The 109,903-nt window shown below is 37.8% G+C and overlaps 2 protein-coding genes across 6 annotated transcripts; one reads left to right on the plus strand and one right to left on the minus strand.

Moving 5' to 3' along the window:
- Positions 1–14,090: 14,090 nt before the first annotated feature.
- Positions 14,091–29,405, minus strand: LOC115209367 (nascent polypeptide-associated complex subunit alpha). Of its 2 annotated transcripts, none has more exons than XM_029777740.2 (7): positions 29,251–29,405; positions 24,562–24,721; positions 23,697–23,790; positions 22,300–22,430; positions 17,463–17,597; positions 16,079–16,201; positions 14,091–14,280 (listed from the first exon to the last, which is right to left on the minus strand). In XM_029777740.2, the coding sequence occupies exons 2-7, from the start codon at positions 24,706–24,708 to the stop codon at positions 14,266–14,268; spliced, it is 645 nt and encodes a 214-aa protein (XP_029633600.1). In that variant the 5' UTR covers positions 24,709–24,721; positions 29,251–29,405; the 3' UTR covers positions 14,091–14,265. The 2 variants fall into 2 exon arrangements, with proteins under 2 accessions (XP_029633600.1, XP_036356954.1); XM_036501061.1 differs by lacking the exon at positions 29,251–29,405 and adding an exon at positions 26,157–26,161.
- Positions 29,406–43,401: 13,996 nt separating this feature from the next.
- Positions 43,402–108,509, plus strand: LOC115209830 (annexin A6). Of its 4 annotated transcripts, none has more exons than XM_036501064.1 (27): positions 43,402–44,104; positions 51,192–51,315; positions 53,511–53,664; positions 56,065–56,206; positions 58,476–58,620; positions 60,583–60,746; positions 62,212–62,404; positions 63,932–64,035; positions 67,087–67,162; positions 70,324–70,490; positions 70,584–70,700; positions 74,452–74,536; positions 78,013–78,107; positions 79,733–79,846; positions 82,425–82,515; positions 85,146–85,472; positions 88,588–88,769; positions 91,150–91,228; positions 93,132–93,217; positions 95,497–95,578; positions 97,567–97,661; positions 98,305–98,418; positions 100,593–100,683; positions 100,970–101,296; positions 103,471–103,652; positions 104,832–104,912; positions 108,363–108,509. In XM_036501064.1, exons 2-26 carry the CDS (start codon positions 51,201–51,203, stop codon positions 104,886–104,888), a joined length of 3,384 nt encoding a protein of 1,127 aa, XP_036356957.1. In that variant the 5' UTR covers positions 43,402–44,104; positions 51,192–51,200; the 3' UTR covers positions 104,889–104,912; positions 108,363–108,509. The 4 variants fall into 4 exon arrangements, with proteins under 4 accessions (XP_036356957.1, XP_036356956.1, XP_036356955.1 ...); XM_036501063.1 differs by having other exon boundaries at positions 43,403–44,200; positions 70,324–70,493; positions 70,587–70,700; XM_036501062.1 differs by having other exon boundaries at positions 43,403–44,200.
- The last annotated feature ends 1,394 nt before the right edge of the window (positions 108,510–109,903 follow it).

The raw sequence follows: 109,903 nt of genomic DNA on the forward strand, positions 1-109,903 counted from the left end.
ATCAGACGCTCAGGAAAGGAAGGAAAGAGGATTTAACGTTTCAAGCCAAGCTTTTCGTCAGAAATAGAGGAAAGTCCAAAGGAAAGGAAGATGGAAGAAGATCAGCAACGATACACATGCGGTTATATATATACACACACACACACACTCACACACACACACACACATGTATATATATATATATATATATAGAATAAAACTTATATATAAAGAACGTGAAATTCACGAATTGACAAACACGGAAAAACGGACAGTAATTCAGAGCCTTCATTCTTCAGTCAGAAACCGATTCATCATGGCAAATTTCGGCTGTTTAATTCTGGATTTGCTCCGAAAAGGCCAGCCCCAAGGAAAAGCTAAGCTATGGGCATTAGATTTGCTTGGTAGAAGGAAAGAAGGTGACAACAGAGACGAATAGGAAAACAAGAGACGAAGATAAAATTGGAAACAGTAACGAATAAAAACAGGAATGATACGGGGGCGTCTTACGACTTTGAGACAAAATGAGACAAAACAATATATATATATATATATATATATGTATATATATGTGTGTGTGTGTGTATATATATGTATATATATATAATTCAAAGACAAAGGCAGGTGAAGGAACAACAAGGAGGTGTAATAGTTTAACACTTGGGAAGAATGGAAAAGTTTTTGACATTTCAAGTATATGCTCTTTGACAGAAAGGATTAAGAGGAAATAAAAAATATACAGAAAGAGAACACAAAAAAAAAAACAGAGAAAAAACTGTGTAGGGACTAACAGTTCAACATGGTATACATATATATATATAAATTAGTGTACATTTAAACACGAAGAGGTGAGCCCTTAAACAGGTTGCCTAATATACTAGAAAGAACTGTCAAAAAGTCCAAACCACAGTTAAGAGCAATTTCGAAGGGAATGAAAAATTTACCATGTTACAGCCAGACCTCAGGTTTTGAGTTTTAATTAGCAAATAAAATAAAATAAAAATTTACCATGTTACAGCCAGACCTCAGGTTTTGAGTTTTAATTAGCAAATAAAATAATTTGCAAGGCGAAGTTCTCATCAGCAGATATGCCAAAACATTAACATATAAATTAGAGACAAAATAACATGTTTCTCATCTGTTATATATTATAATATATAAGGATGAGACATATATGAGGGTTTATGCAGTGAAGAAAGTGAGTGACATTGCAAACAATGCTATTGTATCTGCATGTGTGTATGTGTATGTATACATGTAGATATGTATGCATATATGTGTGTGCGTATCTATCTATCTATCTATCTATCTATCTATCTATCTATCTATCTATCTATCTATCTATCTATCTATCTATCTATCTATCTATCTATCTATCTATCTATCTATCTATCTATTTAACTATCTACACATGTGTGAGAATATATTTATGCCTCTGTGTCTGTGTGTGCTTGCATGCATGCAAGAATGTGTGTGAGAGTGTGTATGTATGTGTCTGTGTGCGCGTATGTGTGTGTGTCTATCAGGGTATGTGTTTATGTGATCAAATTCATATTTTTCTCATCTTCATGTTTGTTTACTGATTGTAGACAATGAGCTTCAGGGTGGTATTGTTTGCATGCAGTCCACCATGAACAGATGTCCAAGTTTTCCCCCACATGTCTTGACATGCTACATGTTCTTTGCATGCAAACTACAAACAATGCACTCTTATGAACATATTCGTTTCCACCTCTCTCTATGTAGACATGTCTGAGCTGTTTGGTGTTCGATTGACAGGGTGGTTATTACCTTACTTGGAAACAGGAAGGGTTAGCAACACGAAGGACTTCTAACCATACTTCCTACACATATTGACTATTATCAGAATTTCTCTCCTGAAACAATTTCTGCAGCAAAGATTTTTATGCATTTGTATGCATTTTTTATATCTATCAGTCTGTCTGTCTGTCTGTCTGTCTGTCTATCTGTCTATCTATCTATCTATCTATCTCTCTATCATCTGTCTGTCTGTCTATCTATCTCTCTATCATCTGTCTGTCTGTCTATCTATCTATCTATCTATCTCTCTATATATATATCATCTGTCTATCTGTCTGTCTATCTATCTATCTATCTATCTATCTATGGCGAAAGAATGTGTCTGGTGGACGCGTCTGAAAGGATTGGAGACAAACTCTTTCCTCTCTGGTCAGTCTCTCATCAACTTCTTCAAGTATCACTTGAAAAGGAAAGTGAGTATAGAGAAGCAAGTTTTGACAAGCGAATGTTTTAAAAAAAAGATGGGTGAATGTAGCAAGAATGGCATGTATGAATGACGAAGCCACCGTGAGCATAATCCTATGAACCCGGAAATTGAAAACAGAGGGTTACCTATTTGCAAACAAATGTGGTAACATGTAACAATATTGACCGAGGTTACTGTGGTCTTTTCCGTAGGCTTTTCTTCCCACAGATAAACCTTATCTGCTTCCCCTTTACACCTTACATCTGTGATACACGATCCCTATTGATCGTTTTTTTTCCTTCTGTTTTTCTTTTCCCTTTTTTTTTCTTCTTCTTTCTGCTTTCCCTTTTACGATCCCTTTTGATAGAAAACCTACCCCACCTTTATACTTTTTTTCTTCACCCCCAAAAAGAAAAGCTCTACTTTGTAATCTGTCCCATCTATGTGCAGCCCTGTGTGACTAATAAAGAAACATATCTATCCATCTATCTGTATATCTATCTATCATCTGTCTGTCTGTCTGTCTATCTATCGATGTCTGTCTGTCTATCTATCGATCTATATATCTATCTATCTATCGAAAGGGTTACTTACTTGCAAACAAATGTGTTAACATGTGACATTATTGACCGAGGTTACCGTGGTCTTTTCCGTAGGCTTTTCTTTCCACGGATAAACCTTATCTGCTTCCCCCTTTACACTTTACATCATGACATTTCTGTGATACACGATCCCTATTGATCATTTTTTTTTCTTTCCCTTTTACGATCCCTTTTGATTGAAAACCTACCCCACTTTTTTTTTTCTCTTTTCTCCCCAAAAAGAAAAGCTCTATTTTGTAATCTGTCCCGTCTGTGTGCAGCCCTGTGTGGCTAATAAAGAAACATATCTATGTATCTATCTGTCTATCTATTGATCTATCTGTCTATCAATCGATCTGTCTATCTATCTATCTGTGTGTTTATCAATCTGTCTATCTATCTGTCTGTCTATCTATCTATCTGTGTGTCTATCTATCTATCAATCTGTCTGTCTGTCTCTCTGTCCGTCTATCTATCTATCTATCTATCTATCTATCTATCTATCTAGGTAAGCATTCTGATGGTTAGGCAATCCATTTACTGTCAACACCCGCTAAATGGAAGGCTAGGCATGCTGTGGTTGATGATGCGCAGACATGCGCTGAGACTGCGATATCTCTGGCGCTTCATAGACGATGGTGAACAGGTGTGGTCACTGTTTGTGCGGTGTGCTTTCCCACAGCTCGTCTCTTTGGCCAAACTGCAGTCATGGATGAAACAAAGACCGAAGCTAGGTGAATGGCACTGCAAGTGCTGCGTTGCTCTCAAGCAACTCTACCGTCCTGGAGCAACTTGTGTGATTTCATTTCAACAAAGGCGTTCTATAGTGGATTAGTGGAGGGGAGGTGTGGCGACATTCTTGGGCAGAATCTGGGCGTTAACGAGGAACACCTGACCCGCCTGTTAAGGACAACGATCAAAGTTTTGTATGTGTATTTGATAAAAGGAAATTGAATGAAACCCATAATGTAGCTATATGTATATATCTGTGTGTATGTGTTTGTGTGGCTTAGATTCTGTGTTTGTCTCCAACACCATTTAACAGTGTTGGTTTGTTTACATCCCTTAACTTAGCAGTTCAGCATAAAGAGATCGATAGAATAAGTACCCTTTCAAGGCGGTGCTCCCAGCATAGCTACAATCTAATGACAGGAACAAGTAAAATATATACATAGGTTAAAGACCTCTTTCAGACATGAATAACCATGAATTGCACCTAGGAAGTTCCCCTCTGTGGCACAAGTCAAGGTAAGGTTGTTTATGGAAGACCAGCAGTTGCCCATGCATACCAGCCTCCTCTCTCCACACCACCGATTTTATCCAAGGGAAAGGCAAAGGGGCCGATACAGCTTGGCCCCAATGCTGTTGCAATTCATTTCTACAGCTGAGTGAACTGCAGCAATGTGAAAATAAAGTGTCTTACTCAAGAATACAACACACATCCCAATGGAATAAGTACTAAGCTATCCTGGGGCGATTTCTTCTGTTAAAAAACCCTTCAAGGTGGTGCTCCAGCATGGCCATGGTCAAATGACTGACACAAATAAACAGATAAAAGAAAGCACAAATTTTGTGGTGAGGGGTCCCAGTCCAGGAATTGAACTCACTACCTCATTACTGTGAGACCGATGCTCTAACCATTGAGCGATATGCCTTCAGATATATTACTTTTGCTTCTAGCATGTACTGTGGAACACTGCCTTTATCACCAGGTACCTGAGATCTATGATTTTGCACCCTTCCATTTGTATGCTTTTATCATTGATCTTTCTTTGATATGTGTCTGCTATATCCATGATGAATCGTTTTCTGCCTTCTTTTTTACTTCATGAATCCCTTCCTTTACTGCCCTTCCCTTCTAATTTTGATTCCAGCCAGTTAAGGACAAAGTGGACCTAGCCACAAATCCACTACAACCTACCTCTACTAGGAACACTGTACACTACCCTCCATATGCTTCACATTCTCACACAACACATACATATATATATATACATGCATACACACACATGCCCATTCACACACATATATGTGTGTGTGTGTGTATTTATGTATGTATACACACACACTATAGAGAGAGTGTGTGGCTGAGGTCGACTTAGCCTTTCATCCTTTCAGGATCGATAAAATAGGTATCAGTTGAGCACTGGGGTTGGGGTAATCGATTAGCTCCCTCCCTCCCCCACAAAATTTGTGTATTCTTTTACTTGTTTCAGTCATTTGACTATGGCCATGCTGGAGCACTACCTTACAGGGGTTTTATAGTTGCAAAAAAAAACAAAAAAAGAAAGAAAAATCGACCCCAGGACTTATTCTTTGTAAGCCTAGTACTTATTTCATTGGACTCTTGTGACGAACTGCTAAGCTACAGGGACGTTAACACACCAACATCGGTTGCCAAGCGATGGTAGGGGGACAAACACAGACATATGAAAATATATATATACGATGAGTTTCTTTCAGTTTCCGTCTATCAAATCCACTCACACGGCTGTGGTCGGCCCAAAGCTATAGTAGAAGACACTTGCCCAAGGTGTCACGCAGTGGGACTGAACCTGGAAGCATGCGGTTGCGAAGAAAGCTTCTTACCACACTTGCGCATAGAAGAAAGGACTGCTGTTATCATTATTAACTGTCTGGTATCACTTCGCTCTCTACTCTCTATGAAAAGAAGATACCTGACCAGAATAATAATGATTTATTGCTTGAATCACTCACAACTAACGCTCTTTAACTACTACTTACTTATACAACTAGTGACATACATATTAAACATAACTATTAATATTAATATTGCAACCTTCGCCATAGGCTTTGTCGGAGTTATCTCCCTTAACCTTTTTATTATTTAACTTATCGCTAAGGCGGCGAGCTGGCAGAATCGTTAGCGCGCCGGTCAAAATGCTTAGCGGTATTTCGTCTGCCGCTACGTTCTGAGTTCAAATTCCGCCGAGGTCGACTTTGCCTTTCATCCTTTCGGGGTCGATTAAATAAGTACCAGTTACTCACTGGGGTCGATATAATCGACTTAATCAGTTTGTCTGTCCTTGTTTATCCTCTCTGTGTTTAGCCCCTTGTGGATAATAAAGAAATAGGTATTTCGTCTGCCGTTACGTTCTGAGTTGAAATTCCGCCGAAGCTGACTTTGCCTTTCGGGGTCAATAAATTAAGCACCAGTTACGCACTGGGGTCGATGTAATCGACTTAATCCCTTTGTTTGTCCCCTCTATGTTTAGCCTTTGTGGGCAATAAAGAAATAAGAAACGTTAGCAGGCCAAATGAAATGCATAGTGGTATTTCGTCAGTCTTTACGTTGTAAGTTCAAATTTCGCCAAGGTCGACTTTGACTTTCATCCTTTCGGGGTCGATAAATTAAGTACCAGTTCTGTATTAGGGTCGATCTAATCGACTGGCCCCCTCCCCCAAAATTTCGGGCCTTGTGCCTGGAGTAGAAAAGATTATTTAACTTATCACTTGTTGACATGATTGTTTAGCCCCAGGCAACCTTAATCCAGTTGACGAATGATTAAAATTGTCAATACTGAACACGGATGAGGTATTCAGCAGTGACACACACCACAGATCTTTTGTGACTTGTGCCTCAGAAAGGAACTTTCTAGGTATAATCTCATGATCATTCATGACACCAAAATCTTTTATGTGCTTAGGGTCTCTATGGGTCTTAATCTTACCTTTTGTATGACTTAACCTTTTGGTATTTAAACCAACCATCCAGCCTAAATATTTAGCAACTTTTATGCTCAAACCAGCCAGATTCAGCCTCTTATACCTACCCTACAATATCATTCTGACACTAAACAATCTCTTCATTGAAATCCCAAAGCTATGAGATAATCCATGATTAATTTATAACAATGTGAATAAAAAATACATTATATTTGATACTCTCGGAGTGGTTGGCGTTAAGGAAGGGCATACAGCTGTAGAAACTCTGCCAAATCAAGATTGGAGCCTGGTGCAGCCATCTGGTTCGCCAGCCCTCAGTCAAAATCGTCCAACCCATGCTAACATGGAAAGCAGATGTTAAACGATGATGATGATGATTTGGCAGAGCAATCTGAATGCTAAAGGGTTAAGGGACATGTAGCTGCTATTTCTAGCAAATTAAAAGACACTAAAGAAACTCTCTCTTGTTTGGTCAGTTTCTTGTGTTATTATGTGTGTGTGTGTATATGAGTTGTACTCAGGAAGAATTCCATGAAAAGAATGTCCTCTACAGACTAGTATGACAATCAACTTCACTCCATATTGTCAACAATCTACTTCAGCAAGGCATTGATATTTATTCCACCATCCTCCTGCCTGTTATATGTCTGGTGTATGTAGAGACTTGCACTTGATTACACCAGATCTGTCAGTTCCTGTACACATGCACAAACCCACACAAATATAGATATATACATGCTTACTTACAAATGTGTGTGTGTGTGTGTGTTTGGCATGTCTGTGTGTATGTTTATGACTGTATATATTCACACTTGTAAAATATGCATGGTTATATATATGTATATATATAACTTCAGTTCATTAGTCACCAGCAGATCCATAAGTGTAAAGCAAAATTTTGTCTGAATGTAGAATGCTCATAATTGTCGGGAACGTGAAACTCAGAGTATAGAAAAATACATATTAATCCCTATTTTTGTAAGCAGCTGTGTGTATGTAGTATGTTTTTATTTTTGTATGAAGTATAAATTAACCAAAGAGAAGCACATGCATGAACTTCTAATTTAACAGTAAATGCCACAATAATTATTATAGAAAAATTTCTTAATCACCATTATCATCGTTTAACGTCCGCTTTCCATGCTAGCATAGGTTGGATGAATAACTGAGGGCTGCACCAGGCTTCAATCTTGATCACATCAGATCATCAAACCATCAGCTGGATGCCCTTCCTAAAGTCAACCACTCTGAGTGTATTGGGTGCATTTACGTGCCACCGGCACGGGGCCAGTCAGGCAGTACTGGCAACGACCTTGCTCAAATCTTTTACACATACCACCGGCACAGGTGCCGGTAAGGCGATTCTGGTAACAATCACACTCGAATGGTGCTGCCTAAGTGCCACTGGCACAGAAGCCGGTTAGCCGCTCTGTCAATGATCACACTCGTATGGTGCTCTTTAACTCCACTCGCACAGACGCCAGTCATCGAAAATTGATTTTGATATATATATATATATATATATATATATATATATATTAAACACATGTATTAAATGTTAATTTAAGGGTAAATATGTAACTGTAAATACCTTGCAACCTTACAAATGCTGCGATAATGATTAACTGGTAATTGAACAGTAAATGTGTATTTTTGTATACCTTGGGCCTGCCACCTCATTTTTCGTCAAGAGTTTCACCTCCAGCCATTCGTTATGTCAGTCAACACATACACTGACACACCATTCTGCTGTGGTGGCCATAAAGTTGCTGATGTGTAATTTTGCTCACATTAGGCTGTAAATTATTCATTTATTTCAAATATAATAGAAATAAGATGATCTTAATGATTTTAAATTAGAATTAAAAGTGAAAGAATGAAAGTTAAACAATATCATAGAGGCAACCCAATTTTAGAATGCCTAAGGAACATAAGCACACACACACACACAAACCCTCTCTCTCACTTTTAGAACATGGATAAGGTATGAAACATCAGCATTTCTGTTACCCACTATCCCTGTCTTTCTTCTACCATAGAAATTTGTTTTCTGTCTCCATATGAAATGGACCTATTTCTGTGAGTGAGAGACAGAAAGAGAGAAAGCGTGAAGTCCCTCGATGGGTCAGCTCATCAAATCGTCCAACCCATGCCAGCATGGAAAACGGACGTGAAATGATGATATATATATGTATATACACATACATATTTATGTCGATATGAAGTGCAATGCTTGATCACATCAGATCATCAAATCCATGCTGGCAAAGATCATGGATGTTAAATGATGAGATGTGTATGAATACATATATATGTTCCTTTTTTGTATCACCTGCCTGGCTGTTTTGCGTTCTTGTCCCATTTTTGTATTTTTATATATAAAAAGTATAGCGGCATATGTACACTTTGATCTCTTATATGTAAATATATAGATATATCTAAATTTTGCACAACTCTACTATTCTTTCATTCTATCCTTCTATCAGCCCCTTCACACTTTGTTCATTCCACTCTTCTTTTGTTCTTCTCTCACATTTCCTGGCCTTCTCTTCATGCTCACCTTCCCTCTGTCCCTTTCATTTTTCTCTCGCTCCTCCTTAATTCTTCTATCCCTCTGCCTCTACCTCTCTCTCTCTCTCTCTTCTCTCACCAAGTGACCGGTGTTCGGCCAAGCCTGACTTTTCTTCCTTGGTTTGACTACCATCCATGCAACATCTATTTTCCCCTGTGCTTGTCAAATCCTATGTCCTATGCAGTAAGGCTTTACTTCCACACACGCCAGCTTACTTTAATTCGTCCTTAGTCAAAAGGCACCCATTGTTGCCCTGTTATTTGTATTTATGTACCATTTCTCCGGTTTTTTTTCCCCGTTCTTATTTTTGCATACATTCGCTGCTTTCTTCCAAGGATTCTAGTGCTCTTAGCTTAGTTTTTCCATGGGGCTGGCCAGATTGGAGCAATCTCTAGCATAACCAGCCAAAATTGCAAAGATAATCTGGAACTCGAATGACCCATCCTTTTTTTTCTTTGTATCATGTCTGAATGTTTTGTTGTCCGTCCCTTTTCTGTATCACCCAACTGTCTGGATGTTTTGCGTTCTTGTCCCAGCTTTGTATTTTTTTATATATAAAAATATACATATATATAACAATATATATAATGCATATATATGTATGTGTATGAATGTGAGTTTGCATATCGTTAGTACACAATTATAGAAAATCTCTATGTTGAATACAGAGTATTTTGTAAATGGGTTTTAATGCTTACATTGTTCTGTTCTGTTTTATACCAATCGTTGTTTTAGCAAAGCAAATGTTTGTTCAGGTTTGTCAGAAGAGTTACAACCTCTCCAATGAGCTTAAACAAACGTTCAGTACAAAGAGGTAAGCAACAGATGGTGGTAGTTGGAAGTGATAGCACAACAGCCAGTACGACATGCTTAACCCCTTTCATCACTTCTGTTCCAAATCTATTTATCAAAAGTTTTCCAGCCATGACTATCCCAACTTTACTGATATTACACCAGCATGAAAAATGGATTTTAAATGATGATGATGATGATTTAACCCTTTAGCATTTAAACCAGCTATATCTGACCCCAATGTTCTACCTTACTATATTATCAGACCAGTCAGATCCAGCCTCTCACACAATCATCGTTTTACGTCTGCTTTCCATGCTAGCATGGGTTGGACGATTTGACTGAGGACTGGCAAACCAGATGGCTGCACCAGGCTCCAATCTTCATCTGGCAGAGTTTCTACAGCTGGATGTCCTTCCAAATGCCAACCACTCCAAGAGTTTAGTGGATGATTTTATGTGCCACCGACATGAAGGCCAGTCAGGCGGTACTGGCAACGGCCACTCTCAAATGGTGTTTTTTTATGTGCCACCATCATTGAAATCTCAAAGCTATGACAAACAAATCCTACTGGAAACACTACCTCTGCTTTGCTAAGGCTGCATCATCAGTACTGGCAATGACCTCACTCAAATCTTTTACACATGCCACCGGCACAGGTGCCAGTAAGGCGATGCTGGTAACGATAACGCTCGAATGGTGTTTTTTACGTGCCACCGACACGGACGCCAGATAGCCACTCTAAGCATTACATCTGACAGAATAACCAGAATACTAAAGGGTTAAAGTCTTTTCTTTGGATGAAAGTGATTTGAGAGAGATGAGGCTGCTATTTCAAGTAAGTCACACAAGTGGCATATTTTATTCATCTTCTGTTGGGCTGTGACCACACTGGAACACCACCTTCAACTATTTAGTAAAACAAAACTCTAGTACATTTTTTTTTTCACGTTTGGTCTGCTAGTCTACATTTGTCAAATTGTTACTGACATGTAAACAAACAACACCAACTGACATGCATCGTTGGAGTACAAACACACACGTAGATATAAAAAGCTTCCACAGATTACATCTGCTCGATTCACTCAAAAGGACAACCCAGGGCTAATAATTATTGGCCAGACATTGGGATACAATTTTAGATATATTAGGATGTGCTTTTACCAGGAAAAGAGATCCTCAGTGTTAATGAACTGCATTCAGAGCAATTACAAGGGCTGTAGTTGTGAGCTTCCATAATTAAAGCTGGTGTAGTACAGAGATTCTCAAAGTGGGCGTTACCATTCCCAAAGGGTGTTAGGATATAGAGGCCAGTGAGGTAACATAATTACTATACTAAACTTCAACAATAGTAGTAATTATACATGATAAAACTAGTAATGGTTATTAAAATAAAATGAGATCTCATCAGGGACAGGTAAGTCATTAACCTGCAATGTATAAAGTAAATTTTACAACATTTGACTTCATTAATTATCATTTCACTGTTAAAAGCTTATACAATCCACTTTTAGAGTAAAATTTATAAATTATCTTCCATGTTGAATTTGTTTAGTCTATGATTCCACACTCATCACTTAAGTGGGGGCTAGGCATAACAAATACTTCAAAAGAGAGAGCACTATGAAAAACAAGGTTAAAAAACCACTCGGGTAGTATAATGTCTTCATATGGATAACAGGTTTTCCTAAGACACAAGGCTGGCATGTCTCCAACAGAAGATAACTCTGAGATTTGTTCATTGAACTGGTTTGAGTTTGGAATGTGATGTCTAGGTTAAGAACGAGGTTAGTGCTACTGGCATAAGTGCATGCATTGTTGGACATGGCAGCAAGTAAACCATTGATATACAGAATGAAGAGAATAAAACTGAACCCTGGGGTTCGGTTTTAAGAGGTTGACAAAATGAGGAACAGAGTTCAATTAATACATACATAAAGTGATAGTGTGAGCTGATTAGGAGTTACTGATCTAAGGGATAAGAGATAGGTGGAACTGAAGGCTGCCAGTTCATCATCATCGTTTAATGTCCGTTTTCCATGCTAGATTGGGTTTGACGGTTCGATCAGGGTCTGGGAAGCCAGGAGGCTGCACCAGGCTCCAGTCTGATCTGGCAATGTTTCTACAGCTGGATGCCCTTCCTAACGCCAACCACTCCGTGAGTGTAGTGGATGCTTTTTGCATACCAAGCAATGGCATCACAATCTGATGGAGTGAATCCATCTCCGTGTTGGAATACCATAGTATGTGCAGGCTTTCTCATTTGTTCACTCACTGGACTGCAGCCATGCTGGTGAATCACCTTGAAAAGACTACTCAGACCCAGTATTTATTTTTAAGCCCTGTACTTATTCCATCAATCTTGTTTGTCAAACTGCCAAGTCATAGGAATATAAACAAACACAGGTTGTCCATCAGTTGTGAGGAACACATACAACAGGTTTCACACAGTTTCCGTCTACCAAGCTCACTCACAAAGCTCTGGTTGGCCCGGATTCATTGCCAAAGGTGCTGTGTAATGGGACTGAACCTGAAAGCAAGTGGTGAGCTTCTTAAGCACACAGCCAGAACATCATCATCATTGTCTAACGTCCGCTTTCCATGCTAGCATGGGTTGGACGAATGACAGAGCTGGCAAACCAGATGGCTGCACCAGGCTTCAATCTTGATCTGGCAGAGTTTCTACAGCTGGATGCCCTTCCTAACGCCAACCACTCCGAAAGTGTAGTGGTTGCTTTTATGTGCCAGTGAGGCGGTACTGGCAATGACCTCGCTCGAATCTTTTACACATGCCACCGGCACAGGTGCCATTAAGGTGATGCTGGTAACGATCACGCTCAAATGGTGTCTTTTACGTGCCACCGGCACGGAAAACAAGGTATTTAATTTTTTTTAGGCAAACTAGTTGCCCACGTTCTCAGCAATATTGTATCAATGCACAAAATGTTGTTTTTACCTGTTGGCTTTATTTTAAAAATCTATTACCGTTTGTATTGAATTTTTTCACTATAGTCTATTGGAGTTACCTCCCTTACACTTTTTTTTTCTTTTTAAAGATTACATATGTCTTGGCTGATAGCATAAATTATTTTAATTCTCAGCTCCTCTAGATCACGGTGCCGTTTAAATATTCTGCTAAGAACTCATGTCCAATTTGATACATTAAATTCTCAGCAATAATCCATGATGGTGAATTCGTTTTCCTTCACTTAAAATTATGCTTAATGTTATACCTAACTTATAAGGAAATGATTTTACCATCAGTGATATTCAACTCAGTAAAATGCCAAACTGGAGACCTAACATTATTCAGTATACTTTACTGACTAGAAGTACCACCAACATCAACTGAAAATTTCCCACTTTTCTGGGGTCGATTAAATACTAAAAATAAGTCCAGTGGTAGTACTCTTTTACTTGTTTCAGTCATTTGACTGTGGCTATGCTGGAGTACTGCCTTTAGTCAAGCAAATCGACCCCAGGACTTATTCTTTGTAAGCCTAGTACCTATTCTATCAGTCTCTTTTGCCAAACCGCTAAGTTACGGGGACTTAACCAGCATCGATTGTCAAGCGATGTTGGGTGGACAAACACAGACACACACACACATATATACGACAGGCTTCTTTCAGTTTCCGTCTACCAAATCCACTCACAAGGCTTTGGTCGACCTGAGCTATAGTAGGTAGAAGACACTTGCCCAAGGTGCCACGCAGTGGGACTGAACCCGGAACCATGTGGTTCGTAAACAAGCTACTTACCACACAGCCACTCCTACTGAACTAAAAAAATATTGGCCAATGTGCACGTAAGTCAATATTTGAATATTATAACTTGTTTTAAAATGAGACAAAATTTAGCCAGTATTTTGAGGTATAACTAGATTGTTTACTAGAGAAGCAATAAGTCACAGGTTTTATTTAGGATTCAAATCAGGCCATACAACCATCGTTGTTCAAGGTTCATATGGGGTCACACAGAATTCATTGAGGAAGATTTTCTGCAGTGGGATGCCCTTACTGTTGTCAACACTTATTTTTAAAATCACAAGTTGTCAAGACAAGACACACCAGGCTTCCTTCACTTTTCATTTACTAAATCCAGCCATGCAGCTTTAGCTGACCCAGGGCTATAGTTGATGCACAGTGAGACATGGGTCTTGTCTTGATGTAAGAGAAGAAAAATATCACAAAACACAGAAACAAGAATATGTTGTTCGTATTGAAAACAAGAGACATTTCAACATGGCACCTCACAGATCTGATATATTTATAGTCGAAAACTATATAAATATGGTCAAATTTATTGTTTAAGAACTGTACAGAGAGAAAGGCGAAAGAATAGGAGACATAGTAGAAAGCAAAGTTTAAAAAAAAAACTGCCAACATATTTAAGGTAACATTTATGCAGATGTTATACAGGTTTCACTACATTGTCAACTCCTGCAAAGAGAAAAGAAAAACGAAAATTAATAAAGAACAAATGAAGTGACAGTGTTCATGCAAAATGGAAATATAATTTTAATCTGAAATCCTAAAGTCAAACATGAAAAAACATCACAACATGTCTGAATGAGATGTAATTTTGCATGGACACATGAAGTAATATCTTTTTAACAACTGGTTGTCTGCCCTTCCCATCTGCCCCGTTAATAGCATCTCCTATGAATTAAAAGTTCAATTAAACAAGTAACAGAGACTGAATCCAACCGTAACCTTTTAATATTCAAATTACTGTTAAATGTAATGCTTTTTTATTCACACTTTTTAAAACAGTGGTTCCCAAACTATGAGTCGTGACCCACAGATGGGTCGCGAACGGAATCTTAGTGGGTCGAAAAAAGTTATAAAATTATGCATTAGCTTTGATTAACTGCTGTCTATTGAGATAGTTCAAGACTTATAAGTGGTCGTCATAAACTGGTGTGATAAATAGTGGGTCGCAACTCTAAAAAGTTTGGGAACCACTGCTTTAAAATCAATAATGTATTATCTCATAACATCAAGATTTCAATGATGCGATTGCACGTCTTTCTGAATGAGGCCAATTTTGGACAATTTGAAAATAAAACAGGTAGACTATTTGGGCCAGATATGGTTCCTTTATCATTTAATCCAGCCCAAATATACAAAATGTTTTATGTTAAAACTGACCAGATCCAATCTCTCATACCTACTCTAGAATGTCATTCTACGTATATACAAACACATCATTGAAATCTGGAAGCTACAAGAGAATATGTGATTAATTCAAAGCAATATGAATAAATAAGCATTACATTTGACAAAGAACTCTAAAGACAAAGAATGCCAAAGGTTTAAAGAACTACACAGAGCCATTTACCCAAATTTTAATATTCTTGAATTAGGCACAGGTATGGCTGTGTAGCTGTGAAGTTTCCTTTCCAACTGAGAGCCTCAATGCATGGCTATTTGATGAAGTGTTTTCTATAGCCCTAGGCCAACCACAACCTTTCAAGTGGATTTTAAAACTGTCACATATATAGACACAGGTCTATGTGAGTGTTCATGTCTGTGTTAACGTTTGTGACTGCTTGTACAGAAATGCAATGAGCCGTGCTTCCCCTGCCACTTTGTGCCTTCCTTCAAAGCTTTACGAAAGTCAAGGTTTAGCATCATGGCAGACGTCCAACTGTAAAACTACTTCAAGTAACATTTTTGTCCAACCTATGAAGGCAGGGAAAAACAGATGTAAAATGATTTTCAGCCATGGTTTCCCAACTGGTTCTCCTTAGTGTTAAAATCTGTTCAGCAGTTTTTATGTAATCAACTTCAATATGTTGATTTAATTTCTATAGGGTATTAGTGTTGCTAACCTCATTAAGAGTTAGTTTAATTAAAAACTCATTGAGTGAGTACTGGTGTAATTAGTCCCAATGTGTGCTGATTTAATTAAGTCCCACTGCCATCACCGATGGCAAAACAAAAAAGATAAATGGTTAGCAGATTTTATACTCAGACTAATAATATTAATGGAAAAGTGAAACATAGATACAGAAAGGAAATGAACTCTGACTGCAGATTTTGTTCACCAGTTGCTCACCTTATATACCTAATAACAAAATGTTTAGCAGATTCTCATTCATGCTAATATTAATGAAGCGAAATGAGACCCAACTGCAGCCTTTGTTCACCAAGAGCTTACTCCCCCCTATATAATATATACCTATAGCAGTAACATTAACATTGAGAAACAAAAGCAAAGAGGAATCCTACTTACCATAATAGCATTGACAATGTCATTATTGTTATTTTTAAGTGCTTTCACAGCTTTCACCCTCGACACACTGGCCTGTGACATAACAAGCTCAATATCTTTAGGCTCAACACCAGTTTCATCAATCTGAAAAGAGTAAGTTACACAACAAAATTTCAACAATGGCGATATTAGATTACCTCCAAACCTCATATTGAATGAGATGCTTTGGTGAGACTATGTTTTGGCACTGGAGAAAGAAATTAAACATACAAAAAATAAGTAGATGCTCAGGGAGGGTGGGCGAGTGGAGAGACAGAACATTGAAACCTTTTACGTACCAGTGGCACATAGAAAGCACCTTTCAAGTGCTGGGCCTCATGGAAGGAATGACAAATGACTGAGACCTTTGGCAATATGGCATGCTTGAGAAGACCCATGAAGCCAAGTGAAATTGTAGTCATGGCAAATACTGGTATCATGCAACTGGGACCTGTTACACTCTTGGAGTAGTTGGCATTAAGAAGGAGGAGTCTGGAGCAGCCCCTCAGCTTACCAGCCCTGGTCAAACCGGTCAACATGGACAATGGACATTAAATGATGCTGAATCAGCAATGCCAACATCTCACATAAACCACCTCACCATACAGTCAACAGACTTTCCCTCTAATCAATTGTCATGAGGCTATGTAGTCCCAAATACACATTTGAATTACAGATGAACTGGTCATCGCTAGAACATCTTTGATAATAGGTCTGTTTTTATCTGAGCTGACCAGTAATTCACTGATGTAAAGGAACAACACATTATCAATATCACATAACAAGTTATTTATCACCATTTATTAATCTCATTAAATCATTTCACTTCACTTACAATAACATAACTGCAGTGAAAAGAAAGCCATCAAAAATCTAGAAAGCAGTCTTAGTGCTTTGTGGGTATGTACAATATTAACATCAGCTAGAATTTACTACACTTGACTGGCATTCATGCAGTAAAACCAGGATAGGTGAAGACATGGCACCTTAGGTCTTCTACTATAATCCTGGACCGATCAAAACTTTATGAGTGGATTAGGTAGACAGAAACTGAAAGTCTGCCCATATGTGTGTCTTCTTGTCTTAACATGATGCAATAGTTGAATAGTTGTTTAAAAAAAAAGGTATCCCCACTGTACAAGGAGTTGCATGCTTGTGAAAAAAACATGTTTGGCAATAGAGATATTTAACTTGTTTGGAGACAGGTAAGATTAGGCAATAGAAAGGGCATCTAGCTATAGACAATCTGTCTTAAATTTCAACCAATTTGTGCATAGAGTAGACGTTACAATGATGACAATAGACAAAGAAAGAAAACACTTTAATTGGAGTAATCTTTAAAAAAAAAAGAAAAACGTATGTTTACCTCTTCTTCTTCTGATTCTTCAAGAATTGGTTGAGAAAGAGGATTCTGTGCCCCGTCGGGACATGTGGCTGGGTTCTCTGGTGCTTTAAACTTCTCTGCAGCAGCCATTTGAGCCTGTTGGCTCAAATCTTCAATCTGAAAAATAAAGAATAAATAATTCCCTCTTTAAATTATCAAAAATAACCATTCCACATATTTTAACTCTTCCATAACTATATTTCTAATGAAATACTAAAGCTGACAATGTTTATAATATTAAAGAATTTTGAGGGTTTTACTAAATTAACAGTCATTATTATTAAATTGGTATGGCAGTGAGCTGGCAGAATCATTAGCATGCCGGGTGAAATGCTTAGCTGTATTTTGTCTGCTGCTACATTCTGAGTTCAAATTCCGCCAAGGTCAACTTTGCCTTTCATTCTTTTGGGGTCAATGAAATAAGTACCAGTTATGCACAGGGGTTGATATAATTGACTAGCCCCCTTCCCCAAAAATTTTCAAGGACTTGTGCCTAGAGCAGAAATAAACTATTATTAAGTTGGTGTTTGGAGCATAACAAAAAGTGCTTAAAAAATTTAGGTAAATCTTAATTTAGATATAAACCTTTCAAAACAAAGTTTCCGAAGCACAGAACTTGAGATAGCCTCCGGTAGGGTAGAACTAAAAGGTTTTTAAATGTACATACTAAGTGCTAAGTTACTAAATATGTACATTTAAAATACTTAATTTGAAATTTCACTTATATCCATATATGTAAACAATAACACAAACAAAATTTGGAAATATGTCAATCTTTCAGTATTCAAACCAACCATATCCGGCCTAAATATTTTACTAGTTTTATTCAAACCAGCCTCTCACACCTAACCTAAAATTTCATTCTAAAATTAAACAATCACATCATCAAAAAGCTCAATGCTATGAAATAATGCATGATTAATTGAAAACAACATGAATAAATAAGCATTACATTAGACAGAATAAACTGAATGCTAAGGGATTAAAATCCAAAATTCTGAAAATTTACATTGTTTCTGTAAATGTTATAGAATACAAACAAAATTTGGTAATATGTTAATGATGATGATTCGTTAACAAATCAGCACCATATACTGTCCAACAACCAATTCTCTTCATTACCCAAATGAGCTTCAATCCAGGTCATTAAAGTGATATTTTGAAATGAATTTTAATTCGTATTTTCTGAATTGATGGCAAAATAATCCAACAATAATAAAATGTGTCTTTCACGTTTCAAATACTTTTCTCTGATTTTTTTCTGAACTTAAACTTTATATTATTTTGATATAAGTTAAAGCACTGTAATAAGACCTCGAATATATTTTAAATATTAGAAATATTGTTACTGAATCTTTATCCTATGGTTGAGTTTTAAATACATATATTTAGCAGTTAAAAACCAATGAATAGTTGAATTTCTAAATGCAACAAATTTTTTTAAATATTAGACAAGAAATATTAACAAATGAAACACCACAATAATAAGGATATAATTATTTCATCACATTAAAAAATGTCTAGAATAGTTATATGGAAAGACTGAATTTTTTACGATTTAACACATATTTCAAATGAAAAGGAGAACTAATTTAAAATATGAGACAACCTAAGCACCAAGAATTAAAGAATAATATATATTTTATATGGGTTAAAAACACGCATACATACATACATACACTGCTCTGTCAGGCGGAAGAGATACAGTTAAAGGGACTTAATTTGTACAGGAAGAAATTCACGAAAAATATATTCGCAATTACTTTAAGCCTGTACTTTTTGTGATCATATTTTTTAAAAATTAAATACACTGTCTTAAATCTGAAAATTAATCAACTAGGAGGAAAAGTTAATTTTTCTATTAACAAAAGTTTCTTATATTAAATTGCAACGGAAGATTTTAATTTAAAAAAAAAAAACAGTTTTAAAGCACAGAATCAGTTGTTTTCTTTGAAATCTATATCCAGCTCATGAAATTGTATTCTGCAGTTTCTGTAAAGAGGCCGTCTGGCAGATTGTCAAGACTCGATTACATTACTACTTTTACTGCTATTTATAATGGCTTTTGCTTCTCCTCTAAAGTGGCAATTTGTGTATCACTTCTATCCAAACCAACCCACAACTCTTGCCTCTCCTCTTTGTCATCCTTTAAACACACACTTTCACACTAAGAAATTTTCCTAATCCTTATTCCCCAACTGCAACTCTCTGGAATTCCCACCTCGCTCAAGTACTCCCTCACTAGCTGCACTGATAAAGTGAGCTGCCAGTGGTCTCTTATTCTACTAGAAACAACAGCCAAATTTCCAATTACCCATTAGTCTTAAAAAATGGTAGCACATACTGGATAATGTAGTCCTATATCTACCAAATCTGCAAAAAGGGTGGTCATGATTATAAAGCCTTTGATCATAAGTTTGCCAAATCAGGGCTAGCCTGGGACTAAACAACTACCTCACCGATCTGGGAAGGCCAGTTAAAAGCTATAGACACAGACACTCTTTCTCCAACTAAATAACAACAGTCTCAAATTTTGACACAAGGCCAGCAATAGGTCAATTAAATCAACCCCTGTACTCAGCTGGTACCTATTTTATTGACTCTGAAAGGATGAATGGTAAAGTCAACCACGACATGAAATGCCACTAAGCATCTCAGCCAGTGAAGGGAAAGTCAACCTCAATGGAATTTGAACTCAGAACACAAGGAAAGATGAAATTCCACTAAGCATTTTGCCTGGAGAGCTAGCAATTCTGCCAGCTCAACACCTTAAATAATAATAATAATAATAGTGTGGAATGGTAAATAAGTCTAAGTGGTCCAATTCTTTTGATACTAATCTGTCGAACACCATCTCTTGTTTTATGATAGAAACTTCCTGTTTTTAAAAGTAATCTGAATTAAAACTTTTCATCAAAACTTCAAGTTAATGTTCCAACCACCAGTTTAATGACAAGATTTGCTTCATTATTTTTTAAATCGATCGAAACAAAAGGCATATTCAAAAGAGAAATACAATAACAAAAGGGTCAAAAAGACCCACCCACTTTGGATTCTGCTAAGTCTACAATGAGACCAAACCAGAATACCCATAACTAGACTAACCATTGCCCCCATTTAAATATTTGCAGGCAAAGTGGCTGAGTTCCTATCGTGCGTTGGGCCACACGGAAGCAATGACTGAGACCATTGGCATTACGTCATGCTTGAGAAGACCCATCAAGCAGAGCAAAATCACAGCTGTGACAGATACCAGTGTCATGCAAATGTCACTCACACTGGTAGCACATAAAAGGACCCATTACATTCTTGGGGTGGTTGGCATTAGGAAGGGTATCCAGTCATAGAAAACCATACCAAATCAGATTGGAGTCTGATGCAGCCTTCCAGCTTACCAGCCCTGGTCAAACCGTCAAACCCATGCCAGCATGGACAACGGACATTAAATGATGATGAATTAAAATTTCAACTGAACTAAAATTGTGTTACCATTTTCTGTTGAAATAAATTTTGTCATTAATTTGGAAAATAATAAAGAATAGAGTAAAATAGTTTCCTGATTAAGCTGATGTTTGAAACAATTCTTTTGTTTTTTACTACTGTTAAATTGTAATTAACCCTTTAGCATTTAAACTGGCCATATCCAGCCCAAATATTCTGTTTTACATTCAAACGGGTCAGTTCTGGTCTCTGCACTTGTCCTACAATGTCATTCTAAAAATATGCAACATCACCCAAATCTTGAAGCTATGAAATAATGCTTGATTAATTGAAAACAATGTGAATAAAACATTACATTTGACAGAGTAATCTGGATGCTAAAAGGTAATTTAGAAAATAATTAAGAATTTGGTAAAACCTAAGTTTGTTGTTATTAAGCTAATATTTGGAATGTACATTAACGTGAAATTTTTGATGGATGGTTTTTAAAACATTTTAAAACAAAGTTTTTGTCGAAGGACCAAGGATAGTCTTAGGCTGATTGCTATCAAGAGGATTAAAACAGCAAGTCTGAACCGTAAAACCAAGGAGCGGGGTTCTCAAGACAGTTTGGTTTTAAAATTCCAGTCTTTAGTTGTGTTCCAAACACCATTTTAATCATATACTAAACTTCTACTATGAATTCTTGGCTATTTGGAAAATTAATTGAACCACAACTACAGTGTATTCTGATGACAAGCATGATCCTAATGAGATCAATTTTAACCATGAGTTCAGATAGGAGGAATTACAACCGTGTTTCATGGTCTGCTACCACAACAGCTCCATTATAGGATCCAGTTAGCTCAAGACATCATCAGGAGGAACCATGTCCTGTTTCGCCCCCTACTCCTCTACTGTTTTGTCGTGGCGGGGGCCCCACTTTCGGAGGTGTCTTCAGCTCTGGTGTTGGGTGCATGTCTTCTTTCTTCTGTTCCCTGGCCTCTTCGATGTAACGTCAGCAAGTGTCAGCTGGTGACTGACTGACTTGTCAAATTTTCCCCTTTAAATACCTGCCACTAGGCTCCAGCAGGCAGCCCCAGCAAGTTGTCACGTGACACTGTCTCACCTTAACTGACCAGTGAAGGCGCGTAGTCTTAGCCCACGCATTCTCTAAACGACTGTCACCTGTCAGTCAGCGAAGCTGATTCAGTGTCAGCTTGTCTCACCTAGTGATGTTATTTCCCACCAGCATGTTATGACTCTCAAGCCATTTTTGATCTTCCCACTTCAGCCATATTAGGGGGATTTATGTTATGGTTAACACTTCAGACATAAGAATTTGATCAAGTATATGGAGGTGTAAATGTGTAGATAATAATTGATGAATAAATGTTACCTTAGCTTCTCCAAACACAATGTAGGTATCTGATGCTGGGCTTTTATACACATCTGGTCGGTTGATAACAAACAGAATATTTTTGGATTTGCGTATCGTAACCCTGGTAACACCTTGTACTTGTTTAAGGCCTGCAATATAAACATTTAGTGATAGCTTGGAAGATATTAGGGGTAATGGTGAGATTAGATCCTTGATATTTAACAAAATGAATTAATAAAGACATGGACAGATTTTAAACTCCATTGAACTTTCAGTACTCTTTTACTGGTTTCAGTTATTTGACTGCGACCATGCTGGAGCACCGCCTTTAGTTGAGCAAATTGACCCCAGGACTTATTCTTGTAAGCCTAGTACTTATTCTATTGGTCTCTTTTGCCGAACCGCTAAGTTATGGGGATGTAAACACACCAGCATTGGTTATCAAGCGGTGTTGGGGGGACAAACACAGACATAAAAACACACACACACATATATATACATATATACGACGGGCTTCTTTCAGTTTCCATCTACCAAATCCACTCACAAGGCTTTGGTCAGCCCGAAGCTATAGTAGAAGATACTCGCCCAAGGTGCCACGCAGTGGGACTGAACCCGTAACCATGTGGTTGGTAAGGAAGCTACTTACCACAGAAAAATACAATACACAGTGTCACTAACACAAGCTATTAACATTACTGTACACCCAACTTTAATAACTACAGAGTTATAAATTGTTAAAGTAATAATGGAGTTATCAAATACATTAATTGATATTAACTGATATGCTGATTCCAAGTTCTGGCACAAGACCAGCAATTTTGGGGGTGGAGTTAAGTTGATTCATCAACCCTAGAACTCAACTGCTATTTATTTTATCACCACCTGAAGGTTGAAAGGTAGAGTCAACTTTGGTGGAATTTGAACTCAGAACAAAGACAAACAAAATACTGCTAAGCATTTTGCCTGGCGTGTTGATGATTCTGCCAGCTCACCCACCTTATTTAACTGATATATATTAAGGAGATAATTTTTATTGTTTGCTCATTGGACAGATGACAAAGTAACATTGGGATGATACAGGAAACTGCCTGTTACATAAGAGAAATGAAAATGGGGAGAAAGGGGGGGGTCAGATTTGAATGTTCAGTCATAATACAGTTGATTGATACAACATGGAACTTATAGAGAAACACGAGCCAAGTCAAATTCCTTCACATCAAATCCTTATGTTTTTAGATAGGGCACATCTGGCTGGGCTTGCTGAATCTGCACCAGCAAGAGCTTAAACAACTTGGAGATGCTGCATTACAGACCAATATATACAATATCACTAAAAATAGCAGTTAAAATGATGACACTTGGTATGGTAACTTACATATAAATTGTAACCGAAATAAAAACACATTATTTACCAAGTTTCGACATTGCCTTCCGAGCTTTTTTCTCACTTCGGCTTTGTTTAGCTTTACTAACTAATTCCTCCTGAAGACCAGCTACTTGGGCAACCTGCAACCAAAGATAATTGTAATGAAGGTAAATTAAAGAGAGATAATTAACACTCAAATAAGACAGATACATGCCTATATTACATATAAAATTAAATCAGCTTATTCACATAAACCCCACCACACCCTTGTCTGTTTATATATATATATATCAAAATCAAATGGAAATTGTAGCTGTGACTGGTAACACATAAAAAGCACCATCCAAACGTGGCCAATGCCTATGCCACTTTGACTGGCTTCCTTGCTGGTGGTACATAAAAAGCACCCACTACACTCTTGGAGTGGTTGGCATTAGGAAGGGCATCCAGCTGTAGAAACACTGCCAGATCAGATTGGGGCCTGGTGCAGCCTCCTGGCTTGCCAGACCCCAAGTCAAACCGTCCAACCCATGCCAGCATGGAAAAACGGATGTTAAATGATGACGATGACATACATGAGTGAGTGAAAAACAAAAGGGCACTGAACACATTTATTGGAAGTTACATATATGGATCAAAACAGTTTGATTCAGATCAACTGAAACCATCATCATAATCAAGCATCAGTGATATCAATTTTAGGTACGAGAGAGACAATAGTGCCATTAAACCGAAGCATTTCAATAAACAGAAAAAAAATTTGCTATTATCACAAATCTTATACAAGCTGTTTATTAAATTGTGGTGATGGTCATTGCTTATATACACCAGTCAGTTCACTAAAGCTTTCAAATTATGTTGCTGGACAACAAATATGTAAAATACCAAATAAAAGGCATCTAAATATATACCTGGCTCTGCTGTGATGTGCCAGCACCATCCTCTTGCAATTCTGGTAAAGAGTCATCAGACTTGGAGTCTGAATCAGCATCATCATCATCCTCAACTTCTTCTTTCTTGGTGTTTTGGACAGGTTTTTCCACTGCTTCAGTTGGCATGGTGATGATGTTACTGAAATAAAAGAAGAAGAATCTCTTAGCAAAAGCAAAAGAATTTGCTTAGACAATCAAAAAGATTGTTTTCCAGTGATGTTTCAGATAACAGACATTTTCCCCGTAACAAACAAAAGATTAATTAATTTCTCATTAACAGTTAATAAAAAAAGTCAAGTAACCAAAAGTATAGCAGGAGACGCTAGCCCAAGGTGACACGCAGTGGGACTGAATCTGGAACCACGTGGTCGGGAAGCAAACTTCTTACATGGTCACCGAAAAATTATCCAATAGTCTGGTGGCATTACTTGGAGCTGGGCCCGTGACCAAAACCTACAGGAAATGTCTTTCAGTATTTCATGCATAAGAGTGCATCAAAAATAAATGTATACCCTTTATTTTGATCCTCACTGCTTTGCAGGGCTGTCAAGTCAAAACAAAAATATTTGACTACAATTCTATGTAATTAAATGACTGTTGATCTATTTTACTGACTCCGACTCCAGTTACCCCCTTAATTGTTTCTGACTCCGACTCCACAGCCCTGCTGCTTTGTGTGCTAAATATAATAATTTCATTAGTCATTAATAATTACTTTTTAAAAAAATTCAATCTTTTGTTGATTTCTATTACAATAAGAAATTTCCATTAATTTATTGTACACCACCCATAAATGTCCCAACACGTTTCCACCATTATCTCTCTCACTGTCGCTCATCTTACTCTCCCAACACTTTTCTACTCTAGAGCAAGACTGCTATATCTGTCCCCTCTATACTTTAACCCTTTAGCATTTAATCCAAACGTATCCAGCCCCCAAATACTCTTTTACATTAAGACTGACTGGCTCCAATGTCATTCTAAAAATATACAAACACACCATTGAAATCTTGAGGCTGCAAGATATGACTAATAAAGACGGCAAGCTGGCAGAAACATTAGCACGCCAGGCGAAATGTGTAGCCGTATTTCGTCTGCCATTAAGTTCTGAGTTCAAATTCCGCTTAGGTCAACTTTGCCTTTCATCCTTCCAGGGTCGATGTAATCGACTTAATCCGTTTGTCTGTCCCTGTGTTTAGCCCCTTGTGGGTAGTAAAGAAATAGATATGTGACTAATTCAAAAACAATGTGAATAGATACGCAATACATTTGACAAAGAAATCTGAATGTTAAATGGTTAACTCTCTCAACCGGCACAAAGCCACTCCCAGTTGAGGGTGTTTTGTCTTGAAAGCTACTTGATGACCCAGTCAGAGCTGGTGCTACATAAAAAGCACACATTACATTCTAAAGTGGTTGGCATTAGGAACGGGAATCCAGTTGTAGAAACCATGCCAAAACAGACAATGGAACCTAGTCTGGCTCCTGCCCTTGCAGCTAGTCTCGAACTGTCCAACACCTGACAGCATGGAAAATGAACATTAAATGATGATACTAATAACAGTTGACAAAACATCCAAGAGATGTCTTAAAATAACAAATGCAGGTAAGAGCCACAAATAAACTCAAGGGCCAAAACATTTTTAAAGTCATTTAACATCCACTTTCCATGCTCGCATGGGTTGGACAGCCTGACTGTAACTGGTAAGCTAGAGAGTGGCACCAGGCTCCAGTCTGAATTTGGCTTGGTTTCTACGGCTGGATGCCCTTCCCAATACCAACCACTCCAAGAGTGTAGTGGGTGCCTTTTCCGAGTCATCGCCCATACTGCTTTGTAATTTTACTCCTGAATAATCTCTTCACATTGATGGTTTTATATACATCTTTATTTTGAATTTTCAGTTAATTCGTTTGTTCATTTAACTTCCATCTTTCCATGCTAGCATGAGTTAGATGAGTAAGATATTAGTTAAAAGTTCTTGTCACCAACCCTTACAGAAACCTTTGAAAACCAAGCTGGTTGGCCTTCACTGTTTCACTCAAGCAGCGACAGCTGTGGAATATCAACATTCATGCACATTCACTCAACACAGGGACTCAAGACTTCCATTCACCAAATTCATTTACCCATAGATGCTGTACAGCAGGACTGAACTCTAGACCATATGGTTAAGAAGTGAACTTCTTAACGACACAGCTACTGGATTTCAAATGTTCTTTGTTGAATTATTGCTGTATCTTTGAGAACTATTTCCTTCATAACAAAAACTAATACATGCTTGTTAATCAAGTAAGCTGCAACAATAGATGCCCATGTGACTATGGTCCTTTTGTTCAGGTAAATATTACAGAGAAACATTAATCTAAGTAGCAGTAACAATACCACGAAGTTTGTGTAAAGTGGGAAAGGAAAGCTGTTTTGTCTAATTATACCTCTGAAGAAATAGATTTCAGCAAAACAATATGAAGTTTAAAAGTTAATGTTAACTTTACTGTTAAAGGTAGATGACAATCGTTAGATCAAAAGTTACAAAGGAATCTCGGTTTAAGACCTGATGAGAAGATTTTATGATCAAGGCATTCCAACCAGAATCATGTACCTCATCCAATGCCCTCCTATAAATAAATAATGAGGACAGTAAGCTGTCTTAACAAGTTGACAGAATTGGATAGAGTGCCCTATATTATTCCAGTTGTCCTGCGCGTTTAACTTAGACCTTCACTTGCAGTGAAGAAAAGAACAACCTAGACAAAAAGGACGTGTTGAGAAATACAATATGGAATGAAATAAACAAGGCTATAATTGGGAGATTTGGTTGCTATTCCTAGCAGGCCGAGCATCCACATAAAAGCTATTTTGTCTCGATCATTTTAAAGTCTTCCGGAATCGATAAACTTATTATAGGGTCGATTTAATAGATTGGATGGCACCTTCCTCAAAATACCTGGAGCCCTCAATCATAATTATTACACGGGGCAATATCTGTAAATTCTGACATGCACTTCGGTATTGGAGACAATAAAATATTGGTCAACCATGTTAGTAGATGAGAATAGGTAGCCAGGTGTAACAAAAGATGTAGCGAACGGCGGGAAGATCCAGGTAAGACTAATCGGGCGTTAAGTTGCTTAAAGAAAGTAATTAACACCGAACTGTCGTTCCAATTTCCTAGAAAATGTGCTCGTTTCAAATAATTGGAAATAATTAATTGTATAACTGCTAATTTACTTCGGTAATTCCATAGGTATGAGGCGAAGCGAATCCAACAGGATTCGAACTCCGAGAGCTGAAACTAGATACGGCAAATAATTTGGTTCGACGCTTTTAATAATTCTGCTACCTCAAGCTGTAATCGAGCTGCTAGTATATATGTCCCTGGAAATAACTAATGTAACTTCAACGGAGATCGATCTGCTTCTAGAGATAACTGAATCGCGAATTTCTAACACATTTACGGATGCTGAAAGGTTTAATAAAAGAAAACGAAAAACTATTTGGCATCCATGCCCTCCTAATGGTGTGCATATCAAGTAAGAAGCGGAAAATTAGAATAATGAAAACATAGCACATACACAAGGGGACAACTAAGGCTGCATGTAGCCCCGACCCGAAGGACACGGAATACGGCTGCGTGCCTATGTGCCCTGTATACACATAACGCTCGAACTATTGTAACCGTACCAGCCAAGTGCTATTACACTTTTATGACAAAAAGCACCCATGCAACCATTTTTAATCTTTCCTAATATACACGCTGATAATTTTAATTGTTTGAGGAATATCAGGTTAACAACGGAATTAATGTGGTCTCAGGTACAGTATGTGCAAATAAAGGGAGATTGTCACGATCGGAACGTCTTCGACCAGTTTTTTGCTCAATCAAGGGTTGTTGATACGGATCTAAAACTACAAACATTACCACATGTGGATATTTTAGCAATTTCCTTTATTACTGGCAGAAAGTCATGTTTTTTTTTATATAATGTAATTTAAATAATGCAGTGCGCTGGAGGAGGAGTATATATATATATGTATGTGTATATGTATATATAATATATATATATGTGTGTGTATATATATATATATCCACATGTCCTCCAAAAAGCACTGGTGACAATTAGCTAAAGTGAAGCTATTTAATTCGCAAGTTGCACCTCGTTAACCAAGACAAATAATTATTGAAAAATTACAGAATCGGTAAATAGATTTTAGATTAAAATTTTAATAATCGCCATGTATTACATGTGTTAAAATAAAAAATATATATATTCGTCATTTCTAATAAATTGATTGTTAAAAGTTAATTTTAAAAACATCAGATATTTGCAAGATGTAACAATAATTGAAGCTTTTAATTGTTTGGCATTATCAGGATTTATATTAGTTATTGTCAGATGAAATATAAGTCCATTACAGAATGAATTATTGGTACAAAGCATTTCTATTTCGATACGAAGGGGCACATGTAGACATATATGGTTATTATAACGCACGAGAGACATAGAGCTCGCTCATGCTTTTGAGATTTAGGACAAAAAGAAAGATTAAATTCATGTCATAAACGGAAACAAAATTATTTGAGAACGATCGAGAAATTGAATACATACAACACAAAAGTCACTTTAAATTTCGATGATAAACAAATAAAAAGATATTGATTCACTTACATCGAAGACACCGATAAAGATATTCGGAATGAGAGAATATGGTAAAGGAAAAGGAAGTAGCTTAGTTTAGCGCATGCTCAGTTGTGTTCTAATGCTGACTGGTTATAAAGAAAAGTTCTCGTTGTAGAAAAGGAAATATTTATAAAATAATAGATTCTAAAGTTGGTACAAGGATCGGAAATGTCATGGGAGGTGGTCATCTACTAATTGGTATTATATTTTATCGGTCCCGGATGTGTGAAAAATAAATTCGACGTAGGCAGGATTTGAACTCGGGACTTAAAGGGCCATAACTAAATACCTCACTGCACTTTTTGCCAATAATCCACCGTGCGATTCTCATAATTATATTTAATGTCGATGCAAGATTAGAAATTTGGAGAAAGAAATCTCCTTTCTTATATAGGTACAAGGCCAGAAATTTTGTGGCTTAACTGATACTTGTTTAATCGACCCTAAAAGGACGAAAGGCAAAGTCGACCCCAGCAGAATTTGAATTCAGAACATAAAGAGCTGGAATAGGGTATGGATTATCAACCTCAGTACACGGTTGATACTTTATTTGGTAAATATTTTCTGTTACACTCGTCTCAAGAGACGAGAGTAATCGGCGGGTTTTCGTAATTGCTATCACCGCCCGAGAAAGAAAGAAAAGGGGAAGGAATTAGGTGATAGTTTCCATTTGTGAAAAACATTTTGCTCCAAAACATTTTTTTTTTTGCACCCTCTCCAAATTCTTTGCGTTCTATCGGCAATTAGTGGCAAGCAAGAGCGACGGCGTCCTCGGGGAAACTCTGGGCGTCGGGGTAGACCGATTAACCTGAAGGACTTTTGGGTGGAGGTGCAACGGCCCAGTGGTTCGGGCAGCGGACTCGCGGTCGGAGGATCGCGGTTTCGATTCCCAGACCGGGCATTGTGTGTTTATTGAGCGAAAACACCTAAAGTTCCACGAGGCTCTGGCAGGGGGGGGCCACCCCTGTTGTACTCTTTCGCCCCCAACTTTCTCTCACTTTTTCTTCCTGTTTCTTGAGTAATGCTGCGATGCACTGGCCTCCCGTCCAGCTGGGAGGAACACATAAGCCATAGAAACCGGGAACCCGGGCCCATGAGCCTGACTAGGTTTGAAAAGGGCGAGAAAAAGAAAAAGGACTTTTGGGCTGGAGCCTATAGAGTAGAGTTACGGAGGGGGGGGTCTGTCTGAAATGTGCGCAGGGCGACGAAACCGTTCTGCATGTCCTCATCCAGTGTCCGGGCATTGTTGACTTGTTGGGCTGTTGGTGCGTGTAGGAAAGTGTTGCTCCATCCCCGTATATTCTGTTGAAAGGTGGGCGGGTGTGTCGAGTATGGCCCGCGAGAACAGACCTGTCTGAACATACGTCTGTAGGCCGGAAGGGATGAAGAGAAGTGAGGTGTCTACCTGGAGTGCCCTTGGTAGTCGGGATGACTAGGCTGTGTGGGCTTCTTTGCTCGGCCGTGAGTGGAACCCCTCCCAACAACACTTTCGAGTAATTTTATTGTTTAAATTTTGCTAATTGTTGTTAACACAAAAAAAAGCACCCTTTTTTAAAACTTTTTTTTTTTTTCGACACAAACCCCACTTTTCGGCTACGGGGAATACGAATCTGCAAAAAAAAATGGCAAAAATCAATATTTCTAAATTATTTCCCCCACCCCCATTTCCTTCATTTTAAACTTTTTTCAAAGAATTTTTTTCCTCAAAATATGCGGAAAAATACGGAGATTACGAAAAAAAATTCCAAAAATCTTTATAAAATTTTTTATTTTTATTTTTTATTTATTTTAAGAATTTTTTCTTTTCTAAATATGCGGAAAAATACGGACATCAGGATTCGGACAAAAATTTTAAAACATTTCTGTACTTACGGTTAGGGTTTTAAGGTTAGGATTTTAGTGTTAGGGTTTTAAGGTTATAGGGTTATAGTTAGGGTTAGTGTTGCGGGATCACGCTAACTTCTGCTCCTGTGTCGATGAGGGAGCTGCGATCGCGGACATAGTGGAGCATTTAGTCATGTCTGCCGGCCATCAGGGTGTTCAATGGCGGCCGGCCCTGGAACTTCCATCGGTCACTGGTGAAGGGGTCTTGAACTGCATGCTTATTTGCACTTTGTCGCTTTTTTCCCAAACTTTGCATAGTAGCAGCACAGGTCATCATGCTTAACCCTGCCCCGTCTCGTGGCCGACCCTATGGTGTTGACCAGGACACCACTGGATAAAAAAAAAATGTCTGTTGGCGCCCTTTGTTAAGCTATACACAAACTAGTGGAGACGAGAATACATTTACCAAAGGTTTATTACCTTAGGTTCAATGGGGCTTAAGTCATCAGTTGTTTCTGTATAGTTCACTCGAATTCTTTTCACGCTCGCTTTTGACATTCTTCTGTTTTCATGCTGACCAACTTCCTAGCTAGCCCGCAACGAAGTATCTGTCTACAGTTCGTCTACCCCACACCCTTCAATCACAAATGACCATGGGATTGCACCTAGAAATTTATCCTCCAAGGCACAAGTCTGGCAAGATTGTTTATGGAACACCAGCAGTCACCCATGCATACCAACCTCCCCTCTCCATGCCACCGATGTTGTCCAAGGGAAAAGCAAAGGCCGATCTGTTCAATTTGACTAACAGATTTTTTAATTAATTTTTTTTTAACTAAACTGTTTGAAACTTTGTATACTGGTGTAATTTCTCACGCAGAACACGGTTTGCTTTGAACATTTTGGAAAAAATTTCGTATTTTAGAAGTTATTTCGTGTCATAGTTGTATTTGCATAATTTTGACCAATCTGTGAGCCAAATTGAACAGATCCGGCACCAGTGATGTCGCAACTCATTCCTACAGTTGAGTGAACTAGAACAACATGAAATAAGTATCTTGCTCAACAATACAACAGGAATTGAACTCACTACCTCATGAGTGTGAGTCCTACGCTCTAACCTCTGAGCTATGCGCCTTCGCATAGTTGCGTATAATTTATCTAATCGATTATACCCCACCACCTCACAAAATTTCCGTAGTTAGGTTTGTAGTAGAAAGAATTATTATTATTATTATCATCATCATTTCGTGCCGATATCAAATCTTATCTTTTTTTTTTTTTTTTACCGAATCTGGTGCATTCTTTGAGATATCTTACATCATGGATACGGGGGAAATCCCAATAATTAGCCAACCGGCAGCATGTGACTTGCAGCCCACACTGCAGAAAGTCAAATACCAGCCCGGTGTGACGTAATGGATCATTTTCGACGTAAGTTGTGTTCACTTTATATTTATTTCCCCTGTCACAAGTAATTCGGCAACCAGGACCTTTATTTTGTTAAATCAGTCCACGCTATAAGGGCTCGTATTGAGAACACGAGCTCCTTCTCGAAATCTGTCTGCATCTCGTTAATTATAACATTCAGAAGTATCTGTTATGGTTTTCCCTTACAGTTGTGGTCGTCTGTCGCCTTCCTTATGGAAAACCACGCATTCACCAACCTACACAAAATACGCTGGACAGAACTTATGACCATTGGAAGCCCTCTGTGTCTGGTGAGACTGATGCCGTTAATGTTCTATTTAAACTGTTGCAGGTAATCATCTGCTGGAAGACCTGAGCAGGGAGGAGATTCTGGAGGGGAAATGTTCTAGAGATGAAGGATCATACATTGCGAATATTGAATGCTTTAGACCAGCGGTTCTCAACCATTTTTCTTTAATCAGTGGACCCGTTTGTTTACTTTATTCAAGTGGACCCCCAGAGCCAATCGATATTTAAAAACTAATTCTATAGATACTTTCTAATTCTTATGTTATTCACACATTCACTTGTATAGATTGAACTGTGTAAAATATTAGAGAAAAGAACCTCGCTATTTCTTGCAATAAGTACATTTAAATCAAAACTTTTCATGGATCCTTAAATACTACCGTGGATCACCAATTTACTGTTATGTTAGCGTGGACCCCCAGAAATCTTATAAGGACCCTCAAGGGTCCATAGAATTAACTCAAAATATTGCTCCGAAGTGATGGAAGCCAACATCAGCTGGTTCATGTTTAGCTAGAACGCAGAAAGCTTTGACAGGACTAGAACAAAAGTTCAATACTTAACATTACGTTTATGAATTTGTGCTGCAAGATTCCTGGTGTGAAATCGTGTATTTCGGGATGACTTTTTTTTTTTTTTTTTTTTTTTGGCCAAATAAACATACGCACAAGTGAAAGAAGGAATATATAGTGCGTGTGTCATTTGGGGGGAGGGGAAATGACCGTCCCGAAATACAATATCAATACTTAACAGTTCATTGTAAATACTCCACTGTCCATGTGACATTTAGTTTCGTATTGCACTTTCTCAGTTATCTTCGCTAATGATTAATGAATTAATGTCTTTATAAATAATTCTCATTTTTTTTTTATGGCTTCGTAATTTATTCTTGATACATCAGAGATTAGATTTACGGGGAAAAAAATTACTGGTACACTTCGCTGGAAAAGTTATAAATAAGAAAAAACATTGAAGTTTTATTTACAACAATTAATCATATTTGTGTATAACAAATTTATGAACTCTAGACATTTAAATATATGGATTCTTCAAACCTTTAAATTATATTATTAAAAACTATAATGCATACAGTTACCCCTTGCAGTGCCCAGTTTAAGTACCATTGCTCTAAGTCCTTGGGTTTTTTCTTTTTATCTACGTTATCAACCAAAGACACTTTCAGCTTTACTACGAAACCCTTGCTGGAACATCCATGCGCTTTGGTCTGGCGAGTCAGCCAAAGTGAGGAACTTCATGCTTAGAAGTCCAACTTTGCCAAACATCTCAAATGCCACGGATTGGAGGATGTAATTTACCTGTGATTGGTTAGACTTCTGCGACTTATTCTGTTCATCCAGGTACGTGATAGCCACACAGAAAGACAAAGCAATTCCACGTCTTGTTTTCCATTTTCAGTTGGAACTCTTTCCCCCTTCTTTTGTGTCTTGGGAGAGTCATTTTCTTTTTGTGCCTTATAACACACTCACCGGTAAAATTTCCACTTTTTCTCTTATTTTTATTTTCCTAAAATTTTCTTTGCGTCTTGCAACATTTTCAATAGTTTTGACTCTCTTGTAAACACCTTTTGGTAAAGGTATGAATGTCATAACCTCCTTTTTATCGCTCTCGAAATTGTTAATTAATTTCATAACAATTATTGATTATACTCTTCCAGTAAAATTTTGACTATCGTATTTGATGGCATAAAAGACGCACGGGCATATTAGACGCACCTCAATTTCAACAATGCATATTTTTATATATATATATAAAACATTGGTACTACTTGAGAACAGTGATCCCGGTGCGCGCACTCGCGTACTCGCGCTAGCTAGTCATGACTAGTCGATCCTTTGTTTAAAAAATTATTTACTTTGTTTAACAAAAATTATTTACTGTGTAAAAAAAATTATTTATTTTGTGTTTTATTTACTTTGCTAGGTAGTCGTTGTAGGATCAACTAGTCACGACTAGCTTACGCGAGTGCGCGCACCGGGGCCACTGTTCTCAAGTAGTACCTAAAACATATAAGGCGGCGAGCTGGCTGAATCGTTAGCAAGGTTTAAAAGAACGTACTTGAAGCAAAGAGAAAGAAAATGACTTTGCCTTTCATCCTTTCGGGGTCGATAAATTAAGTACCAGTTACGCCCTGGGGGTCGATGTAATCGACATAATCCGTTTGTCCCCTCTGTGTTTAGTCCTTGTGGGCAGTAGTGAAATACATATAAACATGTACTTCTTTTATAAAACATTGTCATTCTATAAGATTTTGCTGACAAATTTTTAAATCAATATAAACATTTATTTACACGAAAGAAAATTACCGAAAAACTTTCTAATTCTTCCAAATCTTTGATAAAACTGTATTGAAACAATTTGCGGGGGAATTTTTTTTTAAAATCACAGCAACTGGTCGCACACCACAAGGTTTAAAAGAACGTACTTGAAGCAAAGAGAAAGAAAGAAAAAATCGTGGCGCTTCTTCAGAAACGCATCTCTCCAATTAACTTGAACCATTTTGGAGAGGTGCGTTTTCCGAAGAAGCTCCATGAACGTTTTTAGTGCATTCAAACTTAAGTGAAGTTTTTAGTGCATTCAAACTTAAGTGAAGCCCAACTTCGTATATACGACCCGTCTTGTATACGGTAATTTTCTAGAACCCAGTTTGTCCAGATTGAACGAACTTTTCACCAATGATATTGAAACTAGTCATCTTGTTTTATTTTATTTGGCAAAGTGTATGTAGGACTACGATATTTAATGCGCTCTCTTTTTTAAATATGATACTGTTGTTTGAAAGACATATTACTATTATTCTTAATGTGTCGAATTACCGAGTTGAGTTCTATTTAATACCTGGTCAGCCTTGACCAAGTAGATCTGTGATCACATTCCAACTTTGATCATCCGGTCTTTTTTTTTTTTCGGTCGGTTTACTACAGTTTTCAATATAGCCTTTATTTTTTTACGGATGATAGGGTAGTGTGATTTGAGAGCGACTTAGCTACTATTTTTAGCAGGTTTTAAAGATTACCTATGGAATCCCTTCGTTTTTTTTTTATTCCGTTTTATCCCAATAATCTGAAGGAGGCGGTGAGGTTAAAGAAATTATGAAGCTATTTAAGTATTGTAGCCAGGTACTAATCCGTTCCTACGAATATCGAGAACACTGTATTTTGTAATTATTTCATCGAAACGTTAATGTTGGCGCATGCTTTTTTGTATTTGCATATGATTGGGTTTAACATCGATCCATGAGCAGTTGACTTAGACTTCAAAATACAAATGATCAATTGTAAATATGACACTATTTGGACTTAGACGGAAAACACGGAGTGTCAATATCCTTAACTAACAGTATCGCCCGGCGTTGCTCGGGTTTGTTTCGACCCTTTAGAATTGGAATTTTTGAAAAGTCAAAATGTTTGCATTATGTAGCTTGTTATTTTCTTCAAGTGAATATTTTTCTGGTTGAAATACACCGAAAAATGGCGACACAGCAGTCAAAAAACCGTAAAAAATAGGGATTTTCATAGAAAAAAATCACCTTTTTGATGTAAGTAATTTTTGGTGTTAACATGATCCAATTTGAATTTTATCTTCTACGGAAGGGAGAGGAAGCCTTCTTCTATCATACTCTCAATTTTGGTCAACTTGCGCCGCAGGGTCTCGGAGGAGATAGTGTTAGTTGAAAGCTACAGGGACATAAACACAGCACCATCGGTTGTCAAGTGATGGTGGGGGAGACATAAATATATATATACGACGGGCTTCTTTCGGTTTCCGTCTACCAAATCCACTCACAATGCTTTGGTCGGTCCAAGGCTATAGTAGAAGACACTTGCCCAAGATGCCACTCAGTGGAACTGAACCCAGAACCATGTATTTGGAAAGCAAGCTTTTTTTGCCACACAGCCACGCTTGCGCCTGTTGGAAAAATATAAGTCGGCTAAACATTTTGAAAAGCAGGTCACATTTTCATCATACATGCGTACTGCAATTCGTTCCCATCATCCACCTTTGGGGATAGAGGAATCTCCATCTTGAATTTTCTTCATGGCATGAGTCAAACTCTAAAGGAGAGTATATTTTTACATTTGAACGAAACGAAAACCATTTTTTAAAAAAATTCCAACCTCACTTGCAATATTTTTAAGCTTTCATTTCTTGTTCAATGCTTTTCCAGATTCAGTAAAGAATATTGTCACATCAGAACTAGCATTTTCGTGTTAGTCTGCCTCTTTTTACACACCACACTCCCCATTAGCCCCCCAAATTGCTATTGAGACAAAACACGAAATATAAATGGTAAAAACGATTACAATTTGAAAAAAAAAAACACGGTTTAAACAGTGGTAAAAAGGAAATTTTGTAAATTGATATAAAGTAAATTATATAAAAGTGCCAACGAGGAACCCGAGATGAAGGTGAAAAATATCAAAGCAACAGTGGATGAATTAAATAAGAGCACTCAGAGAGCGCAATCCTCCGCCAAGGCAACACCAACGTCTTCTCAATGATTAAATGATTTTTTAAATGAGAATATCTGAAATAAACTTGACAGCTCTCAGAAACGAGAATACCAAAAATGAACCCGACCACTCTCAAAAATGAAGTAAGAAACCGGAAAAATTATCCAGAATCCTTGTCCGATACCGGATCGATCCCAGAATCTAATCAGTTCGTGCCAGTCACAAGGTCAAACATCCCTGAAAGTTTCGTCCAAATTTATCCAGCGATTCTTGAGATATCTTGTCCACGAACAAACAAACAAATACGACTGAAAACAATGCCTTCGCTAAGGCGGAGGTAATCTTGTTTTTTTATTGCCCACAAGGGGCTAAACATTGAGGAAACAAACAAGGACAGACAGAGGGATTAAGTCGATTACATCGACCCCAGTACGTAACTGGTACTTGGAGGTAAACTAAAAGCCGTACAGCAAACACGAGTCGACCAGTTTGAGGCAAAAGGCGTCTGATCACGTTCACATACTCGAGAAATACTGACACACTTCAAATTCCTTTGTTGCCATAGTGTTGGACAAGTAAGTATTTAAATATTTCAAATAATCTTAAGGTGGGGATGTAAAGTCATAATCTATGTTGTTGAAAATATAGAATTCTGAAGAAATTTTTAAGGCAAAAAAGTTTACATATAACAAAGGTGTTAGGGGTGCACATTCGACATGTCCGCTCCAAGTTATCCCAATTTACAAACGTTTAATACTCACTATTTGCTAATACGATAAAAATACTTGGTGTTGTGGCTAAATTTGATTTTTTTTTTTTTTTGTCACCTTTTTTCGGAAACAGCTTTATGTATCTATGAACAGCGTTGGAAAGCATAAAGATTAAAGTTAGGTACTATTAGCGAACAGTGGTCCCGGTGCGCGCACTTGCGCTAGCTAGTCCTAAGTAGTCGATCCTACAACGACCTTTTAACCCTAACCTTAGTTTGTTTATAAAAATAATTTATTTACTTAGTTTAAAAAATTATTTACTTTGCGTTTTATTTAATTTGGGTAAAAAAAATTATATACACTGTTTTAAAAAACAATTTATTTACTTAGTTTAAAAATTATTTACTTCGTTCGAAAAATATTATTTAATTTTCCTTTGATATGTATTCAGCCTTGAAATACAAACATACGCGCAAGTCCTTGTAAGATCGTCTACTTATGACTAGCTAGCGCGAGTGCGCGCACCGGGATCACTGTTCGCTTGTAGTACCTTAAAGTTATAGTTGAGAAAAAGTTAGCTGACATGGAGGACTGGAAGCTATAAAGAATGTAAGACGTGCCCCACGTATGAAAACTAAGTTCCCTCAAACTATGATGGCCTTTGGATGTGTTTCCAGTGAGGTTGACGTCATACTGTCTCACATCTTTGAGCAGGGCCTTAGGCTCAATTCAGACGGCTATGTGTAGCTGTTGGAGACTGGTCAAACCTGGCTGCAGGATCCTTGCCATACCTCCAGAAAGAGTCAGAAGTCGTTTTTGGAGAATTCTCACGACTTCACCAGCTCCATTTTCTAGCCTCTTAATTCACCTGGGTTACTAATTATGGGGCGCGGTTGAGAAAGACGCCAACCGCTCTGCATGCAACAACCACTCCGAAACCGATACTAGCCGCTCTATCCACAATACCAAGGCCGAACTGGTGGCCAAGGTCAAGGAGATGTTCGAATATCTTCTCAGGGACACAGTAAGGGACACATGCGCCAGATTTTGAAGCCGTCTTGAGGCTGTGGTGGAAACTGAGGGTGGTTACTTTGGTCAAACTGTTATCTCCTAGTCATAACCAAGTTGGGCAATCTTTCGTTTGTAGTAGCACGTTTCCGTCGATGATTTCCGTAAAAAACTTTTATTTTTTTACATATGGGTTTGCGGTAACATTTGAAGTAATGAGAGCGAAAGAGACTAAGAGAAAGCGATTTTATGACGAGGGAATTTTTTTTTGAAGTAATGAAAGCATTGATGTACATGTGTGTGTGTGTGTTTGATGGGGTGTAGGAGACAGACAGTATGTTGTGTAAGTGAAGTGCTTCTGTTAGTATGTGTGAAAGAAAGAGATAACTGAAATTTTTTACTCGGTGTATGTGTGTATGTATGTATGCATGTATGTGTGTATGTATGTATGTATGTGTATGTATCTATGTATGTGTGTATGTATGTATGTATGGCCGATTCAGTGTACACTGAATCGGCCATACATACATACACATACATGCATACATACATATACACATACACCGAGTAAAAAATTTCAGTTATCTCTCTCTTTCACACATTACTCTCTCTGTCTCTTCACACACACTAACAGAAGCACTTCACTTACACAACATACTGTCTGTCTCCCACACCCCATCAAACACACACACACACACACATGTACATCAATGCTTCGGTAATTTCAAAAAAATTCCCTCGTCATAAAATCGCTTTCTCTTAGTCTCTTTCGCTCTTACTTCAAATGTTCCCGCAAACCCATATGTAAAAAAATAAAAGTTTTTTACGGAAATCATCGACGGAAACGTGCTACTACAAACGAAAGATCGCCCCAAGTTGCTACCTTTGATTTTTTTTTTTCAAATACTTCAATTTTTGGATGGGATATGTTTTCCTTTCATTCTATGCAACCAATCAAATTTAGCCGAATACCCTGTGTAATACTACTGGGCACTGCTTAACTATAGAGGTCCCGATGCATCTACGTAACGATATGTTTTTACAGTACACACTCATTAGGGTTAGTGTCATTACACGTCCACACAGTCGGGACGGGACCTGTTTGGTGCGTCAAGAATCGCTCGATTTTATTTCATAATTTTGTCTTCTACAGTACCAATTTTGTCTCGGTTTTCAACATTAGATTTCTCTCGTTCAGATCTTTTAAACAAAACTCTAATTTCTGTCTAAACATATGACTAGTCAAAGTGTTACTCCCGTTCCAATTTGATTACATTTTACCTCATGTGTCTTTTTTTCTTGCTGCATCAAATATGACAAGATTTAGAAAATTAAATTCCTTTTATTGAGATATTGCAATACATATAAGTCTAACTAAAATAACCCTTTCTATTATAGGCATAAAGCCTGAAATTTTGGGAAGTGGTTAGTCAATTAATTGACCCCAGTGCTCAACAGGTACTTTATTTCATTGACCCCGAAAGGATGAAAGGTGAAGTCGACCTCGTCGGCATTTGAACTTAGAACCTAAAAACAGTGAAATCCCACAAAGCATTGTGTTCAGCATGCTAAATAAATTCTGCTAGCTCGCCGTCTTAAGCCTAATTAAAATAAATACACAGACTATATTACTTAGTTGCCGCAATGCGTAACTCTTCTGTTTTTTTTTAAACACATATTTTGGCGCTATCATAACTTTTGTTTTTTACTCAACCAATTTTCGAATACAATATCACAATATGGCGGATTACTGGTCCTTTTCAATGAACTTTAATCGCAATGAATCTGGTCAAGTATGAGATCAGTTTGAGTGTATAGAAATGGTAAAAAATAAATGTTGACGTAAAATACATCATTCTTTATAACTCTGATCCGAATTAGTGTTTATTGATCCTGATTTCATTGAAGCATAGCTAAAACGTTTTGCGATACCCACCACCACCATTAAAACAGCAACGAAAAGTAATAACCCTGGGGTCCGAGAGAGATAAGATTATTTTTAATCAAGGAAAGGCGACGAGCTGGCACGCCGGGCGAAATGCGTAGCCATATTCCGTCTGTCGTTACGTTCCGAGTTCAAATTCCGCCGAGGTCGACTTTGCTTTTCATCCTTTCGGGGTCGATAAATTAAGTACCAGTTACGCACTGGGCCAATGTAATCGACTTAATCCCCTTGTCTGTCCTTGTTTGTCCCCTCTGTGTTTAGCCCCTTGTGGGTAGTAAAGAAATATATTTTTAATCAAGGGCCGACATTGAAGCTGTACTGGAAGTGTTGTTGATGGTTCATACAAAACAAATGAAGGGCTTGCGTTTCAACGAAATAAAGACGACGACAAGGTCAGAGCTGAAAAGAAGTTCATCAATACAGAATGAGCTAGGTTTTATGTCGCTGTGTCAGGAATTCTCTGATCTCAGAATTTGTGCATCGCCTTTGTGACAAGTCTAGACACAGTTCGATAAGTTCGGTTAAGGTAACCTAAGCGTTGATCATGATGGAACAGCTGCAATTGTGAAGTCTGTCACTCGATGCATGTGTGATCTTCATACAAGAAATAAGCATTAAGTAAAGCCAAGTGTTTTCAAGTTTATCATATTATCAAATAAAGAAATTTTCTTAATGCAAATTCTCTGATTAAGAAGATACGTTGAAGAGAAATACCTTGCATGTGAAAAGAAATACAAATTGTACAACAAAAGGAATCACTTGTCATCTGCTTTTAGCTTTAAAAAGAAACCCGTGGAATGTGTTGAATAAATTGGATAAAAACTCAGAGTATGTTCAAGTTCTTAGTCTCAGACAACGTTCTAGAATTTCGTGACGATGTTTTGGGCTACTTTTTCTTTTAACATATCATTTAAGGGATTTCGAATAGATAATACAAACGACTTAAATTAGACGAAAAAAACTGGGAAAGACTTCCGCCCACCCCCGTTTTCTCCCAAATTTGTTTATTTTTAATTTTTTTTTAATTTTTGCTAAAAACCCCTTTTCTGATACGGAGGTTCCGAGAAATTGCCAAAAATCGGCATTGTTCATTTTTTCCCCCCATCTTTCCTCACCAAATTCTTCAATTTTGACTCCCCCCCCCCCAACGCTAACCGTAACCCTAAAACCCTAACTACAGAAATGTTTTGAAATTTTTATCCGAATCATAATGTCTGTATTTTTCTGCATATTTAGAAAATATGCTCAATAACTGGATATTTTCTGTTTTCAATTACATTTTCATGGGAGACGATGCCCTTTTCATGGATATTGAGGCGTCCAGATTTTCTCTCTGTCCTCAGGCTCTTTTAATCTTTCTCTGTGTAAGGATCTCTCTGAATTTACAGAAATACAAAACATTTACCATACGGGAAAACTCTAACATATATCGTTGCTAAATCTTATTTAAATACTAGAATCCGTGACAAAAAAAAAAAAAATCAATTACTGATCCACTTCAAGGCTTAGGTTTGACCAACACAAGATCACTAATATATCTGGGGAAGGACTGTTGCTACACACCTAAATGTCATCTTAGACCAGTGATTCTCAATCAGTTTTAGGCTATGGATTCCTTCAATTCCTGTTTTATTCTACTAGACCCCCATGTTAAAAACAAATCCAATTGTATTTTTATGATTAAATATTATTAGGAATTGTATTAAAAAAAATAGAAATATTTTCTGTATTGTTGAAATACAACCAGTTTATTGCACATAAATTTTAACAACAAAATTTTATATGGACCTCGCCAAGGAACATATGGACCCCCACTGAGAATGATTGTCTTAGACCATATCCGAAAGTCTGTCATTAACACATTGCTACTGATTCTTTGGCATACTGTCTTACTTTTCCGTTTTATCGCATCTACCTTGACCCTCCCCCCAACCCCTATTCCTTCCTCTGAACTAGCAAGTGATGTAGCACCATCACCGAAGTTCATCCGATGTACTCTCATCTCTCCCTTCTTCTCATTATTCCTGCAGATCCGACTCTAAACATTTTGTTCAATCGTTCCACCCCCAGGAGTTGACTCTCCACCCCCACCCCCCGGAGCTCTCTCCGTTCACCCAGGACCGTATTCACATTATAGGCTCCCTGGGGAATCAATAAACTGGACCCTATGGTATTTATTGATAGCAAGCTATTTTGCAAGCATAGATTAGAATTGGGACCCTAGATCCGTGAGGATCCCAAGCAACTGCCTCGTGCGTATCAGGACAATTACACTCACCCTCCTCATAAGACAATTCCCCCCGATGACAACTACCTTCTAGGCTAATTACCCCCTCTCCAATATATTAAGAAGTTTTTAATCATCATCTGTCGTCCTCAGGGGTAATTGTCCATGGGGGTGGGGTAAATGTCCTAGACTCGCCCAGTGAGCCCATGCTTTAAGACGGCACTGCTGCCTCCACGTTTCTTTAATGGGAATCACCCCTGTTGTATAAAACCTCTGGCCAGACGTTCCAGCTACGATCACTCCGTTTTCACCGCTTTTGCATCTAGAATTACATTAACTGCTTTTTCCCCCATCTCACCCCCAAACTGCAGGGCGTGATTTATGAAAAATTTATTTTAGAAGGTCGAACGACCGAAAAGTTTCTGTAGTTGGCTCATTCCCCATTCCAAGTTATCACGGGTTTACCCAATTATAGTTGACCTGAGGTCAGTCAGCAAAACAATCAGCTCTTTAACACAGGCCTTCGATCATAACCATTGTATTCTCTGCTGCGTCGGTTTACACTCGTTAGTAACTGCAATTAAGTGGTCGAAATACATAAATGAGTTGAAAGAAAAAAAAACAAAGTTTATAATGCAATCTCTTAATGCTTAGCTTTAAAGAGAGTAGCTTTTAGTGTCATAATTTTATATACAACTACTATGTTAGGAGACATGAAACGGACAGCGACCCGCCTCCTTTTATTCGGCTGATGGTCCGAAAATATTAACTCGGTTATCTAAAAATACATCTACGCATGAAATAGGAATCGATACGTCGTATTTTATTCTGTTAATCTCAACTCGAACAGGAATAAAGGAATGACAGTTTTCTGTCTATATTTGTGTCTAAACATGCTCGCACCTTGGCAACACAACAACAATTTCTCTTCTCAAAGGTGTGTTTATTTATTTATTCATCCACACATTCTACATCTCCACAGTAACCGTCGGATCTTCGTTTACACCGAGGAAAAGATACAGAAAAAATTAACGTTTGTATACATTAGTTACTCCCTTATGTGTTGTTGCTATTATTTTTAATACAAAAATATCTATATTTAAATCCTTATGTAATGTCTTTATTTTTATTTAAGACGATAAGGTACGATATAGTTGTTATTTCTAGCAGACAGGGTGACCACTAGAGGCTCTCTTTTGGGCTACTCGTCAACCTTCAAGGAAAATAAACGTTAGCTTATTAATCCTATGTATTCCTGAAAAGACGGACTGGTCACAAGAATGCTTTTGCTCATCGATCTGTTTGGCCTGGGTTGATACTGAACTATACATTATATTTATGTCTTTTTCTGAGGATACGTATTTTTATTTCCATCCCGATGTGACCCTTACTTTTAAAAGTTATCCGCTATGTCTTCGTAATGTCTTTCGAATATTTGTCCTTGTGGCAAATAAACCTTTCTTATCGTTATTCGTATTATTATTTCTATAATTTTCCCCGTGTAGTTTTTCTTCGTTTTACTGTTAAATATTGTCATTAACTAACAAATTGGGTTTTTTTTAGCCCCAGATCAGCCCTAGGATTAATAACATTCAAGCCGTGATTACCACGACTTATATTTTATTTTCAAACACTGTAATATACCTTTTCATTTTAAGACAACAGGGTTTCGATTTGAGAGTTGGCTTCTATTTCTAGCACCTCGAGAGACCATATAGGGACTCCCACATTGGGTCTTGTGATATATATATTTTTTTTTTTTGAGACCAGATGACGTTTTGTAAGATGGACGTGACGTAGTACTTAGTATGAGGTTTAGCAGGGACACGAAATGAGTAACAATAGAAGAACGCAGTTAGAAAGGAGTATCGAGTCTGAATGAAGGCGCAGTACGATCAGCTGTGAGGAGCATAGGCCAGAATAGTAGTGTTTGAGTGGGGAGAGAGGGGACAGTTTTACTATGGGCAGGAGATCGGTGAGTTAGTGAATGACACCGTCCCAATCAGATAGGAGTCCTTTTCTTGCGGCAGGTAGAGCTATGTCCCAGGATGTCCATATGTATAGTTATAGCAGTAGCAATGACCAGATCAATCCTGATTGAACAGAATGATGGTCAAAAAATATTCCAGCTATGGCCAACCTGCCTTTATCTGAAGCAGTGCATCCAGCATATTATGCAAAGTGTGTTTTATTTTATTTTAAGACAAATAAATGTGATTTTAGGTACATTTGGCTGCTATTTCTAGCATGTTGAACGACCACGTAGAGCCACTCCAACTATTTCATAGTTGGCAGAATCGTTAGAGCATTGTTCAGGATTTTTAGATTTGGGGCTCAAACCTCACCCACGTCAACTCTGCCTTGGCTTTTACCTATTCCTAAATTTCTTGCCTTGTACACAAGTTAGAAATGGTTGAGTATCAGACAAAATACCTTTTGCTTGTTTCAGGCATTAGACTGTGGCCATTCTGGAGCACCACTTTTAAGAATTTTTATTTGAATGAATTGACCTCAGTACTTTTTATTTTTGTTTTTTTTTGTTTTAAAGCTTGATGCTTATTCTATTAGTCTCTTTTGCCGAACCACTAAGTTATGAGTACATAAACACACCAACAACAGTTGTTAAACAATGGTGGGACATAGACACACACACACACACATGATATATGTGTATAAATAGCATGGCTGCAGTCAAATGACTGAAACAAGTAAAAGAATACTATGGGATTCTTTCAGTTTCCGTCTACCAAATCTATGGCCCAAGGCTATAGTGAAAGACATTTGCCTAAGGTGCCACCCAGTGGGACAGAACTCAGAACTATGTGGTTGGGAAGCGAGCTTCTTACCACACAGCCATGCCCGTTCTTGCCTTGTGGTATTTAATCTCAGCTTATGTTCCAAGTTCAAATGTCTCCATGCATAACTTAGCCTTTCCTTCATTCTGGGATCGATAAAATGAAGTACAAGTTGAGAACTTGGGCAACTTTAATCAAATTCTTCTCAGCCAGTTTCTATCCTTTAAAGGTCAACTTTATCTTTCATCCTCTCAGGGTTTATAAAACAAGTACCAGTTGAGCATTGGGTGATTGTCATTGCCTTGCTCCTCATGACTACTTTACGTACAATCTCTTCATCATTTTAACTTTTCCATGCTTCTATGGATGAGTTAGAACTCAATGACAGAAAAAAAAATTTAGGAGTGGCTGTGTGGTAAGTAGCTTGCTTACCAACCACATGGTTCTGGGTTCAGTCCCACTGCGTGGCACCTTGGGCAAGTATCTTCAACTATAGCCTCAGGCCAACCAAAGCTTTGTGAGTGGATTTGGTAGATGGAAAGTGAAAGAAGTCCGTCGTATGTATGTATGTAGATATATATATGTATATATATATATATATATATATATATGTGTGTTTGTATGTCTGTGTTTGTTCCTCTGCCATCGTTTGACAACCGATGTTAGTGTCTTCACGTCCCCGTAACTTAGCAGTTCAGCAAAAGAGACCGACAGAATAAGTACTGGGGTCAATTTGTTCGACTAAAGGTGCTGCTCCAGTATGGCCACAGTCAAATGACTGAAACGAATAAAAGAAAAGAATAATAAAATTGAATACATGAGTGGAAATCAGACTGGTGAGTGTGTTAAATTAATAAGGCACTAAAAGAGAATGACCCTCCCCAGACAGGTTTTGATGTTATTAGACCTTCCTCAGCCAAGCATAGTCTTCACTGTTTATTTGCTGAGGTCTCGTCCAACCCATGCTAGCATGGAAAACGGACGCTAAACGATGATGATGATGTAGTGACAAGAGAAACACTAAATAAATGTACAATATTATACATGAGTGGGTGGGGAAAAAACTAATTTATTTTAAAATAACAAATCAGTGTATTTAATTACTCGGATTACAATGATGTTAATTATTGAACTGATATTACTTTTTCTCTCTTCTAATTAGCTTCTTAATGCTAACTTCATTAAATATGCTAATATTTATTTTATTACACAAACACAGTGTAAGATGGCAAGCTGAGAGAATTACTAGCATTCCAGACAAAATGCAAAGTAGTGTTTCTTCTAGTTCTATGTTCTGAATTCAAAGTACACTGAAGTCAACTTTGCCCTTCATTCTTTCAGGTTGATAAAATAGTACCGGTCAAACCCTGGGGTCTATGTAATCAATTAACTCTCTCCCACAAAATTTCAGACCTTGAACCAATAGAAAGGATACAAAGAGTATGACTGAACAGTTTAGAGGTTTGCTTTGTTATTACAAGGTTCCAGGTTCAACACTTTATCAAAGTTTTTTACTTTAGTCTTTGAATTGACACTACACTTATGAATGGAAACTGCATAGATAGATAATGTACAGAAGGTTGTTTGATGGGTTGTATCTAATTCAAAGGTCCGATCTCCTCTTGTCATGCTGACATTGCCCCTTAGAATTACATTAAGGCAAAACATATGCATTAAGGGTACACATGTAGCCTTAATGTTTTGTGAGTGCCTTGGGAAAAGGGAAGGCTAGGGTTGTCAACCTTGACAACAGACGAAATAGTGGAATCCTTCAGGTTTGGTGCTCTCTTTAACACCCTTCATGCATCTCCAGGGTAGGTGCAGCTCTCCAGCTCTAAAAGGCAACTCACCTTGGAGAAGGCCTTTCCAATGTGAAACCTACCCCTGGTTGGTTGCCATAGCTGTCTTAGGCCACTGAGCTATTGTGGGTAGGTCTCCATAGTGGGATTGAAATGTATGGACTGATTCAGTTTAAAACTAATCGGCACAGACAGCAAGAAAAGCCCTGCAACATCAAAGATTGGTTTACATAGCCACTTGAGGGCATGCCATTCATTCTCATGATCTTTGGACATGAAAAAACTGCCGTCATATCGTGTGTGATATACTTAGCCACTCACACAGTAATTCAATGTATAGGTAGATTAATTGAATAAACAGCTGAAATTTCGTGGCTGGAAATTCTAAGTAGCATTACTTAACAAGATTAATCAGTCAATGCTTATCTCTAAGCAAGTAAATCTTGGTGACAACAGAATATTGTTCTCTGGGTGACGGATACCCAAACAAAACCACTGACTACAAGAAGATGTAGCAGCTGTTATGTAGTCACTCAACCTGCTAGAAACAAGTGCCAAATCTTAAATTACATTGGATAAAGTAATTCAACCAACATGCCTTAAAAGAAAATAGACCAAAGAAAAAAAAAAGATAAAATGATGGTTGTGTGGTTAAGAAGTTTGATTCCCAATGACATGTATTAGGGTTCAAACTGACTGCATAGCACCTTAGTTAAGCGTTTTTTAATATGGCCCTGGGCCAACCAAAACCTTATGAGTAGATTTGATTGGACTGAAATTGAAAGAAGCTCATCATGTGTTTGTGAGTATGTGTATGTATGTATGTATATGTGGGTGTGCTTATATTAGTCTCCTTATTGCTTGACAACTGGTGTTGGTTTGTTTGTGTCCCTGTAACTTAGCAGTTCAGCATACTTTAGCTCCGTTTCCATATCAACAGTCCCACTACTATTTTTTATCAGACCTTGTACTCGAACCTCTTATCTCCTAGCATAAAGCCACCTTCCTCTCTACTGGCATCCCACTCGGGCAAAAGCGACCTTAGTCTTGCTACTTCGCTTGTCCTGGCACCATTTCAAAAGCACCCAGTACTCACTGCAAAATTGGTTGACATTAAGGAAGGCATCTAGCCATAGAAACCTTGTCAAAGCAAACATAGGAGCATTCTGGATCCTGTCAAATCATTCTGTTTATACCATCTTGAGAGATGAATGTTAAAAGATAACAATAAGACTGTTAAGATTGAACAAGTGTGAGTTGAAAGATTAACAAACGCAAGCATCCCGGTGTCATGCAAATGGCACCCTTGCCAGTGGCACATAAAAGCACCCATTACTCTCTTGGAGTGGATTATTTGTTATATTTACTTTACATGAAGTATTACAATCTTACATTCACTTTCAAGTCTTTCCCTGATTATCTCCCTTGAAAGCACACATAGTTTCCATGTAAGCTATGGCGGTGTTGCTATTTCCAAAGTTTTCTTTTCATTGCTCTGTTATTAATTTTACTTGCATCTCTATCTTAGTAGAAACTGGTGGACAAAGAAATCAAACTACATAAACAAACCGCATCAAAACCGTTTGGAAATTAAAAATATCACCAACCTGTTCAGTAACAATAATAAAATAAATTTATCCTCGACAATTTTTAGTTTTACCAATTTTGAATATATCATCCCTGTTTAAAACCTCTTACCTACTTGACAATTGCATATCTAGCTCTGCTTTGAAGAAAGCTTTACTTCTTGGACCCACGTTTTTTGTGCACAAAGATGTTGTTAAACCTCCATTTACAGCACTGTATGCAGTTCCTTTCCATTTTCTTTCACGCACAGATAAATTTTTCACTTTAGACTTTAATGGTCGTAAAGACACTATATCAGTGGATAGACTAAAAAAGGCTTTCATAGAGAAAACTGTCCCTGTTCCCACAGCAGATGACACACTCACACACACAGCATTACAAATATGGCCCACACAACCCCCTTCACATTCCATGACTACCATTGGAATCGATCAAGTACCAAACAAGGATTCTGGATTATTTTTCCAGTTTTTTTTTACTTAATTTTTGTGAGTACAGTCAAGTTTATTTCAGATATTCTCATTTTAAAAATCACATCCGGCTAATTGTTGAGAGGAGGTTGGTGTTGCCTTGGCGGAGGTTTGCGCTCTCTGAGTGCTCTTGTTATTATTATTATTAAGGTAGCAAGCTGGCAGAATCGTTAGTGCCCTGGATGAAATGCTTGGCAGTATTTTGCCTGTCGCTACATTCTGAGTTTAAATTCCACCGGGGTCCACTTTGCCTTTCATCCTTTTGTGGTTGATAAATTAAGTACCACTTAAACACTGGGGTCAATGTAATCAACTCATCCCCTCCCTCAAAATTGCTTCCCTTGTGGCCAAATTTGAGACCATTATTAATATTACTATTATTATTATTATTATTATTATTAAGGTAGTGAGGTGACAGAATCATTAACATGCTGGGTGAAATGCTTCGCAGTATTTCTTCTGTCTTCATATTCTGAGTTCAAATTCCACTGAGGCCAACTGCCTTTCATCCTTTCAGGGCTGATAAAATAAGTACCAGTTGAGTACTGGGGTCGATGTAATTGACTGTCCCCCTCCCCCAAATTTCAGGCCTTATGCCTATTGTAGAAAGGATTATCATTATTATTATTATTAACTCTTTACTGTTCAGATTATTCTATCAAACATAATGCCTATTGATTCCCATTGATTTGAATTAATATTGCATTATTTCATATCTTCAAGATCTTGATGGTGTAATTACTTGATGTAGAATAACATTGTGGGGTAGGTGTGAGAGCCTGGATCTGGTCAGTTTGAACATAAAACAGATTAGCTATTTTGGCCGGATGTGGCCAGTTTAAATACTAAAGGGTTAAAGAGCAAAGCACGTGGTGCAGTGGTTAGAGCATTGGGATCACAATCAGCGGTAGTGAGTTTGATTCCCAGACCAGGCTGTCTGTTGTTAGCATGCTGGGCAAAATTCTTACCGGCATTTCTTCCAGTTTTATGTTCCGAATTCAAATACCGCCGGGGTCAGCTTTGTCTTTGATCCTTTTGGGGGTTGATGAAATAAATAACAGTCAGATAGTGAGGGAAGGGTTGATGGAATTGACAACCATCACAATTTCAGGCTTTGTGCCTATAGTAGAATGCATAGCTGTTAATTGTGTATTTCAAATATTGCATTTTTTCCTCAAAACCTCCAAGCAACAAAGATGTTGTTGGTATTCTTGGATTATTGTCCACAAGAACAAGAAATATTTCTGAAAGAGTCTAATGAGTATTAACACAATGGGAAGACAGTTTCAAACAAGAATCACATCAAGAATGCTTCAGCTGTGACTTCCATTAGAACTACATAAAATAATGTGAATCTTCATATTTCTTTCCAGGAATGAAAAATGCCAAGTGCTGGAGGCGTGTGCCCTCCAATAATTACACCTTTACATAACCGGCCTACAACAAACTCAACAACAACCAAAATTAATATATCTACTTTGATTCAGTTAAGTTCAGGTGAGTTAATGATTTCTTTTTCTTCCCTCTGGCTGGGTAGCCATGTATCTCCTCTACAGCAGCATACCTGTTTCTGACCTCATTCTTGATCACTCTCTCTCTCCTTCCCTTGCTCTTCCTGCTGGTTAGGTAACCAAATATCTCCTTTACAGTAACACACCCATTTCTGTCCTCTTTCTTGTTACCCCTCTCTCCCTATCTCTCTCTTTCCCCCCCTTTCTCTCTCTGGTCAGCAAATCACGTACTCCTTTACAGCAAGACACCTGTTTCTGCTTCTCTATCTCTATGTCACACTCTAACCTTTCATCATCTGACACAAGATTATCTCCGATGCCCCCCCCTCTCAAAAATTCCTTGTCTCACAAGTTACTTGGTGACCCTGCTGGTGCCATGTAAAAAGCCTCCAGTCCACACTCTGCATGGATGTTGGCATTTGGAAGGGCATCCAGCTGTAAAAACCATGTCAAAACTTACCTTACCTGTGCTGGTGCCACATAAAAAGCACTCATTCCACTCTGCAGGTTTGTTGGTGTTAGGAAGGGCATCCAGCTATAAAAATCTTACCAAAACTGTTTCAAATTTTGGCACAGGGCCAATAATTTTGGGGAGGGGGTAAGTTGAGTACATTGATCCCCAGTGTTCAGCTGGTACTTATTTTATCAACCCCAAAAGGATAAAAGGCAAAGTTGACCTTGACTGGATTTGAACTCAGAACATAAAGAGCTAGAAGAAATATCTAAATATTGACAAGTCCTTTTTACTATGCATACAAGGCCTGAAATTTTGGGGTGGGTGCTAATCAGTTATGATTTCATTGACTCTAAAGGATGAAAATCCAAGTCAACCTTGACCAAATTTAGACTCAGGCCATAAAAATGCTGCTTGATAGTGGTGTCTGAAATGGCCTGCACACCACCATATAACTTGTGTGACGTTGCATTTTTATTCTACCATTTTATTTTGAATTGCACATTGCGTTTTTATTCTTCTCTTTTGTTTTATAAGTTCAGTGTGCATATGCACATTGTGTGTTCATACTTCCAGGTCCTACTCACAGCCGTTTACAGATCATAACCATCTTAAGAAACTATGATTGTGAGGAGCATTCTATGCCCTGATGGTTGTGAAAAAATAATAAGTATTATATTTCCTTAAACCCTTCACTTCCTATGGAGCATAAGCCAATGCTAACTTTATTGCACCAGTCTTGACTCTGGGTTCCCTTTGCTTCTCTGAAATTATATCCCTACTTTTGCCATTCTGTCTCTGTATCTTACCTCCCTGAAAGAAGGCCTTCCTCTCCCAGCTAATGTTGGTTTTCAATTGTCATTGATGCTTTTATAACTTTGCCTTCTTCTAGGTAGGGATGTTGGCCTTATGCAGACTTATTTTTACATCTGGGAAGAGGTGGTCCATATTAATTTGGTTTTTATCCTTTGACCTGTCCAGCATGGAAGCCCCTATGAGGAGCTTGCACTACACTGGCCCTCAGTTCCATTGAGGCACATAGGTCAGCACATTGCAATAAGTTCTGGATCTTCATCATCATCATCATCATCGTTTAACATCCGCTTTCCATGCTAGCATGGGTTGGACGATTTTGACTGAGGGCTGGCAAACCAGATGGCTACACCAGGCTCCAATCTTGATCTGGCAGAGTTTCTACAGCTGGATGCCCTTCTTAACGTCAACCACTCCGAGAGTGTAGTGGGTGCTATTTACGTGCCACCGGCACAGGGCCAGTCAGGCGATACTGGCAATGACCTCACTCGGATCTTTTTACACATGCCACTGGCACAGGTGCCAGTATGGTGATGCTGGTAACAATCACGCTTTATACTAAATTTAAATATTTTATTTCTTACAATAATCAATAATAAAGTGTTTTTCTCAAGAACACAATATACCACCCGGTCTAGGAATTGAAACCATGGTCTCACAATCACGAGTGCAACACCCTAACCACTAATCCATGTGTCTTCACATAATAATATATAATAATATTAGTAATAATAATAATAATGATTTCAAATTTTGGCACAGGGCCAGCAATTTCAGAGAGGGGTTAACAAGCATCTTTAACAGAACACCGTGACATTTGCTGCCCCTTTTGAGCTCACAACGCACTAAAGGGGACAGTAGTGCTTGGGTTAAGAATCACTGAACTAGAACATATTGTATCCGTATACTTGCAGAAACACAAGGTTGCCGTATATATTTTACAACTGATGGGACAAAACCAAGTCATTTCAAACGTAAAGTGGCCGGTCGAGAAATCACATTCAAATACTTTGCTCCATTCACTCTGAAATCTGGGAAGAGAACAATTAAAACTATTGCTGTGTCCAGGTAAAAGAAATTGTATCTGCTTCATTTGGCTTTCTCCTGTCTTAGTGCAGCTATTTTATATATATATATATATATATATATATATATATGCTTCTTCTGGATCATCTATGCCATCATCACCACCATCAACACTATTCCTATCAAAGCCATCACCCTCGACTCTGTTATCAACCTCAACACTGTTGTCTTCTTCTTCTTCATTTTCGTCTTTTTCTTCGTCTTCTTCCAATCAGAACTCACGCCATTAGCCACAAAGAATAATCTCTAATTCGAGCCTACTTTAAACTACTAAGAATGCATGTGGCAACTTGAAGATCCACCCACCACATGCAGTAGACCGGCAGTTGCACGGGCGCAAAAGCTACGCTGTTATCCTCATTCTGTAAATGGTGGATTTTAACAGGTGGTGAGCTGAACCATCCTGGGGTACAGAGGATTCACAATCTAGACTAGGGTTTGAAAGTTTACCACACCATAGTGGGTTACACCATGGTTCCTATGCTTTGTGGCAGAAGTAGGAAGAAAGAGTGAGAGAAAGTTGTGGTGAAAGAGTACAGCAGGGTTCCCCGAACCCCCGCCGGTGCTTCGTGGAGCTTAGGTGTTTTTGCTCAATAAACACTCACAATGCTCGGTCTGGGAATCGAAACCGCGTTCTTACGACCGCGAGTCCGCTGGCCTAACCACTGGGCCATTGCACTTCCTCTAACACTGTTGTTGTCTTCAGTGCCATTGTCAGACTCCATCACCCTCAATGCCATCGTTGTCACCACCATCACCACCACCATCACTGCTTTCACTGTTGTCATCACCTCTGACATCATCATCAGCATCAACTATAGTTGTAAGTCTTTCCACTGTTATTTGATTTGCTAGAAATAACAATCAAATCTATGTCAAACTCCATCTTTGTCTTAAAAAATGAATGAATGCACTAAATAACTATCCAGATATAAGACAGCATAAAACCAGATTTCTTTCTTTTCCTTTTTTTTGAGGCTAGAACATAAATCAAAATTTCATCACCGGAATTATAACATTTGGATCCAAAGATATGGATTTATTGATCAAGTCTAGTCATTTAGTTGTTGACTAACTACAAGTTGTATGTATGTTTGATCAAGTTTGACTTTGGGCTAAACAGTACAGTCTCATGCTTTTCCTCAATGGGGCTGGGGTCATCTTGTTAATGGTTTCATCAGGTGTTGTCATGCAAAAAGCCAACCGGGACCACCAGCACCTCCCATCACATATCATCCCCTCTGCATACAGGGGTCTGTTCTTATGCTAGGCAGTCTGGTTTCTTCTGCTCAGTATCATAACATGTTGAGGGTTCTTCTGGGTGAGTTTTTGGCCCTCTGCAGAATGGTTTAATGATGGGGCTGCCATCTTGGCAATGAGTCAATGTGCCACAGGTCACCATTAATCTGGAGCCTACCTGGGGAATCTAGATGGTAACATTCTCTTGGATTTATGGATCATGCAAGCCCCCTCACCATAAAGTCAGACCCAGGAGGGGGAAACAACATAGCAAAGAATAAAATAAAATAAGAATTTGATAATTAATATTTTATTAAATTTAGCTAATTTATAGATTTTAGTTTTTGCAAAAATAGTTAAGTAGACAACATCCTAGATTGGCTTTGATTAAATAGACATATGGACAAAAGGAGTCCACCATTGACCATCCCATATGTTATTGTTTATTTATTGGTGATAGTGACGTTATTGGTGTTGGACGGTTATAACTGGAATGACTAGTCTACTCAATCAATACTAGTCTGGAGTTAAGCAATAACTTATCTACCCACCCAACTATTTTCAAACTGTGTTTCGTTACTTGATCAATCTTTATCTTTTACTTGCTTCAATCATTATACTGTAACCATTTATCAAACATCACAGAACTCTTAGCTACCTCTCATGGAACTTTAGGGTTTGGGAAAACCTCTTATTTCTTTATTGCCCACAAGGGGCTAAACATAGAGGGGACAAACAAGGACAGACAAAGGACAGCCTGATTACATTGACTCCAGTTCATAACTGGTACTTATTTAATTGACCCCGAAAGGATGAAAGGCAAAGTTGACCTCGGCGGAATTTGAACTCAGAACGTAGCGGCAGACAAAATACGGCTAAGCATTTCACCCGGCATGCTAACGTTTCTGCCAGCCTGCTGCCTCTATTAAGAAACATTGCTCTAGGATACAATTTGAGAGAGAATTTTGCTGTTTTTTTTTGGGGGGGGGGGTTCTAGCAGGTCCAGTGACACATAGAAGCTCCTTCATTAGCTTTCTGTATTTCATATTTCATTATTTTCGTATGTAAAATATTCAATTACAAAGGACGGAATTTGTAATGAAATCGTATCGTTTCATCTTCAAAACTCTATATCTCTTCCAGAGATGGACTTCAAGAAAGTGCTGTTGTCACTAAAACATTTTTTGTGGAAAATGTCCAAGAGTCTGATACCGACAATTCATATGAATACTTCCGCCCAGTCAAAAGCAACGAACCTTTCAAATCCTCCAGTTATTATAGTAAAGTAAGTCTTTAGCTCCTCTGGTGATGAGCCCTGTTTTGTTTTTAATTACACTTTCTTCTGTCTTCACCATACATCAATCAACATAATTTACCCAGTTCTATATTTAAGAGATGAGGAATTATGTACATTATTTACATTTGATGGATATTTGTCTTCATCTTTGTTGTTAACACAACATTTCGGTTGATATACCCTCCAGCCTTCTTCAGGTGTCTTGGGGAAATTTTGAACCTGGGTTTTCATTCCGAAGGTATTTTTCGATATTATTATTATTATTAATAACATTATTATTATTATTATTCAGGTTACTGCCTGGAATCGAACTCAGAATCTTGGGGTTAGTAGCCCACGCTCTTAACCACTATGCCCACGGGCATATGGCGTAGTGGTTAAGAGTGTGGGCTACTAAACCCAAGATTTTGACTTTGATTCCAGGCAGTGACCTGAATAATAATAATAATAATAGTAATAATAATAATAATATTTAAAAATACCTTAGGAATGAGAACCCAGGTTCAAAATTTCCCAAAGACACCTGATGAAGGCCGGAGGGTATATCAACCGAAATGTTGTGTTAACAACAAAGATGAGGACAAATATCCATCAGATGTAAATAATGTGTAATTTACCCATCACCACACCACATGACTAAAGACAGAAGGGATGAGAAGAGAGAAGAAGAAAAAGTTGTAAATAATACAGAAACATACAGGGTAATACACACACAATAGACATACATGCACTTACCTGTGATACAAGAAATAGAGATAGATGTATGAAAGAAAAAACAAATATATAGATAAATAAATATATTTGTCACATACCTGGGATAAATATAAGATATAGATAAAGTAAATAAATCTATATAAAGGCCATGGATACATACAACATATGAAGCAAACCCATACACACACACACAAACACTCACAAGAAATTTCATTGACGGCCAGAAGAATTTCAACAGGATTAACAATGGCAGCAACAGTGGGGTGACAACAATGGCAATAACAACAACTACCACAATGGCAACACTGTGGGCAAACACACAAACACAGAGGAATACAAGAACTGTACCAAATTTCCGGGTCTTAGGACAGCAGCAGCACAATGGGGTGAGAGGATGGGGCTGAGGGGAAGGCCACACTGCTGCTCAGAACTATGACACACACACACACACACACACACACACATATATATACACACACAAACAAGGACACAAATGCATACACATCTTAGAAGAAGAGAATGGAGTAAGTGAAGCAAGAACACACTCGAAAACGAAAAGTGTTGCTGAAGAGATCACTCATCATTCTCATCCTTTGACCAACCTATGGTTGGTTGGAACTCCATTGATAATCGCTTTCCACACTACACGGTCATGTGTTGCTGTGTTCAGATCCATAATACCCAGCCCTGAATCCAAAGGTGAAGTATCTGGAAATGTCAGTTTTCTGGAGAAAACACTTCCAGAGGAATGCCACAGATGTGTGACAAAAGATTTCCAGACAATGGACAGGAGTTAAAATTACAAAATAAGAACAGTAATAAACGAGTGAAGAGGAAATATATAATGCATGGGTTTATTTGGCAAAAGAAAACAAACAAAAAATGACCACTCCGAAATACAGTATCTGTTTCACATCAGGAATCTTGCAGCATGAATTTTATTAAATCACTTGACTTCAAGTCAAGTTGTATTTATATGGGAGATGTGTGTTGCTCACACACACACACACACACACACACAAAACAAGTTTCTTTCAGTTTCCATCTGTCACATCCACTCACAAGGCTTTGGTTGTGGGACTGATCCTGGAACCATGTGGTTGGGAAGAAAGCTTCTTACCACACAGCCATCATCATTTAACATCTGTTGTCCATGCTAGCATGGGTTGGACGGTTTGACCAGGGCTGGTAAGCTGAGGGGCTGCACCAGACTCTAGGCTGACTTGGATGGTTTCTATGGCTGGATGCCCTTCCTAGTGCCAACCACTCCGAGAGTGTAATGGGTGCTATTACGTACCACCAGCATGGGTGTCAGTTTTCATGACACCAATATCTTTGTCTGTCTGTCTATCTCTCTCCCTCCCTCCCTCCCTCCCTCTCTCTCTCTCTCTCTCTCTCTCTCTCTCTCTCTCTATATATATATATATATATATATATATATATATATATATATATGTGTGTGTGTGTGTGAACAGGAATGATATAATCATATTTTTGATGAGTTCATTTTCCTTTCAACACTTTTATCTTCTCTTAATTACAGAATGACCATTTCCTGTCTGAAGGAGAAGACAAAGACAACCAAATGGTATCTGTTCAACAATCAAGGGAATTCCCTGTTCATCAAGCTTGGGAAGAAGAAAATGAGGATTTCTATGACCACAGAATTAATTACAGAAATTCTTCAGGTTTTTAAGGCCACAAATTTTTCTTTAATATTTTTTCTCCAAGTTTAAGTTGTTAGTATTTCTGATTAGTTCTTCCATGTGGCAGTTTTAATGTTTCCAATAATCATTATTACCTATTTCTTTACTACCCACAAGGGGCTAAACACAGAGAGGACAAACAAGGACAGACAAACGGATTGTTGATTATATATTGACCCCAGTGCGTAACTGATACTTATTTAATCGACCCTGAAAGGATGAAAGGCAAAGCCTACCTCGGCGGAATTTGAACTCAGAACGTAACGGCAGACGAAATACTGCTAAGCATTTCGCCCGGCGCGCTAACGTTTCTGCCAGCTCGCCGCCTTTATTACCATTTAACGTCTGCTTTCCATGTTGGCATGAGTTGGACGGTTTGACATGGAGCTGGCTTGCAGGGAACTGTCCAGACACCAGCTGTCTGTTGTGGCATGGATGCTCTTCCTAATGCCAACCTTTTAGCAGAGTGTGCTGGCTGCATTTTATGTGCCACCAGCATGGGTGCATTAATGCAGCACCAGCACATGTGCATTTACACAACACTAGCACAGGTGCTTTTTAAGTGGCACCGGCACCTGAAAAGACAAACCTGTATGTATGGAAGACAACAACTTTACTTAGCTTGACATGTCTTATCAAGTACAGCAAATCACCACATCTCCCAGTCCCTTGTCATTTCCTCAATGAGGCCCAGCATCCAAAGATCCCTTCTCATCACTTCATCCCATATCTTCCTGGGTCTACCCCTTCCACTGGCACCCTCCACAATTAGAGCTCTCAGCACTTCTTTATGCAGCTGTCATCACCCGTATGCATTACATGTGTAAATATTCTTTCACCCTCCAGTTGTTTGACATGGATTAATGTTTTAAAAAAAACGGCAGTGAATTTGTAAAGTTGAGAGAGTATTGGATTAAATGTCTTCCCTGAAGCTTTTCCCTCATGATTGTGAGCTGCCATTTTTACTTCACCTTTGTACAGTGTTTCCCAGCCTATTTTCCCCCTGGAAAATGTATGCCCCATGGTTGGTTGGGAACAAAGAACAGGTGTAGCATGTTTGCTGTGAAAAAAAAATGTTGTTTCAGCTGTTCTTAACAAGCCCTAGGTCAGTTCTGATTGGGTTAATTGATCTGCTTGAACTAGCAGCTGAATTTCCCCAAAATCACAATCACACTTTACTGTCTCAGAGAGAAAAAAGGGGGGCATTTTGAATAATGCAATCAAAGATATACAGAAAGATGGGATGGTCAGAACTGGATTGTCCAACACCAAGCTAAACAACGATAACCTATGATCAAAAGGTTTCTCAGGCATGACTATCTCACTTTTTATTCACACATAGTATTCCTAGAGCTACATTATCCAATGTGTCTAAGAGTGGCAGTCATAAGAAATAGGAGATTTGAAAGACATGTGGCTGTTAATTCTAGCAACCCAAATAACTATGTGGAAATACCCTTTTTAGCTCAAGATACATTAGATAATTCATATTAACCCTTCGTTCTAAAATATTCAAAAACCTGCTCTAGAAAGCATCATAAATGATAATTTGGAGGTTTAGTGGCTTTTGAGGCTTTCTGCACCGGACCCCCTTCACTCAGTAAACTCAGCTGGTTGATCAAATCTTGACTTGATCCTGTAGCAGCAAACCACTGACTTGCCCTGCCCATTTTATTCAAAGCCATCTGGTGATCTCTGCTGGTTTGGGGATAGAATATATGACCCTTCTCTTTGCTGTAATCCCTAACTCCAAGCTTAGTCAGTTTTGCAGAATGAATGCTGCCACTAAACCCTGACAGCTTACTCCATTTAGCTTCCAGTATCCCCCACGAGCTTAGGCTTTTGCACTGCTCTGCCAGTTCCTTCCAAGGAGCTGGCAGAGCAAAAATTCATCATATAATCTACAGTGGCACCCTTAAAACAAAATTATTATTTTATTTGCAGAGATGCAGGAACTCCAAAAATCTATCCAGCCAACCAACTACTCTGGAACACAAATCAATATGTTTGGAGTGCCTCCCAATCTATCCAGAAATTTCCATGAATGTTTTAATCAATTCCAACCCAAACCCACACAATATGGATTTATCACCGAACAAATGATACGAGTAAGCCAGACATCAATTTACAGTCAAAATTAGTTTTGCAGTTATTGGTTATTTTGCTTTTTTGTGTATTTTGTATTTCTTTTTCTTAGATCCCATAATACTTGTTTCAATCATTGGACTACAGCCATGCTGGGGCACTGCCTTAAAGGGTCTTTTAGTTGAACAAATTGACCCCATTACTGGTTTAAGTATGGTACTTATTCTATCGGTCTCTATTGCTGAGCTGTTTATTTACAGAGATGTAAACAAAGCAACACTACTTGTCTGTCTGTCTATCTGTATCTGTGTACCTATCTATGTATCTCTCTATCTATCTGTAACTATCTACCTCTCTCTCTCTCTCTCTCTCTCTCTCTCTCTCTCTCTATATATATATATATATATATATATATATATATATATATATATATATATATATATATATATATATATATTGGCATGTGTAAAAGATTCGAGCAAGGTCGTTGCCAGTGCTGCCTGACTGGCACGTAAAAGCACCCACTACACTCTCGGAGTAGTTGGGATTAGGAAGGGCATCCAGCTGTAGAAACTCTGCCAGATCAAGATTGAAGCCTGGTGCAGCCATCTGGTTCGCCAGCCCTCAGTCATATGTCCAACCCATGCGAGCATGGAAAGCGGACGTTAAACGATGATGATGATGATATATGTAGTTTGTAGAAATACATAAATCCAGAGGAGGAGCACACTCTAAGATGAAGAGAATCAAATATTATAATGGGGGGGACTAGTTTATGGAGTTACCATGGGTTTTTCGCTCATAAGGGATTTAACCTCACAGCATATCTTCAGATCCCAAACACTGCTGGCCTAAGACCTCTTCAAAAATTTCCCCCTCCATGTTTTGAAGAGGTCTCAGGCCAGCAGTGTTTGGGGTCTGAAGATACGCCATAAGGCTAAACCCTTATGAGTGAAAAACCCAGGGTAACCCCATAAACCAACCTCCAACATTATAATATATATATATATCATCATCATCGTTTAACATCCGCTTTCCATGCTAGCATGGGTTGGCCGGTTCGACTGGGGTCTGGGATGCCAGGAGGCTGTACCAGGCCCAGTCTGATCTGGCAGTGTTTCTACAGCTGGATGCCCTTCCTAACGCCAACCACTCCGTGAGTGTAGTGGGTGCTTTTTACGTGTCACTGGCACAGAGGCCAGTCGAGGCGGCGCTGGCAACAGCCACGTTTGGTTGGTTCTTATATATGCCACCGGCATCACAACTACAAGTTCCATTGATTTCGCAAGGTGTTCGCAAGCAGAGTTTTGTGTCCCAAGAAGGAAAGGTATGCATAAGTGGACTGGCTACAACCCAGGTAGAGGCCATGGGTTATGGTCTCACTAGTCATTGCCTCGGTAAGACCTAATGTTTGAAGGTCGTATATTTATATGTATATATAATCTGTCACACACAATATATGAGAATTACTATATATTTACCTTTCAGGGTCTAAATGATAATAACAGGGCTGTAACTATTGGTGAAATAAGGAACATCATTGAAGAAAATCAACAGAAACAGAATCCTGAAGTTAGGCAGTCTGTTCCTTTAGCTTTACCTGAAGCTCCTGTCAAGACGAAGGTTGTTGAACGCCTTACATATCGGGATCCACCATTACAAGATGTCAGTGTAGGTCAAGGCAAGTATTGTTTCCTAATCTAATCCTATCATAAAATGATTCTCCAGAAGGGTTAATTCCATAATATAATTATCCTCCAGATGTCCTTTCATCATATGATACTCCAGATGTGTTAATCCTTTTATAACATGATCCTCCAGATGTGTTAATCCTCTTATAACATGATCCTCCAGATGAATAAACAGCCTTCATTGCCTGTTTCTCGAAAAGCCTTACTTTCTTCCTTAGATGATCCTGCAGATAAGTTGATCTCATATTATGACCCTCTAGAAGTGTTAATCCTTTAATCTTGTACACTAAATTCATCACTGCACCCATGGCCAACTCTTACCTTACTAACAGCACCCCTCTACATGGCCTGTACTGCTTTCACAAGCCATTCGTCTATCCCTAGCTTCCTCAGAGACCACCATATCACAGATTGAGGTACTCTGTCGAATTACAGTTGCTCCAGTCCACTCAGCCAGCAAAATTCAGTTGTAGTTCTATTTCAAAGGGCCAGCCGTATCACATTGAGCCATGCTGAATTTCACAAAAACCTACATTAAGGGTAAGCGTGTTTGTGAAGTGCTAGCCACTTGCACATTAATTTCACAAGCGTGTTCTTCCATTAACTGAATCATCATCATAACCAATGGAGTGCCAGTATAACAATATGGTGGTTTCGTTTTTGGATTTGGTTTGCAAGATTCTTTATATGAGCTCGTGTGTTGAAGCATATTCTGTTGTGTCGAGGGAGAGTCATTTTCTTTTTGTGCCTTATTATGTAACACACTCACCGGTAAACTTTCCACTTTTTTCTTATTTTTATTGTCCTAAAATTTTCGTTGCGTCTTGCAACCTTTTCAATAGTTTTGACTCTTTGGAGTGAAAACTATTGAAAAGGTTGCAAGACGCAACAAAAATTTTAGGAAATAAGAAAAAAGTGGAAATTTTACCAGTGAGTGTGTTACATTATAAGGCACAAAAAGAAAATGACTCTCCCCAGACACAACAGAATATGGTGGTGGTTGACTTTCTTTTGTGCTCTTTTTAAGATGCAGTCTTTCCCTCTTGGACTCTTACAATGACACACACACACACACCCCACTGTGGCAAGATCAAGACTCCACCTTCCAGATACTGACAATACTTCAGTGAAGAACACAACTGTACTAATGGCTGGAGTATTGTGACTACTGCCTATAGAACTCATTTCATGTGCTCTAAGGAGTGAGAAAACTAAGTGACCAGTGGCATTTTATTGTTGCAGATGTGCATGATACCCTATCAACCACAACAAAAGGTCTGCCATCTTTTGTTAGTTCCAAGAGGTTTAAGTCTTGACTTGCACAGGAAAAAATATTTTTAAAGGCACAAAAATACCAAAACCTCAAATTCAGTAGTAACAAGTGTTTCTATGACATGCATGCCAATTTGAAATTTTTGAAGTTATTAAACTAATGACAAGTATAAAAATAATAGGATAACCAGAGACAACAAACACTACAGGTGCTGGAATAATCCTTCTCTAATATCTATTTATAGGGAACCTCAACGAACAGATTCTACACATTTACAGTCATTTGTTGAAATATTCTAAACTTGATGGAGACTTTCGCTCTAAAGTCTCACATCCATGTTTTGGTAAAGTAAGTTATTGTTTTTATATTCATGTTTACTATCTCTTTTTAGTATTGCTGTTGAGTTTGTTGTAACCTTGTGGCTGTGTGGTAAGTTGCTTGCTTACGAGCCACATGGTTCCGGGTTCAGTCCCACTGCATGGCACCTTGGGCAAGTGCCTTCTACTATAGCCTCGGGCCAACCAAAGCCTTGTGAGTGGATTTGGTAGACGGAAACTGAAAGAAGCCTGTCGTATATATATATATATATATATATATATATATATATATATGTATGTGTGTGTCTCTGTTTGTCCCCCCAACATTGCTTGACAACCAATGCTGATGTGTTTACGTCCCCGTAACTTAGCGGTTCGGTAAAAGGAGCCCTGATAGAATAAGTACTAAGCTTACAAAGAATAAGTCCTGGGGTCGATTTGCTTGACTAAAGGCGGTGCTCCAGCATGGCCGCAGTCAAATGACTGAAACTAGTAAAAGAGTAAAGAGAGTATCCTGGTAAAAGTCAGTCTCAATCCTTTAAGAGAACAGAAATGAATGACAGAAGAATGTATAAGAGTTTTTTGTTCCCTTACATTGGAAATCCGCTGGCCCAATGGTTTCCCTTCATGGCAGAATAAATAGTCAAGCTTATTTAAGCATTTTATCTGATCAATTTCTTCCTATGGTTGCAGAACTGTTTCCGGGGGGAAATGCAATCTTTCAGAATGATAATGCACCAATTCACACAGCTAAAGTTGTTACTGAATGGTATGAGGAACATTCTAGTGAAGTTGAACATGTTATCTGGCCACCACAGTCCCCAGATCTCAATATTATCGAACATTTATGGTGCATTTTAGAAAAACAAGTGAGGATTCGATATCCTCCACTATCATCACTACAAGAACTGGAGACTGTTTTAGCTGAAGAGTGGACAAAAATTCCTTTGGAAACAATTCAAACTTTGTACAAGTCCATACCTTGTAGAATTCAAGCTGTAATTACAGCCAAAGGCAGTTCTACCCCATATTAAAATAAATTTGTTTGAAGTTTTAAGGTGTATCCATTATTTTGCCCAACCACTGTATATGCATATGTATATATTTGTGTGTCTGTGTTTGTTCCCCCACCATCACTTGACAACCAATGTTGGTGTGTATACGTACCTGTAACTTAGCGGTTCAGCGAAACAGAATGATAGAATAAGTACTAGGCTTACAAAGAATAAGTCCTGGGGTCAATTAGTTTGACTAAAGGCAGTGCTCCAGTATTGCCACAGTCAAATGATTGAATATATATATATATATATATATATATATATAGTCATACGATATAGTGTATATTTACACATAAGGAATCCACTTATAGTAATTCAACACATTAGAAAGAACAGCTAGGTTCTATAACCACAAAAATTAGGGATAAAATTTGACAGGAACGAATTGAAAAATGAAAAACATTAGATGGTAAAATGTTTTTCATGTTTCAATTCGTTCCAGTCAAATTTTATCCCTAATTTTTATGGTTATAGAACCTAGCTGTTCTTTCTAACGTGTTGAATTACTATAAGTGGATTCCTTATGTGTTAATATCGTATGACTATATACATATATACATACATATAAATATAGGACTATTACAATGAACATGGAGGTGAGTAAATCCGCATATTTTTTATTTCTACAATCACTTATACAGCATATTTGCTTTAAATGTGTCTGACACATGTTTCTGCTGCCTAGACATTACACAATTACATTTGAACCCAGTTACTTTCAAATGGTTATTAATCTATGCAATTTTGTTCATATTTATTCATACTGTTACTGTTTTGCTGCTCTTGAATAAAGCAAGAGATAAAACATAGTTTTAGCATTTCCTTGTAAGTTACACCCCATTTTTTTCGGTTAAAATCAAGAATTAAAAAGTGATACCTTGCAGTATAAGTTTAATTCATTCCATGACCAGGTTCATCTTATGATTTACTCGTTTTACAAATCAATTTTCCCCATTGAAATTAACTAAAATATAATTAATCCATTCAAGCCTCCAAAAAACACTCAAAAATAATTTTTTATGGGTTTTAAAACAGCAAAGGTAGAGTTACAAGTAAAATGACAATTATAAAAAAGAGAATGCAAAGAAATATGTAAACTGGTTTTTATTAACAGAATCACTTTAAAGATGGAACAATTTATGTGCTTGTTCTGTGGATTTCTGCTCATACTTCAAGACAAAAATTTGCACGAGTCTCGGCTTGTACAGCAAATTACTCGTACAATGGAGCACTTGTATTGCGAAGTTCTACTGTACACAAGTTCAGTAGTTATTGAGGAATCTCAGTGAAAAATGGTTCTTTTGAATGAATTGAAATGTACCCTCTATATCATCATCATCGTCTTTTAACGTCTGCTTCCCATGCTGGCATGGGTTGGATGGTTTGACTGATGACTGGCAAACCCAGAGGCTGCACCAGCCTCCATTCTGATCTGGCAAAGTTTCTACAGCTGGATGCCCTTCCTAACACCAACCACTCTGAGAGTGTAGTGGGTGCTTTTTGCGTGCCACTGGCACGAGGGCCAATCAGGCAGTACTGGCATCGACCATGCTTGAATGGTGCTTTTTACGTGCCCCCAGCATGGGACCAGTCAGCCAGCACTGGCATCAACCATGCTTGAATGATGCTTTTTACGTGCCACCGGTGCAGGAGCCAGTCAGGTGGCACTGGCAACGACCTTGCTCTATAATACATGTATATAATTTTTGAATACACATAGACACATAATGACAACAAGAAATGAATGTTAAGCCGAGATATTTCTTCCAAAATATTCAAATAAAAATGACAAATCAGAAATTTAAGTTCAAACATGCTAATTTGTCCCAAGGTTTTTGTTAGTGGTTGGCGTTAGGAAGGGCATCCAGCTGTAGAAACTCTGCCAGATCAAGATTGAAGCCTGGTGCAGCCATCTGGTTTGCCAGCCCTCAGTCATTCATCCAACCCATACTAGCATGGAAAGCGGACGTTAAACGATGATGATGATTCTGCTTGAATTTGAACTCCTAACCGATCTCTTCCAGGTTTTGACAAGTGACTTTGAAGATGAAGAAGATTGCTACAGAATAACTGTGATAATGGAAAAGCCTGGTGTTCAACGTAAGATATTTGCCATTTTGGTAAACTTTGATGTGTGTGTTCATTAATTTTTACAAGGAAAATGTTGATACAGACTTTGAAATTCTGGCTTACCAACAGTCATCAAATTGTTTGATAACTGGTGGTAAGTTCAAAGTTACTGCCAACTGTTTCTTATTAAAATTAATGAACGTGGTCGTCTACTAAAAAGTCCTGAGTGATCCATCAGTTTAATGTTAAAATTGATTTTATATACAACTTCATATAAAAACATGCACCTATTAATCCAGGCATGTTTATTTACTTCCTCCATTTCTTTCTCTCTCCATCTGTTTCCTTTTCTCCCTCCTTTCTGTAGAAGATCTCCAGCTTGAAACGTCAAAGACTCTTCCATCTTTTCCTGAGTGTCAAATTAATACACCTTGTTTGTTGTTCCCTCACCTGTCCTTGTCTTTTATTTTTTCATGATTTTGAACCATATATATATATATATATATATTATATAATAATTATTTGAGGGAATATTAATCCAAACTTACAGGGAAAAAAATTCAATTTAGAAATACTAAATCAAATTTCACACAATATAATATATATAAAAATTAGAAAAAAAACACCTTTTATCAATTCAAAATGAACAATTAAATTACACCATCTAGAAAATTACATATAATAGAAATATTAAAATAACAATAAAATATCAATGATTAAGTAAATTGCAAAAAAAAATAATAAAAACATATATATATATATTTTATTAATAAAGCTGCAAAGACATCACAAAAATTGTTACTCAGAGTTTCACATACCTGTTTGTACAACGAACGGGAACATGAAACTCTGAGTAACAGTTTTTGTGATGTCTTTGCAGCTTTATTAATAAAGCATATTACTCTACCTCCGGTATTTGGGTACTGTTTTTTTCCCCCCACCTTGTTTCACATTTATGTGCTTATTCTGGTATATATATGTCACAATATATGGATTCAGGTAATCCTGTTGTACTCGTAAAAAAAGGCTCCTTAATGTATCATTCAACAAAGCATATTGAATATATATGATACATTTATGCAGGCATGTAAGTAATTTATTTATTATTAAATATCATCATCATCATTTAACGTCCGCTTTCCATGCTAGCATGGGTTGGACAGTTCGACTGGGGTCTGGGAAGCCAGGAGGCTGCACCAGGCCCAGTCTGATCTGGCAGTGTTTCTACAGCTGGATGCCCTTCTTAAAGCCAACCACTCCAAGAGTGTAGTGGGTGCTTTTTACATGGCACAGGTGCCAGGCAAGGCTGGCAACAGCCACGATTGGTTGGTGCTTTTTATGTGCCACTGGCATGGAGCCAATAATAAAATAAATTATGTTTTTAAGTTACAAAACAATTTTAAATGAAACTTCATCAAACTATTTCTGTCACTTGTGACTTATATGTGTGTGTGTGTGTGTGTATTTATTGGGACTCCACCAATTTTCTGACTTTTGATGAGGGAGAACTTGAAATTTCTGTGGTTGGCAGTCTAGTTCACTGTACCTAATATGTATTGTGTGATTTCACTCATTATTTACATTGGTCATGTTAGTGGAGGTATCAAAATTTAGAGAGAGATCCTCTGTTGGCTCCACCATGTTACCCTTAGCTATGGCTAATACAGGTAAGAGCACTGAGACCATTGGGGCTACTGCTGAACATAAACACCAACCCGTATCAATCCAAGATAAGGTGATGAGCTGGCAGAAACATTAACACGCCGGGCGAAATGCGTAGCCATATTTCGTCTGCCGTTATGTTCTGAGTTCAATTTCCGCCGAGGTCAACTTTGCCTTTCATCCTTTCGGGGCCGATAAATTATGTACCAGTTACGCACTGGAGTCGATATAATCGACTCAATCCATCTGTCTGTCCTTGTTTGTCTCCTCTGTGTTTAGGCCTTGTGGGTAGTAAAGAAATAGGTATTTCATCTGCCGTTAAAAAAAAAAAAAGGCGGCGAGCTGGCAGAAACGTTAGCACGCCGGGCGAAATGCTTAGCAGTATTTCGTCTGCTGCTACGTTCTGAGTTCAAAATCTGCCGAGGTCGACTTAACCTTTCATCCTTTCGGGGTCGATAAATTAAGTACCAGTTACGCACTGGGGTCAATGTAATCGACTTAATCTGTTTGTCTTTGTTTGTCCTCTCTGTGTTTAGCCCCTTGTGGGTAGTAAAGAAATACATATCAATCCAAGATAAAATAAAATGTTTGTAGAATTATTACATAAGCAAATACTCGAGCAAAACCATTAATCTGAAGGCTTTGGTATCATGGATACTGGAAAATCAGTGGTGTAGAAATGTGTGTATGTGTTATACTTTTACAAGTTGGGTAACAGTTACTTTGAGGCTTCAGCCTGCTACTCTTCATTGGACTTTGAAGTCATGGTTAGCTTTGATAATGTTGTTTGCTTGCAGTCCACTGTAAGTGCAAATCTGGGTTTCTTAACATGTTGCATGAACTTTTGTAGACAAGTGGTTCATTTATACAGTGTGATTTATGAAGAACTTCTCAAGGTGAATACCACAGAATTCAGTACTCTAATAATACATTTGCATTTAGTTGGATATAAAATTGCCTTCTGATATTAACACTGCTTCCATCACTGCTATTTATTTTTTAATAAGCCTGCTGACTATTTGTGACACCAGTAACTGAAAAGCCACTGTTTCTCTATTTATCATTGGCAGTGATGTTTGGCTTGCATGCAGGGCTGGACAGCTGTCACTGAGGAAGTGTAGTATGCTGAAATGACATGATCTGGCAGTTCTGGCATCTGTACCAGACGGTTCTTGTCTACTATGATATATGCTTGTTTTTACCACTTTGCATCTGTATGAGAGAACCTCTTGAAGTGACTTCTGCAGTATTCACTGCTCTAATAATGCTTCCATATTTAGTTTGATGTGAAGATTGCTACAGTGTTGATTGTTTCCAGTTCTCTGCATAAAACCTGTCTGGGCTGTTGTTTGATAGACTAGGAGACTATTACCTCATTTGGAGACAAGTGAGTTATTAGTGACAGGAAGAGCATCTAGCCATACAAAATAAAACTCTGTTACAGCATACTTTTATCTGATCCATGCAAGCATGGAAAAGTAGATGCTAAAAATGATGTTGAACTTTTATATTCTATTTTTGCTTCATAGGCATTCCCCGTCACAAACTGACCAAATCTAAAAATGGCACAAATGAGAAAAAGAAACCGATTTCTGTAACTGCACAACCACAGAAGAAAACTCCCAAGAAAATTCCAAAATCAGATCCATATTTTGAAATGGAAATGGAAGATATTGAGGTAAGGCCACAAACTAACACCATTGAGAAAATTTCAAATGAGGAAATTCCAAAATCAAATCCTGCTTTTGAAAAGAAAGTTAAGGATATTGAGGTAAGACCGCAAGTTAAGACCGTTGAGAAAAAGAAACCAGTTGCTGTAACTCCACAGCCGCCAAACAAAGAAACCCCAAAGAAGGAAATTCCAAAATCGGACCCTTATTTTGAAATGGAAGTTGAAGATATTGAGGTAGGATATGACCAAACTTTTACCTTCCATACATCACAGATATGTATTGTCTTTTACACAAATAGATGTCTAAAGATTACAGCCTTTAAGGAATGTCTAAAACACAGATAACTGAAATCTAATCAACCACTTGTGTAAGAAACCTCATAAGCACTATTTAATCAGATGTCTAAGAAGTACAGCCTCTAACCAATGTCTAAGGAACACAGATCATCATTATCATCATCATCATCATTGTTTAACGTTCACTTTCCATGCTGGCATGGATTGGACAGTTTGACTGAGGACTGGTGAGCCAGAAGACTGCACCAGGCTCAATCTGATCTGGCAAAGTTTCTACAGCTGGATGCCCTTCCTAATGCCAACCACTCCGAGAGTGTAGTGGGTGCTTTTACATGCCACCAACATGAGGGCCAGTCAGGCGATTCTGGCAACGACTACGCTCAAAAGGTGTTTTTATGTGCTACCTGCACAGGAGCCAGTCCGGCAACACTGGCAATGATCACACTCAAATGTTGCTTTTCACGTGCCACTGACACATATGCCAGTAAAGCAAAGCTGGCAACAATCACACTCGAATGGTGCTTTTTATGTGCCACTGGCATGGGAGCCAATCCGTGGTCCTGGCAAAAATCACGCTCGGATATGCTTTTAACGTTCCACTGGCACAAGTGCCAATCAAGCAGTACTGTCATTGGCCACGTCAGCGATTTGATTTGATTTCATGACTCATCTAATTAAATGTGAGTGTAAGGAGCATCGATTTTTAAATATTATATAATGAAATGCCTCATGAGTACAACTTATGATAACAATAAAAATGTCTAACCCTTTAGTATTCACATTACTCTCTCAAATGCAATACATTTTTATTCACATTGTTTTGAATTAATAATGCATTATCTTGTAGTTTCATGATTTTCATGACCTGATTGTTTATTTTTTAGAGTGACATTGTAGAATAGGTGTGAGAGCTAGGATCTGGCCAGTTTGAGCATAAAACAGGTAGAATATTTGGGCAGGATATGGCCAGTTTCAGTGCTTAAAGGGTGAAAGTGTGTATCCTATTAACAACGTGCAATGAAACAGATATATAAGGAGTATACCCCATGGCTAATGTTGAAGGAGTACAACCCATGACAGCAATATAATCAGATATCTAAAGAGTGATAAGAGTGTCATTTGGTTGTAGATTCAGTCCTACGGCATGACAGCTTGGGCAGAGGTTTTCTACTATGGCTGTGTGCAAACCAAAGCCTTGTGAGTGGATTCTGTAGACAGAAACAGGAAAAACCTCTGTGTGTGTATCTCTCTCTATATAAACGGCAGTTTGTCTGTGCGTGTTTCTGTGTGTCTGTTTGCTTGTACCCTCACCCTGACCACGGCTTTCAACTGATTCTGATGAAACTTGACACACACAGCCCAATGTCATAATTCAAACTAACGCAGCGAAATTTTTGAAAAGTTCCCCCAGTTCTGAAAAAAATCGAAAAATCGATAAATTCGACATGGGGTCAAGAATCAAAACACAAACCCTAAACTGTTAGGGGGGACGCAACTCTCCACACATAAACTTCATCATCTTTAACTCTCAAAAAAAATTTACCATCATTTTTTTTTTTCATTTTTTTGATTTTTTTTTGCTGCTATTTTTTGGCTATACCTCTAAAAATGATTGCTTATAGTTATTTCCCCCTTACAAACCTGAGCAACGCCGGGCGATACTGCTAGTCTATATATATATACATACATACACACACACACACACACATACATACACACACACATATATATATTTCTTTATTGCCCACAAGGGGCTAAACATAGTGGGGACAAACAAGGACAGACAAAGGGATTAAGTCGATTACATCAACCCCAGTGGGAAACTGGTACTTTATTTATCGACCCCGAAAGGATGAAAGGCAAAGTCGACCTTGGCGGAATTTTAACACAGAACGTAACGACAGACGAAATGCCGCTAAGCATTTCGCCCGACGTGTTAGACTATATATATATATATATATATATATATATATATATATAGTCTAACGTTTTTACTAGGTTACCCCTTAATGCTGGTGGCCATGAAAAGCACCCATTACACTCAATAAAGTAATTGGTATTAGGAAGGGCATCCAGCTGTGGAAATCTTGCCAAAGCAGACGATGAAAGCAAGCCAACACAGGTTGAATGATAATAACGCAAACCTGCATTTGTGTGTGTGTGTGTGTGTGTGTGTGTGTGTGTTGTGTGTGTGTGTGTGAGACTTGAAACTGCATGGTAGTTGTAAATGAACAACACTGTCATACAAGTGGTGTTTTTTGTTTTTAATCTTCTGTGGAAACACACCCAGCCTTGAAGAAATATTACCTTTGCTTGGAAACAAGTGAGTGTTGGCAGCAAGAAGAGCATTCAGCCATAGAAAATCTTCCTCAATGTATTCTTACTGATCCAGAGAAGGATGGAAATAAGGAAATTAAAAGGATACTTTATATATATATATTTAAAAATTTGATTTTATTCGCCTTACTTTGAGCTGTGCAGATAACAATGGACTGACTTGGTGCTTCAACTTAAGTACCTAATTCAACTGAATCTTAATTATATACTAGCAGTATCGCCCGGCGTTGCTCGGGTTTGTAAGGGAAATAACTATATAAGCATTTTTAGAGAGTTACTTCCCTTATATAACCCGAGCAAAAATCATTAAAAATGCGGAAAAATGATGGTAAATTTTTTTTTAAATCATAGACTCATCGTAGATGCGTGCTAATACCCAGAAGGGCTCGATATGAATGATGACCATAAGATACCCGCTTTTGGTTAAACTGCACTGCAAAATGTGGGAGTAGTTAGGAATCTAAATCTGAGGAGACAGAGTCTCACACACGCAACTTCAATTTTATATATAAAGATATATATAGGGAGAGTTTACAAAAAAAACAAAAGATGAAGACAGGTGGTGTACAAAACAAACAGATGTATTAGTATAACACTCAGGAATAGAAAAAGTCTTTTATGTTTCGAGCCTATGCTCTTCTACAGAAAGGGACACAGAAAAAAAACAAGGAGAGAAAAAAATGTGTGTAGTGGCTAACGATCTATCATGGCGACTGACTTCGTACAGAAGGGTCACACACGAGAGGGAAGAAGTAGGGGAGATAACAAAGTAAAGATGACCCCCAACACGAAGGTGTGCGTGTGTATAAGAGAGTATGTCTGGACATGTGCGTGTATGTATGTGTAGGTGTGAAAATGTGGGATACACACAATGTACTCAAGTAGATGTGTAAGGAGTGCAGCCCATGAAAATTTAATCAAACAGTTGTATGAGATAATGAGCACAGTCCATAACCTCAATGATCAAACACCCTAGAGCATGAGGAAAATGTTTAACATGATCCCAGATTAAACTGAATCTGCATGAATGAGTCCTTAAAATATGACTGGCTGACTATCAGGGTCTTCAAAGCAGCATTATAGACCCCTGGCCAGATCAGTGCACTGGGTCCTATAGTATTTATTATTAAGTTACCCACAGCATATATATATATATATATATATCAAAATTGGACTGCTGGGCAATTGACCAGGATGCACATCCCTTTAGACAGCACTGCAGGCTCCTTCACATAAAGCTACCGAGTCAAAGATTACTTTGATAGCAACAACATTTATTCAGTTCACTTATAAAACCTCAATATACAATGTTGTCATTCACTGTTCTTAATGTTTCTGTTTCACCTTACAGGCTCAAGAGGGAACAGTGAAGAGTTACCCCAAATTCAATGCTGATCAAGATTGTGAACTTCTAAGAGAAGCTATGAAAGGATTAGGTAACATATAAATAGATATTCTAATATTATTGCTTCATTTTACAAATGCCCTCTTTCAGGGTCGGATTAAGACCCATCAAGGCCAAGCCAAGCCAAGCACTTCAAAGATTTCGGTGACCCCATAAAAGATTATGTAATTCAAAATATAAACAATAACAAACCATGAAATAAATTTTTATTTTTCAAAACGAAACAAAACAGTAAGAGGGAAAATAATGTGTATTTTTGTTTAATTCCACTTTATTTATATTTGAAAAGTTTCCTCCTACTTTTTTGAATTGCAAGGTCTTTGATCAGATCCTCAAAATTAATCTTAGGTAACACATCTGCACCTATACTTCGTAGAGATAAAGGCATCATGAATATTATTTTAGCAAGTTTAAAGTGATTTCTTTCATGCCATAAACCAATTGTTATTTTTGTGGCACCCTCTTCTTCCCTTGAAGCCCTTAGCACGTGCTTATTTTACTCAATGGTTAATCCAGAACTGCCCTCTTTCCTCTCTATTTTGGTTTAAGAAAGGGTAAAGCAGATATTGGCTTTGATTCCTCTGATGTGTTGGTTTAGTTTAGCTTCAAGTCCGTTCTAATTCAGCAAGCTTAAGATGAAAGACATTCTTTCCACAACTGGCCTTAACCATCTTTTTTTTATTTTTTTTATCTTTTACTTGTTTTAGTCACTGCATTGCTGCCATGCTGGGGCACTGCCTTGCAGGGTTTTAGTCAAAAAAAAAAAAATCAACCCCAGTACTTATTTTTTAGTTTTGTAATTTCTTTCAATCCTGGTAATTATTCTATTGGTCTTTTATGCCAAACTGCTTAGTTCCAAGGACATAGACAAACCAGCACTAGGTGTAAAGCAGTGGTAGGGACAAACCCAATCACATGAACACACTCATGCACACACACACACACACACACGTATGTATGATAGGCTTCCACACATTTTCTATCAACCAAATCTACTCACAGCTTTTTGGTTGGCCTGCGGTTCTAGTAGAAAACACTTTCCCAAGGTACCATGCAGTGGGACTGAATTCAGAACTGTGTAGTTAGGAAGCAAACTTCTTACCACACAGCCACATCTGCACTTGTTCACCTTTTATATTTTTGAAACAAACTTAATATGTGTCTTGACATGTTGTGTTTTGTCTCCCCCCTATCCAGTCCTTTGTATAAATATATCTGGGTTGTTTACTGTTCAGTAGATTAGGAGATTGTTATCCAACTTAGAAACAAGCGGGAGTTAACGACAAAGGCATCCTGCTGCAGAGAACTCTACCGCTATGTATTCTTCTGTGATGGTCTATGTTATTCTTGGTTAACACTTTCGTTACCAACCCAGCTGAAACCGGCTCTGTAGTACAAATGTCTTTTCGTAAATTTTGAATTAAAATCTTCCATCAAATCTTAGTCACAATTTGTGTTCTTAATGATAGCTAAGTTATTTTACTAAATTCTTTGTGATATTTAAAATAATTGAAAGAGACACAGAGCTTCTCAAAATAAGCATATTAATGAAAGGGTTAATACTGTGATGGTAAAAGTTTTGCTTGACATATCAAAGTTAAAAACTTTTTTTTAATAATCCTGTTACTAGAGTGTCACATGTATCTGGGCTGGATAATGGACCCACTGAGCCTCTAAGCACTTAAAGGATTTTGGTACCCCCATATGTATGTAATTCAAACTATAAACAATAATAAACAATAAAATAAATTTTTATCTTTCAAAAGGAAACAGAACTAATAGTAAGCTGGAAAATGTTAATTTTTGTATACTTCCATTTCATTTATATTTGAAAAGTTTTCTCTTATTTTTTTAATTGCAAAGTCTTTTACATTATTTACATTCGACGGATATTTGTCCTCATCTTGTTTGTTGTCAGGACAGTATTCAAGAGTAATACAACACTTCACAAATATCTCCTTCAAGTAAAACCACCAATAGAAGAGAATATGACCAAAGACTGTGTGTATTCCATCCCATGCAGCTGTGGCAGGTTATACAAAGGCGAAACATGCCGCTTCCTCAAAATAAGGGTAGACGAACATCACAAAGCTGTGACACGAGATATTGATAAATCGGGCATAGCTGATCATGTATGAAAAAATGGAGATCACCTGTGGTATGAAATTAAAATAATAGACAGATAACACCACTGGAAAATACGAAAACTAAAAGAAGCAGCACATATGCTAGGACACAACAACCTCCTAAGCAGACCAAGTGCAGATATGAGCAGCATATGAGCAGCATATGGGAACAGGTAATAAGGAAGGATAGAAAAATATTTAGATTTATAAGCCCTAAAATTCACTCCATAATTGCCCATGGGCATATGGCATAGGGGTTAAGAGCACGGGCTACTAACCCCAAGATTCTGAGTTCGATTCCAAGCTATGACTTGAACAAAAATAATAATAATAATAATATCAAAAAATACCTTATGAATGAGAACCCAGGTTTAAAATTTCCCCATTTACTATGTTCTTATTTTAATGGTTAACCAGGCTCTGATGTGTATTCATGTGTTTTAGGTAAGTATGTGCAGAGAAGTATTTGAAAATGATATTGGGGGGATATTTTTTGGTTTCAACCTCCATTGCATGACCTCTAAAAGTACATGGCATGTTAATGCTGACACACATCATTAATCTAAAATTCTTCTGAGCTACATTATCTGATATCACCTTCCTTATGTCAGGAAAGTGTTAGGTGTAATTTAAAGGTAATTTAATTGCTGCTTGAAGAACACATTGTATAATGTATTTTAGATACATTATCATTATTTAATGGCCATTTTCCATGCTGGCATGGGTTGGACAGGAGCTAGTAAAACCAGGAGCTGCACCAGGTTCCGTTGTCTGTCTTGGCATGATTTCTATGGCTGGATGCCCTTTCTAATGCCAGCCACTTTACTCAGAGTACTGGGTACTTTTATGTGGCACTAGCATCAGTGCATTTCATGTGTTACCAGCACTGACAGGATCACCAAGCAACTTGCAAGACAAAATTCTCTGGCTGGGAGTGGGGCGTAGTATTGAGGCAGGGGTGGCTTTGTGTTACTTGAGAGATTAACGGTATTGAGGAATAAAGCGGCGAGCTGGCAGAAACGTTAGCATGCCGGGTGAAATGCATAGCCGTATTTCGTCTGCCGTTACGTTCTGAGTTCAAATTCCGCTGAGGTCGACTTTGCCTTTCATCTTTTCGGGGTCGATAAATTAAGTACCAGTTACACACAGGGGTCGATGTAATCGATTTAATCCATTTGTCTGTCCTTGTTTGTCCCCTCTGTGTTTAGCTCCTTGTGGGCAGTAAAGAAATAGGTATTGAGGAACAAAGATAGGTGTCTTGTACTATGTTTAAATAAAAGATAGGGTGATCACAATTGGAATACTCGATAAGGACTGACCTGGGCTAAATAACAATGATATTAGAACCTTGCTGATTATGGAATACTTTTTGTCTTTTCAGGAACTGATGAGGAAACAATTATAAATGTATTAGCATACAGGTCAAGCCCACAACGTCAAGAAATTTTGAAGAGATTTAAAACTATGTTTGGAAAGGTAAGATACAAGAAAATCCATTACTTGCAAAATAAATCTGGGAGTGAAGAGTGATGGACATAACTGTATGTCTCTAACATTGATGTAAGGGGCCACAGCCTCGTGGGAAAGATATAAATGATTAAATCGAGACACTGTGAAACTCATTCAACCCATGACAACACAGAAAAATAAATAGAAAACATGCAAGTGAAATTGGGAGGTGAACATTGCAAGAAGCCCATTTTATATATATATATATTCAAAATAAGCAACAAGGATATCCAAGGTAGTGTAGTACAATTGTTTCATGCTACTTTATTTTATTAAACACTGTAAGTATTACATCAGTTTTGCTCAACATTTTAAAACTGATGTAATACTCACAGTGTTTAATAAAATGAAGAAGCATGAAACGATTGTACTACACTACCTTGGATATCCTTGTTGCTTATTTTGATTCTAATCACCCCATTTGATTTATATGGATAATACCATACAAAATTCTGGTGCCTTTAACTTAAATACTATATTCATCTGAATCTAAATTTTGCTGAACTTATATATATATATATATGATATATGTGTGTGTTGGTGTTTTCTTCTTGTTTTCATGTGTGTTCCTTGAATCAAATACAAGGTCACTGCTCATACAAATGGTGTCATTTGTTTGCAATCTTCTTCAAGACATGTCCAGCAATTGGTCTGCAAGGACTGTGGAGAAACATTGGTTTTAAATTTTGGCACAAAGCCAGCAGTTTTGTGAGAGGGGTCAAGTGAATTAAATCAACCCCAGTGCTCAACTAGTACTTGTTTTATTGAGCTTGAAAGGGATGAATGACAAAGTCAACCTTGGTGGAATTTGAACTCAGAACGTAAAAACAGATGAAATGTTGCTAAGCATTCTGCTCCGTAATGATTCTACCAGCTTGCAACCATACCTGTGGGAGATATTACCTTGCTTGGAAACCAGTGTGGGTCAGCAACAGAAACAGTATCTAACCACAGAAAAACTTGCTTCAACAAGTTTTGTCTGATCCATACTGGTATGGAAAAGTGGATGTTAACCCTTTCATTACCATATTCATTTTGAGATGCTCTCTGTTTCTTTCAATTAATTTTAAATATAGCAAAGAATTTAGTAAAATAACTTAGTTATCATTCAGCTAGTGTTAGAAACATAAATTGTGACTAAAGTTTGGTGGAAGATTTTAATTCAATACTTATGAAAACAAAAAATTTGTACTACAGTTTTGTACAAAGCCGGTTTCAGCCAAGTTGGTATCAAAAGGGTTAAGAATTGTTTCTCTATTATATATTTAACCCTTTTGTTACCATATTTCTGTTGAGATGCTTTGTGTTTCTTTCAATTAATTTTAAATATAACAAAGAATTTAGTAAAATAATTTAGTTATTATTAAGCTAGTGTTAGGAACATAAATTGTGACTAAGGTTTGGTGGAAGATTTTAACTCAAAACTTATGGAAACAAGACATTTGTACTATCGAACCAGAACTGGTTTCAGCCGGGTTCGTATCAAAAAGGTTAAGAATTGTTTCTCTTTTATATATTTTAGAATGATAGAATTAATAATTAGGATGGTGACAATTATGATGACATATATTTCTGTTCCTTCTCTATTTTAGGATTTAGTTGCAGAATTGAAAAGTGAACTGAGTGGTAATCTATGCGAGTGTGTGAAATCTCTATGTATGGCACCAGCAGAATTTGATGCCAAGCACCTCCGAAATGCTATGAAGGTAAGTTCACATAATTCTTCTTTAGTGAATGATATATAACATACATATTAACTTTATATATTTATCAAGGCGCGTGGCTCTGTGGTTAGAGCTTCGAACTTATGATCATGAGGTTGTGAGTTCGAATCCCAGACCTGGCTGTGTGTTGTTCTTGAGCAAGACACTTTATTTCACGTTGCTCCAGTTCACTCAGCTGTAGAAATGAGTTGCAACGTCACAGATGCCAAGCTCTATCGGACCCTTTGCCTTTCCCTTGGATAACACTGGTGGCAGGGAGAGGGGAGGCCGATATGCATGGGCGACTGCTGGTCTTCCATAAACAGCCTTGCCTGGACTTGTGCCTGGGAGGGTAACTTTCTAGGTACAATCTCATGGTCAGTCATGACCGAAGGGGGTCTCAGCAGCAGTATTTATCAATCAACCTCTGTGCATAACCAGTAGGATGGCATCATTCAAAAGCTACAACAATGTAAGGAAGCACATTGTGACTAGTTGTGTATAACAACATTCGATAATTTGATTGATGCAGTGACCATATATGACGTGATTTACCTATCTAATAACTAATATGTAGTATAACTTGCATTTTGTATATATAACATATAATATACACCATAACTTAGTTATAACATATCTAGTATATAGTATAACTTAAGGATTTTATATATAAAAAGGAATACAAAAAATGGGACAAGAACGCAAAACATCCAGGCAGATGATACAAAAAAGGGACAACAAAACATCCAGACAGATGATACAAAAAAGGGACAACAAAGCATCCAGACAGATGATACAAAAAAGGGACAACAAAACATCCAGACAGATGATACAAAAAAGGGACAAGAAAAAACAAGGACGGGTCATTCGGAGTTTTCTTTCCTCAGTTGAGTTCCAGATTACCTTTGCAATTTCAGCTTGTTATACTTGAGATTGCTCCAATCTGGCCAGCCCCAAGGAAAAAACTAAGCTAAGAGCACTATGTCTAATATGTAATATATAGCATAACTTACATATTGCATGCCTAGTATTTAATATTTAATATAAATTACTCATCATAGATTTACAAGACAGTATATGTAATTGTTTAGCTCCCAGGTCAGCCACAGGGTTGCCATTGATCAAGGTCAACTATACTTCTACACATGTATGGACAGGCCAGGGCAAGTTTTTTTTTTTTGTATTTTTTTGAGGGGGACCAGCAGAGGTGGGGAGATTTATGGGCATGCAAGCCTCCTCACTCTCCTTGGAACCAGCACTGCTTGATACTTTTGTTTTCACAAACGTTCTGTCAGAATGCAAGGAGCTGGAACAGATACTGCAACACAACTAGTCCAACCCTTTGACAATTCTACTAATCTACTGCCTTAGACTGGTACATTTTTTTATTGACCCCCTAAAGTATTAAAGGTAAAGTTGACCTTGGTGGGATTTGAATTCAGATTGCAGGGGGTCAGAACAATTACCAGGAGATATTGTATCCAACTCTCTATTGACTCTGTCAATTCACCAATTCAAGTCAATCCTGAATGCAAAGGTTTGTGTATTTTATTCAGCCATAATATATCTAGGACTGTCCGATGTATCTTTCTTCATTTTAATACCGTGATGTGATTTGAAGGATACATGATTGCTATTTCTAGCAAGGTGTGTAATCATCATTGATTCAATCAATGAGGTATCAAAGTTGTAACTTTATTTCCTTCTCAGCTGATGAACTCATTAAAACAACAATAGAAGCTACCATTTGATCTGTTTCAGAGAGTATATAAGCATATTTGCTTTTTTGCTTCTCTGTCATTCTAATTCAACAAGTATAGATAATTCAATATGGAAACAATAAGTTGTTCAGATTTATGAATGTATTTGTAATTATATGTATTCGTGTATGTATAAAATTATCTCATAAACTTAGCAGTTTGACAAATAGAGATCAATAAAATCAGTACAACATTTAAAATAAGTATTGGAATGATTATGATCAACTAAACCATTAGTGTTTCAGTATGGCCGCAGTCCAATGACTGAAACCAGTAAAAGAATGAAAGAAAAATCAAAGGCAGGGCACAGCCCTGGCTGTTTGGTTTAGAAGATACTTCCCAGCCATGCAACCATGGATTCAGTTCCACTACACAGCACCCTGGGCTGGTTAATGTCTCCTGCGCAGCTCCAAATATTACCTTGCTTGGAAGCAGATGAGGGTTGGAGACGGGAAAAGCACCCAGTTGTAGAAAATCTGCCTTATCAAATTCTAATTGACCCAGGCAAACAAGGAAAAAATTACATTAAAAAGATGATGATAATAGCATTGTTGAGGGTCAGTCTTCCCCAAATGATGCTTTTACGGGGGTGACACTTTTGGGATCTGCTGTATAAGGTTGGAGGGAGTGCATACTCAAGGGCTGCCCCAAGTGGCACACACTCTAGCTACGTTACTGGATAATGATGAATGTACCTACATCCATTCAGCCAGTATCTCTTGTATTTCCTTTGTTGAAGGTTACCGTATTATTCTAGAAGAATAATCCCATCTCAGCGCATTATGTTTTATGAGTTACTCAGTTGCTGAAATTTCTTCCAGGGTCTTGGAACTGATGAAACCGTCCTTATTGAGATCCTCTGCACACGTTCAAATGCTCAAATCAAAGAAATCATTTCAACTTATAAGAAAAGTAAGTTATAATAATAATAATAATAATGAAATTATTGAATACAGTGCTCAGGTGCACCACAACTTGTCAAAAGTGCATATAAAGTATATGCGGTAATGTACAAATGTCTGGAAAGCGAACGGTGTATGAGTCAGATACATGCTTGCGTGTGTATGGAGGGGAGAAAATCAGGTGTAGTGTTGTCGAATCTCAGGAAGCATGGAAGTTTTGAAGGATGCAGTGCTCTGTCAGCTAACAACTGATGCCGGCAGTTTGTTCCATGCTTCAGCAACTCTTAGCGTGAAAATATGTTTCCGAAAGCCATGGGAGCTGTGCTGTTTTCTGACTTTGTAAACATGTCTACGGGTGTTAAACAGATGGAGTAACTGATTCTGTTCCATCATTATGTACAGTTACACATTTGTATGATTAAGAAGGGATGGGCATGGTTGTCTAACTAAAAGATTTGTTTTGAAATCATGTAGTTTTGGGGTGTCTGTCTCCTGCACAGTACCTTGGGAAAATGTTTTCTACTCTCACTCCAGGCTGACCAAAGGCTTGTGAGTGAATTTAGTTGATGGAAATTGAAAGATGCTCACAGAAATTTTTCTTAAGCAATAATATCTTTGTCAGTGACTTCGAAGTTTCAACCAGCGCGGCCATCATCCAGCAATGGCTTAGCTGTCTGAAATTTTGAAGTTACCGTCTGTGATATTCTTGTTTAAGAATAATAAATTTGCACTCTACATAAGAGTAGAGTAACCCATCAGATTAATGTAAAATTGTTTTTATCATAACGAACATTAATATAAATATATATATGTGTGTGTGTGTGTGTGTAAATATATATTTTCTTTACTAGTTTCAGTGCAAGAGCTTCAGCCATGCTGGGGTGCTACTGTTACACACACACACACACGTGTGTGTGTTCTTGACTTGATAGCATGTAATTGTTAATGATATTCATTTCCAATATTCTGTGAAAACCTTGTCTGACCATGGTTTTGGAAATAGGTAAGAGTTGGTAACAGGAAAGGTATCTTGGACATAGAAAAATCTACCTCTTTAATCTGTTTGACATGTGCAAGCATGAAAAATTAGACATTGAAATTATGGCATATATCTGTCTGTCTATATATATCCAAAGAAAACATCTGTTTTATATAAATGAGCAAGATATCTGTATATTCACAGAATTGTATTTGACAAGTTTGAAAGACAAACGAAAGCGCTAATATGAAAATGAAGATATAATATTAAAAAAAGTTCTTTCCAAAATTCTGACAAATTTTTTTCAATATTTAATTCTGTACATCACACCTAACACTACACACACACACACACAGGGTGTTTCAAAAAATTTAATATCATTTGAGATGTAAATATCACAGAAACTACATAGTCAAATCAATTGAAACTAAACAAGCTTAATGTTGAGCAACATAAGGTTTATTCCTCCAAATTTCAATGAAAAATTCAAAGGTATGTGGATTCCATGAACTATTTCACAAATGTTCAATATGTGCACCACCTGAAACACGGCCCACGTCAAGTCGGTAGTCCAGCTCCTCCCAAACACACTGCAGCATGTCTTGGGTAACAGTCTTCAGTGCAGTAGTGATTCTCTGCTTGAGTTCCTCTAGGTTTGCAGGAAGTGGGGTGACATACACCAGGCCCTTCACATAGCCCCATGTTTGTACTTTCGCTGGTCATCTGCCATTATGGTCTGAATGAGCTGCAGCTTGTAAGGTTTCATTAGCAAGCATTTCCTCAGGATGCACCAAACTGTCGTTGGAAGGATTTGGGTTTCCAGACTTGTTCTGATGGACTTCTTGGGGCTTCACAAGAGTTTTTGGCGAACCCAGTCAACTGTCTCTTCCGATGTTAGTGGTCATCCAGATCCTTTTGCCCTGCACAGACAGCCTCCCTCTTTGAATTTTTTCTGCCATGTCCAAATTTGCATTCCTGTTGGTGACTTTTTAGAGAACTCCCTCGCAAATGCACCCTGAACAGTCTTGCTCGACTGTGTCTGAGCATACCCCAACATACAAAATGCCTTTTTTCTTTCAGTGAATGCCATTTCTATACCTGAAAAGATAAACTTATCAAACACTAAACATAAAATTTTAACCTGTTTCTACACATGCTGTTAAAATTTAAAGCTACTTGAACAAGAACTGGAAAAGTTATTAAATTGCGAAATGATATCAAGTTTTTTGAAACACCTTGTGTGTGTGTGTGTGAGTGTATATATGTATATATATATAGAGAGAGAGAGAGAGAAAGGGAGAATTTGCGAAAAAAGCAAAAGACAAAGACAGGTGGTGTACAAAACAAACAGCTGTAGTAGTATAATGCTCAGGAATAGAAAAAGTCTTTTACGTTTTGAGCCTACGCTCTTCTACAGAAAGGGACGCAGAAAAAAACAAGGGGAGAAAAAAATGTGTGTAGTGGCTTACGATCTATCATGGCGACTATATATATACTATATATAGTATATATATATATATATACACACACACACACGCATACACATGTCTGAGAAGTAAGCTTTTTAAATGCACTGCTACACTTGTACCTAAAATATTACTATTTTCTATTTTTATATTAATAGTATTTATTTTTTTTCCCATGTTCTTTTACTCCTTCAGTTTTCAATCGAGACTTAGAGAAAGACATAATTTCCGAAACATCAGGACACTTCAAGAGACTCCTTGTGGCACTGGTGACTGCCAACCGAAGCGAAAGCAAACAAGTGGACCGGAACAAAGCCAACCAGGATGCTAAAGCAATGTACCAATCCGGGGAAGGCAAATGGGGAACCGATGAGTCAAAATTCCATACCATTCTCATCACTCGGAGCTACCCTCAGCTGAGGGCCACATTTGCCGAATATGCAAAGATATCCCGTAAGAGCATTGAGGACGCCCTGAAGAGTGAACTCAGCGGAGATCTTTTGACTAGCATGCTTGCTATTGGTTTGTGTTTTGATTCTTTTTATTTGATTTTATTCTTTTGCAAGTTTGTCATTCTATCGTGGCCATGCTGGGGCACCACCTTTAAGGATTTTGATAAATTATATCTATTATAGGTAAAGGCATGGCTGTGTGGTTAAGAAGTTTGCTTCCCAGTTTCATGGTTTGGGGTTCAGTCCCTTGCTTCCCATCCACATGGTGCCAGGTTTAGTTCCACTGTATGGCTCCTTAGGTACATGTCTTATACTAAAACCCCAGGCTAACCAAAATCTTTTTAGTGGATTTTGTAGATGGAAACTGAAAGAAACCTCTGTGTGTGTGTTAATGTTTGTGCCTTTTTGTCTTAAGGTCATGCAATAGTTGTAAATGATTGTCTCTGTTATACAAGCAGTGTCGTTCATTTCCGATATTCTGCAACAACGTGTCCAGGAAATATTACCTTGCTTGAAAACTGGTGATGGTTGGTTACAGGAAGGGCATTCAGCCATAGATTATCTCCCTCAATAAATTTCATTTGACCTTTGTAAGCATGGAAAAGTGAGCATTCAGGCGGTGCTCCAACATGGCTGCAGTCAAATGACTGGAACAAGTAAAAGGATAAAAGGATTAAAACAATGAAAAATGCTAGAAGTTGAGCTTCCGTTTGCATCTATCAAATTCACTCTCAAAGGATTGGTCAACCAGAGGTTATGGCCGAAGCCAGTTACCCATTGTTCCATGTGGGATTGAACCTAAAACCACTTAACTCAAAACAAATTTTTTTACCACTTGGTCATGCTTAGGTCAAAGTTTTTTGATGGAAAGGTGTCATGTAGCCTACCTTTATAACCCTTTAACATTCAAATTACTGTCAAATGAAATGCTTATATGTTCACATTGTCGTCGCCATTTAACATCTGCTTTCCATGCTGGCATGGGTTGGACGGTTCGACTGAGGACTGTTCACATTCATTTGAATTTATCATGCATTATATTGTGGCTTCAAGATTTAGATGATGTGATTATTGGTTTTAGAATTACATTGTTTGTTAGGTGTGAGAGGTCAGATCTGGCCGGTTTGAACATTAAAACAGAATATCTAGGCCAGATATGTCCAGCATGAATACTAAAGGGTTAGGATGTGGGATAACAGTTTTTTTACTTTTCGGTTATTATTCATTTATCTGCTCCTCTAATCACCTTCCTCAATACTACATCTCCAATCGGTGGAAGGGTCTTGTCTTACAAGTGACTTGGTAATGTTACTGAAAAAGTACCCAGTACACTCAGTAAAGTGGTTGACAATAAGAAGGGCACCCAGCCATAGAAATCATGCCAAAACAGATATTGAAGGTTGGTGCAGTCTTTGGACACATCTGTTCCAGTTGAACTGTTCACCTTGTGCCAGTATGGCAAATTTAATATCAAATGGCGATAATGATTATCTGATTGTAATCTGATGAAACCTATGATGCAGAAACTTAGAGTAGAAATAGGAAGAATAACCAGTAAATGCATGTATATATATATGTGTGTGTGTGTGTATAAAGAATAGTGAGAATTTACAAAAAAGAAAACAAAAGACAAAGTTGGGTGTGTAAACAACAAATAGATGTATTAGTTTAATACTCGGGAAGTGAGAAAGTCTTTTACGTTTCGAGCCTATGCTCTTTGACAGAAAGGAACACAGAAATAAACAGGGAAAGAATATATATATAACTATATATATAGTGAGAATTTACGAAAAAACAAAAGACGAAGACAGGTGTGTAAACAACAAACAGACGTATTAGTTTAACGCTCGGGAAGTGAGAAAGTCTTTTACATTTCGAGCCTACGCTCTTCGACAGAAAGGAACACAGAAAGAAACAGGGAGAGAAAATAAAAATGGTTTAGTGGCTAGCAATCAATCATGGCAAATGCTGGACAGAGGGGTCACAGAGGAGAGCTAGGAAGAAGGGGAGATGGCTTAAGGAACACCCATTGTGTACAGGACATCACAAACGAGTGAAAAATATGTAAACAAAATAGTACAAAATACACGATAAGTACAGGACATCACCAAGGAGTGAAAAATACGTAAACACATAACGAGAGTTGAGTAAGGGATAAAATACCAAAAGAAGTCTTAACTCCTCTTCAGTTGTCAACTGTTTATTATTACCTGTTTTGTTCTTTCAACAAATATATGTATGTATGTTATGTGTATATATATGTGTGTGTGTGTGTGTGTGAATATAAATATATAATCAAAAAATAAGCAACAAGTATATCCAAGGTAATGTGGTACGATCGTTTCATGCTACTTCATTTTATTAAACACTAAGCATTACATCAGTTTTAAAATGTCTTAAAATGTTCTTAAGGAGGAAATCAACCTCTCTGTCTGTATATCTACCCTCTTTATAATGTTGGCACATGAATTAGGGACAAGAATGTGCATTGTCTGATTGTTTGGAAAATTTCTAAAGGTGGCTGAAAATTGCTCAACATTTTAAAACTGATGTAATGCTTACAGTGTTTAATAAAATGAAGTAGCATGAAACGATTGTACCACTTTACCTCAGATATACTTGTTGCTTATTTTGATTGTAATCACCCCATGGATTTATATGGATAATACCATACAAAATTCTGGTGCCTTTAACTTAAGTACCATATTCATCTGAATCTAAATTTTGCTGAACTTATATATATATATATATATATACACACACACATGTGAGAGAAAATCCACAATTTCCCGTATGCATGGTGCTATTAAGTTAGACATGGCCTGGGCCAATAATGGCCGAAACCTATCAAAGTATGTGTATGTATAAATATATTGTGCATATATATATATATATATATATATATATATATATATATATACACATACACACACACACACACACACACACATACAATCACACACATAAGAGAGGAAACCTTTTATGTCACAATTTCCTTTTCCATTTATCTAAAAAAATAATAGATTTTGAACCTAATTAAAAAGGCAAAAAATGGAATAGTTATTTTGATACTATTTAATTTAGTTTAATCCGGACGAATATACAATTTGAACTTCAATAAATCATGCTCAAAACACATCTGTTTCCAATCTGGTTTGTCTAGTCTGATTTTCTTCTCATTAAAGTGCGATGTGTCCAAAACAAAGCCAACTATTTTGCTCGTCAACTGATGAAATCGATGCAAGGTGTGGGCACGGATGATGACACTTTGGTCAGAGTTGTTACGTCACGCTGTGAAATTGATATGGTGCAGATTAAGAAAGAATTCTTCAACCTCGCAAGCCAAAAACTGGAAGATTATATATCTGTAAGTTCTCTTCGTCCTTCCCTTCCTCTCTTTTTTCTTCTTTCTCTATTTCTCTTTCCTTCCCTCTCCCTCCCATTTTCTCTCTGACTCTCCATTTCCTTCTCCTCCCTTTCCTTTTGTCCCCTTCTCTCCCTCCCTCCTTTTCTTTCTCTTTCCTCCCCTCCCCTCTCCCCTTCTCTCTCCTTTTCTCCCCTTCTCTCTCTCCCTCTTTCTCTTTCCTTCGCTCCCTTATCCTTCTCTCCCCTACTCTTTCTTTTCCTCTTTCTCTTTCCTCCCCTCACATCTCCCCCTCTCCCTTTCTCTCTCCCCTCTTTCTTTTTCTCCTCTTCTCTCTCTTTTCCTCTCTTTCTCTCTTATTTTACAAATCATTTACATCACTTAATGTATAAAAAATATGTTCTTTAATCTTTTACTCATCTTAGTCATTAGAAAACCATGTGAGAGAACCATTTTGAAGGATTTAATCAATCAAATTGAGCTCCGTACCTTATTTTTTTGTGAAACCAGGTACTTATTCTGTCAGTGTCTGCTTGCCAAACTGCTAAGTTATGGGCTTGTAAACTATCCACCACCAGTTGTCAAATGGTGACACACACACACACACACACGACAATATATTCATATTCTCTCTCTTTCCGGAAGGGTAAACCATGAATTTAATTCTTAAACAAGACACCTGCTCCTGTCCCTCTGTTTTATGCATTTGGTGACCTTACTAGTACTGGTGCCAGGAAGAAAGCACCCACCTTTTACACTCTGTAAAGTGGTTGGCATTAGGAAGGTTGTTTAGCTGTAGAAACCATGTCAAAGCAGACATTGGGGCTCAGCATGGCCCTTCTGGCTCATTGATTTCTGTAGGAATGGAAAAAAAACTATTAAATATTGATGATGAGGAATCTATTTTGAAATGCCGCCTTGAGAACAAGAGGTTTTGGCAAAATGTAAGTGACCAGATTAACCAAACAAGATGACCTGACAAAAGCATCAAGATCAGGAAGAATTAAAGGCGCAACTGATGGTTTCAAACAAGCAGGAAGTTAGCAGCATGACTACTCTGAAAAAGAAAGTCTGTTAGTATTGAGATATCTCACAATTGACTTTTCATCTGATGATTGCCGTCCACGAAGTTTGAAGTAAGGAAAAAGTAGTTAACTACAGCAACACTGGTTCAATGCATTTCAACAAGAATAACATCAGTTGATTTGACCTTTAACAGCCTGCATCTGGTCAGTTACTATGGCTCTGATGACAGTTTCTTGAATTTTTCTTTCTATATACTGATAAACAAGTGCAGAAACTCTTGTCCAAGTAAGTGGTCTGCCGTTACGTTCTGAGTTCAAATTCCACTGAGGTCAACTTTGCCTTTCATCCTTTCGGGGTCGATAAATTAAGTACCAGTTACGCACTGGGGTCGATGTAATTAACTTAATTTGTTTGTCCCCTCTATATTTAGCCCCTTGTGGGTAATAAAGAAACATATTAAAGATCAAATCATCTGATGTTATCATTCTTGTTGAAATGCATTGAACCAGTGTTGCTGGAGTTAACTACTTTTCCATTACTTCAAACTTCATGGACGGCAATCATCAGATGAAATATCATGAGGTATCTTGACATGGGACATTGAGAGGCCATGCCCAGATATGGATGTACAACATATTTTAAACTGAGGTGGCTGCATTTCACTTGCCTGCTCTTTAGAGAATCAATTTACTGCAGCAATCTGTTGTTTGGGTCATAACTTAACTTGACTTGACTTGAGACAGCATTCACCCGGGGTGGGTTGAGCTGGCTTCATTCATCCTCAATGCTGCATCTCTCACAAATGCCGACCAGGCCTGGCGATTTGAAGCTAACGACCGCATGATCTCCAACCACTCCTTATTCCAGCGGCGAACGCCGTAGATATGGGGGTCTAGGTTTGGGTCATAAACTGTTTATGGTGAGATGCATTTTTTGTTCATCTTCATCACAGTTAACAACAATGTCTCTTAGAGTTTTCTTCTATACTGCTGTTGCTAGTTCAAATCCAGATGATTGGGGCCATGTCATACATGTCTAAGAATAATATACTTAATGTCAATGAGTGATTAAATCAATCAAAAGTTAAAGATATACTGTCTATAAATGAGGTTCTTAGTAAGTCGAATATCTTGAAATCCTTCAGCTTTTTATTTATTTATATATAATGTGTGCTGTATGTGTGTGTATATATGTGATGTGTGTGTGTATATATATATGTATAGAGAGAAAGAGAGAGAGGTGTATGTACTAAAGGATCATGCCTGCATCTCTTGTTTTGCAGTAGAATTGATTTTTCCTATTGGAAATTCCGTTTTATTTAGCATGTCATATTGATATTTTGTTATTTATTTTACAGGGTGATATCTCAGGAGATTACCTAAAGATAATTTTAGCCTTAGTCTCTGGTGGAAAACCTCCTGATTTAAATGTCATGGGCAAGTTACCATATGGCTTTTTCCCTTATTTATAATTAATTTTCTTTTGTTACACATATATACATGTATATCTTAAAATATTCTAATTTCCCTCTGGACTTCCTTGCAGTTGTGTGTAGTGGATGTGCAGAAATTCAAATGCTATTATTTACTGTTACTATTATTTACTGTTACTACTGTTTACTGCAAATGCCAAGTGTTTAAACAATACCAAACAGCTGTTGTGAAAGTAGTGATTTCTAGAAAGAGTATGCAGTGAAAACATTTAAAATACTGCTCACCTTTTCCTTCTTTGGTCACTAAACTCTGCTTGCAAAAACCTGTTGAGGCAAGTGAAATCACAATCAAAATTAAATTCGACGACTGGCATCTGTGCTAGCGGGGTGCAAAGAGCACCATAGAGCATCATATGAGGGTGATCGTTGACGGAGCGGCTAACCGGCTTCCGTGCCAGTGGCACATAAAAGGGCACCATTCAAGTGTGACTGTTACTAGCATCGCCTTACTGGCACTTGTTCTCGTGCTAGTAGGGTGCCAAGAGCACCATCCAAGTGTGATCATTGCCAGAGCAGCCAACTGGCTCCATGCTGGTGGCACGTAAAAGGGCACCATTCGAGTGTGATCATTACGAGCATCGCCTTTCTGGCACCTGTGCCGGTGGCATGTGTAAAAAGATTCGAGCGAGGTCATTGCCAGTACCACCTGACTGGCCCCATGCTGGTGGCATGTAAAAAGCACCCACTACACTCTCGGAGTGGTTGGTGTTAGGAAGGGCATCCAGCTGTAGAAGCTCTGCCAGATCAAGATTGGAGCCTGGTGCGGCCATCTGGTTTGCCAGCCCTCAGTCAAAATCGTCCAACCCATGCTAGCATGGAAGGCAGACGTTAAACGATGATGATGATGATCAACTGCTTCTTATCAATCATCCTCATGATTCAAAATACACTGACAATTTACTTTTGCTTATTCCAGTGTAATAGGATTACTTTACAAAATGTATGCAAAGGAATATAGAAGACAAATTCAGTGACTTTGGACATTTTTTGCCATATGTTTAAACAAAATTTATATAACTTTATATCTCAGATTTTAGTTGTATTTACCTTGTAGTTAAAGTAGTTTTGTGACAAAAATTCCTCCATGCATTTATATGAATAATCTATTTCTTTATTACCCACAGGGGGCTAAACATAGAGGGGACAAACAAGGACAGACATGGGGATTAAGTCGATTACATTGACCCCAGTGATTAACTGGTACTTATTTAATCGACCCCGAAAGGATGAAAGGCAAAGTCGACCTCGGCGGAATTTGAACTTACAACGTAACGGCAGATGAAATATTGCTAGGCATTTCACCCGGCGTGCTAACGTTTCTGCCAGCTCGCCGCCTTATTTATATGAGTAATCTGTTAGTAAAAGGGTAAAGACCAAATTCTACATAGCAGAATCTCTACCAAAATCAGCTTAAAATGAGCATTCCTATTACTTTACAAATTATATGATCTCATGACTATCTCAAAGAATTCTTGGCTAAAGCATTTAACCTCCCCCACTTATAGTAAAATAATAAAACTCTTCTAGCGCACATCCTATTTCATGTCAGAATCACCAACTGAAATAATACCTCTATTGAATTCTAAAGCTTGTTTTAAGTGGATAGAATTACAAAACACTGAACTGTGTAAATTTACAAAGACAATGATGGACTATTTATTTTGTGAGGTATAAAGAGTCACAAAACAGTCTAACCATTCTGCCAATACATCACATGAAGTTTACAAACACTGTCTTATGCTCTGTGTGTGTGTGTGTGTGTGTCACAATACTATTTTCCATTGAGTACTCTTTTTGTGTCTCTGTGTGTGTACTTTTATCATGTCTATATTATAAAACCACTTCAGGAGGAAAGGCTCTGGTGCAGTCAGTTAAGAATAAAAGTGTAAAGCAATTAGATAAAGAAGTGAAAATGGAATCCGAAGATGTACAGGTTAGTATAGATTTATTGTACTTCTTATAACAGTACAGCATTTCATCGGTCATTACATTACAGCCCACAGTCAATAACATACAGTATTTTCTTAACCAGTACGATGTTCTCTATAACTTTTACTCTTTAACTTGTTTCACTCATTTGACTGCAGCCATGCTGGAGCACCACCTTTAGTCGAACAAATCAACTCCAGGACTTATTCTTTGTTAGCCTAGTACTAATTCTATTGGTCCCTTTTGCCGAACCACTAAGTTATGGGGACGTAAACACACCAGCATCGGTTGTCAAGTGATGTTGGGTGGTTGGGGGGGGACAAACACTGACACACACACACACACACATATATATATACATATATATGAAGGGCTTCTTTCAGTTTCCGTCTACCAAATCCACTCTCACAAGGCTTCAGTCAGCCCGAGGCTATAGTAGAAGACACTTGCTCGAGGTGCCACACAGTGGGACTGAACCTGTAACCATGTGGTTCGTAAGCAAGGTACTTACCACACAGCCACTCCTGTGCCTATTGTACAGAACACTTCAATATTTTATTGTCAACCTGGTATTCCTCCTCAGCAATTAAAAAAGCTGTGAAGTTATAACAGGATTGCTGAGCCATTGAAGGCACGTGGCTTAGTGGTTAGGGTACTCACCTTATGTTCGTAAGGTCATGAGTTTGATTCCTGGTGGCATATTGTGTCCTTGAGCAAGACACTTTATTTCACATTGCTCCAGTCAACCCAGCTGGTAAAAAAGGAGTAGCAATGGTATTTCAAAGGGCCAGCCCTAGTCACATCCTGTGTCACACTGAATCTCTCTGAGAACCACATGTCTGTGGAGTGCTCAGCCACTTGCATGTTAATTTCACAAGCAAGCTGCTCCACTGATTGGATCAACAGGTGGGGGACAAATACATACACAAACACACACACACAAACATATAAATATACACGACAGGCTTCTTTCAGTTTCTGTCTACCAAATCCACTCGCAAGGCTTTGGTTGGTCTGAGAATTTTAGTAGAAGACACTTGCCCAAGGTGCCACACAGTGGGACTGAACCCATCATAACCAACAGAGTGCCAGTTATTTTGCTAAATTCTTTATTTCCAAAATTGATTGAAACAAAGTTAGTGTAGGTCAACATCAATATGGTAGGTGTGGCTGCATGGTAAGAAGTTCTGGGTTCAGTCCCACTGCATGGCATCTTGGGCAAGTGTCTTCTACTATAGCCTCAGACCAACGAAAGCCTTGTGAGTGGATTTGGTAGACAGAAACTGAAAGAAGCCTGTCTTGTATATATATATATATATATATATATTGTTTGTGTGTTTGTCCCCCACTATCACTTGACAACCGGTGTTTGTGTGTTTACATCCCTGTAACTTGGCAGTTCAGCAAAACAGACTGATACCAGATTTTACAAAAAAAAAAGAAGAAAAAAAGACAAATTTAAAAAATAAATACTGGGGTAAATTCCTTCAATTAAAATAATATTTGTTTTATTTAACCTCTAAAATACTTAATATTTTCATGATTTAAAATGCAAAATAACAATATTCATTTTATTTAACCTCTAAAATACTTAATATTTTCTCAATTAAAATACAAAATAACAATATTTGTTTTATTTAACCTCTAAAATACTTAATATTTTCTCAATTAAAATGCAAAATAACAATATTCGTTTTATTTAACCTCTAAAATACTTAATATTTTCTCAATTAAAATGCAAAATAACAATATTCGTTTTATTTAACCTCTAAAATACTTAATATTTTCTCAATTAAAATGCAAAATAACAATATTCATTTTATTTAACCTCTAAAATACTTAATATTTTCTCAATTTAAAATGCAAAATAATATTTGTTTTATTTAGCCTCTAAAATAATTAATATTTTCTCAATTAAAATGCAAAATAACAATACTCGTTTTATTTAACCTCTAAAATACTTAATATTTTCTCAATTAAAATGCAAAATAATATTTGTTTTATTTAGCCTCAAAAATACTTAATATTTTCACGATTTAAAATGCAAAATAACAATATTTGTTTTATTTAGCCTCTAAAATACTTAATATTTTCTCAATTAAAATGCAAAATAACAATATTTGTTTTATTTAGCCTCTAAAATACTTAATATTTTCTCAATTAAAATGCAAAGTAACAATATTTGTTTTATTTAGCCTCTAAAATACTTAATATTTTCACGATTTAAAATGCAAAATAACCATATTTGTTTTATTTAACCTCTAAAATACTCTTATATTCCAGGAAGATCCTACAGTGTTTCCTTATAATCCATTTGACCCTGAAAGTGATGCAAAAATGCTACAGAAAGCTATGAAGGGCTTTGGTAAGCACTTAATGAACTTTATAACTTAAATGAATCTGTTTCCATAATGACAAGTATTGGGTTCTTTTACTCGAAATAGGGCAGGATTTTTTTTTATTAGATGGAGGTCAGTTTTTGACAAGGTGCACACATACAATTGTGTCAATGTACAGGAGAGTGTTCAAATAGGCTGAGGGAAACCAAGCAAGGATTCGTAACAGGAAGGGATTCTGACCATAGAATATTGCCTCAATAACATCTCATCTCATACATTTCATCAGAGATGATGTGGATATAAAAACAAGAATTCTGTTTTCTATCATTTAGTTCCTTTGCTTAACCTTAGTTCTTTAAAATAGTGATTTCTTAGAATTACTGTATTTTGATGTGTATAAGGAACCCTTTTTTTGTCAAAATTTAGGTTAAAAAAATTTGGGAGTTTCTCATACATGGATAGTATTATAATCCCGTGCAAAACCTTTTTTCCAAATTTTAACCCCCCCCAAAATTAAGTAAAAATACAGTATACATGGATAGTATTATAATCCTGTGCAAAACCTTTTTTCCAAATTTTAACTCCCCCAAAATTAAGTAAAAATACAGTATATCAACTGTGATACTTGTTGGTTTATTTGTGTCCTCATAACTTAGCAGTTTGGCTTCATTAAACCTCTCAAGGTGGTGCCCCAGCATGGTAGCAGTGTAAAGACTGAAATAAATAAAAGTCAAAATGTAGAAGATATACCCTCACCACCACCACTGAAGATGTACGACAAAGAGGATTTCAGCAGGATTTGAATTCAGAGGCTTAATAACTAAATATTGTTTTTTGACTTAAAATATTGTTATGGAGGCAAGAAAAAGTAAACGAACAGAAAACATTATGCCCCTTGTTCCATTTGTTGGAATTGAACCGGCGCTCCAGTTGTTTAGGACAAAGGAAATACCATTGTCCTGTCAAAGACCACGATTATTAATGGTCCTAGGCAGCATTGATCTATAATCCCCACATAGTCACGGAAAGTTAAAAAAAAAAAAAATGCTACCCGTTATAAATACGGCTAGCATTAAGTTAGTTAGTCAGTTGGCAAGGAGCAGTCAACGAGAAACCGTGAGAGGGTTGTGTGAGCGGAGTGGACAAGGGAGTGAGTTCGAGATGGTGGAGTCGGCGAGAGGCAGCAACAAAGATGACAGGCGTGGTCTAGAGAGAGACACAGTGAGTGTGAGAGAGAGAGGTAGTAAGGAAGATGACAGTGAAGGGGCAGAGAGAGACATAAAGAAGCCGGACTGTTATAGTGGAAGTTTTGTGATGTCAGGGGGTGTTGCAGGCGAGGAATATGCGGTAATGTTTTATTTGTGTTTTGAATTTCGATGTTTAAATGATTGAAAGAGAAAGAAAAAAAGAAAAAAAAACATGTTGTGGGCTGTTTTCAAAAGAAAAGAAAAGGAAGAAAAAGAAAAAGAACCTGGAAATGTTTTTGTTTTAAAAAGCAGACGGAACTTTGTGAACTGTTGTGTTAAAAAAAAAGGGGAGGAGAGTAGAGCTCTAAGAGACTGCTGATTTTGAACTTTGTGTTAAATGTAAACAAAACGATTTGTCTTGAAAAAAAAAAGACCGAACAGTATTGTGTCAAATGTTAAATGATTTGTTTTTTTTTAACTCTGTATTATGTTTAAATGCATTTGATTTGGTTTTTCGAAATTCAAATGATTGTTCTTCGAACTCTGTACATGATTTGTCAACCTTTGTTTTGGAATGCTTTGATTTTGTTTTGAAAAAAAATTGATAAATTACGCAACTTCTGCTGTGTCTCTTTCTTTTGTTGTCATTGTGTTGGTTCCTGGCTGCGTTCGCCGCCTTCCCCACTTTCCGTGGTGGATTTCTGGTTTGCTGAGCATCGTCGTCGCGAGTTAGGGCCTGTGGTGGAATCAGAAGGCCTTGGACCCTGAGTGACAGCGTAACAACATTAAATTATGAAAGAAAAATATATTTGTTTTTATTTTTATAGGTACTGATGAAGATGCCATCATTGATGTAATAACCCATCGATCATGCGACCAAAGACAGAAAATAAAGCTAACCTTTAAGACCATGTTTGGAAAGGTGAGTTAGCACACTTTTGTTTTGAAGCCCCAGGATTCCCACAGCTGTTGTATCAACCAAATCTATGATCAAATGCATACCAGCCGTGACCATCCTGTTTTTTTTTTGTTTTTTGTTCTTTGCAATCAGATATTGAAATGGATTTGCATATTCTACTGAAATTGGCGATATAAAAATCAAAAGCAGTTCTTAGATGATTTGAACTCTGGATTTAAAGGGGGGAAAGCTAAATTTCGTATTTGATGGCACATATGATGCATTTTTTGTCCAAGAAAATGTTTCAAAGAATCATCTTGGATCCTATATAATATTGGGCCTCCTGTATGCTAATTTTGTCCCTGACACTCTCTGCTATATTCTAATTTTAATCCAGACTGTCTCCTCTGCTTATCTCGTATCCAAGTCGGAGATTTGTAGCTTGTAATTGAGCCACTTCATCTTGATGGATGTGAAGGGTTCTGGCGCCTGAAGTGGCTGTTCAGCCAAGGACAATATAGAAGAGCAGGGGAGTTGTTGTTGCAGCTCTGCTCATTCAGGTGTAATTTGGTTAAACAATAACAGCTGCCTTCACATTCAACACCAGAAATAAACCATGCAGACAGAAGCCAAAAGATTATAATTTCTGAAACCATTTTATTCACAGGATTTAATAAAAGAATTGAAAAGTGAACTTAGTGGTTGTTTCTGTGATACAATTCTTGGTCTTTGTATGACACCAGTTGAATTTGATGCCACCAATCTAAATAAAGCCATGAAGGTAAGTTGGATGAGAAAAGAATATAGTTTCATCATTATCATTGTTGTTTAATGTCTGCTTTCCATGTTGGCATGGGTTGGATGGTTTGATTGAGGATGGCAAGACAGGAGGCTGCACCAGGCTCCAGTCTGATCTGGGAAGGTTCCTACTGCTAGATGCCCTTCCTAATGTTAGCCACTCTGAGAGTATACTGGGTGCTTTTTACATACCACTGGCATGGGGCCAGTCAGATGGCACTGGCATCGATCTTGCTTGAATGATGCTTTTTATGTGCCACTGGGACGGGTGCCAATCAGGTAGCACTGGCATTAACCACACTCAAATGATGCTTTTTACATGCCACCGACACATGTGCCAGTCAGGTGGCACTGGCATCGACCACACTTGAATGGTGCTTTTTACATGCCACCGGCACAGGTGCCACTGGCATCAGCCATGACAGCGATTTTACTTGACTCAATAGATCTTCAAAAGCACAGCACATTGTCCGATAATTGAAGAGAACTCTTAAATGGTCTGGTTATGCAACACTGGCATTGGCCATAGCTAAGATCTCACTTAGCTTGCCAGGTCTTTTCAAGCACAGCATGTCCCCAATTCCTATCTTACATAACTTTAGATTTAATAGGGTCCAAAAGACAGAAAAGTCAAAACCCAAAGGAATTAATGGTGGTCAGCATTGGTAATAATTATTCTCTAAAGTTCTTGCATTTTACAGTTCTATATTTAAGAGATGAGGAATTATGTGCATTATTTATGGTGTAGTAGTTAAGAGCGCAGGTTACCAACCCCAAGATTCCGAGTTTGATTCCAGGCAGTGACCTGAATAATAATAACAATAATGATGATGATGATAATGAGAACCCATGTTCGAAATTTCCCCAAGACACTTGATGAAGGCTGGAGAATATATCAGCCGAAACGTTGTGTTAACAACAAACAAGATTAGGACAAATATCTGTTGAATGTAAATAATGTAAATAATTCTTGCATTTTGATAAGCTTGTGTGTACTAAAGAAACAAAACTTCTCAACTGTACCTTGTTTTGAAATTGTTTTTTGTGCCTGTATCAAAGAGCCATTGAAATCATTAACTTATGAGAGCTGCCTCTGTCTTGCCTCCTTTAGACCAGAACTTAAACCACTTAATGCAATTTGGTCTCAGAGTCCTGTCAAAAGTCATGTGGCCAGCCCCTCCCTCTAAATACAGACAGTAAGAATATAAATAAAGTTGTGATACCAGTGCTGGTGGCATGTAAAAGAACCATCCAAACGTGGCGGTTGCCAGCGCCGCCTCGACTGGCCTCCGTACCAGTGGCATGTAAAAAGCACCAACCGGTCGTGGCCGTTGCCAGCCTCGCCTGGCACCTGTGCCGGTGGCACGTAAAAAGCACCCACTACACTCACAGAGTGGTTGATGTTAGGAAGGGCATCCAGCTGTAGAAATACTGCCAGATCAGACTGGGCCTGGTGCAGCCTCCTGGATTCCCAGACCCCAGTTGAACCGTCCAACCCATCCTAGCATGGAAAGCGGACGTTAAATGATGATGATGAGATCAGAACATTTAATATATAACTACTCTTTTATTCTTCTTACTTGTCATTTGATTGCGGCCATGCTGGAGCATCACCTTGTGGGGTTTTAGTCAAAGAAATTGACCCCAGGACTTAATTTTTTAAGCCTAGTACTTATTTCTATCAGTCTCTTTTGCTGAACTGCTAAGTTACAAGGACTTAAAAACACCGACACCAGCTGTCTACGGTGATGAGGGGGACAAATACAAACACACGAACATAGATATCATCATTGTTTAACGTCCGTTTTCCATGCTAGCATGGGTTGGACAGTTCAACCGGGGTCTGGGAAGCCAGAAGGCTGCACCAGGCTCCAGTCTGATCTGGCAGTGTTTCTACAGCTGGATGCCCCTCCTAATGCCAACCACTCAATGCTTTTTATGTGCCACCAGCACAGGTGCCAGGCGAGGCTGGCAACAACCACAATTAGTTGGTGCTTTTTACATGCCACTGGCACGGAAGCCAGTCAAGGCGGCACTGGCATCGGCCACATTCAGATATAGATATATACATGTATACACAATGGATTCCTTTGACCAAATGCACTTGTGAGACTTTTCTTTTAACATACATATCTCAGGTAAAATTTTTCTATCCAGGGTTTGGGTACAAATGAGAAAACTTTGATTGAAATAATCTGTACCAGAACAAACCAACAGCTGAAAGAAATCAAAGAAGTTTATAAAACAAGTAAGTGACTTAATTTAATTATTTAAAATTTTTCTTCATTTCAATCTATACCAGGACAAACCAACAGCGAAAAGAAATCAAAGTAGTTTATAAAACAAATGGCTTAATTTAATTTTTTTATAATTGTCTTTTTCATTCCATAGAAATTTATCATATTATAAGGCAAATAAAATATCCAGTTATTATATAGCTATCTATTTAGGTTTAGTATGTGTGTATATATCATTTCCTTGATACGTGCATATACTAAACCTAAAACCAATATCTTTGATCCTTTTCTTCTAAGTGTTCAAGAACAGTCTGGAAGATGACATAGCAGGCGATACATCAGGACACTTCAGGAACCTGTTAATCAGTCTTGTACAAGGAAACCGAGCTGAAAAGAAGTCTTTTGATCGAAACAAGGCTAAGCAAGATGCTGAAGAACTTTACAAGGCTGGAGAGAAGAAATGGGGAACTGATGAATCTTGCTTTAATGCCATTCTTTGTTCAAGGAGCTATTCTCAGTTGCGAGCCATTTTCCAAGAATATATTTTATTATCACAGAAGGATATAGAAGATGTCATCAAATCAGAAATGTCAGGAGACCTCAAAAACAGTATGCTGGCCATAGGTAAGACATTCAGTCTGCATTTTCTTGTTTAATTTCGTAGATTGCCTATTTCAACAGTGCCCAGGTTGGGGTACCATGTTCATGGGTTTAGCTGGATGCCCTTCCTAATGCCAACCACTCCAAGAATGTAATGGCTACTTTTACGTGTTGCTGGTACAGGTCCCAGTTGCATGACTACAATTTCACTTGGCTTAATGGGTCTTCTTTTCAAGCACAGCATATTGCCAAAGGTCTTGGTCGTTTGTCGTTGCCTGTATGAATCCCAATACTGGAAGGAGGGGGCTCTTTACGTACCACCAGCACAGGTGCTCGTTATGCAACCCCGATCAGGTGCTGGTTACATTGCACCAGCATCAGCCACATTACCTCCTTGAGACCCAATGCTCCAAAAGGGTGGTTTACGTGCCACCGGCATGGGCACTAGTTACACAACACCAGCATTGCCTCCGTAAGGCCCAATGCTCCAAAGTTGCTTTTTACATTCCACTGGCATGATTGCCAGTTACATAACACCAGCATCAGCCAAACTCTCTTTACTCTTTTACTTGTTTCAGTTATGTGACTGTGGCCATGCTGGAGCATTGCCTTTAGTTAAGGAAATCGACCCCAGGACTTATCCTTTGTAAGCCTAGTACTTATTCTATCGGTCTCTTTTGCCAAACCACTAAGTTAAGGGGACGTAAACACACCAGCATCAGTTGTCAAGTTATATTGGGGGGGGACAAACATATACACACACATACATATACGACAGGCTTCTTTCAGTTTCCGTCTAACAAATCCACTCACAAGGCTTTGGTCAGCCAGAGGCTATAAGTAGAAGACACTTGCCCAAGGTGCCACGCAGTGGGACTGGACCTGGAACCATGTGGTTCGTAAGCAAGCTACTTACCACATATCACCAAAGGTCTCAATCACTAGTCATTGCTTCCGTGAGGCCCAGCTTTCAAAGATCATGCTTCACCATCTCAACTCGTGTTTTCTCGGTTCTACCTCTTCCACAGTTAGAGATCAGCACTTCTTTACACAGCTGTCCTCGTCCATATAATAATATGATTATAATATATAATAATTATAATAATTTTCTCAACTGGTTACTGCACAGTTTCTACTCTGCTATATTCCACACCCAAAATGTTGGTTTAGCCAGAAGTTAAGGTACAAGGCTATAATAGAAAACACTTGCCCAAGGTGCCACACAGTGGTACAGAACCCAGAACCATGTGGGTGGCAAGCAAACCTCTTACTACATAGCCACACCGGTAAGACGTGCAATGGAATTGAACTCAGAACCATGTGATTGTAAAGTAAACTTGTTAGCCTTACAACTGTACTTGTAGCATGGGCAGGGTTTGACTGTAGGCACTCACTGTTTTAGGCCCAGCCCAGTCATGATGGTCAAAGACATTATACTCCTGGTCATCCTGTTTTTCCGAGTTTAGTACATCAAAGCAATGGACACAAAAAGAAGACAACACAGCAGGGCGAAGTTTTAACAAATGTTGTATTAGTTAAATGCTTAAAAGGAAGTGGGTTGTGACGTTTTGGATGCTAGTCCTTCATCAGAAAAAAAAAAAAATGAGAAAGGTGGTAGGAAAAATAGAAAGAATGAGAAAAGGCAGTTAGATAGAAAAACAAAACATTAGAGTCTAGACAAGAATGCAGTTCTATGGGGGTGGATTAGAAAGACTTGAGGTGGTAGGGTGGATTGTGCAGGTATAGGGAAGTATCTATGTATATAGAGGAGTATAGGGGGAGCTGTGTGTGTGTGTGGTGGTATGACATATATATATGGTTTCTTGGGGTGTAGTTGTGTGGTAGGTTGGTGTTTAGGTGTAACAGTATATCTAGGACTACATTTTCTAATGTATGCTTTATTTTGGGACAGTAGGGGCAACATTTAAACTCAATGATTTAGACCAGGATCGAGAATATATGGTCACTCAATCTGCTAGAAATGGCAGTTAAATCTTCTTTAAATCAAACCTTACTGTTTACAAAAAAAAAAAAAAGGGAAGACATAGATAATAAAAAAAAATAGGATTTTCATGGGTGGATGCTCCTTTAATCTGATGTTCTTTATTAGAACTGTCCTGGGACTGAATAAAAAAGTGATTAGTTTTTTTGTTGTTGTCATTTCTGTTGTATTGATCTCTTTTATATTTTCTTTTTAGTTCAATGCATTCGAAACAAGGCCATGTTTTTTGCCAGTGCCCTGTACAAAGCTATGAAAGGACTTGGTACTGATGACAAAACTGTAATTCGGATTATCGTATCTCGTTCAGAGGTTGATATGGTACAAATAAAGCAGGAGTTTCAGAAAGCATACAAAGAGACTTTGGAAAGTTTCCTTAAAGTAGGTATTGACTGGCTTCATTTTCTCTGTGTGTGTGTGTGTGTGTGTGTGTGTGTGAGAGAGAGAGAGAGAGAGAGAGAGAGAGAGAGAGAGAGAGAGAGAGAGAGAGAAAGAAATATAAGAAGGGTGGTGTGAGGTGAGAGAGTAATGAAAGGGCAAAGCAGGGAGAAATAAATACTTGACTCTCTCACTTGCAAAGGAAGTAAAAATGCATGAGAATGTCTGTGTGTAAGTTTGTGTTAGTATGTGTTTGTTTGTATAGGTATGCATGTGTGTGTGTGTGTCCGTATATGTTTGTCATGGCTTTTTTTCTTCTCCAGCCATAGAAACCATGCCAAATCAGACTGGAGTCTGGTGCAGCCCCTCAGCTTATCAACCCTGGCTAAACCATCCAACCCCTACCAGCATGGACAACAGACATTAAATGATATATATATATATATATATATATATATATATACATACATACACACACACACACACACACACACACACACACACACATGCAGTGGCATGAAAGATAAATCAAGAAATTTACAGTAAGAAGCTTGCTTCCCAACCACATGGTTTTGAGTTCAGACCCACTGCATGGCACCTTGGGCAGGTGCCCTCTGCTATAGCCTCAGGCTAACCAAAGTGGATTTGGTTGACAGAAACTGAAAGAAGCCCATCATATGTGTGTGTATATATATATATATATACTGTATCTTCGTGTCTGTCTCTCCTATCACTGCTTGACAACAAGTGTTGGTGTTTTTATGTCCCCGTAACTTAGTGGTTCAGCAAAAGAGACTAATAGAATAAGTACTAGGCTTTAAAAAAGAAAGTTCTGGGCTCAATTTGTTCAATTAAAACTCTTGACCAGTGCTCCAGCATGACTGAAATATGTAAAAAAAAAAAAAGATAAAATAATATATTGGTTGACATTCAGAAGGGCGTCCAATCATTGAAACCATGCCAAAGCAAGAGAATGGAGCCTGATGCTGCTCTGTGAAACCATCTCACCCATACCATCATGAAAAACAGACATTGAATGATGATGATGTTGTGGATGGATGGATGGATGTATGTGTGAAGGGGTAAGTATATGTATGTGACGAATTGTGTTTATGTGTTTAAATCTGTGTTCTGATGGTCAATACATATTTATTATCCGTGTTTTCTTGCTTGTTTCAACAGGGTGACTTATCAGGGGATTACTTGAAAACCATGTTGAATTTAACTGGAAATAACTAAAAGAAAAGAAAAAAAACATTCAAGGTCAGTAAAGCACCAGTTTAACCCTTTTGATACTAACCTGTAAGACTACTTTTGCTTCTACACTGAACTGATATCCTTTGTATCCAACTTATTCCATATCTCTTAACCCTTTTGTTAACTGAAACCAGCTCTGGCTCTGAGTACAAATGTCTTATTTTCATAAGTTTTGAATTAAACTCTTCCACCAAACCTTAGTCGCAATTTCTGTTCCCAAAACTAGCTTAATGATAACTAAGTTATTTTTCTAAATTCTTTGTTATATTTAAAGTAATTGGAAGAAATACAGAGCATCTCAAAATAAATACAGTAACGAAAGGGTTAATCCTCTAGTATTGACATTATTGTCAAAGATAATGCTTATTTATTCAAAATTGTTTTGAATTAATCATGCATTATCTTTGTTTTGAATTAATCATGCATTATCTTGTAGCTTTGTAATTTTGATAAGGTAACTGTTAATTTTTTAAAATGATATAGTACGGTTATTGAACATAAAACAGGTAGAATATTTTGGCTAGTCATGGCTGGTTTAAATTCTAAATGCTCAATTCATCTGTCACATTATTTTCACTCGGAGCACTTCCAGTTTTGTCGCATATTCACATTATGCCTGGACTGCTTAACTCTTTTTCTTTCTCTCACTTCCCAGGCAAGCTATGTATGCACTTCTTCAGCAAGACACCTACTTCTCTCTCTGTATTTCTTTCTCCAGTCTAAACCCCGTTCGGTTGAAGGGTCTTGTCTTGTGGGTACTTGGTGACTTTGCCAATGTTGGTTGCCATGTAAAAAGCTCTGAGTACACTCTGCGAAGTGATTGATGCTAGGAAGGACATCCAGCTGTAGAAGCTAAGCCAAAGCAGACAGAGAAACTGACAAAGAAGCCCTCTGGCTTGTCTGTTTCTGCTAAAATCATCCGACCCATGTCAGGATGGAAAAAGGGACATTAAATATGATGACAAATACAAGTTTCCTTTTTTTCAAAGTGATCTAAATTAAAACCTTCCATCAAACTTTTATGCAAATTTATGCTCCAAACACCAGCTTCACAATGACGGCTATTTTATTAAATTCTTAATTATTAAAAAAAATTAACATATTGCTAGCATGGAAAACGGATGTTAAACGATGATGATGATAACTGAAACAAAGGGAGTGCATTTCAGCAGAAATCTGGTCACTTGTGGAAAGATATACAAACCTGGAAAGTTTAATTAAAAATCTTCGCAGTGTGGTAATAAGTTTGCTTTCCAACCACATGGTTCCAGGTTCAGTCCCACTGTATGGCACCTTGGGCAAGTGTCCTCTACTATTGCCTACAGGCCAACCAGAACCTTGTAAGTGGATTTGGCAGACAAACTGAAGGAAGCCCATCATGTACGTATACATGTATATGTGTGTATCTTTCTTTCTGTCTTTGTCCCTCACCACTGCTTCTTCAAAGAAGTAGTACCCCAACATAGCCACTGTCTAATTGAAACAAGTAAAAAATGAAAGCTAGTGTAAGGAAGCTTCTGTTTATCTTTCTAACATTATTTGCCTTGTGACCCCCATTCCTTACTCTTCATTATTCTCTCTTAACCATCTCCCTTATTTATTCTTTCTTTTACATTTCCTACCAATACTGAATCCGGATTGAGTAGTAAGGAGGAAAAAAACAATATCTTTTTAAGGAGAGGTTCAAACACAAATGTTTTTCCTAAACATTACAATGCATTATAATATACAATTATAATATACATTATTAGACATAGCATACATGGGGGAGAACATTATCAAACATAGTATATCTGGGACCACATTATTACCTCTAGGGTAGCGGGGATTACATTATCACTCACAGCCTAGCTGGGACTGTTTTATTAGACTACATTAACAAAAATAATGTATCATCATCGTTTAACGTCCGTTTTCCATGCTAGCACGGGTTGGACGGTTCGACCGGGGTCTGGGAATCCAGGAAGCTGCACCAGGCTCCAGTCTGATCTGGCAGTGTTTCTACAGCTGGATGCCCTTCCTAATGCCAACCACTCCATGAGTGCTTTTTACGTGCCAGGGGAGTCTGGCAGCGGTCACGATCGGTTGGTGCTTTTTACGTGCCACCGGCACAGAAGCCAATCAAGGTAGCGCTGGCATCGGCCACGTTCGGATGGTGCTTTTTACATGCCACCGGCAAGTATAAATTATAAAACAGTATACATAGAACTACATTATCAAATACTTCATGAGTGAGAAACATTATAAGACATAGCATATCTGGAACAACATTATCAGACTGTTTCAAACATTTCATTGTCAGACGATGTATAAAAGGTTGCATTATCCTCCTTTTATGTCAAAATATGAAACAAAAACATTAGAAATAAACTAAGCCACCAACCTCAAGCAATCAATGCATATGGAAATACGTTTCACTAATTTTCAATTTCTCTCCATTCAAATATTTTGGGCATAAAAGCTTGAATTGAAATTCTCATCACTATTTCCTTTTTATAGAGATAAGTGTTTGAATATTTCTCAACAAAGCCGTGTATCTGTGTAGCAGAGGAGCAGACACATCTATGCATCTGTTGAGATTATAGTAACATGCATATCTAATTGATGTTACAGCTATAGGTCTATGTAGTTGACTTTATAGCCATGTCCCCAAATAAAATAAAATAAAATAAAACATCAGGTGGTTGCTAATGTCATCAAAGCAGTTACAAATTAGTTATACAGACGTAGGTATAAATATAATTTAGCATACAAGGAAATAGAAGTCCACAGTAGTTTTTCATAGAGCACATACTCCTCGGATATCTATCTGTCTTATATCATAAGAGAGAGGGCTATCTAGGCAGTCCTTTACAGCTGTTTCTAGGGTTTGATAATCAGTCAGAACAGCAGTCATCATCATCATCATTTAACATCCGCTTTCCATGCTAGCATAGGTTGGATAGTTCAACTGGAGTCTGGGAAGCCAGAAGGCTGCACCAGGCTCAGTCTGATCTGGCAGTGTTTCTACAGCTGGATGCCCTTCCTAACGCCAACCACTCCGTGAGTGTAGTGGGTGCTTTTTACGTGCCAGACGAGGCTGGCATCGGCCACGATCAGATGGTGCTTTTTACGTGCCACCGGCACGGAGGCCGTGCATATATGCATATATATATATATATATATATATATATATACACACACACACAGGAAATTGGTGTAAGCAAATGTATATGAAATAACATTTAAATTACAGTGTCACCTGTGCCATCATTGGAAGGAATTTTAATGGCCGAAGACATTCAATATGCGTTAATATAAAGCCCAGTAACCATAGAGAGAGTGATGTACTCTTAGCCATGAATCTCTATAGTCAACCATTATAGCTATGTGTCGAACTGAGATTTAACCAAAATATTTTTTTGATTTTTAATGCAATCAAAAGTAAGTTTTGTTTGAATTTTCTGCTTTTTACAGAGTGAACAGTTACTGGATCTGAAGACTGAACTAACCATAATCCTTTCTCACACACATTTTGCATTTTCTTGCTTTTGCAGTCATATACTCTCTAACAAACACTATGGCACTTACTTGCATTCTCAGAAACACACACACTAACAAAAAAAAAAGTCAGCTTTTTTTTTTTTACTTTACAATTATTATAAAGTCACTCTTTCTTAGTTAGACAATACAATGCTTTTATACAAAATAAATGTACAGACTTTCCCGCACATACATGCATAGTATTACACATTCACACAAATACATACATAACGTATTTTCTCATGCGTGCACCTAAACACATGCAGTTTTTATATGCTTATATATATAAAGTGTGTGAAAACTTACTGTTCAACCACCAAGGTTAGTATTGATTTCAATTAATGAATTACAAAGGACCAAAAATAAAAATCAAGATGTTAAACTAATTAGTGTTTTTTTTTTAATATTTAAATAGATATAACCCCACCCTCACTCTCTATACCCACTACTACTACACTGGCTACCTGAGGTACCACCTGGACACCTCATCACTGTCTAATTTATATTAATTCTCACTCTCTCTGTCCTTAATGTGAGGAGCCATGTAGCTCTTCCCAAACAAGAACCTGCTCTAGCCCAACCTTTTCCCTCTAATATTGATACACTACCCACTTCCCTCTCTGGGAATGTTGACTGCAAGTTACATGGCAAACTCAAAAGTACCAGTGGCATGATTTAAAAAAAAAAAAAAGCACCCAGTACATGTTGTGAAGTGGGTGGTGTTAGGGAAGGGTCTTCAGCTGTAGAAATCATGCCAAGTCAGATACTGGAGTGCAATGCAGTCCTTCAACTCATATCCTTGGGAAACCATTCAACCTATGCCAGCATGGAATAGACATTAAACAATGAGGATGATAATATGCAAAACACACATTGTCAGATTAGTTTCAAGCTGGTTATGTTGCATAGTTCAGCAATGGATTTCCACTAATGTTTAATGCTTTATACACAAATGTCATCGTAGGAGTGGCTGTGTGGTAAATAGCTTGCTTACCATCCACATAGTTCCGGGTTCAGTCCCACTGCGCGACACTTTGGGCAAGTGTCTTCTACTATAGCCTTGGGCCAACCAAAGTTTTGTGAGTGGATTTGGTAGCCGGAAACTGAAAGAAGCCCGTCAGATATGTGTATGTGTGTGCATGTCTGTGTTTGACAACCGATGCTGGTGTGTTTATGTCCCCATAACTTAGCGGTTCAGCAAAAAAGACCGATAGAATAAGTACCAGGCTTACAAAGAATAAGTCCTGGGGTCTTACTAAACCACAAACAGCAACTCTGTATTGATTCAGAGATAGTTTAGAGTTGGGCTAATTTGATAATATAGCCATAACACAAAGGTACATTAAAGCTATATTACAAAGTGAGAGGGTTAATGTTATCAAACTATGTCTATGCCTTACCACTGCTTGACAAACAGCATTGTGTTTACATTCCCATAACTTAGTGCTTCAGCAAAATGAGACCAATAGAATAAG

The sequence above is a fragment of the Octopus sinensis genome, linkage group LG3 (genome assembly GCF_006345805.1).
Source record: "Octopus sinensis linkage group LG3, ASM634580v1, whole genome shotgun sequence".
NCBI lineage: Eukaryota > Metazoa > Mollusca > Cephalopoda > Octopoda > Octopodidae > Octopus > Octopus sinensis.

Coding starts and splice junctions, on each gene's coding strand:
- LOC115209367 (XM_029777740.2), bottom strand. CDS start 24,708: ATGCCAACTGAAGCAGTGGAAAAACCTGTCCAAAACACCAAGAAAGAA. Junction 23,791..24,561: donor GCACATCACAGCAGAGCCAG/GTATATATTTAG, acceptor CTTTGGTTGCAG/GTTGCCCAAGTAGCTGGTCT. Junction 17,598..22,299: donor TTGTGTTTGGAGAAGCTAAG/GTAACATTTATT, acceptor TTTATTTTTCAG/ATTGAAGATTTGAGCCAACA.
- LOC115209830 (XM_036501064.1), top strand. CDS start 51,201: ATGCCAAGTGCTGGAGGCGTGTGCCCTCCAATAATTACACCTTTACAT. Junction 53,665..56,064: donor AAAACTATTGCTGTGTCCAG/GTAAAAGAAATT, acceptor TATCTCTTCCAG/AGATGGACTTCAAGAAAGTG. Junction 70,491..70,583: donor AGGTAAGGCCACAAACTAAC/ACCATTGAGAAA, acceptor CCGCAAGTTAAG/ACCGTTGAGAAAAAGAAACC.